Source organism: Phocoena sinus, chromosome 9 (genome assembly GCF_008692025.1).
Source record: "Phocoena sinus isolate mPhoSin1 chromosome 9, mPhoSin1.pri, whole genome shotgun sequence".
NCBI lineage: Eukaryota > Metazoa > Chordata > Mammalia > Artiodactyla > Phocoenidae > Phocoena > Phocoena sinus.
The window spans coordinates 33,890,700-34,034,878 of record NC_045771.1 but is presented as its reverse complement, the minus strand read 5'-3'; the positions used below and the strand labels follow the sequence as shown (position 1 = coordinate 34,034,878).

At 35.5% G+C, this 144,179-nt stretch overlaps 1 protein-coding gene and 1 long non-coding RNA gene across 3 annotated transcripts; both read right to left on the bottom strand.

Moving 5' to 3' along the window:
• Positions 1-8,489: 8,489 nt before the first annotated feature.
• On the bottom strand, positions 8,490-27,603 carry LOC116759059. Its single transcript, XR_004351346.1, has 4 exons — positions 27,483-27,603; positions 14,054-14,192; positions 8,703-8,767; positions 8,490-8,592 (listed from the first exon to the last, which is right to left on the bottom strand). It is a non-coding gene; the product is annotated as an uncharacterized LOC116759059 (long non-coding RNA).
• Positions 27,604-34,475: 6,872 nt separating this feature from the next.
• TFEC (transcription factor EC) lies at positions 34,476-112,967 on the bottom strand. 2 transcript variants are annotated; one of them, XM_032643919.1, is made up of 8 exons: positions 112,840-112,967; positions 87,492-87,743; positions 72,176-72,262; positions 52,313-52,427; positions 50,291-50,347; positions 46,656-46,731; positions 40,672-40,819; positions 34,476-39,788 (listed from the first exon to the last, which is right to left on the bottom strand). In XM_032643919.1, the coding sequence occupies exons 2-8, from the start codon at positions 87,669-87,671 to the stop codon at positions 39,408-39,410; spliced, it is 1,044 nt and encodes a 347-aa protein (XP_032499810.1). In that variant the 5' UTR covers positions 87,672-87,743; positions 112,840-112,967; the 3' UTR covers positions 34,476-39,407. The 2 variants fall into 2 exon arrangements, with proteins under 2 accessions (XP_032499810.1, XP_032499811.1); XM_032643920.1 differs by lacking the exon at positions 72,176-72,262.
• Positions 112,968-144,179: the final 31,212 nt, after the last annotated feature.

Here is a 144,179-nt window from a genome sequence, read left to right as displayed (position 1 = left end):
TATGTACTTGCAGATTACATACTGTTCTGATTAGGCGCACCAAACATGCTACTCAGTATGTAGACGTGTTTCAGCTCACTATGACAGCTGATGTCTGATTCACTATGCTGACTGCTCAAGGCATTTGTACTAGTTCAATATTCTTATTTATTTATGTCAAAATTTTGCTGTAAACAAAGCAATTGAAATGATGTATCAGATGGCTACTGACAAAGAGTTTTTTAAAAACTACTCACTTGTACTTTAAAGGAAAGAGAAATCACATAAATATGTCAAAGTCCTATGAAAATAAAGTAGCTCCTTTTAAAAGTAAAATAAAGCCAGTGACATTCCATCATTATTTGTTTCCTGTACCATTTTAGTTACCTGCCAGACTGAAAGAACTGTCAATAAGATGGTTTGAAACATTTGCTTCAGAAAAATAATTTCTCCATTAAGAAAAAGTCCTTTAAAGAAAGAAAAGACAAATTCTCCTTTTAAGTTCACCCAAGTCAGAGCTAAATCCAAGTGCCTGTTGCTCTTCCCTACACAAACTTCTGCATGATTTAATCAGAGAAAAGTCATTGGGCAGGCAGGATAATATGCTATTTTACCTTAACAACCAGCTGTAAATCACACCATCAAGTGAAACACTTGTTAAAAGCTTAATGGGCAGAGAAAAAAAAAAACATGCAAATTTCCAAAACAAGAACCTATTCCTGGGTTTTTCTAATAAATTGCGCCCACACCCTGATTGGCCACACAGCAAGAAGGCTCAACTTATTGCCTAGGCAGTAAACCCAGTTTTCTCAGTGGAGAGAACACACCGTTGATCCATATCTTCCTGGCATTTTTATCTCCGATCAGGGATTACTACAGTGTATAATTTAATACTGGGAGGGAGTACCTGAATAGTTCTATTCCCGTGGTAGACAAAAAAGGGGAAAAAATTGATATATACACATGAATTAAGAAGTACATCCTTTAAAAATCACCAAAATGAATTTACGTTGTCTTCCAAATGGTTTTCATTCACCTCATGAAACTCATCAAGGATTTAAAATGGAAGTGGGGACAAAAGTTAAGCAAATAACTTTCTAAAATATCACAGGACAATGAAAGAGAAAGGGATTAAAGAAGGATTAAAAGAGGGAGAAAAAATGAAAAAGGAGGAAGAAATGAGAAGAGCATTTGAGGGGGGCGGTTCTAGGTTGTTTTTCCCTCACTCCAAAACATATTAAAAGTAAAGCCTTCGGGCTTCCCTGGTGGCACAGTGGTTGAGAGTCCGCCTGCCAGTGCAGAGGACATGGGTTCGTGCCCCGGTCCGGGAAGATCCCACATGCCGCGGAGAGAATGGGCCCGTGAGCCATGGTCGCTGAGCCTGCGCATGTCCGGAGCCTGTGCTCCACAACGGGAGAGGCCACAACAGTGAGAGGCCCGCGTACCGCAAAAAAAAAAAAAAAAAAAAAGTAAAGCCTTCTAATTATTAAAATTGCATTGAAGTCTGAACCAATCTAATTCAAACCAATTGCATTCCTTTATAATTCCCTGGTAACTAATAGAATAAACACATTATTTTTACCTAAAGGTTACTACTAAGAAAAAAATTTAATGTGGCTACTAAGAAAAAAATTTAATGTGACTTTTTAAAGTTTGGAAATTGCTTATAATATTTTTCTTCCATAATATGTTCAACATCAGAATGTCAATAATTTGTCTGAATAAAAGTGACTTGACAAACACACAGAAATATAGTTGTCAACTACCCTGCTTAGGTAGATTTGTGGAAAAAAGATCTCATAAAGATGCAATATCATATTTTTCAAAGAAACAGCCTGGTTTGTTCCTTCACTTCTAATTTCTCTTGTAGAGATTTTCAGCTTCCATATATTAATGACAATTTATTTTATTATCCCCTTTTCAAAATTGTACTTCAAAATGAACAAGTTTGATTATGGACTAAATTCAATGACAAACTGGCTTAGGAAGAGCAAAAAAAAAAAAAAAAAGAAAGCAAAAGAAAGAAAAAACAAACACTTAAATAGAACGCTTCTTCATTGTTCTAATTTGCATCATTTTGTTGTTAGTTCTATTGGGTGTGGATGACTAGGTCAATCTATCTGCTTATTAATTAGAATTTTCTGAATTAAATAAAAAATAAAGAAGATCTGCCTGAAACCAGAGATAATAGTTCATAAGTTAAGAACAGAAACATACCTTTAGGGGCATAGTGTCCTCTGATAGATAAAAAACCCTCCTGCATTGAATGCCTATCCTGAAAAACCATCTTTCTTAAAGATAGCGCTTATTTTACATTCCGCCAAAATGAGCCAATTAATATTCAAAAATAAGTTTTTCCATAATAAGATGTTATTAACATGTCCTTAACTCTCAAAGCTTTTAGAATCTGTATTTCTCTGTGGTGTATACCCTTTGTCTATGATGCTACCAAGCTGCTGTTTATTTGTTTTTCAACAAATTCGGTCTTTTTCTCAACTACCAGAATAATCCAGTCATATAAGGGTCCAACAGTAGTCACTTAACCGATTTGAACAATCTCTTCAAATATAAAATAAAAATTTGGTCTCTAAGACTCCTTCCTGTTTGTCATGCCTGTGCTATTATTTCAGCCATCTGAACAGCTCAAACTGATCACCAGCATGTGCTTTTTTTGGGCGGGGGGGGGGGGGGCGGAGGGTGAATGGGAGGGCTGTCACTACCACAAAGAGACCAAAACTTTGTAAAAATATCTGTTCAATCTAGTCACTCAAGTTGAAAAATGTGCCAACCTTATATTTAATTTCACCATTTTTTTGGTTATTAATTGACCAGTAATTCAGTTATAAAATACATTGATTGATATGTCTGAACTGGTGTTGAAAGAAAATATGTACTTAAACTGGTTAATAAATCACAACTGGAGGAAGGGGTATCAGGTAAACTCTTTGGGTAGCAGAATAAAATTTCAATAATGTAAATAGCACATTATCTATTTTCCGCTTCTGTTATAGTATAGTTTCTGATTCTCCAAACTATTGTCTGACAGGTCTGTGTTCTCCCGGCCAGGTGGTGGTACATTTTTCAGCTTGTCAAATTTCCCCGCGCCCTTTTTCATTATACAGCATTGCTCTGTGCTTAGCCACTGTATCCATGCATGCAGACACACTCTACCTTCAGTGTAACACTAAAATTGATTTGCTAGACTTTCCTTTGCTTCTTCACATTTCACATCTTCCCATTGAATTTCTTGTGTCAGGAGCACAGCACTATCTTTCTACTTCCATCCTCAGAAATCTGAACACTCTTTGGGTTTTCTGAATATTTAAGTGGCTTTGAGACTGATGTCAGTGTGATTCATTCTATAGTACTGTGTTCAATACAATTTTGTATTAATCTTTGAGAGTAGTCAGTGCTCATTTTCATTTCTGATTCTTTCTATTTCAATGTTGTTGAATCTTATTGGTCTTTTTGTCTGAATTAATGACAAGACTTTTTTGAGTAAAAAACAAAGTTCTTAATTAGTATTTCCCCCAGAAAACATACATTAAAAACAAAAAAAAACCTTCATAATATAATATAGATCTGTTTGAATAGTTTATTTTCTATAAAAGGGATATACAAGGAAATGGCAAAAACTAAATACCCTTACACAAATGAGAAAATATGCTTTCTTTTCTTGCAAAAGTGGAAGAAATGAATGTAAAATGATTCAGGCTTGCAATTATATGATCTAAGTTGGCACCAAATCATGGATGTTCTCTGAAGAATTCAAAGCCTGACCATTTAGTGCTCGTTGATAAGGCATATTTATTGTAGTACATTGTTTTAACTGGTCAAATTTTGAGACTTTTGGAAGCGTAGGTGAAAATTCAAACTTCTTTACTAAAGTATAGCCATCGTGTAATAAAATACCCAGGGTGATTCATTCAGTCAACCTGATATCTACTCATCAAGGAAGAGAACAAGCTGAGAAGGTATTATATCCTTCTCTAGCATAACATGTTAAGTGCAGCATTCCAATCTAAAAGGTAAAATTGTTCCTTTGAGTAAAATAATTAGAGCCCAGCAAAAGGAAAGCTGTTACGAGAGAGACCTCTAGTGGAAAAAAATGCAAGTGTCTTGGAAAGGGGTTTTATTGTTTATGCTTCATCTGAGAAACGGAACTTGCATACGCTATTTTAAGACAGCGTCCACAAGACAGCAAACTAAACTCCTCTTTCATCCTGAGTACGTGCGACGATTTGTTTAGGCAAATAATGATTTTCCGAACGGAGGCAACAAAGTGCTTGAGGGAGACAACTTCTTAGACATTAGATTTTGGAAAACATGTTACAGGTGTCTAAGAAGAAAGACAAGATTTGTAAAAGAGGGCAACCAGAATTTGGAGGCATTCCATAAGCTAGGAACCATAGCCTTATTTGTTTGTTGAATTATACTTTAATTGTAGGTAATTGTTTTACATATAAAATATCAAAGCACTTTTCTATGAGTGGAGGGTGGAGCAGGGATTGGGGATTTTCCATATTTTCATAAACCATAACTTTTAATAATAAAATATTAATTCAATGTTATTTTTTAAGAGAAACAGCAAAGGCTGGCAAATGCAGTGTAAGAAGGCACCCAAGTACAGGTTATTTAGAGAAAATAGTTGCCTCTGGATTAGTGTCTCATTCAACTGGTGCTCCTTATTTTTAAGATTAGTTTTCCTCTGTCCTTCATACGATTGCATTTAATTCTCCCTCTGATGTATAACTAATTTTAATCACTTATTACAGTTTTCTACTTTAAACAACGGTAATGGTAAATATGATAACTAGGATATGTTTTCTGGCTAGAGATATAGCAGTAAATCCCAGAGAAATCTGGGTCTACTAACTGTGTTTATGAACTAGGTAATAAGTTCTAATTTAAATTAGGACATCCACTTGAGTTCAGAAAAACACCATGACCCAGAGCTATGTAATTTAAGAAAGTGCTCCAGGCATAAGGAAGAAAGTGAAAGAAGTTGATAATCCAAATGTGTAGTATTAACTCAGCACTGAAATATGGTCACAATTTTTAAGAAAAGTATTATAGCTGTGGGAACCAGTTGCTTACAGTAACAATTTCTGAAATTCGCTTCTATAATAATGACAACTGTTACATACACTTTTAAAAATTTAACCACAATAGAGCTTAGGTTTTGTTATTGTTCAGATGTTCATCAAAATTTAGGAAAGGAGTATTTTGTGAGGCTATTTTTTACTTTCAGTGTAGTCCCTAGTTTTCTTATCCATTTTTAATTCTTCCTATTGTCTTTAATAAAACTCTCTTCAATTTCTCCTTAGGACAATGAAATTTTAGAGCCTATTTGCAAGGCAGGTTATTAACAGCCCTTATATTCCTCATACTAATATATCTCAGTTAATGCTGAAGAGGATCTATCTTTCCATTCTTACCAAAGTCTGAACATCCCGTAAAACAGGACATCATAATTCCGAGGAAGCGTGCTTCATGAATATTTTCAAATTTGGGCTGGTGGCTGGCAGCCAGTTAAATGAGAATTGCTAGTAGGGAGGGTAGGGGTTACTGGAGAGTGTCACTCAAATTTTATTTCCCTGACTTTGTTTCCAGTTTAGAATGGCATTTCTTCAGAGAAAAAAATAGCTTCAAATTTTAAAGGCTTTGAATGAGGTTTTTTTATATTTAAAAATAATTATAATGGCTAACAGAAAGTGTCCGAAGGTAGAAGAACATAAAGCAACATATTTGTCTGTCCCTTGATTCTTTCTTCTTTAAAATAAAGCTATTCACATTCCTAGCTTGCTGTGTGTTCTTCAAATGAAACCGCACATTTCAGTTTATAACTATTTCCCCTAACAATGTTGAACCCTGTCTCTATCGGCATGTACACCTTGTGAATGGTTTCCTTGCACTCTTTCTGATCTTAATAGATCTCACCATTCATGTTCCACAAAAAGACTAATTTCCACAAGCACCATAGTACGCGAGAAAGAGTGAAGGTGAAAACAAAAGCCTTCCGAGTTTGCCAGAATTCTCGTTGGAAAACGAAAAGTCACAATCTGGTCTGGCTAAGGGGCGTAAATGCAAACCATTCTTCACTTACTACCTTATGCCTTGCTTGAGGGCCTCATTCATACACATACACACACACACACACACACACACACACACACACTGGCAACAGGAAAGAACTCTGCAAATACAATTTCATTCTTATTTTAGGTTTGTTTCAGACCCTTGTCTTAATTATTAATTTTTATACACCTACTATTGTCCTTTATGCTTCTCTTTTGGGTGCAAACAAGGTGGGGGGGAATAAAGAAAGAAAAGAAGGAAGGAAGAGAATCAGAGTCCTTTCTGCCCTAAACATGGGCAATATTTTTCATTTCACTTTTTAGTTTGGGACTGTGTTTTCATACACTTTTTTCAGGCTGCAATAAACTGATTCAGAATTTATCATTTCCCACCATTCAATGTCATCCTCACCCTTATTCCCATTCTAACCGCAGGGACCACCAAGTAGGCACCAGATGTGCTGTTACAGAAAAGCATTCTAGCGAAAAACAAACACCCTTGGAATGGCACTCAGTCGACCCAACTTCCCATTTCTGCAGCGTTGGATTATTGTCACTGCTCTGTCACTAAACAGGTCACCTTAGGAGGTCCCTAACTCCTCTGTGCTTTGGTTTCTCTATCCTCAACATATAAAGATATCACTATTTGCCCTAATGGAATGTTGATATAAAGATGAAATGCTTGGAAGAAATAAAAATACAAGGTAAAATTATGCATCTGAAAATGAAGACAGCAGCTGTCGGATGCTGTTAGAATTCCTCTGCTTAATAGAATTGATGGCTGTACTTGAAATCCTCCAGCTTAAATCCTTTGCCCATTGCTTTGGGACCTTACTAGAGCCACACAAATGACTGACGCTGAATTGTGGGTGAGACTAAGCCAAACTTTGAAGTGACCTGTGTTTTCTTCCCTTTGCCAATAAAGCAGCTGTGGCCAATTAATGTTCAACACCATCTTCCAGCTGAGAAGCGATTTCAGGTTCCAGATGCAAACTGCATCAAAGAGGGCTAGAGTGTCTAATCCCTGATTGTTCTAGGCTTTTCATCCTCAAGGAATTTCAGAGGAAAGAAGGACCTAAGAGGTTACCTGGTTCATTCATAAAACAGGAATTATTTAAGCACCTACTAAGTAAGCAGAGCTTTCTCTGGTTTGTGAACAAGAACATTTCCCGTAGGAAATATCCTTGAGATGTAAGTTATTATACCCGACATCTTAATCAATTCAAGATTTTTTCACTAGAGTTAAACATTACGCTTACTTTCCCTTTATCATGAGAAATCACAAAGGTCAGTTAGTATAGATTTTCTGGAAGACCATTGTTCCTACATCAAATATAGGGAAATAGTAAATGGGGGTTGTTCACCTATCTTCTTTAAAAGAACGTGCACATAATATGGGCTTACTTTCCTCACTAGATACGCTATCTAAAGTATCTCTTCCAGCTCTAAAACCTTTGATTTTCTTTTTCTTTGTTCATATGGTAAAATTCATAGTAATTTGAAAATAGCACATATCAGCGTGAGCTTCAATTTGTGTTTGCATGTTGTTCTGCAGATGTTTGCACACAGAAAAGAAGGAATAGAGAAATTACCAGATAGTGATTAACATAACACTGCTGAGGTTGTGCAGGTGTAATTTTAGATTGTGTTATAGTATACTGTACATATATCCACCTCCTTTATTAGATTATGAGTTTTCTGAGGGCAAGGATCATAGGAATCTTCGTAGCTCTAATATCCTGAATTTATTCATTTGTGCATTCATTCTGCATTTATTGAGCACCTGCTACATGCCAGGAATATTGTTAAGTGTAGAAATTTTTACGAAGATGAATATATGATCCTAGCCCTAAAAGAGCTCACAGTCTAATGGAAATAAAACAATATTATATTACATGATTTTAGCAACCATACAGTTTGAAAAGCACATTTACTTCCATGATATCCTTTGAACCTTAACAACCATTTGAGGTTGGTATAATTAGCTTCATTTTTACAGATGAGGAAAGTGAGTTTCTCAGAGGTTAATTATGTTGCTTCAGGTCACTCAGCTAATCAATGGCAGATCACAGGCTCTAGGCTTCTTACCCCAAATCCTGTGGGTGCTTAACGAATAGTAATCCAACAATACAAGATTGTGTTGTTGGATTACTAATATTTTTGGATTATTAGTTTTCTTCTTCTGATCAAATGAAAATATTTATAAAACATCTTCCTAAACATCTGTCTTAAATCCATTCCATAAATAAATTACATGGAATAAAAATGAGACACCTGATCTGACCAGATGAATTGTGAACACAGAATCTTTCAAAATAAATACAAATATTCACATACCCTAAAAAATTTAGTAACACAAATCTGATTCAGTTCATTTCAACTGTCAAAAAAACTGCTTTTGTGCATAAGACATTGCATGCAATAGAAGGATACGTTAGTACTTGCCCTCATGGTTCCAGTTCAAAGAATTACTGTGCCAGAAGTTGTTTCCTCTGTTACGGGTCCAGGAAAATCTGATTCTTGTTAGTATCACTTCCTATACATGGGAAAAGTAGGAGAATAGTGCTTTGATTCAATCCAGTCTATACATAGCACTGTGCCTGCCAGGCTGGATTTGTATTAAAAAGAGAAAAAAGAATATGTTACCCAAAAAGCTTCTGTGTTGCAACCAGAGGGGTGGTGACGCAGGGGGCTAGGGCGACGATGACATCCTGTGTATACGGGAGAAATATTATAAAGAATCATTTAAGACAATCAGACCATATGACACTCATGATAATTAAACAGTAGATCAAACGAGATACAAGCTGCATAAGGAAATATCAACTGAGGAATCATTTAAAGAGTGTTAAATGTTCTAAACGTCAATATGACATATCTTGATTGGAATAAACATAGAAAGTTCTGGGGATCTCATCCTGATTTTGAGTCTATTTTATTCTCAAGTATAGCTAAGCTACACAATAAGCAGTGACACCTCTGTCCCATATTTGAATCATGAGCTTCCCCTTCTGCTTTTTCTTTTAAATTTCCGCAAACCAAGGTTTGGAATAAAAGAATGTTTAAGATTACTGGAAATACTGTGCCATGGGGATGTCTGAGCATCTCAGACTGAACACTAGCAAGCTGCAGATCACAAGGCAAGTATAATTGTGCTGTTATGTATCCTGTTCATTCATTCATTCATCCACTCATTCATTCTATACATTTTTATTGACCATTTACTCCGGGTTTATAAAAATGATGAAGCATAGTTCTTTTCCAGCAGAAATCCACAGCTTAGTGAGGTAAGAAAGACAAATGCAATTGTCTCTTTCAGTGAAAACATATCAGTTAATATTGAAGATGAGAGTCAAAATGAAGAAGGCCAAGTCACTTGATGAGGGTATAATGCCAAGGTAATTATTAGGCCTTTAAAGAAGGAGGCACTGCATTGTTCATCTTTATCCCCGCGGTGCCTGGAAGCTTTGCAGGGGCTTGTGAATGAATGAATGAATGAATGAGTGAATAAACATTGCACTCAAAGAACCCCAGAAGAGTCAGTTTCCTTGGCTCTGGTGAGTAAATAAATGTTAAGCTAAGGGTGAATGAAAGATATACTGCAGGCCTGGTGCTCAAAATATCTAGAAATGGCAAGTTTTCTTGCATGAGTAGCTTGACCTCACACTGCACTGTATTTTTCACCCAACAACTTAATCATTTCATAAGATGGACTAAGTGAGAAAGGAGAATAAGTTGACCATGTGATAGGTAAGTCACACCCTGGTTTCCATAGGGACCTAGCCTACTCCGTACAGTCCATACAGTCTCAGTATAATATCTTGGTTTTAGGGCTCCTAGTGAGTCCTGAGGGTTTTTTTGCCCACATACTGAAAACAATCTGTTTTTATGTTCTGCATATGACATCACTCTGACATACTGTAAATGTGATAGCGTATTTTATGGCACTGGAAAAATAAGCAAGGAAAGGAAATATCCTTCCTCCATGCTTTGGTCAAATATATTTTACAGTTAACTAAACTTAGCACACATGGGGTTTCCAGAAATGTTCAGAAATGAACTTCCTACTTTGAGTAAAGTTGAGCTAATGAATGCAACTATTCACAGCAAAACTTAGAGATTCCTTGGAAATGTATTATTTCCTGTTTCCAAAGATGTATTAGCTCCTCTACAAAAAAGTCTTTACTATAATTCTAGTTCTCGGTCACTAATATTGAAAGGCTTATGGCTCACTTTCAAGCTCTCAGCATGCAAATAAAGGACTAATATTTGAAGGTTTCGATGGATTTTAAGTTGTTTTTCTCCCCCACACCTATCAGAATCACAACTATGGGCTTGGTCTCATTTTTACTGAACAGTCATTAGGCAGAGGAGAAGAGAGAATAAAATGGAAGGAATTAAATTCAAGTAAAGGACATACGGAGAAAAAAGGGATAGGAAGCAAACAGAACCAAAGCATTGAAAATGGGTCAGCCATGAGCTTCCTCTCCAGCAGAAGGTCACTTTGGATCCAAGCTCTTAGCACTTTCCTGATGCTTTCAGAGGCAGGTCTTATACTTGCTATTTGCAAGTGCAACAGGGCAAGAGGTTTATCATGTAGGTTTTTGAAGATTATACAGAAAAAAGTAGTATTTAGTCATTTCTTCAAGTATTATTCAAAAGCTCAGGTTATAGCATCTCAGGTTATATGCCTCAAATTCTTTCCTGACTTTCAGTCTCCCTGAAATCAGGCAGTTGAAAATATCCATTAGTGTGTATTGCTTGAATAGATTGCCCCAACTTACCCTGTTAACGTAAGTCATCTCAGCAGTAAAGATTAAGTATGAAAATTATTTTTCATTAGGTTTTAATTTGTGACTCATTTAGATATGTTAATAGGATAAGGCATTTGGTTGATTTGTTTTTAAAAAGTTAAGGAAAAAAGAATATATAATTAAGTTCAACTTGTCCAGTGTTCCTTAAAGATGGAAAAAATCAAGTTCATATGTTGACATGTAAAAAAATGACATAAGAGAAAAAAATTATACTGCCTAGAAAAAAAAAAAGCATAACTGGTTTGCTATCTGTCTTCCAGCTGACCTACACAGAGGAATTTTGTTCCATTATTCTGAAGTAACCTGCTACCTGTAAAATTATAAGCATAAGTTTTTGTTGCTGTTGTTCTAGCATTTACTAGGGATGTTTAAAATAATCTTGAGTTACTGCGGCAGCTATTTATTGATGCATTTTATGCCTTTTGTTAGCTACAATCTCAGTCATTTTAGTACACAGAGCCCTAATCTTCAAGTGTGTCAGTCCCATTTTGCATTACAAATCATTTGTGGTTTTATAACTGTCATTTCCAAGGACATCTGGAAAAGATGGATTTATGAAAGGTTACCATGCATTCTAAGAAGGCCGAGAATTAGCATGACTTTGTAAAGGCTCTTATAAGTTGAGCAGCAGCCATCACTGACAATAAGGTGTTTTCTGCTTTTGTCAAGTATCTTTATTTAAATATTAAGGGAGAGATATGACCTTTGACCTTGGAGATCTCTGTGACATGGCAATGGCCCAGTGTATTAGCTGTCAATGGAGTGCTATGGCCTGACTCTCTCAAGACCCCTATTTGTGGACAATGTTATAATAACCCTTCCATTAGGCATCCCCAAGGCAAATAACCTCAGCTTTAACAGAGTCAGTTTAAAATTCCTTAGAGTAACATTAAGAGACTATCTGGTTTGTGTCAGTTTAAGATCAACTACTCCTTGCATAGGTTCAATTCTGTAAATTTTAAGTAGCCACAGTTATTTAAGAATTATTTCATATATGCCTGCGGGTAAATATTAGACACATAGAATATAGAAAGAACCCCATCTACTTCTTTGATTTCTTAACCAGCCTCTTTAGAGACTAACTGAATCCAAATGGGCTTGAGGATCTATTTTTTTAAACGACTCTTTCTATCTGTATATGTATCTTTTGTTCATGGAAATTTCACAGAGTTGCTGCTTATGGTATGCACAGGATTTGAAGACATCAAATCACAATTGGAAGAGAGAAGATAATATTCATTAGGAAGCAGCATACCTCCCTACGTGTGCACCAGGGCTAAGTCATGGTTACAAGACCAATGGTTTTGCTCAGATGAGATGCTTGCATTTGAATCACATATTATTATTGCCCACATTTATAACTACTTATTACTAGGCTCAGACTTTGTGAGGAAATCTGAAGTCAAAAGACACATTTATTCTGTGAAAAATCAAGGTCAAGCTGTCCTAAAATGCTTTGAAAAATTGTAATTGTCTTCTTAAGTCTTAAAATAAATCACTGAAGTTGATGTGAACACTTCAAATACTTGGCCATGAAACAAATTGAGTGTCTCCTCTGAATCCAACTTTTGTGTTTGGGTGTCTGTGACATCGAAAATGTTATTAAATGTTATTAAAACATTTAATCAAAATTATAAAATAACAAATTCATTGGTGACTATAGATGGCTTCTCAAGTGCAACCTTCATTGTTTTACATTCTTAGTTAAATACAAATTAATAAATTGGTTTAATTTGGAAATTTTATTTTTAAATTTAAGGGAAAAGTCAACAAATGTTTATAGAGTGCCCACGATATATACATGACATTGGGATTAAGTATATACATCTTTCAATATTCTTTATATTCTTACAGTAAAAATCCAGCCAGTTTTTAAAATAATAGACTAATTTTAGGGAAATAAATTATATGTCTAGTACTTGCCTTTTGCTTATTGATACCAAAGATGTTAAAGGGTAAATAATTATTGATTGGATTAAGTTTGTCCCACATCAGGTTAACTGCTATAAGGAAAAAAAAAAGGGAAATGATACCATGAGCTAAAACCCCAGTGCTCATAAACAACATTTAGCTTTTGATTTACAGTGAAATCACAATTCTTCATTTCCTGTTCCCTCTGTCTCTGACATTGCATGTGAGACCATAGGGCAATACATGCCCTACGACATAATATAGGATGTAATTTAAAGGGTTCTATTGATGCTGTAAATCACAGGGAGTTCTGCTGAAGCAGTTTATGAATGGCAGTAAAACACTAAGACTGGATTATATCATTAGAATTATGTACCACATGCAGTTATTATTATTTGTAATTGGGGATAAAGTTTTACAAAACACATATATGGGAATGTCATTTTTCTTGGTATTTACAGGCTTCCTTTATGCAAGAAGATGTGTTTTTGGATAAAATAAGAAATCCAGGGTTGTAGAGTATCTGTCATTCTGGAGAAAGTATTTGTGCGCTCTGAGAGTAAACCATAATAGTTAGAACATATTCTGACCGGTCATACATAACCTAATTGCTAGAAGTACAAAAGACTATCTGCATATGTGTTACCAGCAAATGTAATAAGCTTTCTTAGCACACAAAAAGACATAACACCACAGTGACTATGATAGTATGATGTTCTAAAAAGTAGTTGAAGAGTGTAAAATATCAACCACCCTGTTAGTGCTCTCTACAAGAAAATTACAATTATGATGGAATTAATTTTCCACTGAACGGACTGGTTTTTGTTGACATATAGCCATTCTGAAACTCTGAAATAATGTATTTCCAAGTTTCTTTTGTGGGAAGATAAAATGACAATGGTAGTTCTTCAACTATTCTGGGCATATCTTTGATGATGAAGAGGAACTCCAGTCTTCTAGCTCGTTTAGTTATATTTTTCTGTTTTGAGTAACCTGTCCTAGTGGATGTGTCTATGTGACTAAGCCAGATGGCCTGGATTGTAGCCAAACAATTCTTCCATGTGTTATTTTAATTTTTTTCTCAAAGAAACTAAGATAACATATAGCAGGATATCACAAGTAATTTCAGAATATTCTAGGTTGGCTCTTCAGATTAATTACCCCAAATAAAGTCAATCTCCCAGGAATATTCTAAAATAAGTTAAGACTTGAGCATCTCCTACTTTCCTCTCTCAGGCATTGAACAGCAATGTCCATCAACCCCAAGCTTACCTCTAGTTTCCCAAGAATCAGATAGGGCACTCAAGAGCTATTCTTCTGGATTGTCACCTGTAGAGCCATGTCCTATCATTTTTGTTTGTTGCTGCCATATTTCCCTTTCCACAGAAACAAATTTGTTCTAGTTTTATTCCTGCAGGAGAAGGATAATAATTAACTGTCTAATAAACTATCTGCATTTATTTGCAAAGGCATCGATTACTATATGGAGAGCATTTTCAAGACACTTTCTGGTAATAACTCTAGAGTTAATTAATCCAAAGATTAAACATGAAGGCAAATCGAATGGGCAGTTGATATTGTGGCAAGCCAGTGTTAGCACTTAATTTGAATTGTTTGGGCATTGAATTCCATTCATCATGAAAAAAAAAATATATATATATATTTATACACACACCCTCATATATACACACACATATACATATAAATAAATATAAATATGTATATATATGTAATTCATCCCCAAACCTTAGTTCCACTCAGAAGAAAAATTTTTCATAGCCACTGATTTGCAGAGGTATACAACATTTCAGAAGATGCAAGAAAAACTTATAACACTGTAATATGTCTAAGTGCAAGATTTCAAAAATAAGACTACCTGGGTAACAATTCTTACTAGCTGTGTGACTTTGGTCAAGTTACTTAACTTCTCCATGCCTAAATTTCTTCGTATAGAAGATTTAGTACTTTAATTTATATAGAATACCCACATCAATGACTAATAAGTGAAAATCATCATATATATGTTTGTCATTAAGAGAGTAAATTGTTGTTTAAGAAAGAGCTTAAATAGCCAATATTCTGAAATATGAACACAAATTTTTACAAAGTAAATTCTGGATTATTGAATTATTGATTTTGATTGTTATCTATAGTTTCATAAATTTATTCATTCAACAGATTTTTTAAACACACATGCTAAGCTAGATGCTATGAAATACACAAAAAAAGTTTTAAAAGATCCTTTTTCTCAATGAACTTAAATTCTATTATACATAAATAGTTATAATCCAAGATGGAAAGTGATAAGGCCATAAAGAAGGTAGAGATAATGCGCTATGACAGTTTAGACATGGTAAAAATGACTTCCAGCCAGAAGTCCTATGGAAAGCTTCTTGGAGGAGATGAAATTTGAACTGATTCATGAAGATTAACTAGCATGCAGAGATAAGAGGGATGCCCATTCTGGAGGAGCTTAGGGCACAAGGGCAAGAAAGTGGGAATTTCTGAGTGTGTGAAAGAGAGGATAAGACACTCTATCCTATCACTATTGGAAGGAGATACAGAAGCATGTATAAAAGAAAATAATAACTTTGAATTATAGTCTTGCAGCTAAAAGTGATCAATATTAATGTTGCTATACATTTTTCTAGTTGTTTCATGTATATAATTTTATTTAAATAATTGAGAATGTACTGTATATATATGATTATATACATATATGCATATACATGTATGTCATATACATTTATATTATTTATTTTAAATAATTAAATGAATATTTTAAATGACTGCTCTTACTTTTTCTTAATAAGGATGAACAATTAATTAATCATTCAACTTTATAGGAAATTTATGTGCTCCTCACATTTTGCTATTGTTAATAAGGTTAGAATAAACAAACTTACATATAAATCTTTGCCTGCAATTGACATTGTCTTCTTGTGATATATTTTGAGAAATGAAATTAGTGTCAAAAATGTTAAAGACTTTAAGGTTTCCGATATATAATACCATGTTGCTGAGTATATACAATTTAAACCCTTCAAGTAGTAATAGAGTGTCATCTTAATAATTATTTTCATTTTTCTCAATTTGATAGGCATAACATTGTATTTTATTTATCTTTAAATTTGCAATTTCAATAAGGATAATGCATTATTAAACTTTATTTATGATGTTTCTCCTTTTTATTTTCTTACACTTGTCTCTTTCCTACTTTTACAAGGCCATTCATTTACCTATGAGAATGTTAGAATTGTTACCACAGAAGTAGAAAGAGAAACAAAGGTTTTTAATTAGTTTCTAAATCCAAAATAAAATTTTTTGCAGAAGTAAAAATATTTGAAAAGTTAACTTATTTTTGAAGTCATCTTCTGCTAATTCCAATATCAGGATCATCCCTGGATTTGCTCCTATTGACTTAAAAAAAAATTCTTGCTTATCAGCAACATTTTCCTTCTTCACAGGTCTAGTGATAGCAAATTATATTCCAAAAGTTGTAAAAGTTATAGTAGAAAAACTCTGGATTATGTTATTTTCCTCTGTAGAGTGTATATATTTCTTTTGGCAAAATGTTACATTATTGGAAGTGAATTACAGCTATCAAGACTTGTTATTAGGGCTTGTTAAAATGAGTATGATTCAGCTTTGCTATTACTCCAAAGGCAGATGCATTACTCTTAGGGCTGACTAAGAGGCATCTTAGTCAGGCATCCTGACTCCTGGGGCATAAACTTGCTCAAATAAAAGCCTGAGATATTTACTGACGACTCTTTGACTGAGTCTGAACTTTAATTTCTTTATATCACTCTTTGCTTTCTGAAGCAAATTGAAAAAATTTCTTCATAGGGTTTGCATACAGTACTTAGGAAGGTCTTGCCTCAATGGGGAATATTTAGCCCTAGATTGGGCACTGCTCCAGACTCCCAAAAAGTCATGAAGTAAGACTCAAAAGGATCAAACTTTTCTCCAAGTAACTCAACTACATTTCAGAACAAACATCCATGTGAGTGAGCCAGGAAGTGGCTCTTTCCCAGATGAACAGTGAAATGACTGCAGCCTTGCAGAGGCTCAGAATCAAAGGATACAGCTAAGTTATGTCTGGATTCCTGACCCACAGAAACTGTGGGATAATAAATATTGTTTTAAACCATTAAATTTTGGTGTAAGTATATATGTAGCAAAAGATAACTAATACAGAAGGAAACTTCCACAACCTGACAAAGGGCATTGATGAAACACATACACCAAACATATTTAGTGGTGAAACAATGAATATTTTCTACCCAAAAGATCAGAAACATATAAGAAGTTATGCTCTCACCACTGTTGTTCAATTTCTACTGTGGGTTTAGCCAATGAAACAGTCAGGCAAGAAAAAACAATAAAACGAATCCACTTTGAGAAAGGATAAGTAAAACTGTCTTTTTCACAGACAATACGTAGAAAATCTGATGGACTCTACAAAATTCAGGGGTCAGAAGGCTCCATTTTGTTAAGAAGCTATTTCTTCCAAAATTGATTTATAGATTCAAAATAATCCCAATCAAAAATTCAGCTGTCTATTTGCAAAATTGACAAGCTGATTCTAAAATTCATATGGAAAAGTAAAGGATCTTGAAAAAGAAGAAATAAGTTCTTAAACCTACACTATGTGCTTTCAAGACAAGTTATAAAGGTACAGTAATCCAGACAGTGTGGTATTGACATGAATTAGTCAAAGAGGTCAATAGAACAGAATATAGTCCAGAAATACACCTACAAACACATGGACAATTGATTTTCAACAAAGGTACAAAGACAATTCAATGGAAGAAGAGTAATTTTTTTGACAAATGGTAATTGAAAATTGGATATCCATATGCGTAAAATAAAAAGACAGAAAAAAACTAAAGTAAAAAATAAAAAAAAGAGAGACAAATACACCTCCTCCACCAAATATATGAACAGATTGAACCTCCCTACACTGATAAAAACAATTTACTAAAAATTTATAGCAAGTTTCATGTTTATTGTTAAAAAAAGTATAAATGTTTTCATTGTCAAAGCATAGTTTTAAAAAGTTAAAACATAACCTTCATATACACATAAAATAAACTTGTATTAAAATCAATTGCATCAGAGCTTCCGGGAAGATGGCCGAAGATTAAGACGCGGAGATCACCTTCCTCCCCACAGATACACCAGAAATACATCTACACGTGGAACAACTCCTACAGAACACCTACTGAATGCTGGCAGAAGACCTCAGACCTCCCAAAAGGAAAGAAACCCCCCCACCCCGTACCTGGGTAGGACAAAAGAAAAAAGAATAAACAGAGACAAAAGGATAGGGACAGGACCTGCACCAGTGCGAGGGAGCTGTGAAGGAGGAAATCTTTCCACACACTAGAAATCACTTCGCGGGCGGAGACTGCCGGTGGCAGAGGGGGAAAGCTTCGGAGCTATGGAGGAGAGCGTAGCAACAGGGTGCGGAGGGCAAAGCGGGGATATTCCCGCACAGAGGATTGGTACCGACCGGCACTTACCAGCCCGAGAGGCTTGTCTGCTCACTCGCTGGGGCGGGCAGGGCTGGTAGCTGAGGCTCGGGCTTCGGTCGGAGCGCAGGGAGAGGACAGGGGTTGGCGGCGTGAACACAGCCTGAAGGAGGTTAGTGCGCCACGGCTAGCCGGGAGGGAGTCCGGGGAAACGTCTGGACTTGCCGAAGAGGCAAGAGACTTTTTCTTCCCTCTTTGTTTCCTGGTGTGCGAGGAAAGGGGATTCAGAGGGCCGCTTAAAGGAGCTCCAGGGACGGGCACGAGCCGCGGCTAACAGCGCAGACCCCAGAGACGGGCATGAGACGCTAAGGCTGCTGCTGCCGCCACCAAGAAACCTGTGTGCGAGCACAGGTCACTATCCATACCTCCCTTCCAGGGAGCCTGTGCAGCCCGCCACTGCCAGGGTCCCGGGATCCAGGGACAACTTCCCCGGGAGAACGCACGGCACGCCCGGCGCGCCTCAGGCTGGTGCAACGTCACGCCTGCCTCTGCTGCCGCAGGCTCGCCGGCACTCCGTGCCCCTCCCTCCCCTCGGCCTGAGTGAGCCAGAGCCCCCGAATCAGCGGCTCCTTTAACCCCGTCCTGTCTGAGCAAAAAACAGACGCCCTCAGGCGGCCTACACGCAGAGGCGGGGCCAAATCCAAAGCTGAGCCCCTGGAAGCTGTGAGAACAAAGAAGAGAAAGGGAAATCTCTCCCAGCAGCCCCAGAAGCAGCGGATTAAAGCTCCACAAACAACTTGATGTACCCTGCATCTGTGGAATACATGACTAGACAACGAATCATCCCAAATTGAGGAGGTGGATTTGAGAGCAAGATTGATTTTTTTCCCCTTTTCCTCTTTTTGTGAGTGTGTATGCATATGCATCTGTGAGATTTTGTCTATATAGCTTTGCTTCCACCATTTGTCCTAGGGTTCTATCCGTCCATTTTTTTGTTTTGTTTGTTTTTAAAATTTTTTTCTTTTCTTTCTTATTTTTTATTTTAATAACTTTATTATATTTTACCTTACTTTAGTTTATTTTACTTTATCTTCTTTCTTTTTTCCTTCCTTCCTTCCCTCCTTCCTTCCTTCCTCCCTCCCTCCCTCCCTTCTTTCTTACTTTCTTTTTACTTCTACTAATTCTTTCTTTCTACTTTTTCTCCCTTTTATTCTGAGCCGTGTGGATGAAAGGCTCTTGGTGCTGCAGCCAGGAGTCAGTGCTGTGCCTCTGAGATGGGAGAGCCAACTTCAGGACACTGATCCACAAGAGATCTCCCAGCTTCACAAAATAGCAAACGGCGAAAATCTCCCAGAGATCTCCATCCCAACACCAGCACCCAGCTTCACTCAACGACCAGCAACCTACAGTGCTGGACATCCTATGCCAAACAACTAGCAAGACAGGAACACAACCCCATGCATTAGCAGAGAGGCTGCCTAAAATCATCATATGTCCACAGACACCCCAAAACACACCACCAAACGTGGACCTGCCCACCAGAAAGACAAGATCCAGCGTCATCCACCAGAACACAGGGACTAGTCCCCTCCACCAGGAAGCCTACACAACCCACTGAACCAACCTTAGCCACTGGGGACAGACACCAAAAACAACTGGAACAACGAACCTGCAGCCTGCAAAAAGGAGACCCGAAACACAGTAAGATAAGCAAAATGAGAAGACAGAAAAACACACCGCAGGTGAAGGAGCAAGATAAAAATCCACCAGACCTAACAAATGAAGAGGAAATAGGCAGTCTACCTGAAAAAGAATTCAGAATAATGATAGTAAAGATGATCCAAAATCTTGGAAATAGAATAGACAAAATGCAAGAAACATTTAACAAGGACCTAGAAGAACTAAAGATGAAACAAACAATGATGAACAACACAATAAATGAAATGAAAAACACTCTAGATGGGATCAATAGCAGAATAACTGAGGCAGAAGAACGGATAAGTGACCTGGAAGATAAAATAGTTGAAATAACTACTGCAGAGCAGAATAAAGAGAAAAGAATGAAAAGAACTGAGGACAGTCTCAGAGACCTCTGGGACAAGATGAAACACACCAGCATTCGAATTATAGGGGTTCCAGAAGAAGAAGAGAAAAAGAAAGGGACTGAGAAAATATTTGAAGAGATTATAGTTGAAAACTTCCCTAATATGGGAAAGGAAATAGTTAATCAAGTCCAGGAAGCACAGAGAGTCCCACACAGGATAAATCCAAGGAGAAATATGCCAAGACACATATTAATCAAACTGTCAAAAATTAAATACAAAGAAAACATATTAAAAGCAGCAAGGGAAAAACAACAAATAACACACAAGGGAATCCCCATAAGGTTAACAGCTGATCTTTCAGCAGAAACTCTGCAAGCCAGAAGGGAGTGGCATGACATATTGAAAGTGATGAAGGAGAAAAACCTGCAACCAAGATTACTCTACCCAGCAAGGATCTCATTCAGATTTGATGGAGAAATTAAAACCTTTACAGACAAGCAAAAGCTCAAAGAGTTCAGCACCACCAAACCGTCTTTACAACAACTGCTAAAGGAACTTCTCTAGGCAAGAAACACAAGAGAAGGAAAAGACCTACAATAATGAACCCAAAACAATTAATAAAATGGGAACAGGAACATACATATCAATAATTACCTTAAATGTAAATGAACAAAATGCTCCCACCAAAAGACACAGATTAGCTGAATGGATTCAAAAACAAGACCCATATATATGCTGTCTACAAGAGACCCACTTCAGACCTAGAGACACATACAGACTGAAACTAAGGGGATGGAAAAAGATATTTCATGCAAATGGAAACCAAAAGAAAGCTGGAGTAGCATTTCTCATATCAGACAAAATAGACTTTAAAATAAAGAATATTAGAGACAAAGAAGGACACTACATAATGATCAAGGGATCGATCCAAGAAGAAGATATAACAATTGTAAATATTTATGCACCCAACATAGGAGAACCTCAATACATAAGGCAAATACTAACAGCCATAAAAGGGGAAATAGACAGTAACACATTCATAGTAGGGGACTTTAACACCCCACTTTCACCAATGGACAGATCAGCCAAAATGAAAATAAATAAGGAAACACAAGCTTTAAATGATACATTAAACAAGATGGACTTAATTGATATTTATAGGACATTCCATCCAAAAACAACAGAATACACATTTTTGTCAAGTGCTCATGGAACATTCTCCAGGATAGATTATATCTTGGGTCACAAATCAAGCCTTGGTAAATTTAAGAAAATTGAAATTGTATCAAATATCTTTTCCAACCACAATGCTATGAGACTAGATATCAATTACAGGAAAAGATCTGTAAAAAATGCAAACACATAGAGGCTAAACAATACACTACTTAATAATGAACTGATCACTGAAGAAATCAAAGAGGAAATACAAAAATACATAGAAACAAATGACAATGGAGACACAACGATCCAAAATCTATGGGATACAGCAAAAGCAGTTCTAAGAGGGAAGTTTATAGCAATACAATCCTACCTTAAGAAACAGGAAACATCTCGAATAAACAGACTAACCTTGCACCTAAAGCAATTAGAGAAAGAAGAACAAAAAAACCCCAAAGTTAGCAGAAGGAAAGAAATCATAAAAATCAGATCAGAAATAAGTGAAAAGGAAATGAAGGAAACGATAGCAAAGATCAATAAAACTAAAAGCTGGTTCTTTGAGAAGATAAACAAAATTGATAAACCGTTAACCAGACTCATCAAGAAAAAAAGGGAGAAGACTCAAATCAATAGAATTAGAAATGAAAAAGGAGAAGTAACAACTGACACTGCAGAAATACAAAAGATCATGAGAGATTACTACAAGCAACTCTATGCCAATAAAATGGACAACCTGGAAGAAATGGACAAATTCTTAGAAAGGCACAACCTGCCAAGACTGAATCAGGAAGAAATAGAAAATATGAACAGACCAATCACAAGCACTGAAATTGAAACTGTGATTAAAAATCTTCCAACAAACAAAAGCCCAGGACCAGATGGCTTCACAGGCGAATTCTATCAAACATTTAGAGAAGAGCTAACACCTATCCTTCTCAAACTCTTCCAAAATATAGCAGAGGGAAGAACACTCTCAAGCTCATTCTACAAGGCCACCATCACCCTGATACCAAAACCAGACAAGGATGTCACAAAGAAAGAAAACTACAGGCCAATATCACTGATGAACATAGATGCAAAACTCCTCAACAAAATACTAGCAAACAGAATCCAACAGCACATTAAAAGGATCATACACCATGATCAAGTGGGCTTTATTCCAGGAATGCAAGGATTCCTTAATATACGCAAATCAATCAAAGTGATACACCATATTAACAAATTGAAGGAGAAAAACCATATGATCATCTCAATAGATGCAGAGAAAACTTTCGACAAAATTCAACAGCGATTTATGATAAAAACCCTGCAGAAAGTAGGCATAGAGGGAACTTTCCTCAACATAATAAAGGCCATATATGACAAACCCACAGCCAACATCGTCCTCAATGGTGAAAAACTGAAAGCATTTCCAGTAAGATCAGGAACAAGACAAGGTTACCCACTCTCACCACTCTTATTCAACATAGTTTTGGAAGTTTTAGCCACAGCAATCAGAGAAGAAAAGGAAATAAAAGAATCCAAATCAGAAAAGAAGAAGTAAAGTTGTCACTGTTTGCAGATGACATGATACTATACATAGAGAATCCTAAGGATGTTACCAGGAAACTACTAGAGCTAATCAATGTATTTGGTAAAGTAGCAGGATACAAAATTAATGCACAGAAATCTCTGGCATTCCTATACACTAATGATGAAAAATCTGAAAGTGAAATCAAGAAAACACTCCTATTTACCATTGCAACAAAAAGAATAAAATATCTGGGAATAAACCTATCTAAGGAGACAAAAGACCTGTATGCAGAAAATTATAAGACACTGATGAAAGAAATTAAAGATGATACAAATAGATGGAGAGATATACCATATTCTTGGATTGGAAGAATCAACATTGTGAAAATGACTCTACTACCCAAAGCAATCTACAAATTCAATGCAATCCCTATGAAACTACCACTGGTATTTTTCACAGAACTAGAACAAAAAATTTCACAATTTGTATGGAAACACAAAAGACCCCGAATAGCGAAAGCAATCTTGAGAACAAAAAATGGAGCTGGAGGAATCAGGCTCCCTGACTTCAGACTATACTACAAAGGTACAGTAATCAAGACAGTATGGTACTAGCACAAAAACAGAAATATAGATCAATGGAACAGGATAGAAAGCCCAGAGATAAACCCACGCACATATGGTCACCTTATCTTTGATAAAGGAGGCAGGAATGTAGAGTGGAGAAAGGACAGCCTCTTCAATAAGTGGTGCTGGGAAAACTGGACAGCTACATGTAAAAGTATGAGATTAGATTACTCCCTAACACCATACACAAAAATAAGCTCAAAATGGATTAAAGACCTAAATGTAAGGCCAGTAACTATCAAACTCTTAGAGGAAAACATAGGCAGGACACTATGACATAAATCACAGCAAGATCCTTTATGACCCACCTCCTAGAGAAATGGACATAAAACCAAAAATAAACAAATGGGACCTAATGAAACTTCAAAGCTTTTGCACAGCAAAGGAAACCATAAACAAACCCAAAAGACAGCCCTCAGAATGGGAGAAAATATTTGCAAATGAAGCAACTGACAAAGGATTAATCTCCAAAATTTATAAGCAGCTCATGCAGCTCAATAACAAAAAAACAAACAACCCAATCCAAAAATGGGCAGAAGATCTAAATAGACATTTCTCCAAAGAAGATATACAGACTGCCAACAAACACGCGAAAGAATGCTCAACATCATTAATCATTAGAGAAATGCAAATCCAAACTACAATGAGATATCATCTCACACCAGTCAGAATGGCCATCATCAAAAAACCTAGAAACAATAAATGCTGGAGAAGGTGTGGAGAAAAGGGAACCCTCTTGCACTGTTGGTGGGAATGTAAATTGATACAGCCACTGTGGAGAACAGTATGGAGGTTCCTTAAAAAGCTACAAATAGAACTACCATATGACCCGGCAATCCCACTACTGGGCATATACCCTGAGAAAACCATAATTCAAAAAGAGTTATGTACCAAAATGTTCATTGCAGCTCTATTTGCAATAGCCCAGAGATGGAAACAACCTAAGTGTCCATCATCGGATGAATGGATAAAGAAGATATGGCACATATATACAATGGTATATTACTCAACCATAAAAAGAAACGAAATTGAGCTATTTGTAATGAGGTGGATAGACCTAGAGTCTGTCATACAGAGTGAAGTAAGTCAGAAAGAGAAAGACAAATACCGTATGCTAACACATATATATGGAATTTAAGAAAAAAAAAATGTCATGAAGAACCTAGGGGTAAGACAGGAATAAAGACACAGACCTACTAGAGAATGGACTTGAGGATATAAGCTGTGACAAAGCGAGCGAGAGGCATGGTCATATATACACTACCAAACGTAAGGTAGGTAGTTAGTGGGAAGCAGCGCATAGCACAAGGAGATCAGCTCAGTGCTTTGTGACCGCCTGGAGGCGTGGGATAGGGAGGGTGGGAGGGAGGGAGACGCAAGAGGGAAGATATATGGGAACATATGTATATGTAAAACTGATTCATTCTGTTATAAAGCAGAAACTAACCATTGTAAAGCAATTATACTCCAATAAAAATGTAAAAAAAATAATAAAATAAAATGAGTATAAAAAAATCAATTGCATGACTACCAGACAAAATTCCTTTGCACTGCTATGGACAAGGATCATTTGCTTTTCTCTAATACAAGAATAATTTACATCACAATCAATTTTCTGCCGGTTCAGATCTACCCCTTCAGAGTTGTAAAATCATTTAGTCAATTAAAAAGTCTATCAAAGTTACAATCACTGGAAAAGCATCCAGTATTCTCTTTTACATTTTTCCAATTTTGAATACTTTTTTCGTGAAAGGGTAATTTTTATTGACACTGCTAAAGTCAAGAAGCCTGAATCATTGTTAATTTAACACTCTACTGTTGATAGAAGTCAATAAACTGATACTTATAAAAGAACTAAAGGATATAAGCATTACAAAGGAAGAAATAAAATTTCAGACTGTCAACATAGAAAATTCAAGAACATCTACAAATGTATAATTATAACTAACAACAACAAAAATCCAGCATGATTCTTTTGATTAAATGTCAACATACAAGGATCACTGGCTTAGACTGACCAAGAAAAAAAGGAAATTTGAGTAACAGACTCAAATTACTAAAATCAGGAATAAAAGAGAGTTCACTACTAATCTTACAAAAATAAAATGGATTATAAAGAAATACTGTGAATAACTGTGTGCTAACAAATTAGAAAACTCAGTTGAAATGGACAAGTTCCTAGAAATACAAAAATCTATAGCTTTCCTCTACCCCAAATGTAAGCATAGAAAAATTTTAATGTAAAAAAATTTGCATCTTGATGGAAGAGAAAATTTTAAAACAGAGGTATAAACCTAATAAAAAATGTGGAAGATCTTAGAAAAAAATTACAAAACACTGTTAGCTACATGAAACTTGCTATAGAGGGAAAGGCTTGACACATTAAAGGTGTAAATTTCCCTCAGTTAATCTTTAAATTAAATGTAATTTTAATAACAATATGTACGTGATTTGCAAAAATAGACAACTATTTTTCATATTCACATGAAGACAAAAAGACAGTTTTGAAGGAAAGAACTAGGAACCTATTCTCCTATTATTAAGGCTTATTATAAAACAGCAGAAAAGCAGTGTGATACTGGCAAAATTATATTTAACAGAAAAACAAAAAGGATAAGAGAACACAGAAAATTGCCCAAGTATATACCATGACATAGTACAATACAATCATTTTAGAAAGGAGAGATTACTGAAGAAATGATATTGAAATAAGTTGGAATAAAAGAAAATTTGATTGCTGTCTTACAATATATACAAGAATAAACTCCAGAAGATTTTGATTCATATGTGTAAAATAAAAATTTTAAACTATCAAAAGGTATTATATGGAATATCTTCAATCAACAAGAGTGCAAAAAATTTCCTAAATAAGATATAAGAAATACATCTCAGAAAGAATGATTGAAAAATTTGACTACATCAGAGATTAAAATTTCTTTTTAAAAAGACATATCACCAACAAAGTTTAAAAAAAAAAAAGCCACAGACTAGCAAAACATACCTACAAAGATACAACCAACAAAGAACTGCCACCCAGAATATATTTAAAATCCTTATAATCAATTAAAAATAGTTTCAGACAACAAACAATAAAACAGCCAAAGGAGGCAAAGGATAGAAAGAGATACTCACAAAAGAAACCCAAATGGCCAAAAATATTTTTAAACTTTAGTCCTAGAGTAGTCAGTGAAATGTAAAAGAAGGCAAAACAGTAACATTTTATCCCATTAAATTGATAAAAATAAAACAGAAGACAAAACTAAGCATTGCTGAGTTGTGGCCACAGAGAATGATCAAATGCTTCAACTAGGGATACAAAATAATACTCCTACTTTGAAGGATATTACCCCACATTCCAGCTATTAATTGTCTAGATATGTGCCCTAGAGAAAAAGTTCTACACGTATACTAGGAGACACACTTATGAAGCCATTATAACAATGTAGATTATTCCATGACAAAAAAGATACCCCTAACACAATAAGTGAAAAAAGTAAAACGCAATATGATCTTATTTTTGCAAAAACAAATCTTATACATGTTATGTACACTGAATCACATATTCACACACATGCACAAACACATATACACATATAACAGATAAAATATCAGTAGAAATCTTTCTTTACATAATGGGAATATGAGTGTTCATATCTAAGTTTTCTCGTATTTATTTTTACAAATAAATCAGTTGTATATATTTTAGAAGTTTGAACTAATATATAATTTCACATTTATCTTTTTATATATCATATTGTTCATATTATTTTATATATTTGGGCTATTTAGCTATTAACTCTTTCTTTTAAAAATCATAAATACTAGTTTACTTTAAAAAAATGAAAGAAATAATTTACTAAAAATTATAAGAAATCTGCTTACCATGACTTGGAATAGCGGCATTCACCATACACTCAGGGAATAAGCCACTTCTTTCAGGAATCCTCTCCTGACCCCCGTAAGTCTGGGTTACTGGGTCCTCCTATGTGATCCTGTGTGTAATCGTGGGTATATTGGTTCCTCTCCTCCACCAATGAGTTCCTTAACGATGGGAACTAAGGAAACATTATCACTGTTAACCACTGATAGAATGTAAAACATAGGACACCTGGCAGGAAATCAAGAGATGTTTGATAAATAGATAAATGAGTGAATGGGTGAAGCTACAGTTTCACAGTAATCCTCCCCATTTTGTGTTCAGAATTACCTGCATTCTGTGAATATCAAGAGAACAACTTTTTAAATGATATAAATTATTTTCACCAATAGGAGAAATAATCTAGGAACAGTAAGGGGGGGGATGCAAAAAAGAATTGTGACCAAGTTTTGCTGCATTTGAAAAGGAAAAAGAAGTGTTTCTCTGACATCCTAAATTTCCTCATGCACATATCTCAAGCTTAAAGGGACTTATCATATTGGACACATGTCCCTAAGACAAGGAAATGGGGGTTTCAGTATGAGAACTACTTTATGATGCTTGCAAAGAGCTCAGATGGAGAATCTCTCAATCCCCTGTTCCCGAATTAAACATCAACACATGGGAGTCACGCCTGCTGCTCTGCAAGTGACCATGTCTCACACACAAGGCCAAGTCTGTCAGAAGATTAGGCAATGGCCCTTTAGTCCTGGTGTATCTATTACTATGTTTTCATTTACCAGTAACAGAAATCCCCACCCAAACTGGCTGAAATATTAAAGAAGAATTTTTTTAAACCACAGAACTTAAAAACACATGTGATAATGTAGGCTTTAGGTGGGAGTCAGTTGGTGTCCCTGCCATGTCTCTCTGGAATTCTCAAAGCTCCTTCGTCCCCACATATATCAGCTTTGTTCTTGGGCTGACTTTCCTTCATATGATGGGATGGCCACCAGCATTAACTGGTCCCACATACTGCTCTGTTCACAAACATGGAGACACAGCAAGCAAATCACTTTTCGAAGTGATTAAATGAGAGTTTTGAGCTTCCTGAACTTTACTACCCTTTACTACCAATTATGTTGCCAAGGAAAAGCCATGAGCTGATTGTTGTAAGCCTGAGTTACCTGAACCAACCCCTATTGCAAGAACACATACTCGAAACTCGGGGTGGAATCTGTTCTGCCAAAGTGACACAGCTTCTTCTCAAGGGGGAAGGGCTGGAATGAATGATGATCTATGTCATTTTCATACTGTTGAAGAAGGCCCTGAATGCTTTTGCCAACATTCAAATGTTTTAGAGTAGACTTTTGATATATTTGCAGTAAATGCCTTCTAATACTCATGAGTCGTCTTTATCTGCAAGGTATTTGGCAGAGAAACACATTCAGTACTACAAATGACTGACAAGAAATATCCTAGACACCAGTGTTCTAACCACACTACTTTAATTAGTACTGTAAAGGAGAAGTTGTAATAAATAACTTGCTTATATCCTAACAGGTAATAATCTAGTCATGGTAAAATTGGGGAATAAACAGCTTAATATTACCAGACACGTATGGCCATAATTTTAGCCTACAAGCAAGTCCAGACTGTCCTATTATTATGATATCCATTTGGAAGATTATGCTGTAGCAGGAAGCTATGGAGTTGATACCTGCAGAACTAGAAGACTCTGTCTCTGTACCCACATTTCCTAATATATTCTTCCTCTTTCTCTACAATACAGCACATTGGCCTTTCTATTATTCAGGCAGGCCAAGTTGTTTCCACAGTGAGCCCTTTTCACATTTGCTCTCTCTTCTACCTAGCCTGGTCCTTTGTGCAACTTGTACACTCATAGATTTGTGATCTTTGTTCAAATGTCACCTAACCTATGGTACTCTCCCTGATTATGTGTTCAAAGCATATATCTCTATTCTCATCACAGTCTATAATATTATCATTCTTTATTTTCTTCATAGGACTAATAGTACTTCAGAGTATTATATTTTTACTAAATTTTGCTGTTTTCTATTTTTTAATTTGTTAATTGCCTATATTCCGTATTTAAACCTAAGTTAAATGAAGGCAGCATCTTGGTCTTATTTACTACAATGTCTCTGTATCTGTAATAATGTCCAACAAACACCATTTTTGTGGTGAAAAGTGCAAATAGTTTAGAGTGAGAAGCTGTGGTCTGGGTTATGTGATCTAAGTCCTGTCATTCATCATTTTTATGCTGAGATTTTGAATATTTATGATGTATAAGTGAACTATTGTATAGGGAAGCTCCTTGAAAGTTATAAAAATTCTATGCACTTCAAATTCTTTCTGTAATAATCAAGTTTTTTGATGGATGGATAGATGGCTAGATAGACAGACAGAAAGACATGGCTGAATATGTTAACAGAAACTATGATAATAGCATGCCACCAAATAGCTTACCTAAAAATTAAATAAATAAAAACTTGTTAGGAAATAGCAAATAGTTGATAATAGTTGCCATAGCTATTATTTACTGGGTGCTAACTAGACATATGAAGGGGATTGTGCTAAATTCTTTATGCAATTTCTCTGTTTTAATCCTCACTAACAACTTAATATGTTGCCAATTTACACATTGATGCACAGAGAGATTAAGCGAATCCTCGAGGTCACACAGACCTTAAATTGTAGTGCAGGGACTTGAACCAACTTTGTCTGACTACAAACACTGTGGGGCTCTCAAATTATTACAGATATCTCAGATATTACATGCTGTCTCCGCATCTGATCTGAAAGTCTCTAAGAACCTTCACATTTTCTTGTCTACTAAATGAATGTGATCTCTCTGGAAAAATACCTAAAGTGATTGGTGTTACTCAAAAGAGTTGCTGAAAGCAATAAGATCTAGAGTGGAGAATAAAAATTGAAAAGCAAAAGGTCATTCAGAGACTCAACCTTCTTCCTTTCCTTTTATGAGTAATTTAAAAGAAAACAGATAGGCTTTTTTTCATTGAAATGATACGTCTTCATCTCCTCCTCTTCTTCATCATTGTCCTCGTCTTCCACTCCCCCTTTCCCCTTCTCTTTTGCCTTCCCTCTTCTTCTTTCTTCCTCCTCTTTACTATATTTTACTCTTAGCCCCTCCATCCTTCTTTTTCTCTTCTTCCTTTTGCTGAGACCTCACTCACACTCATAGACTTGAATATCAAGTCTACTATGAGCAGTCTCCATCTCCTTGATTAATACTAATAAGAAAAAGATCCCCTGTCTGGGAAGCTATTTGAGAATAGTATGTCTCGGTTCACCTTCTCAGTATACTTCTTCTTCCACCTCCTACACACACACACACACACACACACGTACTTTCTTACTCTGGGCCTAGGAGAAGGGACACAAAGGTCCTCTGACCTAGTACCTGAATAACTTGGGTCTTATGTGATAAAGAATTGAGAAGATTTTAAGGCTAATTACTCCAAAAACGTCTAAATTTTCTGACCCCAAAGAGTTACATTCCCTATACCAAAAGCACTCATGAGCCTCCTGAATTAGTCATAGTAATCTGACTGATTGTCTCTATTTAAGGAACCCTTCCCCTTCTCTTTCTCACCTCCCCTTCTTGAAACAGGCTAGCCCTCATATTGCCTTTAGGTCTGTTTCCCTGAGATTGGTCCAGATGCCCTGACCTGTGCTTCCCTAGCACACTTAATCATGCCAGCATAGCACATACTACACTTTACTGAAATATCATCTTTTATATTCCCCTCATCAACACTCACTGTTCTTTGGGGGATGCTTATTAAAGAAACAGTGAATGAATTAAAGGATGAATTCTAGAGTAGAAGATTTCTCTATATCCATTGTTGCAGCATTTAGATATTATTTTCACTTCGGACCTCACCTTTTAGATAAACCAAAAGAAGACACAAATGCTTATCTCACTGCAATTGAAAGAACTGACAAAGAGAGACTGGAAGAGATTCATTTCAATGAATGGTCACAGCCTTGAGTGATCACCATTTCATTATCTGAAGAATCTTACACTTGCACACTTCCCTCACCTATAATTAACAATCACTTAATCATTTATTAATAAAATAGCATGTTAAGCAAGACACTGTGTTAAATAATGTGAGATATAGAGAAAGCTAATTTTTGCTTCCAGAGCTCATCCATCTACTGAAGGTAATATATGCATGGCTATGAAAAACAGCAATACAAAGATAGATTTTAAGTAGCAGCTAGCTGCTATAGCCATAAAGGACCATGACAATGATAACCGTTGATTAGGGTAGTGAGAAAAATCCTCAAAGTTGGAAAATCTTAAAGTGGTCTTAGATTAAATAACAGAAGGCCAGACTAGAATGGAAGCTGGAAGAACTATCTTTATTGATTTGAGGACCTAGGTAGAAAAAAAATTCAATTTTTTTCAATAAAAAAATTTTTTTAATTTAATAAAAAATCTATTCAATAAAAAAATTTTTCAATAAAAAAATTTTTTTAAGAAAAGGTAATTCATCTATATCTGAAACCTACTTTTTATATTTACCAATGAATAAATAGAAATTTAATGTCAGAATAAAGTCTCAGGGATCCCCTCTTCCTGTCCTTAGGAATATTACAATGGGTTTTATACAACTACATACTGCTTCTAACATAGTTAGAGTGATTTTAAAGTCTTGAAGGACTTAGAAACCTACTTGTTCTATGTAATTATATGAAATAAGTATTTTTGAAGAGACAACCATATAACTCAAACACTATTTTTCTCCACGGAAACACACAGCATCACCTTTCACTTGTGTAAGCAAATAAATTATAATCTTGACTACGGTATTGTTTGCAGCAATTTAATTTTTTCTGAACATAGCTCTTATTCTATTATAACGCTTGAATGATTCACATGCAATGTTTCCAATCTACTTTTCTTGGCTTGTGAAACTTTTTAACAAAATGTTAGCATTTGCAGGCACCAGATGTTTTGACACAAGGAGAAGCAAAATGTAAATTTTAATCCATGCTAGGAACAATAGGCTGCAGGCACCTTTTTCTTATTACATGAATTATATTTAACCACATTGTGGTCAGTCCTATCAAAATCATCACCATCTAGAATGCTGTACTCTTGTCTTATGGTTGCCAACTAATGAAATTGATATATATTTAACATGATGGGTATCCAGTCCTTAACCCATAAACCTTATTGTATTTTACCACTTAACCACCCCACAGCTAGAACTCTGCAGGCGATAATAATAATAACAATGTTTTAGGTGGGTTTCAATATTCCTTTTGGTGGTCAATAAAATCAATGTTTGTAATATATTTAAAAGGTTTATAGCTGCAAACATTACTTGTTTTAACAAAAACATTAAAACTTGTTACAACTTTCTTCATTTTTTCCATCTTTTTGACTCAACTCAGAGTAAGGGGTGTGTGTATGTGTGTATGTGTGTGCGTGTGTGTGTGTGTGAGTGTGTGTGTGTTTCTAGCAGAAGGGATTTGCGGATAGCTTCAAATGTTGCCTACATGTAGGTTCCAATAAAAAAAAACATAAGAATAGCATATTCTTATATGTGGAGTCTTTCCTAGTATCAAGAGATTAGAAGACTTTTTTATAAGCTCCCACATAGGCAGACATGTGTCTGTATCCAAATACACCACATATGTACATACACATACAATAAACAATCAAGTATAGAACCCATTCAGTCATCCTTTTTTCAGTCTATGTAGTGTCAGAAAATCATCCTGACTTACCTGTACCTTATTAGAGTGGTTATTCCTTTCTACACAGAAATTATTGCATTGATCAGTATTTTTGGCATTGATAATGCATTAAGAAAAAAATTTATCTGATATAACATTTTAAAAAAATCAATGAACCTATATTTGAACACAGAATAGCATCTTTTTATAGTCAACTCAGAGCCATCCTTTTTATTATTTCTGAGGCAGGTGTGTAGAAAAAAATTCACAAACATGGTATTAAATATTAGAAAGTCTTAACATTTAACTGAAATTCTTATTAATTTCATTATCAAGGGATAGGTCTAGTCAATACCAATTAGCAGCTTTAAAATGTTTTACATATTAAAATACAGTATTCTGTTTATCCTAGATTGTCTGGGGACTATCTAGTATATTAAAAGATTTTGCAGAGTTTCTTAGTGATTTCATTGCTACAAGTATGCCTGTTAGCAATTTTGCAACATTTTGATGAACATTTTCCATAAATCAAAATCATAACAGCTTAAGAAGCAGATGGCAGGAGACTATATTTTAAAATGTAACAATTACTTTCATTAATAAGGAAATACTGGATTACTGTTTTCAGCATGGACTATGAAGTAAGCAGTTGTCAGTTGTGAAGTCTCATGGCTGTTAAGTATCCTTTCAGATGATTAACCCACATTCTATATTTTCCAGTGCAATCTACACACAAAGGCAGAACAAAAAGTATGTTAAAGCATTTAATGATTCTATGCTTTCATTTTATACATATGCAAAGAAAATTTCGGTACATTTTTTAAAAGTATGTGTATAAGCATTCATTTATGTGTTAGAGAACACCAGTGCTCTCTATTTTCTTAGAAAATAAGACATTACTTTGTTATTAAAAATGAAAAATAGCAATAGTTACAAATTCTACAGTCTTATTATACTAACAATGTTTTCTTGATCTAACCAATGTTAGATTAAAATTATATGAATATTACTTCAGCTATTCATATATATAAAATGCTATTAAAGTCAAAGATTTTTAACTACATTGTTATTATTAAGATTAAATAGCTGAATTAATTGTAGCCTTGTATGCCATAAGCAACTGCAGTGCTTTTAGATGAGATCCTTGAATTTAGTTAGCTTTTAAACTTCAGTAGTCATGTAGTAAAGAATAGTATAATATGTAACTTCCTGATTGCATATAATTCTTTCAGCGTATTTCGCATATTTCCTATTTTGTTTGTTATATATAATCACCAGCTTTAAACGATATACAAATAAAATTTATTTCTGTGGCAAAAGCAAAGTTGAAAATACAGAACTTTTGAAATAAAATGGTAGTGCAGGAATAGGAGAGGTAGAATTGGAAACACAAAAGTCTTTAACTTTATTCTTGAAGCATGTTGGATAAATGTAGGAAAAAAGATATATTACTGAAGATTTCATCAGTAGAAAACACAATAGAAATCATTTGGATATGTAGAAATACATACACAGATCCCTTTACAAGAAAAAGATTAAAAGTTCCCTTTTATGTATAAAGCAGCAGATAGCAGTATTTCATCATTAAATTGGTTGAATCCAGTGGGAGGTGTTTTTAATCAAAATAATTATTTTCTGATGATCTCCTATATACTAAAATTCTCTATGACTCTCACAGAAAACAAATGTAGCACAGAAAAATTTTAAGAAAACTATTTTTATCATTTTGAATACTTTGTTTACAAATTAGAAATCATACAAATGATAAGATATGGGTGTATACAATGAATAATGATTACAGAAAGGTCATAAGATGCATTAGATCAGCAACACTCTAAATGTATTATTTATTAAGTAAATGAAATGAAACCTCTGTATATGTAACTTACACTAACTCAAATTGACATCTTGTATTTATCAACAAGCAGGGCACCAGAAGGGCAAAGGATGTAATTCCATGTAGCAGATATAGGCTGTACCATTATCAATACTGAAGCAAAATCCAATCCTTCAGGTATTTTCAAGAAACCCAGATGGTTGATCTAGTGTTGATAACATAGCAAAAGATTAATTGATTCCAGTTTTCATCTACATCTTAGATATTATAAGGTCGATAAATATCAGCCTAGAGATATTGTAAAAACATTGGAACATTTAGTTTTGCCATTTATCTAAATATCAAAATTCCACGATACCAAAGCAGCAAAAAATAGTTTCATGATACTTTGAAGTATAAGAAAATTCAAGCATGGCTCAATCTATCAAAACAAAGAAAAAAATAAATTCTTTTTTACCTTGTGTAATCTAACTTCTCCCCTGACAATGAAGGTAAATGAGCACACCAATCAAGAAACTCATTATGTCTATTTTTTTTTTAAGTAAGAGCTATTAACTATTTTATTTACAGTCATATGAGTGGAAAAGAATGAGTTTAAAAAGGAGGAGAAAGGCTATTTCTCAATGTCCCCAGCTCATCGGGCTATTTATTATTTAGAGCTCTTGTACCCACATCTAGAAAGCTATAGTCACTGACTTCACATCTGTAAACTGAGAAAATATGATCTGTACATATATTCTCCAGTTATGGGGAAAATTCAATAAGAAAGGACACTAAGAAGAAAAAAATATGAAAAGCTACATCTACTCGTAAGAGGCCCTTGTTATTTTAAGACAACTGGGAGTTGGAAAGGTTGTTTAGTGTGAGTCCACGAAAAGGAAGCCAATATTTTAGAGAAAAAAGATTGCATGGGACCTTATCTTGAAAAGATAACTAAAAATAATTTTTAAATTGTTTTATTTAATTCTTAACAAAGTTTTTATTATTATAGAAATTATGTAATAATTATTTGAATGAACAAGGCTCAGTTAATTGTGTATTAATAGTTCAGTGGTAGCTGATATTTTCTGTGACAAAATTATTTGGTAAACAATATGCTTCTTTTACTGTTGTAAGTCTCATTTCTGAAAACATATTGTAGGCATCAATTTTCCCAAGGATCACTCTTGATTCTTAGATATTCAAATAATTTGCCTGTGAATTTACATTATTTCTACTTTTATATATATATATATATAAAGTTATATATATCTATATAACTTTAAAATGTTATTGTCAGATGGTTACAACATCTATGTATCATAGAGAAACTGACCCATAAATGTATAAGCATATAACAGAGGCATATATATAACAGGGGATGTTAGAAAGGGGCTACTTTATAAGTGAACAACTTCTTTAGTGAATAGTTTAGTGTTTGGTACACTTTCACTTACCTATGCAACCTTATCATTTCTGGGGCTGGGATAATGATATTCAGATAACTAGGGCTCCCTCCTCCATCATTACATATGACATTAACTGTACACTTAGCTCTTGATAGATACATAGCTACTATGCTATCAATTGAGCAACAGACCTGATGTGGGAGTTCTTCATCTGTGATCCAAGGAGAGATTCAGGAGATCCCCCACACCTCTTAACACATACAAATTTTGGGATATATATATATATATAATATATACATACATATATTCCATATTTTTCCAGGGAGAAAGTCTATAACTTTCAATAGATTATCAAGGCCTTAAAAGTTAAGAACTAATGACTAAAATTAATTTTTTAATTTACTTCAGTTGACTGTGACACAACACTACTCTTCACTCTGTCTTTAAAAATCCATTACCTGTTTTACAATCCGCTGATAGTTATTATAATCTGTAAGTAGTAGCAAATATTATTACCCTTTACAGATCTCCTTCATCCAGACTCTACCATCCTGTGTCAAACCATTCACTAGCTACGATTATGAGAAATGGCTTTCAAGGCTGAGTAGTAGTATTTTAGCAGAATGGAAAATGATGACAGAGTAAAGAAATCCTCAGTGTAAGTTTTCTCAGAATATGAAGAAATTAGAATAATGTATAAAATGAGAACAGAAATTAGCCTCTATCTAGAATGATGTGTTTTCCATTGACTTCAAGATATATTCCTTCTCTATGATTTGCAATGTTAACTTATCAACTCGGATAATAAAGTGGAATTTTGTCATAAAGTATAAAATGTTCTCTTGAAAATTCTTGAGGAAATGTATCTTATGGCTCTCTTTCACATGATCTATTTCAGATGAATTTATCTATCTGGCTTTGACAACTATTCCTATAAATTAAGAGTTTTTTCATGTCAAAAAATGAAAATTATTTTAATTCTCCAAACTCTGAGCTAATTGTAAGCTAAGCCTGAGATAATAAGCACACCATAAAGATCTAATATTTTCCACTTTCATTAGCATTAAAATCTCAAATTTTGTTATGACGTATTTTTCAGGTAATACCTGAAGCACCCTTTCAAAAGTTTATCCCAAAGTTAATATTCATGAAAGATTACATGTCAATCACATTAGTAATATACAGTAGCATTTTAGTTTTTAGGCTTCTTCCTCTTAATAAAAAAATCTATTCCTGCTACATCATTTCATCTTGGTTTTCAAGGGCTTTCATAACTTGTCGCCAGTATTTTTCAGGACTCCAAACAGACGTCTTCTAGGGTGGTCAGATCTTTCTAATGAATGTATCATGAAGACACTTCCCCAACTTATTCTCGCTTTTATCATTTGGTTGATATTATTCACCTGTATAGCCTCCCCTCCACCAAATGTATGCTTTTTAAAAGAAGTTAAATTCTGCTATGCCCACACATTTTTGTGATTCTCCAATCTTCATTTTTAGTTTTTCTGACCTCCTGTATTTGCAGCTTATGCTGCACCATGTAAGCTTTAATTTTAAATGTCTTCTATCTTTTGTTGTGGTTTCTCATGCAATCATTTTAACTCCCTGAGGAATAAGACCATATTTTGCTCATCTGTTCTATATTTTCACAGAACTTACTGCCATTTTGAGTATCCCTCCATAAATACTCATTGATCAGATAATCATTCATGCAGGTCTAGCACAGAGTAACATCCTTGGTAAGTCAATTCCCAATGCTTTGAAGAAGCTCAAGAGAGAATAATTTGAGTGAAGCACCATAGATATAAATAATAAATGCTAACAAGGCTAACAGAGATCGTAGGGTACTCTAAGTACTCACAGGAATAGAACTTTATCCTCTGCTCAGAGCTGAATGTAATAAGAAAGATTTTTTGTTTTACTAATTATTTTGTCAGTTGGCAATCCAGTTTTCAGTATTTCATCAATTTGGAGCAAAATTGTATCAACTAATTAATTTAAATCCAATTTTGGAAACAGTGATAAGTTTTATTTAACAAATTAACAAATTGTCCTAGTAGGGGGGCTTTCGATATTTTATTTGCTGAAACTGATTATCCAATATCTCTTCTTGATAAAGTAAAAAGGATTTGGAGTGCAATTTCAGATGCTGATTAGAAAATCAGAAGAATGAAGGGGGAAAAAAAGAACATGTATTATCTGCATTGTGTACCTGTTTGGGGGGGCGGTGGGTATGCTTGTGTGAAGCGATAACAATTCTAGTCAGTATTCTTGAGGACAGCATTCAATGTGTTCTTTTTCTGAACAGAGCATGTCTCCATAAATATGCAAAGATGCTTTTAGAGTTAGTGTGATTGAACTGACCAAGGGAATTAGAGTCTAATTTTAGAATCCTAAGTTTTTATAAATATTCTGTATTTTATTGTGGAAAATTCTAATGTTTATTGTAGATTCACTTTTCAATTATAAGTGGTAGATAATCTATTTTTTAATTAGTTCCCCTATAAGGCTTGAACTTTAGACAACTATCCCCCAGACAGTGGAAAAAAGGCAATGAACAACCAGATCTGTTGATCTTGATTCTTGAAAATTAACATTGTCAGAGCTGAATAGGAAGGAGACAGAAGTAAGAAAATGTATATTTCAGAAGGTCTATTCTTTGCAGTCTGTTAGTTCCAATAGTACACCACCAAGTCACTACTTTTAAAATATCAGTAGAGAGCTTTTTCTTATGTTGTGCCTCTTTCCAGGAAAACAAAATTTAAGTAGATTTGGACTCAGAGAAAAAAAATCTTTTTTGCTCTTAATAATTCTTCGACACTGTGCTGCTTCTTCCTGTGAATTCTGTTGTTTCTAACCAATCAGTTTTTCATGAACAATATATTCCTTTCAGAAAAATTGAGCCAAAGCAATATATGAAACACAGAACTTCACTGCATAGCACCAGCATAGAATTGATTCCCAGTTGATGAATTGAGCCTGTTTATTTCTTATAAGTCATCACCATCATCTGAGCTAAAGCTACTTCTCCTACTGCTCTCTTTGGAAACTGCAGGGGAAGTGGCAGATAGCAGAGGATCTGTTCCAAATGGAGATATTGTGTCATCCAGTAGCATGTCATCCAATCTTTGTTCCTCCTTCAAAGCCGCACTAAATGATAAATCTGTGAAGTGTGACAAAGGATCAGAGAAGGCCATAGCTTGATCACAGAGCTCAGGGCTTGTCCCCTGAGACAGAACCAATTGTTGGCAATAGTCTACTGAATTCTGCTCAAGATGGGCCTGTTGTTTGGTGATGTGAGCACCTAAATCAACTGTGCCAAGTGAAGCCAGCGTTGGCAGACCATGAGCACGAGCCTGTATTTCTAGTTCCTGCAATTTCAAACAAGAATAATTAAATAACGACTTTGAAAGTAAACTCAACTCTATAGAATAAGCCACAAATAGATTTAAAATATTAACAAGCACTCAAAATGAAGACTAATACATATTATAAATATTCTTTGCAAATAACAGAGTGTGGTATATTTCTAATGCCTGAAAAATAACCCTGAGGAAAATACTCAGATTTTTAAAAACTACTCAGATTGTTCATTAAAGGAATACATGACATATAATGGTCCCATAGTGGCTTAGGCTACAGTACAACTATTTGGAGATAGTGGAAATCTTCTAGTCATTCTTCCTGATTAATTTCTCTCTATAGGTCCATTTCATGGAAACAGGAGTGTTTTACCTGGCAGTAAGCTTGCTCACATATTAAAGAAAAAATCTTGAGGCTTCTGAAAACCTATATTCTGAGATTTTGTGTCACATGAACAGATGAGGAGTAACAATATAAACTGGCATAATATGCCTTAAGGCAATGAAATCCATAGCAATGTTACTATAGAAATAAAAGGGGGAGAGGAGAACTTAATGTCCAATATTATCCAGAGAAACAAAGGTTCTGCTTATTATTATTTTTTGACTGGGATAATATTTGTGTGTTTATAAAATTGATTCTATTTTCTGCATTTTTGCAATTAGTTATTGTCATTCATTATATACTTTTAAAGCCAACTTGATCCTAGATTTCTAATCAAAACCTAATTGAATCAATCTAATTCATGAACTTCTAAAAGGCAATAAAATTATCCTTGGGAAGAAAAAATAATTGTTAATGAGAAAAAAATAAATGAGACCAATGAATAAAACTGATGAAGGATAAATCATATGTAAGCTACATGGTTCATGGCAACGTTCTTATAAAAACCTGAATCCGGAGTAGAAGGCGCCTGTTAGCCTGCTCTAATTTCTTCTGTCTGTGTTCTAATTCTCGAGCTCTCTGTTGTTCTTTTTGTAGCCACTTGATGTACTCCACTGATGCTTTTAGAATAGTTCCTTTGTTCCAGCGCATATCACTGTAGAAAGGAGAGATAACCTTTTCACAATTGTGCATGTCAGCAGAATTCATAAGAACTTACAAAATCTTTCACATTAATATGAAATAATGATTTACATGACTATTATTCACTCTTAGATATTATTGCTTCTGAATAGAAATTTTAATAGAATAGTTAAGAAGCCCTTATATAGTAAAATTAATCCCAGAATGAAAATAAGTGTCAAAAGAAAGTAATAAAGTGACTTTTTGTGGGAGAGCTAAATGCAATATCATGATTCTACCATTACAGTTTTTATATTTTTAGTGAAAATTGCTTTTATTATTAACTCTGAGATTAAAATCTATGTGCAGTATTTCTGCATTAATGAACGAGGAAATGTACATTACTGAGGACTTAAGCCTAAATTTTTTAAGATCATTTCAAATGCACCAATCTTTTAACCTACTTTCTATAAGGTTGCTTTTATGCTTCTAGGAAAAGAAAAATAAAGTCCCTCCTGAATGGTGATCCTGAGTAATTGTGAAACAAATTGGAGTTTGGCAACATCACTTTATGCAATAGAGCAAAACTTTCTAGAGTCATTAGGCAAATTTTTCTGCACAAAAAGCATCAACTTTTTTTTAAAAAGCTGGATATCTATTTTTAAGTAAGTGTACAATAAGTAAATACAGTTGAACATTGCCAATAATCTTCAGACTGTAGCATAGAAAAAATATTTTATCAAAACTTATTTTTAGACAGGAGAGATGATAAATTTGGAACTACAGACAGGCTACTGAGTTTAATATCTAAAAACATACATCAATATATTTAATACTATCTGACAATTCATAATATGTATGGAGAATAGGGCCAAACTGATTGCTAAAAGTTAATCAGAGCTGTTGAAAAATCTGGATGAATTTTCCATTTAGAATCATGAGATTTCTTTTAATACAACAGAAAGTAAACTTGTAGGGAAAATTTTAAAAGACATTACACTGCATGTATTTTTGGTTTACGTGATCTACATGAAATACATGGAACTTAATATGTATTTATTAAATGTTCAGAAGTGGGAAAATGTAGTTTATGAACCTGACTGGCATGTGCCTCATTGGAAGTTCAGGTTAGACGACAATTCCATTAGCTGTAACAAATTACAGGAAGATACATTATTCTACCACAGGTGAAAATGCTTACTAGGTGAGAATGCTGGAATAAGCCATCTTCTACTGAAAAGCACCAAACCATTGCCACGTCTGTCTCAAGCTTGAAAATGCTTTGTCAGTTCTCTGGGGCCACTACAGCTGTTAATATCTTTCCAAGCACAGTGAATTATCTAGTGGTGGGAAGGGTAGGGAGAAAAGAGGCTACTTTTGTCATTAAACCAAGAAGTTATCTGTCACTGAAAAGTGTAGTGAACTCCTGAGTTAAAACTCTAAGCAGCAACAGGAGCCTAAAGGCCCTAATTTTGTTTTATTTCTTCTCATGGGAAGAAAAACTTGAAGGACAGAAGGAATAGGATGAAAACAATAACCCTAGTCAACTTTGAAGTTTAAGGTACTGTTTATTTAGATTTAAAATAAACCTTCAAAGTTGTGGTAGATCCATCCACCTCACTACAAATAACTCAATTTCATTTCTTTTTATGGCTGAGTAATATTCCATTGTATATATGTCCCACATCTTCTTTATCCATTCATCTGTCGATGGACACTTAGGTTGCTTCCATGTCCTGGATATTGCAAATAGAGCTGCAATGAACATTGTGGTACATGACTCTTTTCGAAGTATGGTCTTTCTCATACAGAATGAAGTCAGTCAGAAAAAGAAAAACAAATACCATATGCTAACACATATATATGGAATCTAAAAAAAAAAATGGTTCTGAAGAACCTCGGCCAGGACAGGAATAAAGACACAGACATAGAGAATGGACTTGAGGACACGGGGAGGGGGAAGGGTAAGCCAGGACGAAGTGAGAGAGTGGCATGGACATATATACACTATCAAATGTAAAACTGATAGCTAGTGGGAAGCAGCCACATAGCATAGGGAGATCAGCTCAGTGCTTTGTGACCACCTAGAGGGGTGGGATAGTGAGGGTGGGAGGGAGAGGCAAGAGGGAGGAGATATGGGGATATATATATATGTATGGCTGATTCACTTTGTTATAAAACAGAAACTAACACACCATTGTAGAGCAATTATACTCCAATAAAGATTTAAAAAAAAAAAGTTGTGGTAGAAAACACACAATGGGTTTTGCTACAATATCTACTTGATGTCATTTCACTAAATGTTTTAAAAGTTCACTCTATTTAAAGCCATTTTAATATATGAGGTTTCTTCTGAAAATATTTCAAGTTTTCCAAATATATTAAAGAGATGTTTACCTCTCTCCCAAGATAATTTCATGCAGTTAGGCATTAAAAAACATTATATATGACATTATACTATAAACACTAACACATACAAAGACATACCTAAGGAGTGAATGTTGATACCGGCTTTTCATTTTCTACAAAATAATTTTCTTTGAAGAACTTACATCGTTGAGAAAGTTAAAAGCTTGAATGTATATAGGGCTAAAGCAGGTAACAGAAATATGTAAGTTGGAGTAAGAATGCTGCCAGGCAAAACTATGGAAAATGTACAATCTGTTGTCATCTTAGGGGTGCCCATTCACTTAGAAGCATTAAAAAAATAAAAAAGAAAGAAAACACCAAGACACGTCTGATTCTTCTTGCTTTGATCAACATTTTATAACTTCTGATTTAGAAAGTCTTGTTAGGTCTCATTTACTACCTCAACTGCCATTCTTACACAAAGGCCAGAGAAAGTTCTGACTGTAGAAGATAAAAAAAATCAATACAAAAATACCTTAATTTTATATATAAAAAAGTAGAAAGAAAAGAATAATTTGATAGCACAACTAGAATAATTCATGCTCTGTTGGCATTTTTATATCTACAAATATGATTTTTTTGTAAATATGATTAAAAGCACATATGAAGTAAATCACTACCACACATCTGTAGAAATGCTTCACTTTTTGTATTTGCTAGTTTTGTATGGTTTTATTTTTCACTGACGGTTAAGAGACTGTGTGCTTTTCATTTCATTTTCTCAACATATATACCTCAACAATAGCTCTTTACTATAGTTTTTCCCTTCTGACCATACTATTTTGACCCAGCAAAGAAGAAAGAAGTACAAATTTCTGAATGTTTTTCATACACAAAAATGGCAACTTCATAGAATTCAAAATGCTTTCAGGTATTAGCTTTCATTTGCTAAGCCAAACTGTAAGTTGATTCTAGCCATGAGCTGGAAAGGTCCTCAGAGCCTTTTTAAAACTAAAGCTTCAGAGTTCCTGCTACTTGCCCAAGAGCATGCGGTGTTTAGAAGATGAGTCCTAGGTCTCCTCTCTCAGTTCAGTGCTGTATCTGCAAATCTGTGGCTTTCCCACTTTTTCAAATGCATCTGCCATAAGAAATGTGTTTTCTATTGTGACCCAGCACGCTCTTTGTACTTATAACAGCAACAAAGGTTTCATGAGGTATTACTATCCTTCTAACGTGTAATATGTAATACTCTGATGTTTTCAGTGCCTACATATAATATAATAGAATTAAAACAATTAATAATTCCTCTTTCTGAAATCCACAAAGAAGAGAAAGTCCCTTAAGAATACTTAAAATGAAGCTTTCCCAATTATGGTCCCTTTCAGATGTGATTCTGTGATAAATTGATTTTCCATATTCTAGATCAGGGGTAGACAAACTATAGCCTGCAACCTGTTTTTGTCAATAAAGTTTCATTGGATGCAGTCATGCTCTTTCATATATATATTGTCTATGTCTGCTTTCACGCTACAATGGTAGAGTTGAATAATTTTGAGAGACTTTATGCTCACAAAGCTTGAAATAATTACTATCTGGCCCTTTAGAGGAAAAGTTTTCCATCCCCTGTTCTGGACAATGAATTAGAACCAGAAAGGAGCCATTTTACAACCAAATCTTCTATAAAAATGTAGAGTAATAATTATCCCTCACACAAGCTTTATAATTTTTAAGATATTCTCATACATATTACTTGATTTTATTTTTATAAAAACCCAGCCATATAGTTGGTGCTTTACAGGCATGGTGACATCTAAAGATGTTCAGTCAGGCTTCAGAGTCCAATTTTAGAGTCTCATCTGTTTTCTGCATATAACCTGGGCCTGGCACTACCTGGGTTAGCTCTACCGGTTAGAAGGGAAGCTCTCTTAACTGACCTTATCTAATCACTTTCAGGATTAATTAATGTTCTCCATTCCCTTTGTGATACTCACTGACTGTTGACAGAACAAAGCAGACACTAGGCTACTTTCTGAGACACGCAGGTACTTCTGTTATCCTTGTGGTGACATGTGCTTACTGACAGGCTGTTAAATGAATGCCCATTGTACTTATTATTGTGATAGTATAATTAAATTATGTGTATGTTAACTAATGAAATACGAATGCAAAAGAAGAAAAAGCATTTATAAAGATAGCTATTGTTCTTAGGAAAAGTATATTAAAAGCTTTGGAAAAACTCAAGTAAAATGTCAGTAGAGATAGGTTGCTAAAAAATATGCTGTAAGAAATTAGAGTGCAAACATTAAAAAATATCCATCTACACTTAGGTGGTTGGCCCTTAGGTTTTTGTTTTATCTTTAAGAAATTGAAATAGACTACACATTTTTGTGCAGTTTATGTAAGAAAGAAAAATTGAAACACATTCAAACTAAAAGGTCTTGGTCTTACATCAAATGTTTGGTGAATAAATGTGCATTTATATTTTAAGTGTTAAAAAAAGTCTTATCTGGAAAATGGATGTTCCCTTCTGCTAACAGAAAGAGTTGCATGCTTAGAGACTTCAAAAGATTTGAAAATTATTGGTAGGACCTACACCAAGATTGAGTTCTTCAGACTTTCTGTCCAGTGCTCTTTCTGCCATTCTACTGGAGATGCCTTCACTATCTACTATGCCCATAAGAATAAATATGGCATTCCCTTCTATTATAAATGGATGAATTGTCCAAGTGAACTAGCACATTTACATTTAGGGAAAGAATACTTTCAAATTTCACAAATATCACTTTATCAAACATCATCATTTCTGAATAATGGATTTTTGCCAGTATCTGGAGAGTCCAGTTCTCAGTCTGAACAAAACATTTTTTTCTAGTCATTATTAATGCTACAATGTTTTCATGTTTTTAGAGAAACACTTAACATGCTAAATTGATATTTTGTTTTATCAACTATTTCTTGAAATTTACAACCTCAATCATCTTGTTTAACTGACTTTGTGACTGTATGACACCATAACCTAGCTGAAAATTTAATTGCAATAACCGATTATTGACTGGCATCAATCAGCCTGTTTTTACAATTCTATTTTTTCTGCTTGCATATCGCCAGAATTTTGGAACCTCTGAAAATTCAACATTCCAATTTTCACGTACACATAAATCTTAAATTGGAAGGAGTGCTATAATCATAAATTGAGGATGCCAGTCAGTATCATGAAAGCATTTGGTACTACCACTAAATTTGCAAATATTGGTGCCATACAGAAAAATCCACTAAATACTGAGAAGAAATAATTTACTTATTTCCTATAGCTCAATAGGACAAGTGTTAGTAACAACGTTGATGCTTAATAACTGTCAGCCTTGAATAGATATTAAAAAATGAGACCAGCAGTAGCCTTATCTTTACCACAGCTGGTTAGTTTCCTAGTCTTTGGTTCTCCCCTCCCCCTCTCTCCCACCCATTTTTTTTGGGGGGGGGGATTGAAACCATAACATTATTAAAATGATTGGTGAACTCACGGATCATTAGACTTTGGAATAAGAGTGCCAAGCTCCTTGATTCGGTAATTAATATTATACCTTCTTCTTCTTTCAACTATTAAAAAAGAAATATTATTGATTATTCTCATTAAAGCATAATTCATTTTTGGTCAGCTGTAAACTTTCTTAACAATCTTTGAAAAACAATGAGCAAAAAAGTTTCATTTAGTGAAAAGGGTACTTCTCAAAAATAAAAAATTCAAACACATTTTATTCTAAAAGTAAAAATAACAATATTAGAATTGTGAGTCTATTATTCACAATTATTTTAAAACATTTTCTCTCAAAAACAACATTTTTATCATTCTTTGAAATGCAATAATATTCACTCATACTGATATATATATATATTTATATACTCTCCTTTCTCATACACGTCACTGAAAGGCTAACACAAAGTTTGCTACATGGTAGGTATGTGTGCCCAAATAGACTATGACCTCTTTGAGGGCAGGGACCATTTCTTTTGTATCTCCAGAGGCCTTGGCATGTAAAAGGTGCTAAATAAATGTACGTTGATTAGACTATAAATATAGTTTTCTAATTTAACAACTTTCAATAATACATAGAGCAGTGATTCTTAAACTCTGGCATGCATCAGACACACCTGGAGGGATAGTTAAAATAAATTTGTACCCCGCACCTAGAGATTCTGATTTTAGTAGGACTGGGTTGGGACCCAAGAATTTGCGTTTATAACAAGTTCCCAGGTGATGCCGATGCTGCTTGTCTAGGGCTTACACTTTGAGAACTACTGATGTAGGTTTTTATTCAGAGACTGTTTTCTCTGTTTGCATTTCTATGCATCCATTGCTTATGGAAATTTTGTGCATCCAGTAAATGTTCAATAAATGTCAAATATACAAATAAGGAGAGTTTTCTATATTGACCCTTACCTAAGAACAGTCTTATAGAGCACAGAGTAGTCCTATATTCCCAGTGCTCTATATTTCCAGTATCAGGAACCACAACTTTTGCATAATATTGTTTAAGTAGATAACATTTTTAAAGCTTTTTAGGGAAATGAAGGAAGTAAAATGTCATGAAGAAGAAGAAAACTATGTCAAAAACATTAAACGATACGTGCTTCAAAAATAAGATCTGCTACTAGAAACAAGGAAAGTCATGAAAAAAATATCAATTGTCTTGGTGAACCTACTCTACAAAGCAATTTACCATGAATGAACTTGACCTTCAAAAATAATACATTGGGATTCCTCTGAAATTAGGATATAATTGATTCTTGGGAGAGTTTATTTTCCCTCTTTACCAATCCTGTTTTCCTATGCATGTGATTCAAAAAACTGACACCATATAAAAAACTGAAAAGAAAATAAACAAAGATAATGCTGATAGAAATACATTTATATTTTACAGTGAGAATTTATTAGTAAGTCTATGTTCACACATACTCACTCCTATATTATAAAACAGACTTTTAAATATAAGATGAAGAGCAGCTAGGAAGGATGTTCACAGTTTTATCTCAAAATAGGAGACTGGTTTAGTCCTATAATGTTTTATCAAAATCTATTATTTAGATGCACCTTATGTAAAATATCAGAAATTCCTACCCAGCTCTTCTTAGATTGTGCCCAGTAAAACTTTTAATGGCTAATTATGATGAGAAGTTTGGTTCCTAAATGTTTTCATCTCCAGTACTAGTTGTCTGTAAAGGAGTCAAGTTTTAAGAAATTACTAAACTATTTCATGCTACATGTGATTTCACTCGTCACCGAGTTTTTGATATATTCACTCATTCCTGTCCTTAGATCCAAGCAAAAGGGGCCTCTCTTCTCAGACCCCATACTGATGAGGAGCCCCCTTTGCCTTTTCTTACCATACCCATCCACACTGAGCAAGGCAGCCACAGGACAAAGGGATCCCCCTTCTAAACTACATTCCGGGTAATTTGCAACAGGAATATCTTCCCAAACACCCTGAGCCTGTTCAGGCTGCTTCCCAGGTCCATCCTCTTGAGGGAGGATCAGGACACCAAGGTGCTTACCCTAGTCCCAAGATGCAGACAAAGGGCAGCTGTTTGCAGAGATATGTATAGAACTTGAATACACAGAATGAGGGGTTCCCACTCGTGTCTGAGGCCACTTGCAGCATAGAAATGCAAGTGGCCTCTAGGACGTAGACAGAGAAGTGAGATGGGCTGCTGGCTAAAGGCTGGCATTGCCCCACCCTGACATTCCTACTCAGAATTCCAAGGATCTGAGAATTCTTATTTCACACCTGGCCTTCCAATCTTTAGGAAGGATAGAACATACTTAATTTAGCATTTCTAGCTTGAGTTATAGCTTTTAAGTATTTAGACATCTGGTAAGTGGGACTTTATTTGTCCTCCAGCCATGATCCTCACAAATGTTAAGGGATATCCTAGATTCATATATAAAATGTGATATTAATTTTTTGTAACACTGATATCTCCAAAAAGGAAGATCCCTAAGTAAGAGAATCCAAATTAGAAAACTCTTTGATAATGGTCATACCAGGCACCTATCATACTTTACATTAAATGACCTGTTATTTAAAGTGCAAATGTAGAGGAGAGAAGAAAGGAGCAAGGAAGGTAATAGTTAGCAGGCTTAAAACTAAGAGAGAAGCCTTTGTCTCCTTGATGTATTATTAATTCCTTCTGGCAACAACTAGCTCTGTCTTTCAGGTTCTACTTGTCTCATAAACTGCACCAACACTTATCTGCTCTGCCACTAAGTGATCAGAATCAAATCATTTCCCTCTCCGCAATTACTCTAAGGACTGTTATAACCACAGGTCAGCCCTCTTCTCAGTCACACAGCCAACCTACTCTGTGACGTAGGCAGATGCTTGATGAACAGATATATGCAGGCTTCACGGGTACATGTAGAATCAGTTTCAACTAACCACATGTAAGGAAATTCCTGGTTTGTTTTAGGGCTTTAAAGTTTTTATTTAATTCTATTCTATTCTATTTTTTTCTCATTTTTTGATTTGGCTCCCAGAACAAAAAAGCTTCACACTCAATTAGTCAAGCTCACTTAAGACAGTTAAGCATTTGAGACATGACAAAGCACGCTAAAGCTCAACTTGCCCCTCAACAACTTCCCTGGACTGCATTTACCCATCTCATGTGACCCATTATCAGAGTCAAATTGACCCCCAGGAAGGCGTAAGAGGCCTTATCATTAGGAAGGGAGGAGCAGATAGACACAGAAAGATAAGAACCTGGAGTCACATTTCTTGCTATTTAAATGGTGCATATTTTCTAAAGTCACTTTTATCTCTTTAAACCTTGGAGTCATGAGTCACAACTGAGTTCAGACATAACTCAATGCTCACATGCAGTCTTCGAGAGAGAGAGAGAGAGAGAGAGAGAGAGAGAGAGAGAGAGAGAGAGAATGATCAAGGAGAGAACTTGAGGTGCTGAACTTCATAAAAATGTCTAGCTTTTCTGAGAGTTCACATTGTTTAAATTTCCCAACATAGCTCTACCAGTGAGCATGTACACTTCTGGTCATCTGACCTCAAAATATTTATGGGGCAACAATAAAACATCACACATTTTAAATTCTGCATTTCCTCTTGCATTAATTAATTTTGTTTTGAAAAAAGGAAAATATACTCACTGAGGTTGTGGTTGTCCTTTTTTTGTCTCTCTTTTGCCAAAGCTCGAGTATCAGTTTCTGATCGAAAGGAAGACAATTGAAACAGTACTTATTTCTACTTTACAATCCTTCCAGTCAACATAATTCAGAAATACTAGTGAAAATACAATATTACTTGCTCCAAGTGGTAAAATATATATACATATTTTTTGCAAATATTCAGAAATTTGGAACAGAGTGCTCTTTAGTAAGAAGGCAGTGACAAAACCTATGGGCTTTGAGCAGTAAAACCTGGATTTGTATTCTGGCCCTCCACTTAATAGCCTTGTGAACTGTTACCTAAGTTCTCTGTGTCTCAGGCTTCTTATCTGTAAAACTGATATAATACCTGATAATCACTGTGATGATTAAAATGGGTACAGCACACAGAAAATATTAAACTGCTTAATCATTTTTATTAGTATTGTTCTCAGAATTTTAAGATTATTCAAAATTATTACAACCTAAATTTTTTATAAAAAATTATGATTTCTACATCCTAAGAATTGGAACTAAATACATTTCTCAGATATTCCTATTGGACAGCTCCATACTTTCAGTAAGTGACACTTCATGTGCTATGTAGTTGTGAGCATTTGTGATAGTCAGTCTCCAATATGGCCCACGATGATTCTCACTCATGATATTCACACCTTTGTTAGTGCCGTTCCACACTGAATAAAGCTGACCCGTGAAACCAACAGAATTTTGTGGGAATGATTAGTGTGGCTTCCCAGACTACATCATAAAAGACATTTTCAGCTTCCCACTTTGGTGTCCCTTGAATTGCTAGTTGTCATGTCATGTGGACACCTGAGCAGTCCTGTGGAGAGGTCAATGTGGTAAAGAACCAAGGCCACTTGCCAACAAGCAGCACCGACTTGGAACACCTGTGAGTGAACCACCTTGGGAGTGCATCCTCTCTCCCGTCAAGTGGCAAATGTCTGTACCTCTGGCCAACATCTTGACTGCAACCTTATGAGAGACTCTGAGTCAAAACCAGTTTTACAGGTCACCTCCGGAATTTCCGAACCATAGGAATTGTATAAGATAATGTTTATTATTTCAAGCTGTTAAATTTTGAGTAATTTGTTATATAGCAATAGATAATTAATACAATGTTCTTTGAATTATTCTAGTTTTAAAATAGAAATACATTTATTTAAATTTAGTTAAGGCTACAGTCATTAATTTTAGTCTAAATAATTTGAATGCATAGATATTTTTGAGTTATTGGTTAGACTCCAAGAATGGATATATTGCATTTATTAAAAATGTTTATATTAACTATATAAAAATATTTAAAGACCAGTGTTTGAGCTCCAAACTAAAAATTTGTTATAGAAATTTCGACTGAGTTTTATTTTATTCTTATGGAGAAACTAACACTGGTCTTGTAAGCCATGAAATCCTTATTTTGATCCACTTCTGCTTCTAATCAGCTGTATGACTTTGGGAAAATAACTCCTCTGACTCTTGATTCCCACATCAACATATTGGAGGAACTTGACAGTGCCCCTATAATTCCTTTGAGTTGTAACAATTTTGAGATTTACTATTGAAAACTGAGGGGTTTTTACCCACATGAGAAAGTTAAATGTGAATCATGAAATCCATAAAACAAGCTAAAAAGGGGAAAATCTAATTTTCCTTAATCTATTAATCTGTTCTTTTGCAATCATGTTAATAAATTGCATCTATTCAATATCAAAATGAACCTATGTTAAGTGAAGAACTTAGTCAAACTGTCATATACATATGAATAGAAGTTATGTGTATATTCACCCAATTCCTAAAATAATTAATTAATTCAATTGAACTGTAAGTTATGCTAGCTTGCTGTTTGGTTGCCATAGAGGAAAAAAAGATGGATTTACTCTCTAAATGTCTTCCATTTTAACTATTTTAATAATATTTTTAAAATCCTCTTTAGCTTGGAAATATGTCACTCATGTCTTATGTAGTTGATTTTTAAAAAGGATAAAACTATAAAAGCAATGTTACCTGTAATTTCTCTTTTCATTGGTAGACTATTTGGACAAGAAGCACTTGTAAGGCCCATATTAACTGGTGAAATTCCCTGCTCACCACTATACACATCCAAAATACTTCCAGAAAGCTTTAGAGGAAAAAGGAAGAAAAGATCAATCAAATCTTCATTGGATATTGACAAAGTATTTAGATGTTCATTTTAAATTTACCACTTTATTAATAGTAATTTGTAATATATAGCATTTTAATTTTAAACAAAAGTGAGTATGCCTTAACTTTGTAAAATCATTGTGGCATGCTTATGGATAAGTTATGTTGAAAAAAGCTATTTGTATTTAAGCAAAAGGAGAAGTTAGTTCACTCACGAAGAAAAATTTTGATTAATATTTACAAAGTTATGGGAATTTGATCCAGCACATTACCTGGTTATAAATGAAAAAGATTGAAAATATCATTTTTGACAAAAATCAATATACATATTAGCAAAGCTGGAAAGTTCATTGCATATCATAAATTAGGTATAATGGTTGAACATTTTGGAAGCCTTCTTAATACCATCAGTGCTACCAGCAACTCACAGTCAAGAGGTGTTCTACACTGTTAATTAAGTGAAAAACTTTCTTTCCTTCCTGGAAGGCATACTTTTCTCAATGTACACTTAATGTTCTAGATTATTATAAATATCCTAGCTGGTAACCAAAAGTAGTCTAAAACTGCTTTTACCTCTAGTGGATATAGGGTATGTCTAATTATAGCAACACTGCAATTCTTAAAGTGCTTCTTGGGAACAATTTTTCAGAAAGCTAAGATACTTCATACACAATTTAAAATCGTACCAATTTGTTAGTTAAAATGTGCTTATTGATTTGATCTCCCAAGAAAAAAATTTAAGTAATATTTGTAACTCAAGTTAATATTCATTATTCCAGAACAAGCTACATTTAAAATATAAGATTTGAATGTTTAAAATATTTCCATTCTAAGTATCTTTATTTCATTTCTGGGAAGTCAACCAAGAGCTGAATAAGCAGTATCTTTTTTCTTTCCTAAGGAACTAAAAATAATACAAGTAACCAAGCGAAGCTATAACCAGATTATTATGGAGACTCTAACATCTTATTCCCACTTTTTGTAAAACTCCAGTTCAAACTGAGGGAAATTTTTTAATATTTATAAAATCAGACTGAAAATAAATGTGAAGACCAAAATTAGTTTCTGACATAATAATCTATTAAACTATATAATAATATTGTATATTTCTGAGGGAAAAAAATCATTGAAAATACAGTGGAAATCAGGCTAATATTTAAGTGTATGTGCATATCAATAAGGACATTATAGATTGCATATGGTATTCTGATGTATATTTTCATATATTGGTTCTTCTCATTATTTACTCTATTTGGACTCCTCATCTTTATTTTATATAAATTCATTGTTTTAAAATGTATTTTTGCTTCTGGGACCTTAGAAGGGAGTGCCTTAAGTGGGATATTTATTCCCTCTCAATTTCCTCATCTGAAAAGTAGGGACAGGGACAAAGTTGACCAAATTGGATAGATGATGAGTATTAGTATCAGTACAACACAATTAGGAAGAAATCCTAAAGGCAGATATTTCCCTAACATGTGAGTCATTTAGTTATATTGGTAAAATTTAAAAGTTTCCGAAATCTTTTTTTGAAAACCCTGTTGGTTATAAGCTGGGGCATCACCAACCTGAATTGTTCATTTCCACTGTGCCTTTGAGAAACGTAATGGACATGCTGAACAAAAAGACAGGGAGTGAGGGAGAAGGAAGGGGGAAAGAACTAGGAAAAGGGCACTTTTCTCTGAAGAGTTTGAATTCCGATGGATTTCAATGCAGCAGTGGCAAATAGCAGAAATGTTTGAGAAGAAAAGGCGCCATATTACATATACACTGCAACAATAAAATGACAGATTCCTAACTATAGCATCTCACTGGGTCCATATTACCTCGTCAGACTGTACCCAATACATTTTTCCTTAGAAATGGGTCTGGAATTCTGAAAATGAATCTAATCCTGCTTAACTGTGGGTATATTACATCCTCTCCTGACCTTGGTTATTGTCAATTTATGCCCTGAAGCACAATGATTAATAACCTATTTAATTTTATGCTGTAGGTACTACTCTATTTCATGTAAATAGCTAATCACTTTTTGAATATCATTAAACAATTGGTTTCAATTTCAAAGTATGTAATACATCTCACATAATCTAAAGAGCTTTTTCTCCATTAAAAGATATAAGGGTACAGTGTTAGTGAAAATTTAAAGATTACATAGACATTGGAAAAGGTTTACAAAGCAAAATTATAACTACTTTTTTTAAAGGTATAAGTTACTTAGGTATTAAGGTCTAAGTCTTAGCTTTATTTTATAGAGTAGTAGGCAACTGGATAGATATTTTATGAAGAAGTATTTATTATTCTGGTTAAAACACAGGTTACTTTTTCAGAAAAGCAAAATCATTGACATAACAATAGGGAAATATTATTATTAGAAATAAACTCACAAATTTTAAAGACATCTAATAAAGAATTAATTATAAATATTTTCAACAAGGTAAAAAACATACTCCTCAAGACAATTCTTCTTTCCAGTAGAAAAAAGTGAACTCCTGATCTAAGAAGTTGCTTTGAAGTGAGAAGTGATTGGCAGTGGTTCCTGATGTCCAAGATTCTCTACCCTAGATTTTAGTCACATCTCATTACTAAGATCATAGAGACTTAAGTGGACTGAGCACTGGCCTTTCCACACATATGCTACCTTTCAGAGTAGCCAATATTCCCTAAAGAAAATTAGCTCACAGGTCAATATATCAAAACGTTAGGGGAAAATGACTATTTTAAAAGTTAAACAATATGGAGTGTTAGAAATAACACCAAAAGCAAAAATTTTAGAAATAAGAAGTAAAAGATCACATGAAACCAAGTCTTTAAAATTGACCTGTGTACATTCTAAAAGAAATAAAGATATTTATAATATCTTTATAATATAACTTGTAATAATTTATAATATAAAATAATAACAAGAAAGCATAAAATGGCTGAAGTGATGAAGCAGAAATAGGAGCTATGAAAATATAATACTTGAACAAAATAAAACTATGGAAAAACAGCATAATGCATATACTTAGAAAGAAATAAAGGAATTACCAAATTAAAGTAATCTCTCAGGAGGGTGATGAAAAGAACCAAGAAACAAAGCATATGAAAGAAAATCTAATTAGTATGTAGGATAGAATTATTAGAACTAAAATACAGACAGGTATTAGGACTCTCAGAGAAAAAGAATAAATAAAACTGGAAGGAAGAAAAAATTTTAAGAAATAATGGAGATGCATTTCCTAGAATTAACACTAAATAAAAGACCAAAAAGTCTTTTATTTTATCTCATCTTATTTTATCATTGTTTTATTTTGATTTAAAAATCAAAGGGCCTATAGAATATCAAAGAAGAAAAATGTACACCCAGACACATTATAGTGAAATTTAAGAGTATACAATGACAAAGAGAAAGATCGAAAAGCCTAAAGAGAAAAAGAGAAGATTATGCTCAAAGGAATAAGAATCTGATTAACATAAAAATTTTTCAATAGCAAAATGGATGAAAGAAGAAAGTGAATCAGTATTTTTCAAATGTTTAAAGAAAAGGACTTAAAATACAGAGTTTTATATCCAGCCCAAATATCATCCACATATGAGGTCATGATGAAAAATATTCTTAGAGGTATAAAATGCTTAAGAATATTTTCCCTCAAAGACTAACACTGAAAACAGTTTTGCATGAAGTAAATATGATATAATAAAATATGTCATAAAAAATAATCAAATATCTTGGTAAAGTGGTTGTAGTCTAAAAAAGAAGAAGGGAATCAAAATCAAAGATAAAATGAAATGTATAGGGCTTCCCTGGTGGTGCAGTGGTTGGGAGTCTGCCTGCCGATGCAGGGGACACAGGTTCGTGCCCCGGTCCGGGAAGATCCCACATGCCGCGGAGTGGCTGGGCCCATGAGCCATGGCCGCTGAGCCTGCACGTCTGAAGCCTGTGCTCCGCAACGGGAGAGGCCACAACAGTGAGAGGCCCACGTACCACAAAAAAAAAAAAAAAAAAAATGAAATGTATAACAATATAACTCAGTATTAAAGTCTAGATAATATCAGTATGATTGGATTGGAGTAGTAAAAAAGCCAATGGATGTGAAAGTGGTAAAAAAAAAATTACTAAAGAAAAACATATTAAAATATAGGACTCACTTAAATAATAAAATAAGATGAAAGGAACAGATGAAAATATATCAATAAGAATAATCAATGTAAATAGGTCAAACTCCTCAGCTAAAAGGTTGACAGTTTGGTTAAAAAGACAGTATTTAGATCTATGTAGCTTACAAGAGACACCACTACATTGCAAAAGGACACAAAAGATTGAAAATTAAAAGATGGGAAAAGATATGTCCAGCAAATTATAACCATAGGAAACCAGTGAACTACATTAATATCAGAGAAAATAGGCTTTAAAATTAGAAAAATTAGGGCTAGAGAGAGTCACTATCTAATAATAAAGAATTCAAAACTCCAAAAAGGCACAGCAATTATGAGCAGGCTTGTACCTAATAGAATAACCTCAAAATATGAAACAAAATGTTTGTAGCTACAAGGAGAAATTAATAAATCCATCAACATATTGGGAGATTTCTCCCTGTTTTTTGAAAAGTCAAGTAGACAAAAATAATCAGTAATGTTCTAGATGTGAACAATAAAAGTAAAGTCTTGGCCTAATACATGTATATAGTTCTACATCTACAAATTAGAGGACACACAGTTTTCCAAGTACGTATGGAACGTACATAAATATTGATCACGTACTCAGAAAAAATACTAAAACCAACTCCTCCCCCCCAAAAAATTTCAAACATTTCATAGAGTCCTTGATTTCCTATATATTTAGAAATTCTTAAGTGACTCAAGAGTAAAGACCAAATCATACTGTAATTTAAAAATAAATGAAAGATACTGAAAACACACATAAAGAAACTTCTGGAATATGGCAAAATAATGCTTTGAAGGAAATTTATGCCCTTAAATATGAGAAAAACAGATAAAATTTTGAAATTTGATAAACTAAATAAATTTCTCAAGAAGTTAGAAGAATAACCAAATAACCCAAAGCAAGTAAAATAGATAGTAATATAAGATCATAAATCAGTGAAAAACAAAACAATGCAAAAGACAAGTTTTATTTTGTTTTTTCAATTAACAAACTTGACATGCCTCTTACAAGACTGATTAAAAAGAATGAAGACTAAACAAATGATATCTTAAATGAAAGGAGGATATAACCACAGTACAAGTTGAGATTTATAAGTTTTTTTCCTCAAGGATCAGGAACAAACGAGACTGGGACACCACCCACTTTCTTTCGCCACTTCTTTTTAACTTAGTGTTGGAAGTCCTAGCCAGAGCAATTAGGCATGGAAAAGAAAGTCATTCAAATTGGAAAAAAGTAAGTAAAATGATTTTGTTCACAGATGATATGATCCTATATTTAGAAAATCATGAGGCTACACACACACACACACACACACACACACACACACAAGTATGAAAGCTAATAACTGAATTCAAAGTTGCAGGATACAAAATCAACATGCAAAATATGTTGCATCTTTACACACTAACAAAGAACATATTAAGAAGTCAACTCCATTCACAATAACATCAAAAAGAATAAAATATTTGGTAATAAATTTACCCAAGGGGGAAAAGACTTAGACACTAAAAACTAAAAAACATTGTTTAAAGAAATTGAAGAAGATATAAATAAATGGAAAGATATCCCATGTTTTTTGATGAGAAGACTTAATATTGTTAAGATGACAGTTCTACCCAGAGCAATCTACAGATGCAATCCAAACCTATTAAAATCCTAACAGTGGTTTTTGCAGAAATAGAAAAACCCATATTAAAACTCATATGGAATCTCAAAGGACCCTGAATAGCAAAAGCAATCTTGAAAGAGAACGAAGTTGGAGGACTCAAATTTCCATATTTCAAAGCTCACTACAAAGCAACAATAATCAAAACAGTGTGGTACTGACATGAAGACAGACATAGAGAGTGGAATAGAGAGCCCAGAAATTAGTCCTCTAATATATGGTCAAATGAGTTTTGACAAGAGTGCCAAGACCAAGACAGTTTTTTCAACAAACAATCTTGAGAAACTAGATAGCCATATGCAGAAGGTGAGGTTGGATTCTTACACCATAAACAAAAATTTCTCAAAATGGATCAATGACTTAAACATAAGAGTTAAGGCTATAACACTCCTAGAAGAAAAGATGAGGGAAAATCTTCATGATATTGGGTTTGGTGATGATTTTTTGGATATGATAGCAAAATTACAGGCAACAACAACAACCAAAACAGATATATTGGACTTCATCAAAATTTAAAACTTTTGTACATCAAAAGACACTATCAAGTGAGTGAAAGGACAACTCACAAAATGGGAGAAATTACTTGCAAATCACATATCTGTTCAGAGATTAATATCTAGACTACATAAAATAAACTCATATGACTCACAAAAACAACAAAAACAATCCAACTTAAAAAATGAGCAAAGAACTTGAATAGACGTTTCTCTGAAAAAGATACACAAATGACCAATAAGGACATTGAAAGATATCAACATCATTAGTCATTAGGGAAATATAAATCAATACCACAATGTTTTACAACTTCACACTCATTAAGATGACTATTATTAAAAGAAAGGAGGGCTTCCCTGGTGGCACAGTGGTTGAGAGTCTGCCTGCCGATGCAGGGGACACGGGTTTGTGCCCCGGTCCGGAAAGATCCCACGTGCCACGGAGCGGCTAGGCCCGTGAGCCATGACCGCTGAGCCCGCGCGTCCGGAGCCTTTGCTCCACAAAGGGAGAGGTCACAACAGTGAGAGGCCCGCGTACCGCAAAAAAAAAAAAAAAAGAAAGAAAGAAAGGAAAACATGTTGGTGAGGCTATGGAAAAAATATTACCCTTGTTCATTGCCACTGAGAATGTGAAATGATGCAGCCACTGTGGAAAACAGTATGACAGTTCTTCAAAAGTTAAACATAAAATTAGCATATGACCAACAATTTCTCACCTCTAGGTATATACCAGTAAGAGTTGAAAGCAGATACTCAAACAGATATTTGCACACCAATGTCCATAGAAGCATTAAAGAGCCAAAGGGTAGAAACAATCCAAATGCCCATCAATAGATGAATGGATAAATAAAACGTGGTATATACATATAATGGGATATTATTCAGCCATAAAAGGTAATGAAGTACGGATACATGTTACAACATGTATGAATGTTATGCTAAGTGAAATAAGCCGATAGAAAAGGACAAATATTGTATGATTCCACTTACATGAGGTACCTAGAATAGTCAAATTTATGCAGGAAGAAAGGAGAATAGAGGTTACTAAGGGCTGGAGGTAAGGGAAAATGGGGAGTTATTGTTTAATGGGTTCAGGGTTTCTGTTTGGAAGAATGAAAAAGCTCTGGGAATGTATAGCAGTAATGGTTGCACAACAATGTGAATTTATGTTATGCCACTGAATTGTACACTTTAAAATGTTTATAATAGCAAATTTTATGTTATACATGTTTTACCACAATAAAAAAGATAATAACAGAGATTACCTATAATAATTTTCCAATGACTGTGAATGTTTAGGAAAAATACATAAATTTCTAGAAAAGTATTATTTGGTAGAACTTACTACACAAATAATTAATAGTCTTGAATAGTCGTATGATTACTGAAGAAATCAAAACAAGCTTTAAACATATTACACAAGAAAATATCTGAACTAGACAGTTTTATGGGCAAAACTGTCACATTTTCAAGAAACATACCATCTCAATTTTGTACAAACATTTCCAGACAATAGAGACAAGAGAAAATATGTTCCAATTCATTGAGACTGAAACCATATGAAAACATTATGAGAAACAAATATTATAGACCCATTTCATTCATTCTATAAATCTTAAGCAAAATATTATTAGTAATTTTAATTCAAGAGAATATAAAAAAGGTAACTTACCATAATCAAGTTGGATTTCCCATAAATATATTTTATGACGTTAAAAAAGAAAAAGAAACTCTATGATCATCTCAATAGATTTTTTAAAAGTATCTGATAAAATTCAATCCCATTTATTATAAAATTCTTAGTTTGTGAGAGGACAATAACTTTCAATAATAGAAAATACAGCTTTGCCTGTGTTTAAAATCAGTGTTTCCCTATGAGAAAATAAAATCTGGGTCCAAAATTATTGTACAAATATTCATATAACCATTTACTCTCAGGCCAAATACAGTAAAGGGCAGCAAAAATGATCTGACCTAAATTCCACATATGTTTTTTTCTGTTTTGGCCTCTTCCCTCTCCATGTACTAAGTCCAATCTATTACCCAGTTATGACATTTTTTTCTTTTAAATCATTGGTCAGTTTAAATTTTTTTCCCTATCCTCGTATCTCAAGATCCTCAGGGCCTTCAGCCTAAGATATGTCCCTTCCTCCAGTAGTCCTCCATCCCTCTCAGTTAGTTTCCAACTGCTCCTCTCAAACCAACTCATGTTTTAAAAAATACAACTTTCTTCTGATCTCTCTCAGCTCAAAAACCTAAAATTTAAACCTCTCCCCTTTAACTCATATATTAAGTTCAAACCCTTGTGTCCAGCTTTCAAAATCTCATTAAATGGCCCCACATTATCTGGTCAACATTATTTCCCACTACTCTCAAGTTCTGAAAGATTTCTCATCACCACATACACATATGTAGACTATGTCACAGCTTGTAAGAATAGATCTCCCACTCCAGTGGGAGGGAAGAGGCAAGAGGATAGAATGTTGCCAAACGGAACCTATGAATCCGCATATGGAGAATTTTTAAAAGATAATAAAATACAAGCAATATCATAATATATATATGCAACATCATAGATAGTTGAGTATTTATTATACACCAGATATTCAGATAAGCATGTATCACAGTAATAACAAAAAACAGCTTCTCAGGTAATCTCTATAATAACTTTGTGAGTGAAGTCTCATAGTTCCCATTTTAAATATAAATAATTAAAACTGAAAAATTAAGTACTTATCTCCAGATCATACAGTTGTAATAAATAAAAGACTTGAGATTAAAACCTAGGTCCGTCTAACACAGAGGCTGGATTCTTTCCTGCCTATCCTATTGTGGAAGGGCTCTTGCCTTAACACTTTTAATGGTAAGAAGTGTTTTGAAAACTCAAAAAAGTTGGATCCCATTGGAGAATATTTTTCTCAGTTTTATTCTTTCCCACTGTTATTTTCTGCACCTCAAATGTCCTCACGCTTTCTTTAAGTATCAAACTACAACCTACTCTCTAAGGCTCAACTTAAGGTCCAAACCATCTCCAACATTCTCCCTACAGCAACCTGGCTTAATTTTTTTCTTCACCAAAATGCTATAGTATGAGGAAACTTGACCACAAATTCAATAATTTAATTCATTTTTGTTGTTTTACCCCTCTTCATTTATATTCACTCAGCAAGAGAGAGGGTACTATAGTACCCAGGAACACTCATCATGTTTCTGAAAACTGATTATGTAAAACCCTGAGAATTTCCTGGAGATACATACATGTGCATTTGTGTATACGCATACATACATATAATATGCATATATGTATGTTACATATGGGTGTGTGTGGTGTGTGTGTATCTATCCCCCAGATAATCTCATTATAAATACAAAAAAGGAAAAAAAATCATATATATATATATATACATATATTTCCAGACAATTTTTCAGTATAGAGGCTAAATGAAGAAAAACTTCTAAACTCACACATAGATGTGTATGTGTGATATCTATATATCTATATCTATATCAAATATTTAGTGTGAGTTTCATGGGAAAGTGAGGGGATTTTGAGTTGTTTGGACCTATTTTGCTTTTCTCTGAAGACATTTACTGTGAATGCAAAATGGCAAAATTGAGCTTGAGACTGTTAGATAGAATAATTGTAGGCATAGAAAGAAGATAAACTTCAGGAATAAAGAGTGAACACTGTAGGAGAGCATATATCACACAATGTAAGCATATATAAAAACTGGCATTTAAGAGAATATTTTCTTTCCTTTTGTGTATTTATTCTTTCCTCTAGTTTACCTTTAAACATAGTAAACTAGATTTTTCCAGTTTTAGGACATGTACAATTGATCTCCCCCTAACTTTATTTTATTTGCTGAAGCAGGGCTATGAGGTTTGAATGATAAACATTGAAAAGAGAAATCCCACTGAGTTTTTTTTTTTTCGTTCTATTATAAGTGAATAAAAATAATCTGTTGGGCGGGAGTGGGAGATTCCTGTCCTTGACCAGCTGGTTCATAAAGCAAATAGAAAAGATAAAATACAAAACAGAGAATGGTAACATAATAAATGCTTTTGCATCATACAGTTTATATATATATAATCTGTTTAGTACCAAATGTAAACGCTGCAACAAATAATTAGTAGAACCTTCACTTTTTGATAAAAAGGTCACAATATAACATTACTTTTAACAATTGTTTAACTAAATAGACTATAAAAATATTTTTACTGTAGCCAAAGCATTAAAAACTATCTTCTAAGTAAATAAGCTTGTCAGTACAGCAGATTATATGTTACACTTTTCAATGCTCAACTTCTACATACCTTATTTTATTGACTATTAGTTTATAAAGTTTAAATTCAGTATTTAAGGTGGTTTCATCTCCAAACATTGAAAGAATTCCAAAATGCACTTGCTCACCAGTTTTAACTTTGAAGTGTCTATAACCTTCACAATAGCAATGGTTTTCTCTTTCTCCTTCATCATTTTCTTTTCCTTACCCTTGCAAGCAATAACTGGGAGAGCTGTGCAGAAACTTCTAAGGTGAACTTTGGTTCTTCCTTGGACTTTAAGTCTAATCTGCTCTAGATTGTGATTGACAAAAGCTTGCTTGTTGGTGTTATGTAGTCCTTTCAAGTTGCAACCAAGCACAGGGGGTTGTTAATATTTACTCAGCCTTTGTCTCTGAAATAGTCTTGAACTATAACAGTATACTGGGATTGTCAAACGCCACCAGCATTTACAGACACTTGATTGAAAAATACCCATCTATGATAAAAGAAATGAGTCACTGTGCACAACCACATCTCTGAAAGGGAGAGGTGAAACTAAGACTAAAGGGTAGAAATTATAGGGAGACAGATTTAAACTCAGAGGCTAAACAGTCCTTTGGCTGGAGTGTGACAGAGGATCGGATCAGGCTAAGGTCCCTTCAGAGTCTAAGATTCTACAATTCTATGAAATGGCTTCCTTCTGAGGCTGCTAGCACAGCAGAGTGGGTAAGATTGTGCATTTGGTGTCATACAGGATTGGATTCAAACCCCTCTCTTGCCATTCACTAACTATATGAACTTGAGTGAGTTACTGAACTTCTCTAAGCCTCTTTCCTCATTTGTAAAATGATAATCCATAATAATAGTCTCTATTTCATATGTTTGTTGTGGTGATTAAATTTTCATGAAAAGTGTTTTGCACAATCCTTGTCACATAGCAAGTACCCAAGGCATAGTAGCTATTATTATTGTTGTTATCCTTATTGCTGCTGATTTTTAGCCATTAAAACATTTCCTAAATGGTAATGTATAATGGGAACAATTTTAAAAAATATTGTGTGTGAATTTTAAAGTATTTATTTCATATGCATTTGCTGAGCACCTATGATGTGCTAGACATTTGTGCTGGGTACTGAGAATAAAATAATGAACAGGTCACTCTTTTAGGCTTTAGGGACACAGCAGTGAACAAGACAGACAAGATCACCAGCTTCCAGGAGTTTACATTTTAAGGGTGGGAGCACACAATAAATAGGTAAATAAAATAAAAAAACAAGATAATTTTTGTAACTCTAATCCTAAGTGTCCCAAGGAATTAAATAAGATATTGATTTAGGAAGTGTGGGATGGGGTCTTCCAAATAGGGTGATTGTGGAAGACCTCTCTGACAAGTTGATATGGAATAAAGATCTGAGGCATAAAGAGATAGTCATGCAAAGATTTGGACAAAATCATTCCAAGCCCAAAAAAGGAAATTTCATGGTCCTAAAATGATAATATGCATGTCATATTCAAGGAGTAGGAAGAAGGCTATCAAGACCAGAGCCTAAAGTTAAAGGGAAGTGCTGACTATGGTAAAGGATCCTGGTTATATTCTGAGGATTTCAGGAAGTTAACAGAATGCTCAGCAGTCAGAGAAACAGGATCTGAGTTTTGCTATGTGAAGATCATTCTGGCTGCTGTGTGATCAACAGCCGTAAGGGGGAAAGAAGTAGCAGAGAGCTTAGTTCTGAAGTTCAAGTGAGAGACGATCATAGCCTGGAAAAGGGTTTTAGTAGAGGAGCTGATAAGCTGTGAGATTCAGGAAATCTGGGATGCTGAGTAGGAAGGCATACTGATAAATGTGGTTGTGTGGAAGTAAGAGAGAGAAGAAGAATTACTTTTTTTGGAGGGTGTTGGTTCTAGATGGATAAGGAGGGGGACAAAAACTTCTTTTCAGTCAGATTAGGTTTGAGATGTCTGTTGGAAGCACAAGATGTTAGGGTAGCAGTAAGACATACAAATCTAGCATTAGGGGAGACAGCTAGGCTAGAGAAGGGTTGAGATCACCAACAGAATGTATAGATATGTGAGAAAAGAGGACTGAAGTCTAAGCCTGGGAGCACTTTAGCATGTAGATGTCTATTAGAAGAGAAAGAACCAGTAAGATGGGTGAAAAGCCAAAAACTATGGTGCTACAGAATCCCAGAAAATACTTCAAGAAGGAGGGAGTGGTCAACCATGGCTACTGCCACAGAGAAACCAAGCCTGGTGAGAATGGAGAATTTACCATTGGCTTTGGTATTGCTTGGTTTTAAGAGCTCTTTTAGAATTGTAAGGGCAACAGCTGTATTGGACAGTAGAGGATGGGAGGTAAGGAAATGGAAGCACAGAGAGTTCTGAGGGGTAGGGAGTCAGGAAATGGTGTGGTAGCTGGAGAGGAACTGCATTCAAAGGGAGTTGTTTGATTTGGTTTTATTTGGGGGGAATCTTAGTAAAGACAAGTGTAATGCTGATATTTATAATTCAATACATCAGAATAGACTGACGATATAGGAGGAGTTGCTATTTAGAGAGGGAAAGTGCTTGAGAAGGTAAGAATTTGTGAGATCTAGGACACAAGTAGTTGGGCTGGCTTCAGATTATGAGCTGGGACAATTCTATTCTAACAGAAGGGATGGCAGAGAAAATCAAAACAGATGCAGGTGGTCTTATAGAATTTGTGATGCAAAGCTAACAAGTAAGTTCTAATCTGATTGCATATATTTTCTCTCTGAAGTACGTTGTGAAAGAGAAATCAGCTAGAAAATGGAGAATGGATGGGGAATGGTGGAGATTTGAGAAGAGAAGAGAAAGTATAATGTTGTCTTAATTAATGAGAATTTTCACCAAGGAATAGCTGTAGTATTGTCTGGTAGTAGTGAAAGCCCCTATGAAATTTTGGTGATGTATTGGAGGTGAGTACTACGAGCAATGTGGTAAAATTTTATCCATTCAGCTACTCAGGTGAAGATGTGTAGTAAGATGAAAAATAAGTTTAATCAGGGTTGGGCTTTTGTTAGGAGAATAAAATGAAGAAAAATGGGTATATGCTAAGAGTGTTTGCAAGAGAAATGGTTATAGTACTTGACCAAGAATAGGTTAAGAAAGAAATTGTCAAAATGTCATGAGTGAGGGGCCGGGGCAGCCCACCCCACCCCCTGCCCCCACTGCCCACGAGGGCCAGTGTGGGCTCTGGGTGAGTGTGGCCATGGAGGGTTCTCCAGAATCAGGGCCCAGAGGTCCACGGGACCCAATCCCGGGCTTTGAAAAGAGCACAGCACAGCTGGCACTGACCTGGAGCACCACGCCACGCTTCCCCCAGGGTCAGCTGGAGGACCCAGAGTACAACCAGTTGGAGTACAAAGGTGAGCAGGGTGGGGCTGTATGCTGGGCACCACAGGGTGACCCACAGAGGCTGGTATTCAGCCCGAATCAAAGGCTGGCCTCAGACAACCCGTCTGGTGGACTGCAGTTTGCCAACACATAATGAAGAAAAGATTGGTTCAAAGAGGGAAAAGGCTGACGGGACTCCCAACCCCACACGACCACACCCCCCGGCCACAGATGGTAGAGCAAATTACGCCCTGGATGGAGGGGCAGACGAACAGCGATCCAGCTCACCAAGCTGAGCTCTACGCAACCCTGGCCTTGTCCTGCCCTTCCTGGAGGTCTCAGAGAGATAGAGACAGAGGAAGGAGAAGGGGGCCAGTTATTGCATACACTGGCCACTTTCATTTTCCAAGGTGGAGGAAATCCTCACCATATTAATGGCATGGAAAAAAGAAAGAAGAGGTATCCAACGGCAGAGGAAAGAGTCCAATGGACCTGATTCTCTGCACAGAGAATGCTGAAGGTGACCCCCTCCGCCCCCAAAAGAAAACAGGAACTCGTCAGGAAACTCATCAGGAAACTCAGTTCGATTGCAGGGTAGAAACTTCATCGACACTACAGAAATCGGTTGCCTTTCTGTACACTCACAACAAACTATCTGAATGAGGAAGGAAGAAGAGAACCCTGTGGACAATGACGGGAACAACACAAAAAAAAATACCTAGGAGTCCATCTAACCCATGACCTACAAGACCCGTAACTCAGAAAACTGGACGACAGACATACCAATGAAAGAAAATGAAAACAATACACACAAAACATGGAAAGATAGGTGGTGCTCATAGATTGGAAAAGTCCGTCTTGTGGAAATGATTCCACACCCCCAAGGCAATCCAGAGATGTAATGCCATTCCTCTCAAAATACCCACGGATTTTCTCAGACAAGTACAACCAAGAATTCCAAAATGCGTCTGGAAACACAAAAGAACCTAGAGAGTGTCAATACTCTCTTCAGACAGAAGCACAGACTTCGGACTTCCCACACTGCCTGATTTCCAACTAGCCTGCCAACCTGCCATCATCAAGACATCATGGTATAGGCACACAAGACATCCACATAGATCCATGGAGGAGAAAGGAGAGCCCAGAAAGAAAGCCACACTTGTGTGTCTATTCGTCTCTGACAAAGGAGGTGAGAAGGTCCCGTGGGGATATGATAGTCTGTGCAATGAATGGTGTTGGGGAGACAGGACCGCTCCATGCACAAGCATCTCAATGGATTCCTTTCTCGTGCCACCTACAACAAGAAACTCACACCAAATCGACTACTGCAACGTAAAACCTGAAGCCAGGCCAGGCCTAGAAGAAACCCATAGGTACTGCGTTCTTGGACCTCAGTCTTAGAACCATGTTTGTGGATTGGTGTCCCCAAGCAAGGGAAAGAGAAGCACAATAAAGCCAGTTGGGGCTCCAGGTGACTGAAAAGGTTTTCAACAGCACAGGCAAGCGTATGCATGATGAAAGAGGCAGAGGACCGAACGTGAGAAAACACTGATTTCCAAATGTTGTATCTGAGAATGGCGATCATCTGGAAAACAGACTGAGAAGTCGCACAACACAAGCCTTTGAGACACAAAAACCCTAACCTGACACTTAACCCTAATAATGTGTGTGTGTAATTATTTGCACTGATATTTTATACTCAACATACCTAGATTATGTATAATAAACATATTCTATATCAAAAAAAATGTCATGAGTGAGAAATAATAGCTATTGAAAACAGTGGTAGAGTCAATTGATTTGGAGTCTCCACAAACTTGAGCAATTGGTGAAGTAAGAACATTAGAGTAGGTGCACTGAAAAACAGAATGTAATGGTCAAAAAGTATGAAATAAAAATGTTATAGGATAGAGAAATACATAATAACAAGATCTAAGATATCACCATGTGAAGGGATGGCTGGATAGGAAGGAGAAAAATACCATTGACACCAAGGTGACTGAGAAACTGAGAGGTTAAGGTATTGATGAAAACACAGCTGATTTCACTGAATGTTTCTTGCACTTCGGGTCTTTTCAGTCCAATTTACAAAATTGTTGCAGTAAGAACAAATTGACAGTTGCCTAGTTCTCTTGGTCAAATAGAAATTGAGAGGTAACTTCTGCTCAATTATTCTGAGTCTAGTCACTAATCACTCAATATTCATTTCTGGGTCAGAAATACCTGGGCTAAATTGATTGGTGAAAACCTTGAACTATTCCACTCAATCTGGGGAAATGTGAAGGACCACCACAAGTGGTGCAAGCTACCCTTTAGCAGCTTCCAAGCTTTCCACCAACAGAAGTTAGAACATGATTTTTAATTAAGCCTATATGCAGTGGTCCTGGGATAAATCTACACTCAAGGTTTTCTGCTTAAGTCACAGCAAAAGAATCCCAAAGTGACTAACAGCACAATCAGTAGATTGCCCCTAAGACTTTGCAATTTCTGTGAGAACTAGAGAAAATATGTAAAATACTCAGCAACGTGCCTGTGACATAGTAAGTGAGACATTAAGAAAAATTATTATTATTGATAAATATCCTCACTTTTGAAGCTTACCATTATGGGCATCTGTTGTTTTAGCCTCTCTAGAATTCATTTATATTTATTTTGGTAACAACTCCTGCTCTCCTGGTTCTCACTCTTAACCTAGATAATTTGTTTTGTGGAGCTGCTTGATTCACAGCTCTAGCATGGGCCCAAGACCCAGAAAAATTGGCTGACAGTTAGATATATGACAGAAATTGCTCCACAAGGAATTAGCCCAGAGATTGAACTGGAACTAAGCGGGAAAGGAAGCTCTCCTCTTAAGTTTTTAAGCTTGACTTAATGTATCCACCAGGATGCATTTGGTTATGACAATCAGAAAATCCTGACACAATTAGCTTATAAAATAAAGGGAAAAAATCTTACTTAATGTGTGAGATCCATAGGTAAAGAATTCTCCAGGGGCATATAAGCAGTATTTCTTTGCATTCCGCTTGGATTTTCCTCTCCCTTTGTTTCTTTAGTTTTTCCTCAGTTTATTTACCTTCTGGGCAATAAAATGACTACATAAGTCACATTGTCTTACAACATCATGGAGAGGCAAAACCTTCTCTTTCTTGGGTCTCCTTTAAAGTTTGAAGTAAATTCTAGAAGACCCCAGGAACCTGCTCAACTTGCCAGAATTGCAACACAAGCTCATTCTTAAAACAATCTCTGGCCAGGGAAACGGGGCCACCAGGGTTGGCTTAAATTAATCAGAAACTTCCTCTTCCTTGTGAAGGAGTGGATGTCTGAAAAAAAACTGGGTTAGCAAGGAAGAATTGTGTGCATAGCTAGGAATAAGCTGTGATAGTGTCTGCTCAACAGCTGAGAATAAGGCCAGTATAGAACAAAGGCAAAGTTATGGAGGGATGTTCACATACAATATTACTTAGGAATTTGTGGATGACATGAGCCAACAAATTCCTTTCATACTTAAGCCCCATATAAGCCAGGTTCTATCATCTACAACCAAAAGTTCACTAGCTAAAATGCTTACTCAAAGCATTCCTCTGAATCTAACAGGTCTTTATTTTTATCCACATGAACTATAAATATCCTTCAGAATTTCCTATCTCTGTTCTACCACCTATTCTTATACATTCTTTTTTTCTGACTTCTTGCCTTTTCTTATGTTGTTCTCTCAACTTGTTATACTTTGCTGCCTTCATGTCTACCTCTTAAAATCTTAACCTTCCTTTATAACTATATCTCAAATATCATCTTTTCCTAAAGCATTCCAAAAATATCTCAATTTCGCATGGTTTCTACTTTAGTCAAACTCCAGGGCAACTCTCTGACTAGCATTAAAAAAAATTATATATATATATATATATATATATATATATATATATATGCCATCTACCAAGATTTAATATAAAAATAGCTTTGGCAATAAATATTTTCAATTATTCTCATAATGCAGAAGAAGAAAGTGAAATAAAGAGAAGTGACTTGCACAGTACCTAGCTGACAACTTGGGTTAATACCAAGATCCATATTCTTTCCCTCCCTGCCTCTCAGGTGTGCCTCACTGCACTGCCTCACTATCATGTTGCCTCTTGATATGTGAATTGTGTCTCACTCAACTTTTAGTTTCCTATAGTGCATGTATTGTGCTTTGCATATAATAACTATTGAATAAATATTTGGTCAGTTGAACTGCTTGGGGTTATATCTTGATCTTGATTTATCAATGATTGTTGATTGGCCAACAGCAGATACTTCTTTATATAAGTACAAATAGGCCAGTAGTATCTATCTTTTACATTCTGTATATCAAAAGCAAATTCCCAATAGTCACTGTCACCAGTTTGCATGGAATAAGCAATCTATGCAACCTCTACAAAACAAGTAAGATAATTTGACAAAGAGAATGTTTCAATATACAATTTCAATGAAATAAGTACCACATACAAGGAAGAGAAGATTGCAGGAAATTAATATCATTTCCTCAAACCCAGAAGTTGAATACTAGTTAAGAAAATAGTAACCTCATGCTGTGGAATTAGATGGGGAAACTTAGCATCAATAACATTTATATAGATAATTTGTTAGATTTCCTATAAATATGCTGCTTGAAACCTGAAGAGAGAAGAGGTAGAAAGAATTGTCACTTCATTCTAAAAAACGAACGAACAAACAGCCAAAAAACAAAAAAATCCACCAAAAAAACCCTATATTTTAAACCTCATTTGATCTTTGTCTAATAGTGGTATTAATGACTTGTTATAAAGTGGAGGTCCTTTGTACGAGAGAAAAGGAGGAAAGAGATAATTCTCCTTTTTGTAGTCTATTTGGGAATTAATAAAGAAAAGAGGGATGTTTTGTCTAATTTTTTTCTTAAAGTTTTAAATTTAAAATGTGCATTGTTAATATTAATACAACTTAGCCCACTGATTTACTGATGAACAGTATCTAGTCAGAATTCACTTTCTTTAAATGCAATGTTTAACAATTAAATCACAATCTTTCATATTTTTTCTCATGTTTTCTAAAAGGTCTAAAACCATAAACAAACAAACCAACAACAACCCTTCAAACTGTATAGAAAGAGCTTGCACACCCTTTACAGATTCATTTCTAGAGATTAATAAATGAACAATGAGAAGGCAACAGTAATCAAATAGGAGATAAGATAACTCTTCACTGCATATTATTCCAGGAATTTGTGATTTCAACACAGAAATCTGTCTACATGCCTTAAAGTAGTGTGAAGCTCTTCTACCTTTCTTCAGTTCATCTTTAACCTTTGGTTATTGGCCCAGAAGTAAAGTTATATTTTTGTTGTTATAATTTTTTTCTTTCCTCTATAAGGTGTAGAGCCTCTGAATCTGATAGCTGTTAGTCATGGTAAAATAGTTAAAATTTAGCCATGAACTTATGAGGGTATTATGATATGTTGTGCTTCAAACGGAAATCTGAAGATTTCACAGAAAATGCTATAGCAGACTAGATATATAATTAGATGGTGTTTATAGAGATTAGGTAGGTAAGTAGATAGACAGATAGACAGATAGAATAGTACACGTCCTATTATCTTCCTCAATAAAATTATGTATCTTTTTTCTGCCCCAATAAATATTTTTTTAATATTTATCTATCTTGTACCTGTTTCAAAAGTGCAGAAGAAAACACCACTTATTAATCAAATGAAATTTCTTGTTTTATCATCATATGCTATTATTGATTTTAATCTCATTGACCTCCTCAGGTCTGGAAACACTTACTGTTCTTTGCATTAGCAGAGGAGAGTCTGTTCCTTCCTCTTTAAAACTTGATTCCGTACCGATTATATCCTCAATAACGTCCTCCATCTAGCAAAATATAATACATTTAGAATATTGTGCATAATGATAAAAGTTGCACGTCAGTCTGAGTTCAGAGAGAAAAATTTTAGCAATCTTTAAAAGTTTTTTTAGAATATTTAGATTATATGTGTATCAAAACGCAGAATATTTTAGAACTTAAAATGAAGTAATCCTGACACTCTGATCTGTGTTGCTTTTCCTTGCATTAGCTTACGCCAGCTGGCAGGTGATGGCTGGGCAAATCACCCTAGGTTAGTCCTTTGGAAATTAGTATCTGCATAAATAGAGTGATTATCATGAATACCTTGAGCCAGAGCTCGGATACTTAGCTTGTAGAGAGATGACTTCCTACAAATTTTATTTTTCTTTTAAAATGTTTTGATAGGGGGCTTCCCTGGTGGCGCAGTCGTTGAGAGTCCGCCTGCCGATGCAGGGGACATGGGTTCGTGCCCCGGTCCGGGAAGATCCCACATGCCGCAGAGTGGCTGGGCCCGTGAGCCATGGCCGCTGAGCCTGCGCGTCTGGAGCCTGTGCTCCACAACGGGAGAGGCCACAACAGTGGGAGGCCCACGTACCACACACACACACAAAAAATACACACACACACATACACACACATGTGGTCATTGGGTACCATATTCCAGAGTGTGGCTCTAGGCCCTGTTCTGGACTTTAGATGTTATTCCATGTGCACTGAGAGATCTCTAAAGGATCTAGGAAAATAAATATACATGTTTTCTTTCTTTTGGTTAGTCCACTTTCTGAAAGTTTTCAAGTATATTATTGATTGTTACCAAACTCAAATTTTAATTTCATGACATTTTTCTTATTACTACTCCACCATTAAATGGACAACAAATTTGTATTGAACAGATGTGAAGAAAACCTGAGGGAAGAAGGATGCTAAACACAATTCATGGTAAATGGTTTACTTTGGAGTATTTCTGATAGTTTCAATAAAAATTACACATGTCATTTGTCCCTTTTCTTTCTGGAAGCTTACATCATAAATTACTCAGTCTCCTGCATCTCTCATTTTTTCCTTTTACCTATAAACATACTCAGGTTTCTTCTATTCCAGAAGGAAACCCTTCTTTCCTACATGTCAAAGTTCATCCTCCTTGGGGACTCTACTTTTGCCTCTAACACTTCTATCCATAATTTCTGTCATCCACCTACATGACTATCTTTTCCCCTAATTTGCTGGAGTTGCTGTCTCTTCCATTATTCTAAATTGACTTTAAAATCTAAACCAAAACTTTGCTTCACAGCTTCCAGGAATCTTCATAATTAATCACCTTGGAATCCAGTTGCTACTTTAAGAAAGACAACAAACACATCATTTTATATCAGATGAAACAGAATGAACAGATTAGACAAAAGAAGAATTACAAATCAGCAGAATAAGTGTCCTCAAAGTGATAAAGGAAGATGATGAAATACAAAGGAAGAACACAATATTTTGACTAAAATAAAAATGGAAATAATAGTTATGGAAAGAATGAGGCTCAAGGACAAAGGAAAAGATTATAAGAAAAGGTCTACAAAAGACTAAGAATCAAGCTTTTCAACAACCCTGGGTGCAAGAAAACAATGGGATAACATTTGAAGTGTTAAAGGTAAAGAATTTTGAACCTAGACATTTATAACCAATAAAATATCCTTTAAGTATGTGCATGAAATAAAGCTTTTTTTAGACATAAAAACTCAGAAGTTTTAGGGCAAAAAGACCTTCGGAAAACACTCTTTCAGGAAATACACTAGTCAGATAATAAATAAAACTATGAAATCAATACAAAATATAAGAATGAGGAAGTAACAGTAAAATGTTTGTGGTCTAAATAAGAAGAATGTATGTGTGTGTATTCATTCTAAAAATATCAATTCAGAAAGAGGTGAGAACAAGAAGGAGAAGACCATACTCAGATAGACTTTTACTTAAGGGTATGACATAGATATTGTTAAACAATGACACAGATAAAGAAGAAATATAGCTATGTGTCTTAAGTTAGGTGTAACCAAAAAGAGCGAGAGAGAAATTTAACCTATCCAATAGAGGATAGAAAAAAGATGGCAAATAAGGAAACAGAAAGCATAGTAATTAAAAAAAAATGTGAAAAAAGGTAAGTATTAAATCCTAATGGTAAAGTAATTACAAGAATGTAAATGAGTTAACATAGTGCTCGAGAAATTATCATTCAAATTGGATTTTTCAAAGGTATTGTAATACTTTGTCTATAAGGGACACATTTAAAATAAAACAATAGAGAAAGCAGAAAATAAAGTGCAAAGATGTACCACAAAAATGACCAAAAGGAAAGCAACAGTAGCAATGTTATTATTAGACCATATAAAATTCAAGATCAAATGTTAAAGGAAAAATAATTTTAAAATAATACCAAATGACCATGAAACCTAAAAAACCTAAAAATCTCTGTAGCAACAGCTGTCAGAAATCTATGAAAAATAAATTCAATTGTAGTTGAATATTTTAGCTCACCACTCTCAAAGTCATAAATCTGAATTTAGCCTTCTCTTCACCTATTCTCTAGGCCATGCCTGGGTCCTATCACCTTCTAGTCTATACCACTCCATTTCTGAAATTTTAAATTCAATTATCTCACTCATCAAATGCAATATTCCATTTAGATCCAATTTAGACCCCCTATGCAAATCAACTGAACAATTTTCATTATGACTCTCTACGCTTTTACCCTATTATCTTCCTGCCCAACCACCCCTAACTCCCCAGGAGTTTTATCTCTCTACTTCCTGTTAACTCTGAATTCAAAGTAGAATGGTTCTTGCTCACCATCTTACTGAAATTCCTTTTGTTGCTATTTTCTTTGACTGCTTAACTGATAAATTCAATAGATATTTATCAGTCCTTATTTTACTAGACTCAGTCACTACATTTGAATGTGTGGGTCATTTCCTCCTTCTTTAAACCAGTTCCTTCAGTGGCACCACACTAGTTATCTTTTTACTTTACCTTTACAGTCCTTTTCCTCTGACCACCCCTTAAATGTGGGTGATCTCCTCAATCCCACCCTTGGTTTCCTACTCTCCTCATTGTTTTCATGTTCTTCAGGAGCTTTCTTCCTCATTCAAATTTTCAAGTACTACCCATAGGCTGACAAATGCACAAATACCAACATAAGGAATTAAGGATCATAAAAAATCAGGTAAATATGACACCACCAAAGGAAGCTAATTAAACTCCAATAACTGACCCTAAAGAAATGGAGATCTATGAACTGTCAGATAAAGAATTCAGAATAATCCTTTTAAGGAAGTTTAGTGACCTACAAGAAAACATAGACAGATAACTAAACAAAATTAAGAAATAGAATAATCTATTATTAATAACCCAATATTTAAAAAAGTATAAATTTTAACAGCAATAACCTAAAGTGTGATGGGGAGAAGAAGTAAAAGTGTAAAGAATACAAATTCTATTGAAGTTAACTTGCTATCAATTTAAAATAGGGTGTTATAAGTTTAAGTTATTTTATGTAAGCCTCATGATAACCACAGGAAAATCTTATAGTATTGTAATTACGCAAAAGAACTCAATAAAGAAGTCAAAGCATATTGATACCAAAAGGCAGAATACAAAAAATGATAGCAGGATAAGAAACAGGGAATGATGGAGCTACAAAATAACCAGAAAACAACTAAAAACATTTTATTGTAGTGAGCCCTTATCTATCAGTAATTACTTTAAATATAAATGAATTAAATTCTCCAATTCAAAGACATAGTATGGATGAATGGATTAAAAATAGAAGATCCAAAATGTGCTGTCTACAGGAGACTCACTTTCACCTTAAATACACAAATAGACTGAGAGTGAAGGGATGGAAAAAGACATTTCAAGCAGTGGTAACCAAAAGAAAGCAGGGGTAGACAGCTTATATTGCTTACATCAGACAAAACAGACTAAACTAAAAATGGTAAAAAGAGACAAAGAAGGTCATTATATAATGATACAGGGGTAAATGCATCAAAAAGATGTAACTATTTATGAGTCCAACATCACAGCACCTAAGTATATAACGAAAAAACTAACAGAGCTAAAGAGAAAAATAAAGGGTATAGTTACTATAAACAATAATAGTTGAAGACTTTTTTACCCCACTCTCAACAATGGATAGATCATCCACACAGAGAATCAATAAGGAAACAGTGGATTTGATCAACACTATAGATTTCCTGGACCTAAAAGATACATAAAGAACATTCTATCCATTGACAGCAGAATACACATGTGTCTCAAGTATACATGTGACATTTTCTAGGATAGACCATATGTTAGACCACAAAACAAGTCTTAACAAATTCAAGAAGAATGGAATAAGACTGTCTTTGCTAATCACAATGGCATGAAACTAGAAATCAACAACAAGAGGAAACTAGAAAATTTACAAACACATTGAAATTACACAACACTGTCCTGAACATTCAATGGATCAAAGAGGAAATTAAAAGGGAAATAAAAAAGTTTACTAAGACAAACAAAAATAGAGACACGACAAACCAGAACTTACGGGATACAGCAAAAGCAGGCCTTGAAGGCATTATGCTAAGTGAAGGAAGTCAGACAAAGAAAGACAAATACTGCATGATCTCACTTATATGTGGAAACTAAAGCAAAAACAAAAAAACCTCGTAGAAGAAGAGATCAGAGGGGCTTCCGTGGTGACGCAGTGGTTGAGAGTCCGCCTGCCGATGCAGGGGACGGGGATTTGTGCCCTGGTCCAGGAAGATCCCACATGCCGTGGAGCAGCTAGGCCCGTGAGCCATGGCTGCTGAGCCTGTGCGTCTGGAGCCTGTGCTCCGCAACGGGAGAGGCCACAACAGTGAGAGGCCCGCGTACCGCAAAAAAAAAAAAAAAAAAAGAGATCAGAGGACCTTCAAGATGGCGAAAGAGTAAGACTCGGAGATCACCTTCCCATAAATACATCAGAAATACCTCTACACGTGGAAAAACTCCCACAGAACACCTACTGAACGATGGAAGAAGACCTCAGACCTCACAAAAGGCAAGAAACTCCCCACGTACCTGGGTAGGGCAAAAGAAAAAAGAAAAAACAGAGACAAAAGAACAGGGACGGGACCTGCACCGAGGGAGGGAGCTGTGAAGGAGGAAAGGTTTCCACACACTAGGAAGCCCCTTCACGGGCAGAGACTGCGGGGGTGCGGAGCGGGGAAGCTTCAGAGCCACGGAGGAGAGCGCAGCCACCGGGGTGCGGAGGGCAAAGTGGAGAGATTCCCGCACAGAGGATCGAAGCCGACCAGCACTCACCAGCCTGAGAGGCTTGTCTGCGCATGAGACACTCAGGCTGCTGCTGCCGCCACCAAGAAGCCTGTGTGCGAGCACAGGTCACTATCCCCACCTCCCCTCCCGGGAGCCTCTGCAGCCCGCCACTGCCAGGATCCAGTGATCCAGGGACAACTTCCCCGGGAGAACACACAGCGTGCCTCAGGCCGGTGCAACATCCTGCCGGCCTCTGCCGCCGCAGGCTCGCCCCGTACTACGTACCCCTCCCTCCCCCCGGCTTGAGTGAGCCAGAGCCCCCGAATCAGCGATTCCTTTAACCCCGTCCTGTCTGAGTAACGAACAGATGCCCTCAGGCGAAATACACACAGAGGCAGGCCCAAATCCAAAGCTGAAACCTGGGAGCTGTGAGAACAAAGAAAAGAAAGGGAAATTTCACCCAGCAGCCTCAGAAGCAGTGGATTAAATCTCTGGATTAAATCTCAACAATCAACATGATGTACCCTGCATCTGTGGAATACATGAATAGACAACGAATCATCACAAATTGAGGAGGGGGACTTAGGGAGCAATGATATATATATGTATATTTCCCTTTTTCTCTTTTTGTGAGTATGTCTGTGCTTCTGTGTGTGATTTTTTCTGTATAGCTTTGCTTTTACCATTTGTCCTAGGGTTCTGTCTTGCCATTTTTTTTTTTCTGCTTAAAAATTTTATTCTCTAAATAAGTATTTTTTATTTTAATACATTTATTTTATTTTATTTTACTTTATCTTCTTCTTTCTTTCTTTCTTTCTTTTCTCCCTTTTATTCTGAGCCGTGTGGAGGACAGGCTCTTGGTGCTCTAAACAGGCATCAGGACTCTGCCACAGAGATGGGAGAGCCAAGTTCAGGACACTGATCCACAACAGACCTCCCAGCTCCATGTAATATCAAACAGTGAAAATCTCCCAGAGATCCCCATCTCAATGCCAAGACCCAAATCCAGTCAATGACCAGCAAGCTGGACTGCAGGACACCCTATGCCAAACAACTAGCAAGAAAGGAACACAACCCCACCCATTAGCACAGAGGCTGCCTAAAACCATAATAAGGCCACAGATACCCCAAAACACACCACCAGACATGGACCTGCCTACCAGAAAGACAAGATCCAGCCTCATCCCCCAGAACACAGGCATTAGTCCCCTCCACCACGAAGCCTACACAACCCACTGAACCAACCTTAGCCACTGGGGACAGATACCAAAAACAATGGAAACTACAAACCTGCAGCCTGTGATAAGGAGACCCCAAACACAGTAAGTTAAGCAAAATGAGAAGACAGAGAAACACACAGCAGATGAAGGAGCAAGGCAAAAACCCACCAGACCTAACAAATGAAGAGGAAATAGGCAGTCTACCTGAAAAAGAATTCAGAATAATGATAGTAAAGATGATCCAAAGTCTTGGAAATAAAATGTAGAAAATACAAGAAACGTTTAACAAGGACCTAGAAGAACTAAAGAGCAAACAAACAGTGATGAACAACACAATAAATGAAATTAAAAATTCTCTAGAAGGGATCAATACCAGAATAACTGAGGCAGAAGAACAGATAAGTGACCTGGAAGATAAAATAGTGGAAATAACTACTGTAGAGAGGAATAAAGAAAAAAGAATGAAAAGAATTGAAGACAGTCTCAGAGACCTCTGGGACAACATTAAACACACCAACATTCGAATTATAGGAGTCCCAGAAGAAGAAGAAAAAAAGAAAGGGACTGAGAAAATATTTGAAGAGATTATAGTTGAAAACTTCCTAATATGGAAAAAGAAATAGTTAATCAAGTCCAGGAAGCACAGAGAGTCCCATACAGGATAAATCCAAGGAGAAACATGCCAAGACACATATTAATCAAACTATCAAAAATTAAATACAAAAAATAAATATTAAAACCAGCAGGGGAAAAACAACAAGTAACACATAAGGGAATCCCCATAAGGTTAACAGCTGATCTTTCAGCAGAAGCTCTGCAAGCCAGAAGGGACTGGCAGGTCATATTTAAAGTGATGAAAGAGAAAAACCTACAACCAAGATTACTCTACCCAGCAAGGGTTTCATTCAGATTTGATGGAGAAATTAAAAGCTTTACAGACAAGCAAAAGCTAAGAGAATTCAGCAGCACCAAATAAGCTCTACAACAAGTGCTAAAGGAACTTCTCTAAGTGGGAAACACAAGAGAAGAAAAGGACCTACAAAAAAACACCCCAAACAATTAAGAAAATGGTAATAGGAACATACATATCCATAATTACTGTAAACGTGAATGGATTAAATGTTCCAACCAAAAGACACAGCCTTGCTGAATGGAAACAAAAACAAGACCCATATATATGCTGTCTACAAGAGACCCACTTCAGACCTAGGGACACATACAGACTGAAAGTGAGGGGATGGAAAAAGATATTCCATGCAAATGGAAATCAAAAGACAGCTGGAGTAGCAATTCTCATATCAGACAAAATAGACTTTAAAACAAAGACTATTACAAGAGGCAAAGAAGGACACTACATAATGATCAAGGGATCAATCCAAGAAGAAGATATAACAATTGTAAATAGTTATGCACCCAACGGAGGAGCACCTAAATACATAAGGAAATTACTAACAGCCTAAAAGGGGAAATTGACAATAACACAATCATAGTAGGGGACTTTAACACCCCACTTTGACCAATGGACAGATCATCCCAAATGAAAATAAATAAGGAAACACAAGCTTTAAATGATACATCAAACAAGATGGACTTAATTGATATTTATAGGACATTCCATCCAAAAACAACAGAATAAACATTCTTCTCAAGTGCTCATGGAACATTCTCCAGGATAGATCATATCTTGGGTCACAAATAAAGCCTTGGTAAATTTAAGAAAATTGAAATCGTATCAAGTATCTTTTCTGACCACAACGCTATGAGACTAGATATCAATTACAGGAAAAAATTTGTAAGAAATACAAACACATGGAGGGTAAACAACACACTACTTAATAACCAAGAGATCATTGAAGAAATCAAGAAGAAATGAAAAAATACCTAGAAGCAAATGACAATAAATAGAGGGAACTTAACTCAACATAACAAAGGCCATATATGACAAACGCACAGCTAACATTGTACTCAATGGTGAAAAACTGAAACCATTTCCAGTAAGATCAGGAACAAGACAAGGTTGCCCACTCTCACCACTATTATTCACCATAGTTTTTGAAGTTTTAGCCACAGCAATCAGAGAAGAAAAAGAAATAAAAGAAATCCAAATTGGAAAAGAAGAAGTAAAGCTGTCACTGTTTGCAGATGACATGATACTATACATAGAGAATCCTAAAGCTGCTACCAGAAAACTACTAGAGCTAATCAATGAATTTGGTAATGTAGCAGGATACACAATGGATGTACATAAATCTCTTGCATGCCTCTACACTAATGATGAAAAATCTGAAAGAGAAATTAAGGAAATACTCCTATTTACCATTGCAACATGAAGAATAAAATACCTAAGAATAAACCTACTTAAGAAGACAAAAAACCTGTATGCAGAAAACTATAAGACACTGATGCAAGAAATTAAAGATGATACAAACGGATGGAGAGATATACCATGTTCTTGGATTGGAAGAATCAACATTGTGAAATGACTCTACTACCCAAAGCAACCTACAGATTCAATGCAGTCCCTATCAAACTACCACTGGCATTTTTCACAGAACTAGAACCAAAAATTTCACAATTTGTATGGAAACACAAAAGACCCCGAGTAGCGAAAGCAATCCTGTGAAAGAAAAATGGAGCTGGAAGAATCAGGCTCCCTGACTTCAACCTATACTACAAAGCTACAGTAATCAAGACAGTATGGTACTGGCACAAAAACAGAAAGATAGATCAATGGAACAGGATAGAAAGCCCAGAGATAAACCCACGCACATATGGTCACCTTATCTTTGATAAAGGAGGCAAGAATATATAGTGGATAAAAGACAGCCTCTTCAATAAGTGGTGCTGGGAAAAGTGGACAGCTACATGTAATACAATGAAATTAGAACTCTCCCTAACACCATACACAAAATTAAACTCAAAATGGATTAAAGACCTAAATGTAAGGCCAGACACCATCAAACTCTTAGAGGAAAACATAGGCAGAACACTATATGACATAAATCACAGCAAGATCCTTTTGACCCACCTCCTAGAGAAATGGAAATAAAAACAAAAATAAACAAATGGGACCTAATGAAACTTAAAGCTTTTGTACAGCAAAGGAAACCATAAACAAGATGAATAGACAACGCTCAGAATGGGAGAAAATATTTGCAAATGAAGCAACTGACAAACGATTAATCTCCGAAACATACAAGCAACACATGCAGCTCAATATCAAAAAAGCAAACAACCCAATCCAAAAAGCGGCAGAAGTCCTAAATAGACACTTCTCCAAAGAAGATATACAGATTGACAACAAACATGTGAAAGAATGCTCAACGTCATTAATCATTAGAGAAATGCAAATCAAAACTACAATGAGATATCATCTCATACTGGTCAGAATGGACATCATCAAAAAATCTACAAACAATAAATGCTGGAGAGGGTGTGGAGAAAAGGGAACACTCTTGCACTGCTGGTGGGAATGTGAACTGGTTTCAGCCACTATGGAGAACAGTATGGAGGTTCCTTAAGAAACTAAAAATAGAACTAGCATACGACCCAGCAATCCCACTACTGGGCATATACCCTGAGAAAACCATAATTCAAAAATAGTCATATACCAAAATGTTCATTTCAGTTCTATTTACAATAGCCAGGACATGGAAGCAACCTAAGTGTCCATCAACAGATGAATGGATAAAGAAGATGTGGCACATATATATAATGGAATATTACTCGGCCATAAAAAGGAACGAAACTGAGTTATTTGTAGTGAGGTGGATGGACCTAGAGACTGTCATACAGAGTGAAGTAAGTCAGAAAGAGAAAAACAAATACCATACGCTAACACAGATATATGGAATCTAAAAGAAAAGAATAAAAGAAAAAACAATATTCAGAAGAACCTAGGGGCAGGACAGGAATAAAGATGCAGACCTACTAGAGAATGGACTTGAGGATACGGGGAGGGGGAAGGGTAAGCTGGGACAAAGTGAGAGAGTGACATGGACATATATACACTACCAAATGTAAAATAGATAGCTATTGGGAAGCAGCCGCATAGCACAGGGAGATCAGCTTCGTGCTTTGCGACCACCTAGAGGGGTGGGATAGGGAGGTTGGGAGGGAGGGAGATGCAAGAGGGAAGAGATATTGGGACATATGTATATGTATAACTGATACACTTTGTTATAGAGCAGAAACTAACACAACATTGTAAAGCAATTATACTCCAATAAAGATGTTAAAAAAACAAACAAAAAAAAGAGACCAGACTTGTGGCTACCAGAAGTTGGCGGTCGGAGTGGTGAGGAATTGGAGGAAGGTGGTGAAAAGGTACAAACTTCAGTACTAAGATAAATAAGTACCCTAGTACTTATATAAGTACTACAACTAGTACTTATATAATATAATGTACTAAAATGTGATGACTATATTTAACAATGTTGTATGACATACAGGAAAGTCGTTAAGAGGAAATTTTTTTTCTTTTCTTTCTGTTTTTTTTACTGTATCTATATGATAAGATGGATGTTAGCTGAACCTATTGTGGTAATCATGTCACAGTATGTGTAAATGAAATCATCATGCTGTATTCCTCAAATATATATAATGATTATGTCAATTATTTCACAATCAAGCTGAAAAAATAAAATAATGTTAAAATAATTATAAAAATAAAAGTTGACAGAAGCTCCCCCCAACCCACCTGGAAATGTAAGCATCAAAACAACTCTTCAAGGAATTCTTTGGTGGTGCAGTGGTTAGGAATCCGCCTGCCAATGTAGAGGACACAGGTTCGAGCCCTGGTCCAGGAAGATCCCCCATGCCGTGGAGCAACAAAGCTCGTGTGCCATAACTACTGAGCCTGCACTCTAGAGCCCGCGAGCCACAAGTACTGAGCCCACATACAACAACTACTGAAGCCCGTGTGCCTAGAGCCCGTGCTCCACAACAAGAGAAGCCACTGCAATGAGAAGCCCACACACCACAATGAAGAGTAGCCCACACTTGCCGCAATGAAGACCCAACACAGCCAAAAATAAAATGTAAATAAATATATAAATTTATATATAAGACAACTCTTCAAACCATTGAAATGTTGGTGAGAGATTAAGGATTGGTTGGTTAAGGACTGAGACCACACAACAACTAAGTGGTGGTGCTAATCTCATGGTGCCTGACTCTGAAGACTCTGAAGACTCCAAACTTTCTGCTTTGTGACAATGACTCCTAGCACCAATCAAAGAATATTAGGATGTTGAGGCAAGTTCCCTCTATGCCTACTTTCTGGAGAGTTTTTTATCATAAATCGGTGTTGAATTTTGTCAAAAGCTTTTTCTGCATCTATTGAGATGATCATATGGTTTTTATCCTTCCGTTTGTTAATATGGTGTATCACATTGATTTGTGAATATTGAAGAATCCTTGTATTCCTGGGATAAACTCCACTTGATGGTGGTGTGTGATCCTTTTAATGTGCTGTTGGATTCTGTTTGCTAGTAGTTTGTTGAGGATTTTGCATCTATGTTTACCAGTGATATTGGTCTGTAGTTTTCTTTTTTTGTGACATCTTTGTCGGGTTTTGGTATCAGGGTGATGGTGGCCTCGTAGATTGAGTTTGGGAGTGTTCCTCCCTCTGCTATACTTTGGAAGAGTTTGAGAAGCATAAGTGTTAGCTCTTCTCTAAATGTTTGATAGAATTCGCCTGTGAAGCCATCTGGTCCTGGGCTTTGTTTGTTGGAAGATTTTTAATCACAGTTCAAATAAACAAGTGGGACCTAATGAAACTTAAAAGCTTTTGCACAGCAAAGGAAACCATACACAAGATGAAAAGACAATGCTCAGAAAGGGAGAAAATATTTGCAAATGAAACAACCGACAAAGGATTAACCTCCAAAATATACAAGGAGCTCATGCAGCTCAATATCAAAAATACAAACAACCCAATCCAAAACTGGGCAGAAGATCTAAATAGACATTTCTCCAGAGAAGATATACAGATTGCCAACAAACATATGAAAGGATGCTCAACATCACAAATTATTAGAGAAATGCAAATCAAAGCTACAATGAGGTATCACCTCACACCAGTCAGAATGGCCAGCATCAAAAAATCTACAAACAATAAATGCTGGAGAGGGGTGGAGAAAAGGGAACCCTCTTGCACTGTCGGTGGGAATGTGAATTGATACAGCCACTATGGAGAACAGTATGGAGGTTCCCTAAAAAACTAAAACTAGAACTACCATATGACCCAGCAATCCCACTACTGGGCATATACCCTGAGAAAACCATAATTCAAAAAGAGTCATGTACCACATGTTCATTGCAGCATTATTCTCAATAGCTGGAACATGGAAGCAACCTAGGTGTCCACTCACAGATGAATGGATGAAGAAGATGTGGCACATATATACAATAGAATATTACTGACTCATAACAAGAAACGAAACTGAGTTATTTGTATTGAGGTGGATGGACCTAGAGTCTGTCATACAGAGTGAAGTAAGTCAGAAAGAGAAAAACAAATACCGCATGCTAACACATATATATGGAATCTAAAAAAAAAAAAAGTTTCTGATGAACCTAGGGGAAGGATAGGAATAAAGACGCAGATGTAGAGAATGGACTTGAGGACACAGGGAGGGGGAAGGGTGAGCTGGGACGAAGTGAGAGAGTAGCATTGACATATATACACTACCAAATGTAAAATAGATAGCTAGTGGGAAGCAGCTGCATAGCACAGGGATGTCAGTTTGGTGCTTTGTGCCCACCTAGAGGGGTGGGATAGGGAGGGTGCGAGGGAGACGCCACAGGGAGGGGATATTGGGATATATGTATACATATAGTTGATTCACTTTGTTATACAGCAGAAACTAACGCAACATTGTAAAGCAATTATACTCCAATAAAGATGTTTGAAAAAAAAAAAGAATATTAGGAAATGGCAACAAGGTAGGATACATCTTAGCTACTAAAGATAGCAAGACTGGAATTGATGGCACTATGTGAAAATGTGTACACGATAAGTCAAATTCAAAGAAAACACACATTAAAACTATAACAGATGGAATAAAATTGTGATTGACATTAATGGTTGAAGAGACTTATATACACAGTTTAAAGAACAATGGTTAAAAAAATAGAAAGTGTTTGTCTGCAGCCAATGTGCATGTTGTCCCTAGACCACTGCACTTATTGAGGCTTTCAACCCTTCCCAGCCATGCAGCTCCTTTTGACTGACACCACCTAAAGGTCCACTAAGATCAGGTAAATTTCTCTTATACAAACTTATTATAAAATAAAAGGTAATCTGTGTGCCTAAGGAATAAAAATGTTATCTAAGAAAAACCGAGAAGACTGATATATGTTACTTATCCTTTTAGAAGACATATTTCATAAGACACATAATAAGATCATTTTCTGGGTTTTGCCTAGAATTGACTGGCATATGCATATCCTTTGCGATTTGTTTTTTCCTTTGGGAATCACTCTTCCACACAAGGAAATGAACTTGGGAAGAAGGTGGTTGTAAGAAAAGTTGTATTGGGTGAGTTCTAATATTTACTGTACAGATGATTTTCAACCTACATATATTTTTATTATATTCATAGAGTGAATAGAGAACCTAGTTCTACATTTTTTTTTTGAAAATTCTTTGTATATCCACTACTGAAAAGTTTAAGTAAATATACATGTAGAGATCTATGTTTAGTTTTGGATTTCAACTAGTCCTGTTTTGTGGTTGTTTTATATTTTATTAAACAATCTACCAGGTCCTTATTCTTTTCTCTTTTTTAGATTAACATAAAATTTGCAAAAGAAAATCTTCCTCTATCATTTGGAATTCAAATAATGATATACTGAGCATCTCTTTTGTACCTGGAGGCTACAGACTTAGCTAAAAAGCAGTGACCTGAAATCAGTAATAATCACCAGGAATGTAGATTGGGAGATTAAATCTGGGAGATCATAGAACCATGTCTCCATCTAAAAATCAAATGGAAAAAAAGAAAAAGAAAAGAATAGAAAGCTCAGTTACTGATGTAGTTTTTCTACATTGAGATATTAAAGGAACTCTTTTTCCCAGTTCTAGTTTTCTAGTTCTAGTTTTCTCCCACTTTTACTCATTCTTCAGTATTTTTTGAAGGTTCATTTACAAGCAAGTCACAATAATTATGAACTCCACGAAGCTAGACACTCATTAATTTTGTATCCTCAGCACCTCTAATTTCCTCTTATTTAGTAAATGGTAGGCAAGTATTTGTTGAAAATAGAAATGAATGGATAATCAATAGTAATAAATTCCAATATAATTCTACAAAATATTAAGTGCAAGAAGATTATTAGTCTCATTCTGATAAACATTTCTAGAGCACATGTTTACTGTTATTTATTCTTTTGCTTGTTTTATCTTAATGGGTACTTCAGATAATGTAACTGTTGATAAATGTTTTAACTAAAGTTATCAGAAAACCATTACAATTAAAGCTAAATCTTCTTAACATATTACTATTAGGACCTGCTTTGACTCACATTGTTACAAAACTGAAATGAGTGTTAAAAAATGAATTGTTATGTTTTATGCATAACAATTCTTATGGGCATAACTAATTATTACAAATTAATAAATTAAGACATCCTTTTGTTAAATAAATTTGCATATGGAATGTTTACTATAAAAATTTGACTTCAATTTCTTGAGGTATTTTTTTTCCCAAGAAACTGATGATATATTTTCATAAGTAGCCATTAGACATACATGCCATTCCACATTGTCATCTTCTTTCCCAAGAGTTAGCAACTTGGTGAGTGGATTTCCAGTGGGTCCAGTGTTACTCTCGGGAGACTGGTGTCCATGCTGTACCAGAAGTGCACTGCTTGGTGTTGGAGGGTGTGACCGTTTAAGAGTCTGGTGGACGATCTGGTGGTCAAGGGTCATGAAAGGTTTTACTTGCTGTCTCTGAACTTTCTGTAGCTGAGTCCTAGCAGAACTTTCCAGGTGTGCTGGGACCTACCAAATAAAAACCAAACAAATGCAATGTGTAGCATCATCTGGTAAATGAATTCCACTTTCAACAATTGGATCATGACAATAAACACTATAACATCTAGTTTGTTTCTAATTTATTGTCTATGCTTGTCATAATTTACATAAGGTATTAATGGACTATAGTTTTTGAGAAGTCATTTAAACTTTACTAAAATATTTTAAATGCTAACCAAGTGTTTAAGAATAGCTCTTAAAATAATATGCAACTGAAACCAACTTGGAATAAATATAAAAGCAGCAAAACTATTTTTTTTTTTTTTTTTTGGGGTACGCGGGCCTCTCACTGCTGCGGCCTCTCCCGTTGCGGAGCACAGGCTCCGGACGCGCAGGCCCAGCGGCCATGGGTCACGGGCCCAGCCGCTCCGCGGCATGCGGGATCCTCCCGGACCGGGGCACGAACCCGCGTCCCCTGCATCGGCAGGCGGACTCTCAACCACTGCGCCACCAGGGAAGCCCCAGCAAAACTTTTTGAGGGTCTGAAAAAGAATGACTAAAATAATAAAAGGAAAACACAGCTGATCTACTATTATTAGTGATTTTTATATAACATATATCTCTTGTATTCCTTTATATTACATATAAATATTCCATTGGCTATAATCTCTATTTTTAATTAAAGATTTTAAAAAATTATCCATGAGGGAGCAGAGACTAGAAATATATATACTAAATATTGTCTGATACTTTATGGGTGGTGAAAATCTAGGTGATTTTTTTCAGTTTTCTGTATTTTCCAGTGTTTCTCTACTGAGTTTATTTTAATTTTTAAAAAATCTTAATTTTAAACTCTTCCATATTCTCACTTTATAATAACAATACTTCGGTAGAATCATTATGAATTGACAGAAAGAAGCATTCAGAGAAAAATCTAAGCAGTGTCAAGTGCCAACTAAGCAACTATCCAGTATATTGAAATCCCTTTTTCAAATCATAGACATAAAATTCTGGGCATCTTCAGTGTAGCTATCATAGTTAATGATATACCATTATTTGTATAAGGACAATTTTAAGTATTTCAAGCTTTCCCTTTAAAAACCTCTGAAAATAGTATTGCCTGCCAGTCCCCTTTATATTTACTATGCTGAGATGTGACTTCTAATACATTTTCCTCAAGTGGCCTATATATAAACCTATTTAATATTTCCCTCGTGTTAAACAATAGTAAAGATTGCTGTACAGTGCTTATTTTTCCTTTTATTTCAGCTACACAAACTACTCCTTAAATCCCTTAACATGCATTAGCTCAGATAAATAGCCTTTACAAAGTACTTTGCATTTAAATTAGCTGGTTTGGGGTACAATATTGTAGTAGTTACTTTAGTTTAATTCTGTTATGCTGACATTTTTAGCATTATTTTAATTGTACTACCATAAAGTAATTTTTTAGTCATATAAAAAAGATTAAGATTGGTAATAAAGATTACACATATTACTAATTATATTGCTGTGAGCTTTAAAGTTGTAAAACAACATTTCATTAAAATGGTTGTGGTAATTTTTGGGGAGTAGCTATTTAGATTATCCTACAGTTTTAAATTAATCCTTAATCCATATACATTTACAAAATATATACTATAAACAGCATTTTCAGGTTCACAAATCTGAATGACTTTCACACAACGTAACTGAATGCTGAAGAACATTGTATATTATTTTAAGAAAAGTATGTTGAATCAGAATTTACAACATTCATTAACTAATTCATTTTTCATCTATGGATGCTAAAAGCATCATTATAGTACTTATTGTGTTTTGTGTTACATCAGGAGTCCAAGGGAAGTCATAAATGTGATCCTAGGGCTCTAGGAATTTACAATATACTTGGGCAATATTAATATCAACTACAGCAAAAATGATGATGATGATAAAAATAATAATATGCAGCAGGAATCAGGCACTGTGCCAAGCATTTTACGCACATTGTTTCATTTAATCCTTGTTACAACCTTAGGAGATAGGTATCGATAGCACCCCCATTGCACCATATAATTGAAGCCACTGAGACTTAGAGAGGTTAAATGGTGTGGCTGTTATCACTCTGCTAGTAAGAGATGGAACTGGAATGCAGGGCCTGGCTTCCTAAATACTACATGATATTGGCTCCTGATTGAAATGACTGGAATACAAAGCAAAAGCTCAGTAATGTATACAATGAATTTAGAATGCCACAAGAAGCAGTGGTTTTAAAAAATTAATTGAAAGAGAAAATGGTTATAAATCAGGTGTTGGAAGGAGATGGTCCTGGGATAGGGGACAGAAAGAAGGAAAACTCAAATGTAAAAGATCAAAATGAAAGAAGAAAAGAAGTTGGGAGACAGTCACAAATATTAGTCATGAAAAGGAATTCACATGAATACTTTTCCTTTCTCAAAGCAAAACTACCATCTCATTAGATCACTCTATACAGAGACACAATAAAAAATATGAAATTCTAATTCTGCCTAAATTATTGGTTATTTATAGGGAATTACAAGGGTTTAGCAGGCAAAGTGAAGACTCTCTTGGATCCTACATCTATATACAACATCTGTATACAACATCTATAAACTAAGCATGAGAATCTGAAAGATCAGTGGAGCCAGGGAAGATTAAATGGAATGCAATGAAATTACTCCCCAGTAAACCTCCGTCTTTTCCAAGCATGGACTGATATCAGAACAATGAGACAACTAACTGTAAAACATCAGTTAAACCATGTGCAGTCAATTTTAAAATACTTTTAAGTTGCCTGGGATCTGAAGACACAACTATAAAACTATCTATTGGATTGGTTTCACTGAAGGTCTTGGTAGTTGGTGAGATGAAGTAAATGAAACTATATGTTGCCATTGTTCATTTATTCATTTATTTAAGAAATATTTTTGAGTGTCAAGTGTGTGTGCACTGAGTCGTGCATTGAAGGTAAAAGGGAGATAACCACAGTATCTGCCTTCAAAGAGCTCGTAGTCTAGTCAGGGAAGAAAAATAAGAGATCTCCAAGGGCAAGGGCTGCATTTATCTTGCTGGCTGCTGGACTGCCATACTTCCTATACATAACCCAGAGAGGGGCACACAGCAGGCACTTAAAAATATGTGTTCACATGTATTCAATGAGTGATTTTATGAATGAATCATTAAAGTACAGTGTGTGAATAACTATGGGTGACCACAGAGAGCTTTGGGAACCCAATAGAGGAAGTAGGTAAACCATAATCAGAATACCAAGGTCTTCACCTAGAAGGCTAGAGCAGCTGTAGATTGTGATTTCGTTCTTTGGACTATCAAAGAGATTAAGACCACCCAGATGTAGGGAAGTTTTGCTATTGAGAGTAATAAGTAAAACATTATCTCCTAACTCTGAATTATGCCAACTCAGCATTATCTCTCTGGCATGCTGTTATTACAAACTAAAAATAATGATGGTCAGCTTAAGTCCAAGGTTTTGTCTATGTGCAGAGATCTGTTTTATTTCAAATTAAAAGAATTTATTTACTTATATTCTCCCTCTTTTCCAAAACATTATAAATAAATATGAGGCATAAATGTGGTGAGAGGTATTTATACCAGAAAATGTAGGCTGAAGATTAATATTGCAATTGAGTACAAAATTTACCCATAAGCATCCTGACAGCCAAGGAAAAAGGAAAATTTTAAAAACATATTAGGTGGAGCCTTGTGAAATTGTAGATATTTGAAAATTTTTGATCTACGAATTGTCCCTTCTGTATAGTTCAACCTAATATATATTTCTTAATAAGTAATTAAATCATGCCAGCTCTGAGGAGAGACAAATATTTTTCAGAATAATATCTGAGAATTTATAAACTAGATATTTTCATGGAAGACTTGAATGATATCTTGAACAAAATTCCAACTTGCAAAATAGGCAGTGAAGTTCTTTATATGCCCATATTTAAAAATAAATATTTATCATCTTCAATTGAGTTAGCTGGGAAACATAATCTGAAACTTGCCTGTAGGATGTTTATTGGGGGGTGCTCTCAGAATCGGCGCTGCAGTAGGGTGAGGGAAACAGGATCAGGTGGAGGCAAGAGTGGTTCAGTCATGAAGGGGATAATGTTGGCCATGCACCATAACATCCACTACATTTATTCTTGATCAAAGGCCCAAAGCATAATATGAATCAGCTCAAGTGAAAGCCCAAACATATAACTTTATAGTGATCTGACTTGACCCTTAGATACCTTAGACAGCACTTAGAGCAGGCAGAGCAATGTTTTCCAAATCAATTTATATTTCAGACTCCATATTTAAATACACTAACCTAGAGGATCACCTGGTTAATCAATTATCTCAACCTAGGCTTTCAATAGAAATTATGTTGTTTTTTTTCAAAAAGTTCCATTATTTGGAGTTACAAAAATGAAACTTAGCTTAAAACATCCAATTATTTTTTAAAATATGTTTCAAATGTAGTTAAGTTCTCATATTCTAATAAAGGGATGTGGGTATTTTTAAAAATTAAAAATGCATGTATTGATGAGCTTTAAAAAATGCTTAGATTCATTAATAAGAGAACCAGAGCAATGTGCTTAATGGGTCAATTGAAGTATTTTTTTTTAAATTAGAAATACATAAATTCCTGCAAGTACAACAAGCTAATGGGAAGAAATTGGTCAGGAAGAAAAAAGCATTCTCGTTGTAGAAAATATAATCACTGGGGAATCACAATCACAAATACAAAATGTATGTATCTAATTCAAAAAGAGTCATGTACCACAATGTTCATTGCAGCTCTATTTACAATAGCCAGGACATGGAAGCAACCTAAGTGTCCATCGACAGATGAATGGATAAAGAAGATGTGGCACATATATACAATGGAATATTACTCAGCCATAAAAAGAAAAAAATTTGAGTTACTTGTAGTGAGGTGGATGGACCTAGAGACTCATACAGAGTGAAGTAACGAGGAACGAGGAAAACAAATACCGTATGCTAACACCTATATATGGAATCTAAAAAAAAAAGTTCTGAAGAACCTGGGGTCAGGACAGGAGTAAAGACGCAGACATAGAGAATGGACTTGAGGACATGGGGAGGAGGAAGGGTAAGCTAGGACGAAGTGAGAGAGTAGCATTGACATATATACACTACCAAATGTAAAATAGCTAGTGGGAAGCAGCTGCACGGCACAGGGTGATCAGCTCTGTGCTTTGTGTCTACGTAGCGGGGTGGGATAGGTAGGGTGGGAGGGAGACGCAAGAGAGAGGAGATACGGGGATATATGTATAGCTGATTCACTTTGTTATATAGCAGAAACAAACACACCATTGTAAAGCAATTATACTCCAATAAAGATGTTAAAAAATTTTATGTATCTGTAGGGTTTTTTTTCCTACTCCTATTTTTAGACTAGAATAGATGCAGGAATCCTGAGTATTGAGAGCATTGATGGAAATTCATGAACCAGCAGCCCAATGCCATAGAAAAAGGTCAGATCTCTCATTCTCTGACACAACAGAAGATGATTTAGGGTATCTGATACCTGAAGGTTTTTTTTGTTTGTTTTGTTTTTTAATTCCAGAATTTAGATCCAGTCTTGGGAGGTTTCAACTATGTAAATCAGCAAATATTTAATTAGAAATTAAGGCTAACAAAATGTTATGTGGCCCTATATGCATTGTATTTAAAATCTCCTGGTAGGTAGAAGAGCTATGGAGTAATGCGGGCCAGGCAAGCAGTGCTGGCTAGAAGGAGGCATTCTTATTTTCACACAGTGGTTTTCAAATTATGCTCCTAAATACGTGAATTAATTCTCCCAATTTACGTTTCATTGTTCCACACTGTAGTCTTTTGATTTAGTTCTCATATGGGTTTCAGTCCTATCCAGTAGATAAACAACAAGAAGAGTTGTTTTTTGGGTTTTTTTGTGGTACGCGGGCCTCTCACTGTTGTGGCCTCTCCCGTTGCAGAGCACAGGCTCCAGACGCGCAGGCTCAGCGGCCATGGCTCACGGGCCCAGCCGCTCCGCGGCATGTGGGATCTTCCCTGCCCGGGGCATGAACCCATGTCCCCTGCATCGGTAGGCGGACAAGCAGAGTATTTTGAATGAGGAAATTTTAGAAACAATTGGGTGGGTAGTTGTACAAAAAAACAAAAACAACTTTGAAGGAGTTCACCAACCCTGTGATTCTCTGTCTATAGTATTGTCTACTTGTATCATATCTTCTTAAATATTGCTACAAATCATATAAATACTTTTAAACATAATTCATATATATGCATATATATGATAGCCTCTTTAAGAAGTTACCTTTTTATAGAGAAACCATAAGATAATCATAAAAGCCCTCAGCTAATTCTTTTAACATTCACTCAGCAAACATTTAATGAGAGTTTGTTCTTTGTTAACGCCAATCCCAAGGGAGTCATTCCTCTCCAGAAAGCAGGTCTATGATCCATGTGTCACCATCCACCTGGAGATCACTTATCTAAACTGAGGGCACAGAATCTGGGAGGAGATGAAACACCCTCTGGGTACTGGCCTTTTGAAATTCAAAACTAAAAATTCGTGGCAAACATCACATAAGCAATCATCTGAATAACAAGACATTTTATCACCATTAATTTGACTAGCCAAACAAATCAATCAGGCAAATATGGGCACCTACTTAATGAATGTGTTTAGACTATCTGCAAAAACAGAAATATTTTCAGCAAGAAAAATATTTATTCTATACATATTTACTATGTAGTGATAGTAAATAAAAACACATGCACTACCGCTAAACACACACACACACACACACACACACACACATACAGGCAGGTGTATACACACAGCCCCATCAAAAAGCAAGACAGACAATCCCATTCACTACAACATGACAACCCTCATTTAATTTTGTTAATTTTGTACTAAGGTTGAAATTAATAAATGAAGTAAAAGCTTGGACTTCACAAGTGAGTAATAGGTAACTATTAATTATGTTCCTAGTAGCAGAGGTATATAAGAAGAAATCTATTTTGGGGGGCTTATGAATCTACTACCTCATAGATACCTACTCATAAAAGCCACATGACGTTTGTTAATATTCTGTAGCAAAGATTAATAACTCGTTTCTTCAAATCTTACTTTCTTCACAGCAGTCCTTGGATATGATATACCCATAAATCTCATCCTGACTAAACCTAAAATTATACAGTCGAGCTTGTCTGATTGAGATATAACTACTGAACAAAGTAGGGCCGGGTTCATCAAAAGTTTTACTTAGGTTTCTGAATAACTGTCAGCATATTTCAGCTGAGCATTATATAATCCAAAGCTATTTAATGGATAATAATATAAAATGTGATTGTAACATATTCCTTCAGTCCCTATCACTTGAATTTGGATAATTCCAATGGTGTGTCTTTAGAAGAGATCCACACTTAAGAGACTTTAAAGAGGCATGAATATTATTAAGCATAGTTTTCCTAATTCAATAGTGTTCTAGCAGTAAAAATGCTTGCACTCTATGAGGACTTATATTATTACTATAAAGACTAAGCTTCCCTTACAACTCCATCTATCTCCATTTATACTTGCATTGATTTGCTTTGTTTATGTTAGTATCTCAGGAAAATTACCATTTTATATCTTTAAAAGAATTAGAACTAATGCCAGAAATAACTGTGGTTTATTTAGTCTGATCTGTTTTATAAATGTATGTGTATATAGAAATTTAGAGCCATAAATATCAACTAAGAATCACAGCAGACACTGACCACTTCCCACTGGCTTCAAAATTACACAGCAGCCATGTACACACTAAAGTCAACTGGCAATATCATCAATAACGAAAATAAGTTAATATGAAAAATGCAGATAACTTAAGCCATAATACTTTAAAATATATTTGACAATGCATTCTCAGGCTTAGTATTCATTAATTCTATAAATATTTTTGAGTGCCACTACACATCAGGTTTTATGCAACTGTGATAAGCTCTGGGGATATAATTATGAACAAAATAGACATAACCCAGTCTTCAAAGAGTTCACAGTCTACTAGGAGAAATAGATAATTAAAATATAATTATAACACAATGTGATAAACCCTGTGAAAGTAAAAGGTGTCACAAAATCAAGCAGGAAGACCTAGATAAAATGGGAAAGAGTCATTCAAATGACAGTTTCTGCTATTAATTTCACTGATTCATTCACTTAATAGATATGTGTGTGCCTATATATACATACTGGCTGCTATATATAGCAGTAACCAGTTGTGTGGGTAACAATGATGAATAAAGTGAAACATGGTCCCTCTCCCCATGCAGCTTATGGACAGGTGGAAGAGACAGATTTTAATCTAATAATCACACAAATGACTGGAAATTTTCAAGTGTAACAAGTGATAGGCAGGAGAGATACACATGACTATGAGCCTGTAGAAAAAGATGATCTAGACAGAAGTTAAGGACAACTTTCCTAGAGAAGGGATGATAGGGCTGGATCTGGAGGATGAGTAGGAAATAAAGAGAGGAAGAGTAGAAAAAAAAACATTTAGAGAGATAAAGCAGCATATGTGAAGACCCTGGTGGGAAGAAACAAGATGAAAAAAATGCACTGAAAGGAGATGATAGGACTAGAGCAGAGTGTGGTATGAGGCTGGAGAGGCCAGTAGGGCCAATTCATGCCATCTTTTCAGTATAGAAAGATGTCTTATTTTCTTTATCATAAGAAAAGGGGCAGTAGCAGTTCAGTGGGATGAATTTTAGAGAGGTAAAATGAGAGAGTCTAGGAAAGAAAAAAGGGCTGCTTGAACTAGGGTCATGTGATAAGGGTTGCATAGTCACATGGAAACAAGTAGATGATTCAAGAGATGTTTAGAAATGGATTAAGAAATGACACCTGAGGTTTCTGGCTTAAGTGACTAAATAGATAGTGATGGCTTTCACAGAGAAGACTAGGTTTTTTGAGGGGGACATAGAATTATAAGGTCAGTTTTGAACACGTTGAGTTTGTGATGTTTTGAAAGTGTCCAAGAAGGTATGTGAAGTAGGCAGCTGCATTTATGGGTATGGAATTCAGAGGTAAGGTATGGACTCTGGATAAAATTTACATAACATCTACACTGAGGTGATAACTGAGATGATCGTTGGAGGATGTACAGAATAGAAGATGAGAGGACCTAGTGCCAAAGATGGTTAACTCCCATGTTCTAACTACACGTAGGGAAATCTATTCCGATTCTAAACTTTATTTTTCCCTTTGGTTCCATTGATTTTTTTCTCACATTTTGCAAAATGCTTATTTGAAGTTTGTGTGTGTTACATTGTCAGGTAAATCCTCCTTAATAAAGTCAGTTTGCCCTATTTCTAAAATTATGCATTCAACCTTTTGATGTAGATACAGCCCTATTTTCCTCGTCCAATTGCATTACAATTCTATCAGTCCTCTACCTCTTAACTGCAATTCCAAAATCCAAAAAGCTCTGAAAGTAGGAGGTTTCTTTTTTTTTTTAATGTTTGACACAAACCCAATTGGTGGCAAAATCAAACCTGAAATGAAGTAAGGTTAGTTAAAGTCTTTATCCTACTTACAGTAGATATTCACATGTACTGTTGCAGGTATATTAATGTGTTTGATTATGGGACGCTGTCTTGGACTCTGCAGGGTATCAAGGAATATGTACCATATTACCTTTCAAAATTTAAAGTATTGATAATTTTGAAACACATCTAGCCCTAGGTTTTTAAATAATAGATTTTGTACCTTTTCTTGTTTATTGGGTGAACAGCCTATAGAAAGGACTATGCTATATACTTTGCATATATTATCTTATTTAATCTTACAATATCATAAATAAATACTCAATTGGGCCTCCACAATTATTTTCTAAAACTTCAGTACAATATTTAACTGCATTTTGTTTTCAGAAATTATAGTGTATCAAAAATTAAATTAAAATTGAGTGTATTCTCTCTTGGAGAAATAACGAGATGAGGAAATGTCCTTTCCAATTCAACAAACCAGTTGAATGAATGAATGATGTATTCTTCCTTTAATAAGAAAGAATTGTCCAGTTGTAACATTATATTTTGATATTATTAGACATATTTATGTTTAGTGCTTTGGCTGTATTTAAGTTAATACTACAGTTTATATTCTTTTTAGAAGCTTCTCATACAATTAAATTGTTTCCTGTAAATGTGGAAATATACAAGTTAATTATTTAAGCTAGATTCAGTAAAAAGTCTTAACTTCTTTAAAAAATATTTATCTAATGGCATTAAGACTTAAACATTAATATTTATTAATAAGACTTTTATAAAACAAAAGACATTTTGCTTCAGAAATCAACAATTGTGTTTAAATGATGATTTATACTTCACAGTTACTTTCAACTTAAAACAAAGCTCTCATGTAATGCTTAAATGTACTATTTTTCATCTTCCATATAGTGACTTTTTGATATCATTTTCATTATGAAGTTGTGAATGTTCTTTCAAGGATGCAGAGAATAAAGGAGAAACAACACTGACTTCTTCAAAAGGTCATATTTCAAATATCTTGGAAAGTCATCAATGTTTTTTAAAAAATTTTTTTACACGTTCTAAAATAGATCCAAAGCCATAAATAGGAATATCTGGGACAAACTTCCATATAATACTTGTCATCTCTTGTATCATTATGCTGCAAATACATTACATTTTTAATTTTTAGTATATCTTAATGGTAAGATTTGGGATAACATCAATATATTGCCGACTTATGCAGACCTTATAAAAGAAATTCATAGGCCACTTAATGCAGGTAAATTTATAACAAATTTATGTACTTTGTAAGAATAAAAGGATCATAAAAAAAGAAAATCTAAACAATTCAAATTGGTTTATATTATCTTAGACTTGAAAACTTTTTATATCCCTTATCTACTTTATGAGTTGATATATGGTCATCAATTAATGAAGTCATTTTTATCATAATAAAATGTCATCATTAGAACTGCAGTATTATAGTGTAACCATTTTCTAAAAAATATGATTGGGGCATTTTAGGTAGTTAAATATTAAAATAATCTAATTGAAAATGAGACTTTAAAATTATTCATTTTGATTGGCAAACGGCAGAAAATGGATTTGTTTCATAAGTACATTTTATCACTCAATTTTCGTAGATATTACTAGTATTTCTGGAGAAAAAAAAAAGTAAACTTTATCTTGTCTTTGTTTTACCTAACTAGTACATATAATTACTTTTGGTTCTCTATGTTTTAAAGGCACCTGTTACTACATTTACATAAATCAAACTCCTCAAGTAATTGTGCCCTCATGTACGAAAGGCCTTCAGTTACAAAGTTGCAGTTTTACTTTCCACTTATCCCTGAAGAATAATGTTCCTCTAGAATCAAAAATATATACTTCCGTTTTAATTTTTTTATGGTTATGGAAAGTATATAGCCATGAAACATCAATTTGCTGAGAAGATTGATCACAGGACCTCATGGACTAGTTGAAAGCCCCAGAATGCAAGATAATAGAAGCCACCATCACAAGTTGAATCAAACACTCCAACGATTTAAGTAAAGACTTTTATCCTCATTTTATAGACAAAGAAACTGAAGCTCAAACAGGTTATCAGACTCACTTACAATCACACAGGCAGAAAAGTGAATTTGACTTCTTGTCTTTTGAGTACAAGGAGGGTATTCTTTCAACTGCAAGTTATTTATTATCAGCGCACAAGAATAGTAAAACTCCAGGCCCTGCAATTAGAAAAAATATGTCCCATATCTGTATACAAATATGAATCAATTGACTCTACTCTGTAGCGGAAAAACCTTTGGGGTTGCTTCCCCATTATTAGTTGAGTTTGGCTTGATTCACTTTTGATTTTGTATTATTTTGTGTTTCACTTCATCTATATTGTAACCACTTTATGGTGCAAGACCTGGGTTTTCCATACAAGTGAGGTAATGCTATAATTGAAAGCTACCATCAGAAAATATGAACTCTCGATAAGTGTTTCCTTTATTTAAGATGCTTTCTCCACTTTAGTCTCTAGATCTATGTATTAAATATACACTATTCTAAAGAGTATTAGCCTCCTTACCCAGGAGAAATTTTATTTCCCTTATATCATTTTACTGTTACCTTTCCCAAAAACCTTTTACTCCTTTTCACAAGGGTGGATGGGAAGGCAGCAGGTGGAAAGAGCAGAAAATAATATTAATTTCAGCTTGGCTTATTCTAAATAAATATCATGACTATTCTATTCAGTATCTTTAAACTTCCTGCTCTCGGGGATAAATTTAAGAAATGAATAACTGCGTATATAAAGTTGGTAAGAGTTGAAATAATAAAGAAGTTCTTTGTAATAGCTTTCTTTTGTGTCAATTACTTTTGAGAAATAAAGAAAAATCAAAGTGCTAGTTAATATTATAGCTTTGGAATATATGGAAAATATTCTTACTGAAACTTCATATATGAGGATACAGGATTCTATTTTCCACACTAATTTGAGCAGACAAACTAAGTAAAACAAAACTTTTTCATTGAAAACAAAAATATATTTGAACATATTTGTTTTAGCCTTTTTAAACTTTTTCCATTTATTTTCAATTATTCTGTGGTAGGTGAAATAATGCCTCCTTCACCAAAGATGTCCACATCTTAATCCCCAGAACCTGTGGATATCTGACCTTACACTATAAAAGGAACTTTGTAGCTGTGATTAAATTAAGGATCTTGAGATGGGAAATTATCCTGGATTATCTGGATAGGTCCAATGTAATCTCAAGGGAGGGTCCTTATAAAAGAGAAACAGGAGTGTCAGAATTAGATAAAGGAGAGAGATATGACTATGGAAGCAGATGACACAGTGATGAGAATTAAGCCAAAGAATGTGGGCAGCCTCTAGAAGCTAGAAAAGGCAAGGAAACAGATTTTCCCTTAGAAGTTCCAGAAACAAACTAAACCCTGGTGACACTATGATTTTAGCCCTGTTTAAATGATTTCAGATGCCTATCCTCTAGAATTGTAAGATAATAAATGTGTATTGTTTTAAATCACTAAGTTTGTGGTAATTTTGTTACAGCAGCAATAGGAAACTAATAGGTACTCCTTTTAAATTCTGAGTTTCTCATTCTTGTAGCATTAAGAATCTTGATGATGGCTTCTAGGAAACACCCTGCCTGGAAATTCTGGTGCTATGGGATTTCCTCATCATAGCTGAAGTCATTTGAGGAAAATCCTACAGAGTTCAGTTCCCCAAATCTAATGTCTTTAATTAAGCTCTCAATGTTATTAAAATGCTCCAATAGCAGAAGTTATAAAGACAAAATGTTCTTTCTTACCCCCTTCTTCCCTTCCTTTCTTCCCTTCTTTCTTCCTCAGTATGATCTGAATAAAGTGTAGGTGAGGACAAATGAAAATTGAAAACTAGGCAGAAGCCAGCTCATAAAGAGAAATAAATACAACCTTAAGCTTTGTGCTTATAGCCCTGATGTGCCATATAAGACTTTTAGCAGGACAGTAATATAATCAACTATTATTTCAGAAATATCCCTTAGGCAACAATATGGAAACTGAATTATTGAAAGACCAGGGCACAAAGAGAACAATTAGGAGTTTTTAGTAATATTCCAGGAGAGAAGAATAGAGGGCCCAAGCTAAGGCAATAGTATTTGATATTAAAAAGATAGGTTAAATATTACCCATAATATAGAGGATAAAAATTTTAAAATATGTACAGGATTTCTGATTCATTTATATGTGTGATGAAGGGGAAGATTCACATATGATGAAGTGGTGGAGAAGATGGCATTTATCAAAATAAAGAATAAAAGTGGAGGCAAAAGATTAGAAGGAAAGATGATAACTTCAGTATTGGACATAATGAAATCAGAGTGGTTGTGAAACATCCAACAGGGATGCCTAGTAAACAGCTAGATGTGTGGATTTAGAGAAACAGATATGGTGACCAGCTTAGAACAAATCACTGAATCAGGGTTTTAGTTAAAATCACACAGGACAAAGAACTAGAATTAAAAAGACAAAATCCAGGTAAAGAACTCTGAGGAATATCAACATGTAATGGGCAGAAAGGACTAAAGAAATCTCAAGAAAGTATAATGAAAATTAGGACAGAATGATATAACAAAGCCAAAGTAGGATAGAATTTCAAGGAAAAAGTGGTTAACAGAGTCAAACAGCACAGGGATGAGGAAATAGAAAGAGCAGGAGATATTGCTGGCAGATTGGGAAATAACTGGGTCACTGGTGACCCTCAGGAGAATGATCTCAGGGACATAGTGAGAATAGAAGTCAGCCTGCAGGGACAGGAGGGACATCGCAAATTGTAAATGAGGAGACCTCGGGGCTCAGCACTAGGCACTTCTCTCTTTCCACACTCTCCCCAAAGAGGGTGTCATCGGTTCCCCTGGCTTTAAATACCACCAATATGCTAATGATACCCAAATTTGCAATTCTCTTCCAGAACTCTCTATGAAATGGAAACTGGAATGCAGTAACTTGAAAAGTGAGTTGGAGATGACACAGGACTCAGCACCAGACACCTCTTTCTCATGTATGTGGATGATATCGCCTATTCCCTCAGTTATAAATACCAGTTACACACTAACAAAACATAAATCCCAAAGTTTCTCTCTGGGAGGCCGAGGTTTATGTATATTAGATAAATAGAAATCTCGCAAATATCGCAAAATTTAAAATTTGCATGTCCAACCACTTGTGATAATCCTCCCCAAAGCCTGTTTCTCTTCATTCTTCTCCAAATCAGTTAATGGCATAATTATTCATCCAATTTCTCAACTCAGAAACTGAGCAGTCTTCCTTTTGTCCTTCATTTTCCTTTACCCTCATATATAATCCACCCCATCCATTCTAACGCACAAATGGACCTCAAATATAGTCATCTCTATCTCTAACTACCAGAGCTCTAGTACAAGCCACTGTCATCCCTTACTGTGAATCTCTCATTACTCATCTCCCAGCCCCCTCCTTTGCTCTCTTCAACCATTCTTCATACACCCTTCAGAATGGACTTTTTAAATCATAAAATGGATTAACCTCTCTCCTGATTAAAAATCTTTCAGTTGCTCCCCATTTCATCTAGAATAAAGTTCAGTTTCCTTATCGTGGCCTATGGATAGGTTGTCCCCCACCTACCTATTCAACTTCATTTTTCATTTGATCCCTTATGATTATGATCCCTTATTTGACCCATTTTTTTGATAAGCTAATTAAGGCTCATGTTAAGCATGTTAACAAAGCAGCACGCAGAGTTAAAATCAATGGAAGTCTGCTCATCTCTATGCTGGTGTTCTCCGGAAAGTGAAAAAGTGTGTTAATAATCATAATGATAATAATGACATACATTGCTGGTAAGTATAGAAAGTTTGCTTTGTGTCAGGCACAGAGCTCGGAGTGCTACCCACCATGTCTCATACAATCCTCGCAGAAAGCTGTGAGGTGAGTAGCCTTTCTCCGCACTTTCATGAGAAAGTGGAGATAAAGGATAGGTTGAAGAGCTCTGAAGCAAATCCTGAGTTCAAAGCCTCACTGGTCTCACTACTGAGTCTTTGTTCCTCATCAGAATTGATTATTAAAATGAAGCTGTTTTCCTTTCAAATTAACAAATATTTTTAAATGATAATACCTAGGGCTGAGGAGGGAACAATGCAATAGGCATCTGTGTGAGCTGCTGCCGGGGAAGTAAATTCGTACATTTGCATAGCTTAAGGAAATAATCCTAGATGTGTAAAAGGTTTGAAGCATCAAGATGATCATTGAAACATTATTAACAATGATTCTATAACGTAGAGAACATATACAATTTAAATATATACCCCAGTGGACTCTCTATAGCATTCTTCAAACGGTGAGATTTAATTTATTTCTCTCTTTTACTCAGGTCAAAGAGCTTTACTGCTAAAGCCTCTTAATCGTAAAATGACTAGAAAGCATAAACTTTGAAAGCAAAGTTAAAGTAAGTTTCCTTTCTCTCTATTAATCACAAAATTTTAAAAATAGAATTATATATCAAGTGACTCTAACACAAGAGAAAATATGACTATTAAGCAAGCTATTTTAAGAAAAGTATCATTATTTTAGTCATTACTAACACTCTGGCTTTAAGTTCTATCTAGCCTTACCACTGAACTTTAATAGAAGTACATGAGATAGCATCTAAGTCCTGAACATTTACAAAACATTTCCATGGGAAAAGTTAGAATTTTAGGAGTGTTGAAGAGAAGCACATGAATGTCTTTCAAACAGTAACAGGATATTTCAAAATCTCAACATAAATGTATTAGGATGTTCAACTAGCATAAACCAGACCTTATAAAAATGTGCTTAGGGCTTCCCTGGTGGCGCAGTGGTTGAGAGTCTGCCTGCCAATGCAGGGGACACGGGTTCAAGCCCTGGTCTGGGAAGATCCCGCGTGCCGCGGAGCGGCTGGGCCCGTGAGCTACAAATACTGAGCTCTGCGCGTCTGGAGCCTGTGCTCCGCAGCAAGAGAGGCCGCGACAGTGAGAGGCCCGCGCACCGCGATGAAGAGTGACCCCCGCTTGCCACAACTAGAGAAAGCCCTCGCACAGAAACGAAGACCCAACACAGCCAAAAATAAATAAATGAATAAATAAATTAAAAAAAAAAAAAAAATGTGCTTACAGCAGACAATAACCTCATTATTGAGGTTAAAATCCATAAAATCCAACACTATAATGTGAGAATAAATCATTCTTTCCATCCTTATAGTGTTGTTTATGTCTTGCCCAAAGCTGGAGCTCATTTCAAAGTAAATTTCCTAAAGGAACATAAGGATAGATAGGTATATAGATAGATAGATAGATATAAAGGGGCTTGCTTTGAAAAAGCAGCTCAAATAATAACGTCAACCAGATTCTTTTGCCTCTCATCAAAGGTTTTGTTTTGTTTTTCTTTCTCTCATAAATTCTTCTTAGAAGGACTACTCTCAGTGGCAAGGTCAACTTTGCCTTACCCCAAGTCACTAATGACTGAATTGGTAACCTGATATCTGAGAAGTCATTTGCTGTCATAAGTCTATCACCAACCCTTCAGAAGAGTAAGAGAATATAATGCATTACATTAGGACTTGGCCAAGTTAAGGTAGAGTTTCAATTTTATTGAACTCTATATGTGCATGGGGTGAAATGTGATTGTTTTGTAGCCTATAAATATATTGCCAGTGCTAGCAAGTGGCAAGACATCTATCTCACTCTAGAAAGTCAAATGCTGCAATGTGTCACTTTCAAACTTCTCTCACTGATCCTAGGAAAATATGTACAGATTTCGAATAAAGTTATTTAAAGTAGATTCTGGTATACACATACTCCGAAGTTAAATTTTCCAGTTAGACTGTCTCCAGTCAATCTGACCACTTCAAGCTGAAGCCGGTCAAATAAGCAGTCACCATGGGCCAAAAATCTGTCAGAATGGTTTGCTTCACTGGTGATTACTTTTTGACTGACTTGTGCAGTCAAGTTAATCAAAACAGTCAAACCAGCTTTCCCATGTGTACACGGTCTTAGCTCTTCCTGTGTTAGTAGCTGTGCCCTGCTTAAGTATTTGAAAGAGTTTTATTAAGTTACATTGTTTAAGAGAAACAAGTCAAAAAAGTTATGAGCAACGAGTTTGACAATTCGGGCTCCCCTCAGAGCTGGACCTCAGCTTCAGCACTGGGGAGAAAAGGCTCATGGGGCCTGGGAGGCAAGGGCAGGGGCAGACAAGGGAAAAGCACCATGGGAGCAGGAAGAAACCATATGCCCAGCTCCTAACACTTCTTGGTTATAGAGGACTGATATGTGTTCTGACAAGAGCTGGTTGTACCTTTTGAAATTAAATAGAAACACTTAGAAAGAATCCAAGGAAGGGTTTGGTGACATAGATATCACTGTTAACAATGGTTTTTGATTCTTGGTGCGAAGAGCCATTTCTGTCAGACAAAAGATAAGCTTTAAGAATCCCCTTAATTTAAAAATGAGGGTGAGGGCTATTTAATTTCTCAGCTTGCACAAATGACAACCTTGAACTGCAGTCTGATGTTTCCAAAGCAGTGTTAGAGGAGCAGTTAGGATTATAGGGTTTGGAATCAGCCCACCTGGCTTCAAAGCTGGGCTCCTCACTGACAAGTTGTATGACTTTGGACCACATATTTCCCTCCCCATATGTAAACACTCTTACCTGTTCACTGAGCACAATAATACTGCTTAATTTCCAGAATTGTTCTGGTTACTAAATGACTTAATGTGAGTAAAGCACTTTTATTGGGGAAGGTAAGGAGGACTTGCTGTAGTGAGGCATCTGACCAGAAGATGGTCCACCTCAAGTTCACCATAACTGTGAGAGTATCTTATTCAAAGGAAGGATTTTTATAAAGTACTAGACTTCTTTTATACTAGGGTTTTATGTTTTAAGTCATGCCCCAATTAATAGTTTTACCATTTAATATCTTTATCATTTCTAATAATGATGTTAATAGATATATGGCTGATAAGTATATGTGGACATTGAGCTGGGTGCTTTACCTTTACTTCCTTATTTAATATGAAACCCAATGAGGTATACCAGGTTTACACATGAAGAAATGAGTTTACACATGAGTTTCAATCAAATTACATGACCTGTCTGGGATCAAACAGGTGATTATGACAGAGCTGGTTTTGAAACCTAAGTGCCTTGCTTTAAAACCTATGCTCATTCTAATACACCATGTTTCTAAGAACCTACAATGTAATAAATATCTAACTAATAATAACATATTTCTGGTTCTTCCAGCAAAGAAGAGTAGCTGATGTTGCAGGTTTGGGACTTCCTAAAGAGCAACATTTGTCTGTTGGGCCTCCAAAGGTATTACAAGTAAATCAGAGGAACCAGGAAGATTGAACGCTGACCTGGCATATCCAGACCCCATGTTCTTCCCACTCTCTACACTGCCACTTTGGGTTCCAAAAGAGTACAAAATTTCTGGACAACAAAACTCACAGATTCCAAAGGATTTAGAGTTATAAAGGATTTTAAAGACTGGTTAATTAAGAAAATACAGGTAGAATATCTCATTAATTGAAGATGGCTCAAGAATCAATTAATAGCCTGAAAACTAAGTAATTCTTGTGACATCAAAACTATTTCATGCCAATTTCTTGGGTGATTTTTCTGCCATTGATAGAGGTAGTAATCTCAGAGAGTAATGTACAAAAAGTCTAGACTCTGAAGGAGTATGAATGAATGATACCTCTGGGAAGTGCCCAGCCTTCCAGCTAAAACTCAACATAGAGGGTGTAATCCAACATAGAGGTTTAACATCTCAGGAGATTTGCCCTAGGTCAGTTCATCTCTCTGTGATGCCTTATCCTCTAGATGGAAATAAAAGCAGTGAACTCTCTTAAATGTGCCCTATGGTCTGATTAAAGATTGAAAAGGTCTCTAAAAATCCACAGCACTCCCAGGGAAAAATGCTAAATATCATTATCATTATTACACCAAATGCCATAATTTGGTCTCCTCAGATTCCCTTTTTATGTAGATTCCATCAAACTCTGACTTTTGACTTTTTGCCTCTCTGACCAAATCTCCAATGACAAAGCATAGGGAAATGTTGAGGCAATTAGTGGGAAATGGAAGCAATTAATTCCCTTTTTTAGTGGAGACCTGGCCTCTGTGAACCAGTTTAACCAAAAATAATCAATGACCTTTCTCTGACCAAACTGAAGCAAATCTGCTTGATATTTGTCACTGGTTATCCATCTACTGCTTCAACATTAATGAGTCTCTTCACTTTGCCCCTTTCTTTTACGAAATAGAGCCATCTATTCTGGTCCCTTGTTACCGCTGCAACTGCCACTTTTGCAGATTTAATGTAGTCAAAGACCTCGTTATCCATGTATAAGCCTAGGAACCACTTTTAGCAGAGCTGTGATTTCTGATTTCCCCCAACCCTTCTCCCTTGAACTGTTTCCCCTTCTCTGCTATAAAAATGGGATAAAGTAGAACATTTGTTCAAAATGAATAAAGTAGAACAACAAAGATACAGTTTAAGTTTAAAAGTTCCCCAGAAAAGACTACGTAGTTTACTTAGGTCTAAGACCCTTACAGACCTAGATCCAGGTCGCTGCTCCATCACTTACCCACTGGTCACCTTGGAAAAGTTACCTATCTTTCAAAAGCCTCACTTTTCTCAACAATGGCAATAGCGGACTTGCCTCAAGGGCATGTCAGCCTCAAATGAGGTGATAAAGTCTTTAGTACATGATGAGAGCCCAATGGATGTTAACTATTATCAACTGTGGAAGAGAAAAGACTATTTCATGTACAATATCTGATTTTGATACTGGTTAAAACTCCTTCTAAGATTACTGCTATCAAGCAGAAGTAATTAACATTCACTGTCTCTCTTTTATCCCTCAATAGAGGACTTAATATTTCAGCTTATGCATTTATTTTATAAATTCTTTCCTTCTCCTAACATATTATAGGATATTTTTGCTTGCTATTTTGTCATTGTTGCTGCTTGTTTTGTCTTTAGACAAATACATCTTAAGCAACTGGCTGTGTTACATATTTCACTTGGTGTGTTCAGTGGGGCTGAATCTAAATGAATTCAGATACTACTTAGTACACCAGTGTTTCCTATTGAAACAAATAGAAATGAGAATGAACTGGCAATGCAGTTTTAGAAAATATGGAAAAGTAGATGTGACCTATGAAGAAAAGGCAAATTATGCAAAGAGTTGCTTCATTCTCTACTTCATTTTGCTCTGAGAGCTCTGTCCTAAGGCAGAGTCCTCCAAGGCTATTTTCATAGGAGAGAATATATGAGACAGTAGCCCCTGGTTATGTTCTGTGCTCTAGAAATCTGTCAGAAATGTGAGATCAGGGATCCCATAGGGAGAAGCAGAGAAGTCCTCCCTTTGGGTTGTGACCTTTATTTCCAATCTTAGAGCTCCCATGACCAATCTAATATTGATATCCTAGGAGCAAATTCAGAACTACTCTTCAAGCACAGGAGACTTTAACACAACCAGACCCCTCTTCCTTCACACTCAGGCCCAGCCCCAGCCGTTCATTCACTCTCCACGCTAGGTATTAATTCAATATAAAATATTCAGCTAACACTCGCACATATACACACACAGACTTATTTAAAGTCACATGGCAAGTTAGTAGCAAGCTAAAAATGCTTAACTTCTGACTTCCTATTTTACAGTGTGTTCTATCAGCACTAAACAAAGCAACCACAAAGAAATCACTGAATCACTTGTAAATATTTCCTTGGCCCACTGGTTTGGGAGCTAATCCATGTTCAGTTTAAGTGGTTATTTTTACAGTGGAAAATGACACAGTCCACCAGCTTTGATTTTCTTATGAAGTAGGTTCTACAATATTTTTAGTAAAGAACTTGCCTTCTGTTGCTGCCAGAGGTACAACCACTTTGCAAAGTATTATCCAGAGACACATAATTGTCTTTGCTGTCTTAAAGCAGATACAGGAGCACTCTATAAACAAAATCTAAAACTTATGACTCTGGTCTTTCATCCCACCAATCTGTGTTCCAAATGGCCAGAGATATCCTGCTAAAACACAATCAGAACAAGCTACTCTTGTTAAAACTGTACAACCCTTAAAAGCATAGTTCTTATGGTCTGCCCCCACCTTAACTCTCCAGCTCTTCTTTATGTTATTCCCCACAATGATTCCAAGCTATAATCAAAGACCCCTGAATGTGTCATGCTTTTCACATCTCTGCTCTGATGGAAAGAGAAAATCATCCATCATGTGAAAAGTGCCTTACATATGTGTAGGACAATCATAAGCTATCGAAGAGGAAAAGTGATTGATTAAATGGAGAGAAACATTTGAGAGATGCCTCTTAGCCTAAGACTAATTAAAGAGAAGCCTAAAAGTTTACCAAACCTTAGAGTCTGATGGTAAAAATGCTACTGACAAAACTTCTGTTACAGACCTCAATAGTTCAGTAGGTTCAAATCTATTTGAATTTGCACAGGATCAAAGGGAGCCGAGAATGTAAACATCCTAGCTGCTGAGGAATTCCCTGCAGACACTAGCTGACAGCATTACCTGTCTATAGAGAGATTTTCAAGGCAAACAGGTACTGGTCTAGATTTTTGGGGAGTGTGGAAAGATGTCTGATAGAATGAGTTTTCACCAACGGAGAAAAAAAGGGATACAGTGAAATGTCTGACTGAACACATAACCCTGGCTCAAATGCTTTTCTGGATGGAAATCCACACAAGGAAGCTAAATATCTTTCAGAACTTAATTGTTCATGTGCATAGAACTTTTGTATTGGAAACATGTTCACAAAACAAGGAATAAAGAAAGGAACAAAGGGAGGGATAGAAGGATTCTCTGGCCCAGTGGAAGAAGCTAGAAAGTGAATCACAATCTGTTCCAGTACACAGGCTGAGGAGGAGTGTTTCAGGAAAGGCAAGAAATGATTTGGAAACACTCTTCCATGGTAACTCTTGGGAATAAACGTAAGGGGAGATGGAAATTCGTATTAAACCTCAATCTCTTTCCTAGACTCATTCCTTTCAATTGCCTTTTTTAGTTCTATTTTTGAATTTCACATGTTCTTTCAAATGTGAAGTGATAAAAAGAAAAACAGCAACCTAATGGGCTTTAAGATCATCAGGCTCAACCTCCTGCTGTATTCTGAGAACAATTACAACATTAGAACCTAGGGTTTTCTGTCCTTAACCAATCTGTTCTTAAAATTGTCACCTAAGGAAATTCCACAACCTATCTTACTATCTCACTTTTCAATACAGATCCCCCCAATTTTCCTAATGTTTAACATAAACTACCTGTAATACATTCCCATATCATTCTTTTTTGCTGATGAGTAATTGGCCAAGACATCCATGCTCCAATAGCTATAATTTAATGGAATCACAAAATTATCATCAACTAAGTTCTCACAAGCAAAATAATGTCTGACCAATTTTGGTGTATCTCCAAACACCTATACCCTGACCTACAGATTCCTGAACAGGCTGGTAATTCACAACTCTAGAAGATAAGGGATATTTTTGTATGTTCATTTATTGATACTCATTTTTCTATAAGACTACTGTTAAGCTCTCCCCTCATAGGTTATGTTTTTGAAAACACTTGTGATTCTTACTGTTTTCCTCATACATCCTCTGCTCTATGCCTCACTGACTCTTCTTCCTAATCTTAGTAAATATAATCAGTAAAACCTGAGCAAGAACTATATTTTGCACTATACATTTGTTTTGGGGTTTTTTGCCAAATAGTATAAAATTTGCAATCTGCTATTTGTAAACATTGCTTCTCTGGATCTGCTATCACTCCATTGCTTAATCCAATATTTTTTACTATAAAGAGTTAATTAAATTTTCCTCCATGAAGAATCTGGTATGTCTAGTGAATTTCATTTTATACAATGATTTGTACAAAAATAAAATTGACTTCTATTTATAATTGATTAATAAAGAATTGACGATTATACATCCACTTGTATATTTATTACTTTATCAGTATCCATCATTATTCCTTTGAATCATATTTCACTAGTTTATTTGAAACTATCATGTAAGAATATTTTATTTCTTTCAGTTTCTCCTTTCTAACTATTCAAACCACTGTTTTCAAAATTATTTTCCATTTTCACTGTGTTAATTACCACAATTTCTGAAAATGTCACTAATGCTAGACATTTCCATCAAATTTAAATACCTCATAATTATTTTGGCTATCTAAAACTTATAATAAACACTTGTGTCACAGTCATTAAAATTAAGCTGATTTTTAAGGAACTTTTTTCAGTTTGTTTCATTTTTGACATCAGCTCCAACTTCCAGTTCAATAAAATTACTCATACATTGAACTATTCTACTGCTTTGTAATGAAATAGACATTTTTAAAAAAGTAATGATAATCAAACCAAAGAAATAGACAACATGAAAATTATCTCTATTCTATTTGTTTTATAGCTAAAAAAAGTTTTCATTCTCAAAATGGAGATTACAAAGTTTGGCCTATTTAAGGTAGCTTCCACCAAAAAAAGTAAAAGATTTAGTATTAATTCAAAAGTTACTTGAAAGTGTAAAGCTACACTCAGATTCATCTAAAATAGAAGTGAAGCAGAATTGTCTGAATAATCTTGATAATGAACTCTATATTCTGTTTCACTTTACTTTGTTGACACAGTCTCTGAACAGGGAAGAACTGTGAAAGTTATTTTAAATTCTCTTAACTTTAAATGAAGTTTCTAGTAAATAAGTTACTAAAAAGCTACCCAAAATGAATTAAAGATTACCTCAGGTTTATTTTCTTCTCAAAATGTGTATTCTCAATGAAACATTTTAAGATGATACCGAAAGCATGGGATTATAATTCATATAAACAAATATATATAAAATATATTTTTTATGTACATATATATATAAACAAATATATATATAATCTTCCGGTCCCTACTACAACTCTGCTAATTATTACAGTTGAAAACTATTACTAATAAACTAATTGAAAACTATTATAATAAAAAGTTATTGCTTTGGGATTTTGACATCTCCTACACAAATTTTTCAGATTCAAATCTCCATAAAAAACAGAATAACTTTTAATGCTGGAAAAATAATATATGCTAAAATACTATCTGGTGTTATTTCTGCTATGAATAGTATGCATATTTTCTTACCTTTAATAGCCAATAAAATATATATTGCTAAAAGTAGAAATTAACATTTACTCATAAAATAAAAGATGCAATAAAATGTTAAATCATGTTCCAATTTAGTAAATATCCAGGAATATTAAACTGGAAGAAGAAATTCCTTTGGTTATCATGAAATAAAACAGTGATTTCTATATCTTGATTAAAATAAGACATTAATAGATTGAGTTTTAGATATATTTTACCCAAATTAGAGCAAATCATAGCTCAACTACTCTAATATCCTGATATCCAGTGATCACGCAAGATGAAACTATAATTATCAGCAAGCCACACATATCAAAGTAAAATAGGTATTGATTAGACTTGTCTTTCACAGTTTAAAGTACAGAAAATTAACTTGCCAGTTTAGTTACCTACCAGCAATGACTGGATTCTATCAGTGTTATCACCTTTACAAACAGCACCAAATTATAATCCCTCTTCCCATAACATAAGCACCATGCCACAGGAGACAACCAAAGTAAACGTCCTGATCATGAATAATGAATAATTTGGACTGGTTGGAATCCACTTAGTTGAGGAAAGAGAAAAGAGAAGTGGCTCATTAGGGCATTTCCTGAACCTTGGTTGGAATTTCAGTTAAGGAAGAAGAAATGACACAGCAGTTTCATGTACGGGGACTTCCTTTCTTTATGTGAAATATGCTACCAATTTGAGAAATAGCACTCCAACAAAAGTACTCCACAGTAATGTGACCACAGTAAAAGCTCTAGTTGATCCCATTATTGCCCCATAATCAACATTTCTTCCCAGAATAAACACAAGCAGTAAATGGTTGTTATCAAAATGGACTAAGGTCCCACATTTATTGCGATGTGTCAAGTCTCACATTTAACGTTTCTTCAAAAAGCTGACCTGCACCAATTTTCAGTTTTTAAGAATTGCAGTTTTGTTAAGAGTGTTAACAGATTTTGAGTTTTTGCTTTAGGTCATTAAATTTCCCATATTTCATATAATCACATTTTCCTTACATATGATTTTCCTCTCAAATTCCAGGATAATTTTCATCTTGTCCAGGAATATTTTATTTTCCTATGTAGTTGGAAGATATATATTTCAACTTACAAGATTTCTAATTTTTATTATTATTTTTCATATCCCAGTGTGACGTATTTTTAAGGGACGTGAGTACTGGTTACTCACTCACTACCTTTATAAATGAAACATCTAAAGAGGTCTCATTTTATATATTAGTTACCTGCATGAAAGTAAAAACCTAAAGATACAACTTTGTTCCCACACTATAATTTGTGCTGTGAAAATTTGCATTTACTTTATAACAGTTACATCATTACATATAACATAATTACTAAAGCTTCATGCAAAGGTTACATTCAAATTCCTCTCTGTGTTTTATAAAATCATGCAGTTGGGCTTCCCTGGTGGCACAGTGGTTGAGAATCTGCCTGCCAATGCAGGGGACACGGGTTCGAGCCCTGGTCTGTGAAGATCCCATATGCCGCGAAGCAACTAGGCCCGTGAGCCACAATTACTAAGCCTGCGTGTCTGGAGCCTGTGCTCCGCAACAAGAGAGGCCGCGATAGTGAGAGGCCCCGCACACCGCGATGAAGAGTGGCCCCCACTTGCCGCAACTGGAGAAAGCCCTCGCACAGAAATGAAGACCCAACACAGCCATAAATAAATAAATAAATAAATAAATAAATATAAAATCATGCAATTAAATTGACATTGATGTTTGTCAAGGAGTGAGGTTTATGTGAAAATGTCTCAGCACTTTGTGTCTCCTCTGAAGAACTGCAAAACTATTAAGTAAAAATTTTAAAAGTTCTCTCATTATCAATAACTAATTTTTGAGTCACCTTACATTTTCTTATGATGTTATCACACATTTAAATCTCCTAAGGTGATGGGAAGGAGTAAGTACTTAATTTAAAGCAAAGGTGATTGATTTAAGCTAATTTTAGAAATAAAGAAAACAAGATTAATAAGAAACATTGTTAAGAAAGAGAAACATATGGGATTTTAACTCATATTAGAAACTGCTTCAGATAGAATTATAATTTAAAACACATTTGTGTGATTCAGAAGGTAAGTTTTGAAGCTCTGTTATTATAAGGGCATACATTTTGGTTTTTGAAAAGTTGGAAATGCACACGTGGACACACACACCTGAAGCAAAAGGCACCAATGTGTCAACAGCGCTTATATCTTAATGGTGGACTAGAGGAGCACTTAAGATATTTTAAAAGTTTTGTTTACCTATAGCTTCTATATTTTATATAATAAACATGTTTGTAATTTGTATTAAAATATAGTTTTGATTTTAAAAATAGTTTGTACACCAAAACATTTAAGGATAGTATACTACTTTGTGTGATACTGTGATATAATAAGAAATAAATATTTGGTCTTCATCCTTGGTTCCTGGTTCACGGTTCTTAATAGGGGTGAGAAGAGCATCTTTTGTTAATCATGTAAGCCCATTTCAACTAGTACATGAGCTTATGTTGAAGAGGTGACTTCTTTGGCCCCAAAATAGTTTCCGGATGAGGGCTGGTTGTCAGAGGAAACAACCACGTGATTAGAGCGTTGTTTTTCTAAATCACAGATTTGATAATTTTATTCTCCTTACTTGTAACCATCAGAAGATTCCTACTGCCTAAACTGATTCCCATTACTCTAGAATAACATATAAAAGTCCTCACAACCAAATCTAAGTCTGGATGTCAAGCTTCATCATAAACATCCTTCCTTCCTTCTGCTTAGAATGTCCTGATGCAAGACTCTCCCTTTTTCAAAGTCTAGATTGTGTCTGACCTCCTGTCTGTAGGTTTTTCTTGAAAGATAAGAATTAAATGCTCTTGTGTGTGTGAACAAACGGAACTTTACATATCTTTCTACTATAAGTATTAATGTCAGTATATTTTAATCCCAAATAAATTTGTAAATTCAATATAATATCCATCAAAATTCTAGTTACAGTCTATTGGTGTTTCTATTATTATTTACTAAGAAGAATAAATGAAAAACATAGCCAAAATATTTTGAAATTGAAAAATAGTGAAGAAGGACTTGACTAATGAGATACTGGACATACTGTAAAACTACACTAATCAAAACAGCTTACTGATGGCATACAGTAGACAGAAAACGCAAACACGCATTTTTAGAAATTTAGTATATGTTGAAGGTTGTATTTCACATCAGTAGGAAACAGATATATTTCTCAATAAATACTTTAAGGGCAAATAGCTAACAATTTGTTGGGAGAGAGGAAGAGAGAAGTAGAGAGAGACCCATACTTCTACTATACCAAAAACTCAATTTCAAAATCTTGAAGATGCAAATATAAAATTTTCAAAATCACCCCCCAAAATGTGACTATTTTGTAATTCATAAAGTAGAGAAAAATATCAAGAAAGTCTAACGTACTTGACCACATACAGATTAAAATCTTTCTAAGAAAAATACTTTTTAATGACTAAAAAAAATCTTGGGAAATGCTTTTATTCCTTAGCTTTAAATCATATAACATGTAGGTAATCGTTACACTGTATAATAAAGGTTTGATTGTCTTCTTATCTAAAGATGTACTTATTGCTGGATTGGACCATAACTTTTTCTTCTTTGTATTGGTAATTCTTAGTTTCATGACACTGGAAATTATGTAAAATGCTTATATTTATTCCAGGCAGGGAACAAAGGACCTGGGATATTTAGACCCCCCCCTAAAATCCATCAGCCACTGGTTTCAGGCTGCCTCCAAGGGAACATTAACACCCAAGCATATCCTGCCCAAGCTGCAGCTGGGCAAAGTGGAATCTGTTCTGCTGAGGGCAGCCTTCTGACAAAACTTCCATTGCAGGCAATTGGAAGACAAGCCTGAGATGGTAAGTGGTATATGGAAGTATAGACAGAACATGGACAGCATATGCTCCAAGTACTTATAATTAGTCCTGTCACACAATAGACAGTGTATATTAGATACTAAGCCTTATGTTCTTCACAGTAGCTTCTCCATCAAAACCAATATTTTATCTATTATTAATTAATCAGCTTCTACTGAATGTCTACCATGTATCAGGCAGTAGGATACAAAGACAAGCTGTTGTGATCCTTACCCTCAAGGAGATTAAAATCTAATAGAATTTGGAAGATAAATTATCTATGGTTTAAGTTAGTTAAAGGCGGAGAAACAGTAATTTAGTAGATGAATATATGAAATAGAAAACAAAAATGATGCAAGGAATAAATGGATTGTTTTCTTACATCTGATTTTGTGAAGGACTGGGATATTGAAATGAGAAATGCCACAAAAGTAGAGGCTGCTTCGTTTCTAAAGTCAAACATATTTGGGGGCACTAAGGTAACAATCAGTAATAGATAATGTCTATGATAAATAATGTTTAAGTTAAAAACATATGAACAGACCATAGAAGAAAAAATTTCTGTTTGCCAAATGGCAGCTAATGCACTTTTGGAAATGGACTCAAAAAACATTCCTACAAGTAAGTAGAAAGCAGACAAGAAGATTGCATACCAGCTCTTCAAAAAAGAAAAACAATGCATTCATTGTAACTTCAGACTGCTTTCATAGAAGTCTCAAAGATAAAAGATTATTGGTAAAGAATCCTTTTAATGGCAATTGATTTTGTACATATATACCTGGATGTTGAGGGTCATTATGCCCATAAGTATGCCTTTTTTCTTACCAACAAGTAGCCTAGTTTAAGATAATCATTAATTTTTAAAAAACTTCCAACCTGATAAACACTGAAGAAATCTAACTTCTCTTTTAAAAAGCTAAATTCAAGGAAAAGATACAACTCTCCTAAGAAGTTTGGAGAAAAAGTCCAGAATCAATATTACCATAGAAAACAAACAAAATCAGATGTGAGTATATAGAACTGGAGTTTATATGTCCCTCAGGGATAGAAATTATCCTTTTACAGAGAGATTAATATTACCATTAAGTCATTTGGCAAAAAATTCACATTGATTATTCAAAAGTCTGATTTCATTACCAGAAGTGCATAAGTTAGAAAGTGAATGTTCCCTGTTTGTATGTGATTACTCTACACTTTGCCTGAATAGCACTTTAAGATAAACACTAAATATCAAATCTGATCTTAGATTCCAATATCATTTAAGAATTACAGAACATCAAACATATAGGAATTCATCCCACTAAAATACTAACACTGAAACTTATCTAGATTTCTACTATTTCACTAGCACATTAGCAAGTGTAGTATTTGCAAACTTTCAATATATCTTTTAAAACTGCATTTAGGTTTTATTCCATCAAAGTTATTATGTCCTTAAGAAGCGTACTAGGCATGAGAGCTGTGGAACACGTGTAAGATCAGTATAAATATACAATTGCAATAGTAGTACTTTTTCAGTTCTAAAATGCTCTCATCTACTTCAATGAACTTCACAAACATCAACTCATCAATCCACAGTGTCAGTAGAAGTGCATGACTTAACATCGCTCTGTGAGAAATGGAGAATCAAATGAGTTTTGCAAGTTTTTCTGTCCCCAACAAATCAGTTTTGAAGAGCACGAAGTCTCTACAAACCTTTAAGGCATTAATATAATTTAATTCTTCTATGATGCCAAGGGCTTTAAGAATTCTCTAGAGTTTATGTTTAATCTCGGCATACACCAGAGAATTAAACAAAGAATCGGCTCTTCTAAAAATTATGAAGTAGGCAAAATTTGTCTTTAACATGCAATCTCTATGTCTTTTTCCCTTTTGCCAGACAGGTGCCATGATCCCTTATCATCTCTCCACTTTGCCACTATCTAAAACTATTTTTAGGAAACTCTCTAATTAATTCATTATGTACTTTATTCGCCAAGGTATAAATGCCTAATAAGACTTAAAATATTCTCCTTCCCCAAAGCATTTGCATTTGGAAGGTAATAAATCCTTAAGGTAAAGACAGAAGATATATTTAAAATTGGGAAGGGAAAATTATATATAAAATTCCAGAAATCAGAAATATTCCATGGAGGCTACCATCTAACCTATACTCAGACGAGACAATGTATTTATTATCCGTAAAATAAGTAAAAGTATAAAGCTTCTTCCTTTGTAATATTAGGAAGTTCCAAATGAGAAGGCATCTCCCATGATTGACACTGCAGCTCCCTAGAGATTGGGGAAATTATAATTCTTTTGCAGTCTGCCAAAATTGTACAGTTGCTCTCTGCTAGACAGGGGAGGACAGGATATGCTGTGGTAACAAAAACCTTCAAAAAAATACAGAGTGTTAAAAACAAAACGTTATTTTATACTAAGTCCAGTGTGGATTGCGGGGGATGGGGGGGAGGGAGGCTGTGTTCCACACAGTTACTCAAGAACCCAGGATAATGGAGGCTCCATCTCCATATATGCTTTCAACACCACTGAGGCAGGCAAACAGGATGCAATGAACCATATGCAGGTTCTTAAAGCTTCTGTAGGAAGTGACACTTGTCACTTCTGTTTGTCATTCATTGGCCAAAGCTGTCAATGACCATGTCTACTTCAAAGGAAATTAACCTGCATAATCCTTCCATATATTGAGAGAACTGGGATATTTGTCATTAGGATCAATGACTATAAAACTCTCCTAATAGCCTTTAACTTATCAACTTTTCCCAAGGGAATCGCTCTTTAGTAAAGTTTAGTTCTCCTGTATTGTCACCTAAGAAACAAATTCAGTCCATGCAATAATAAGTTATGAACTTTATTCTGAAACTCATTATAAATACAAATAGGAAGAGAGAGTAGGTACAGGAATAAGGGAGGGAGTAGACTGACAGAGAGATGACGATGATAATTTTGATTACCATGATTTGGGGAGATAAAAACTAAAATAAAAGAAAAGCTCTCTGTATGAGTATATATGTGTTTATCAGTATTGTTATTTTTGTTCTTAAGATCTATGCCAAAATGCTTTCCGGAATCCGCAAGGAGGGAATTGCCATCTTTCAAAGAAGTATAAAAATATGAGACAGGGGCTTCCCTGGTGGTGCAGTGGTTGAGAGTCCGCCTGCCGATGCAGGGGACACGGGTTTGTGCCCCGGTCCGGGAGGATCCCACGTGCCACGGAGCGGCTGGGCCCGTGAGCCATGGCCGCTGAGCCTGCGCGTCCGGAGCCTGCGCGTCCGGAGCCTGTGCTCCGCAACGGGAGAGGCCACAACAGTGAGAGGCCCGCGTACCACAAAAAAAAAAAAAAAAAAAAAAAAAAAAAAAAAATGAGACACTTCACAAATTCATAGTTTGCTATAAGCAAACATGAAGTTTCCCTGAGTAAACTATAATAATTATAACAGTATAATAATTTTTAAAGGAATACAATCTGGAAAGGTAATAAGATCAGAGATAGAGAAAGGATAAGTGTAGAAAGTGTTTCCTATTTCCATTTTGAGGGTTTTTAAAATTCCTTTAGAGGTTTAAAAAAATGCCCATGCACACCAAAGAATCATCAAAGTATACTTCTTGGGGGCTTCCCTGGTGACGCAGTGGTTGAGAGGCCGCCTGCCGATGCAGGGGACACGGGTTCGTGCCCCGGTCCGGGAAGATCCCACATGCCGCAGAGAGGCTGGGCCCTCCCGTGAGCCATGGCCGCTGAGCCTTTGCGTCCAGAGCCCGTGCTCCGCAACGGGAAAGGCCACAACAGTGAGAGGCCAGCATACCGCAAAAAAAAAAAAAAGTATACCTCTTGTTTTAATCTATAATTTTTGGTTGACATTTTTAACTACAATAAAACTACTCTGACAAAGTAAAATAAGAAGAACTAGAAGGGGGAAGAGGGGAGTAAGATTGTCTTGTTCCTCAAGTAAGATAGGAAGTAATATGCAATAATCTACAAAGTCTAGGTGTGACCTAGACAAAGAGAGTAGAATAAAGCAAGGTATAAACGTTCTGCTGGGGATAATTCATACACTTGGTGACAAGAAATGTTAGTGGTATTTAAATTTACTTTGGTCAGTAGATGCATCATGATGTGGGAATACAACAAAGGAAAATGGGGCTCATAGGACTTCAATAAAGGTGTCAACAAATGCCAGGAAAATGATGGCACTGGCAGGAATAGTCTTTGTTTAATTGATAATGTTTTACTAATTAGCCAACATGATTTGTTTTTATTCCCTAATTTTTAAAAAAAAATGTATACAGATAGTCCCCAACTTACAATGGTTCAACTTATGATTTTCGACTTTACAATGGTGCAAAAGCAATACTAGTTCAGCAGAAATCATGCATCAAATTTTGAATTTGGATCTTTTCCTAGGCTAGTCATATGTGGTAAGATGCTCTCTCCCCATGCTGGCAGCATCAGTGAGCCGCAGAGCCGTCAGCCACATGATCACAAGGATAAACAATAGATACACTCACAACCATTCTGTTTTTCACTTTCAGTGCAGTATTCAATAAATAACATGAGATATTCAAACTTTATTATAAAATAGGCTTTGAGTTAGGTGATCTTGCCTAACTATAGGCTAATATAAGTGTTCTGAGCACATTTAAGGTAGGCTAGGCTAGGCTATGATGTCTGGTAAGTTAGGTGTTTTAAATACATTTTCGACTTACAATATTTTCTACAATGGGTTTATTGGGACGTAATCCTATCGTCAGTTGAGGAAGACATGTACATACAGAGAGAGAAAGAGAGAAAGAGCATTAATATTTTCTATTAATAAGATTTTTCACCTCATTTGGGCTCAGAAGAGAGAGGCCAAACTAAATTCACAAATTAGATTTGGAAATATCTTTTCATTTCAATTTTTACAGGGCACATGAAATAGAAATTACAAATAGAAAGACCTGATATTTTAATATTATTTTTGTTTTACAATTGCATTTTAAGTACTCCATTTTTATTTACTTTTTTCCCCATATTAGGAATCTATTGTGATGCTTAAATTGCACAGTGTCGTGATGATCAGCTTTGAGTTCCGGGGTTAATGACATCAAACCTGGCAAGCACAAACGTGCAGCCACATATTCACGACACAGAGCCACTAACATCGTGGCCAATGAAAACCATCCTACACTTTCTAAATCACATTCCCATCCCCGCCTTTGCCATTTGGGACTTATCTGATATGGGTTAACCCAGATTCGCCAGAATCCATGAATGGTTGTTGCATTTGTAGGAACTGTGATTCTTATGCCAGATATTAAGGAATTAACATTGGATTACTCACTTTCATTTTGTCAGAGTTCAAATGTTAGGATAAATTAAATACACTGCCATGGCTTAGGAAATTTAAAACGGAACACATTCTTTTAGGTAGAGGTTTCCCTCAAGGGAACGTTAAGACTTAATTTCCCAGGATACTTAGTTAATGTAACTTGAATATCGTAACTTGAGTATCTATCTCCTGTTGTGACACTGAAATGAGAAGGATCTGTCAAATATACTGAAATATTTCTTGAAACATAAATAACTGGGTGTATCTAGACTAGCATGTAAGCATACTAATTACACTGGGTGTAAGCTATGTGAATTGCCTTATCTTTCAATATAACATTTGTATTTATTGCATTTCCCATATGGTAATGCTTCCTTTCATTTTGCTATCAACTAATGAGGGAAAAGTAGAAAAATATATATATATATACATATCCAACTAAACTGCTAGAGAAGGTCGGCCAAGTATTACAAAATATAAGCACAACTCTATTCAGATATCAGTACTAGATTCAAGTAACTTGGGGCATGTGTGTCATGTGCCAGGAGCTGTGCTAGGTGCTTTCACTTGAATATGAAATGCAGTGATTTAAAAGTTTTTAAAAAGGTAACATACTTCAGAAATTATAAAGTTAGAATATTGGAAAATTCAACTCGTTGAAAACTTCCTATGTTAAATAAGAGAAAAAGAGAACTGGTAAGTGGCAGTGACCAGAGCTGGTATATCTGAAAATCTATAACAAGTAATAGTGTGCTCAGAAGTGATTCTTTTCTCATGTGTATGGATCTTGCTAATCATGTAGAAAACTATACTTCATTTTCTGGTTTCAACTCAAAGCAGGCAGAGCTGAGTTTTGAAAAACCCAGGGATTTCAGAGGTTCTATGCTCCCTGTGTTGGATGACAGGTCTGAAACAAAGAAAACACACACACACACACACACACACACACACACACACACACTCACACGCACAAAAATAATATGGCAAAGCTTCACAATCAGCCAGTTCCTGAAACAAGGGGCAAAAGATGCATCTCTCACACCATATATAGACCTACAACTGTTCACCTTCTGCTGGCAAGCTGATATAAAGCTACAGATCAGTTATTAGAGAAAAACAACTGTGACATGGGAAAAACAATAGTGAAAGTGGTGCCTAGTAAGCTTCATTTTAAAGAAAAGGAAATACAGGTAAAAGTATCAGATGCAATAGTTAGATTTTAGATGTCTATACTATCAAGTCACAGAATATAGGTAGCAAAGTGAAAAATGACATTTTAGCACAACGAGATGAATGCAAACCCTCAGGTACCACTGATAGTTGGTAGGATGGCATTCTTTTCTAGAATAGAGTCACAGAAGAACATGCTTGGCTTTAAAAATAGTATGATATACATATATATTGTGGAATGATCACCATGATCAAAATAATTAACATATCCATCACCTCACTTAGTTAACTCTTTTTTTAAATGCTGAGAACACTTTTCTACTCTCAGCAAATTTCAAGTATGTAACACCATATTATTAACTATAGTCTAGTTGAAAGCAGAACTTTGTAGTTAAAATGGACAAACAAGTTCGTTATTAATTTGTTAGTATTTCATCCTTATAGGAATATTAAACCTAATTATGGATGTAATAAGTAATCCAGAATGGCTTTTTATTAAATGAAATTGCCGCAAAAAGATTTGGAAGCTAGAACTAAACATTAAAAAGAAAATTATCCATGCCTGAATCCAACAGAATGCAGGACTCATTCAGGAGTCAGGCAGGGATGATGGGGAAAAATGAATAAGTCAATATCTAGGTCAATATGCCTCTTCTCCTTCTAAATTCCATTAATAAATCTCATGAATTCAACATGGAAATAACTGAATAAAGCTCAAAATTATAAAGTTGAATAACATATTTGGGCTTCTCTTAAACCTAAAGGCTCAAATTTTCCAGAAATAGAAAATAAACTTCCCTTACATTGAGAGAGAGGGCTATAATATGTGATTACAAATATATGTACTTTTGTTGCAAAAACTAGAATCTTTTTACCAGTTAACTCAAACTGCCTTGACGTCTCATGTTTATGCAAAACAGATTTTTTGGAGAAAAAAAAAGAAAGGTACTGTAACATCAGAGGAAATCATCAAAGAACTAGTGGCAACATCTTAAGGCTTTTATCAAAGTAGTGAGGGAATGCATTAAAGCAACAATATCTGAAGCTTACATGTGATGGGACTACTAAATTTAATAGTGTATCTTATGAACATATGTGGATATAATGATTTTTTTGTTAGAATACCTCATTCTGAAGGACTTTCTTCTGAGTAAGAGAACACTATTCTCTCAAGACAATTCAGAAAAAAAAAATCCACCAATATTTCATTAATAATAGATATCTCACACTCTACAAACAGAGGACCAAAGTTTTTGAAAACTATATGCACTATAAGTGAAGGTTATACAAAGGGGAATAAGCTTATGAATGGAAAAAGTCATTTAAAAATCCTTCATCAAATTCCTACGAGACGATGGTGGGCTAAAACATGAATTGTTAAAACTGTCATAGTATCAATCAATATGTAAGGGTTTAAGTAAAAATAAGGGGCTCTCACCTAGCAAATCTTGCTGAACAAACTATGATTAAATTTGAGATTTCTATTTACATTTATCAAAATCTGTTAAAAATAAACCATTTCTTATTTTTCAAAGAAAAAGTATCAAAAACAGTATATAGTTTTACCTGCAAATAATAGTTAAGAACAAAAAGGAAAGGAAACCCATATGAAAATGCATGTTTTAGTATTTAACAGAGTATGACTATTTGAGATGCTTTACCTAAAAATGTCATGAGAGGTCACCAATGGGTTCACTCATACCCTTACAAATCCAGGGTCAACCTCTTATGCATATCCAGTCTATGCAGGGCTCAAAATGAACTAAACACTACTGAATTCTTTGATTAATGAAGTAGAATATATGGGTGGGAATCGTGACACTATGAAAGAAAACTCTTCTGGGTGCTGAATGTGGCCTTCCTGCGAATGTGAACTACAAAACCACTAGTATCCAATTTCGGGACCCTCAGCTGCCAAATAATGCTTAGTTATTTTCTCAAAAATAAAAAGGTAATCTACAATCTCTAGAAGTGTATCACTTAAATTTATGGCAGAATTAGAATCTAAGTTTTCCAATGTGAACAATGTTAAATTTTACTCAGAAGTTGTAAACTTGGGCCTCTGAACATTAAACAAAAAGTGACTTGCCCCAAAGAAGACAGGAGTAGGATTCATTAAGTATTCTAAAGTACTTCTATGCACATTCTCCATCATGGTCAGAACAAGTCTTATGGGATATCATGCAGTAGGATAATGTTACTGTCTTCTAACTGATATTTTAAGGTATTTGTACAGCATCTATTTAACGAGAATAGGCATTTGCTCTTAATTAGTACTAATCGTGTAGCTCTTATATTCAAAATAAGAGATTTATTACATGCTCTGAACATAAAATTTAAATTATTTAGAATATATTTTCCTTTCACAGTGTTATAGTTACCAAGAATAGATAAACTGACCTACACTTACTTTGTTATAAAATCTTATTAGAGGGGCTTCCCTGGTGGTACAGTGGTTAAGAACCTGCCTGCCAATGCAGGGGACACGGGTTCGAGCCCTGGTCTGGGAAGATCCCACATGCCATGGAGCTACTAAGCCCGTGCGCCACAACTACTGAGCCTGCGCTCTAGAGCATGAGAGCCACAACTACTGAGCCCACATGCTGCAACTACTGAAGTCCGCACGGCCTAGAGCCCGTACTCCGCAACAAGTCACCACAATGAGAAGCCTACGCACCGCAACAACAACGAAGAGTAGCCCCCGCTCACCACAACTAGAGAAAGCCCCGCACAGTAACGAAGACCCAATGCAACCAAATATAACTAATAAATTAATCAAAAAAAAAATCTTATTAGAATGTAAGTTTATTTTCCTCTGGCTACTGTATCAGCAAAATGTCCTTCAAATCCTTTAGTGTTTGTTTCCTCGGTTTTTTTTGAGCAACCACTTGGGAAGCATATTTAAGGGTCTAAATGTTAGGTAATAAAATGAATCACTGCTTCCTGGTAAAGAGCCAGACGCTGAATGTTATCCTCTTCTTCAGCACTTTGACTGCCTATACCTGCTGATTCCAGGCAACTGACAGCTTCCCAGCCTCAGGCTCTGAGGCACGATCTGTAGTTCTACCTGGAACCTGCCTGTGTAAGATCTAAAATACTTGACTGGGACAAGCAGCACCCGTGAAGAAGTTTCTCTTTTCCAAATTTGTTTACACTGAGCAGCACTGTCTACTTCAGTGGAAGGGAGACCAAATTCAATTTTTCCAGTTATGTAAGGAATTGCGTGGGCAAAACCTGAGCAAACTAGCACACCAGATCCAAAGAACCCCAGTGTTGTTGCAGTGCTGCCTAAAAATTGGCACCATGTGATGCTACAAAGTTGGCCAGATCCTTAATCCAACACAACTAGCAAAAAGAAAAGAAATAGGCTTATACTTATTTATGTGAAAAATATCTTTTCCTTGTTTCATACCGTAATTTCAAAGAGGGCAAAAGCTTTTTCAGTTTAATCACCATTGTACCCCACTACAAAACTTTGTGCACAATATATATACTAGTGTTTAATAGCTCTCTGTGGAATGCATGAAATTGACAGACATTTGGTATTGATTATACTCCCTATAATTTAAATGCAGCCAAAGTCATCCATTTTTGTTTCAGAAACATGTATGTCAAAAAAACAAAAACAAAAAAAATGGGGCTTCCCTGGTGGCGCAGCGGTTGAGAGTCCGCCTGCCGATGCAGGGGACACGGGTTCGTGCCCCGGTCCGGGAAGATCCAACATGTTGTGGAAAGGCTGGGCCCGTGAGCCATGGCCGCTGAGCCTGCGCGTCCAGAGCCTGTGCTCCACAGCAGGAGAGGCCACAACAGTGAGAGGCCTGCGTACCGCAAAAAAACAAAAAAACGGCAAAGCATCTGGGGCAAAATTACACTGTACTTTACATTTCTGAAGTTGTGAAAAACTATACTCATATACATAGACCATAATACCTGCAAGAGAAATGAGCTAGAATACAGTCCTTTGAATTCATGCCTTGGAAGCTTATGAAGAAGACCCCTTCTCAGAAACAAAAATAAAATAGAAACAAAAGTGGTGAACACTTATAAAGCACTTATAATATCTCAGTAACCACACTAAAACCGCACAAATATGAAAAACAGTGGAACAATCCTATGAGGAGGTACTATTATAATCCCCGTACTACAGATGAGAAAACTGAGGCATAGAGTTCAAATAAGTGACCAAAGTCATACTAGAGGCAAAATACAAGCTCAGGAAGTCTGGCTCCAGTTGAATTTTTACATTATACAACATCATTACTAAATGATGAGATTCTTTGGGTATCTCAAACTAAATTCATATAAGCAGTCCAAAAGGAATTACTTTTCTACAAAACTGGGGCAAATAGTATATTTTGTATTAATACACGTCTAATGATGTTTAAGCCCATAGCATTTTATATTCAGCTGCATGTGTTTGTATATTTACCTACATTAGCATAGTCTGGAGGAGGAGAAACAGAAAAAGAAGTAGTATGAATAATAGTAAAAATAGCTACAAACATTTATTGAATATTTACTATACACCAGACACAGCGGCCAGCACTTTCCAGGCATTATTGGTTGAATTCTCTCCCAAAATTTTGATAGATGATACTATTTGTTTCATCTACTTTTCCAAATTATAAAACTAAAGATTGGATAAAATAACTTTGGGGTACATCAGGTGCTCTTCAGAGCCTCACGCAAAGGATGTGGGGTGTGAGAGGAAGAGAGAAGCCAAGTGCTTTGTCCTGAGGAACTGTGAGGCTGGAGCTGCCATTTCCTGAGATGAGATAATCTGCTGGAAAATTTAGCAGTGTGGTTTTGGATGTGTTAACTCTGAGGTGTCTATTAGACATCCATCCAAATGCAAACATCCAGGAGGGGAGGAGATGCAGTGCACAAATGGGGGGCTGGTCAAGGTAGGGTCACGGAGAGTCCATTCAGAGTGAAAGGAGGGAAGCCAAAGGGTGGACAGACTCCAAGAGGCTGGGAAACATGGCTGTGAGTTTTTGGAAGTTCTTTTCTGACAGTTCACACTTCCTCAGTGAAGTACAATGTAAGAATGAGGAGAGGCATTCAAGGTTGGTGAGAAAGGAGACATGTGAAACAGAGACAGAATGAATCTTGGACATGTAATTGGATTTCTGGGGAGCAGTAAGGGACAATTTGAAGTTCACAATTATTAATTTAAAGCGAAACCAGACAGCCTGTTTGCTTTAAAATTTTTCCCTCTACTTTCTATGTTCATGTACAGAGTACAGTTGGATTTGAATAGGATTTAGGTTTTGCCAGACAAGAAAAGTGAAGGAAGAGATGGACAAAGGATTTAAGAGTGTGAATTAGGGCATTTTGATGTTGCCAATGGTAATAATGTTAATGATGATAATGATAACAACAGCTAAATTTATAGTGCAAACTTTGTACCAGGAGGGAACTGTTCAAAACACATTACATAAATTATTTATTCTTCACCATAGCCTTACGTGGCATGTTTAACTATTAGTATTGCCATTTTATAGATGAGTAAACTGAGGCAGAATGACAAAGTAAATTGTTGAAAGTTATAGATAGTGAATGGTGAAGGCAGGATTTAAGTCCTTTAATTCCAGGTAGTCTGGATCCATATAATAATAATTCCATACTGCCATGAACAACTGTGGAATCTATCAAATAAGGAGTGAATTAAGAACATGAAGAATGAAATGGTAGAAGGATCAGTGGACTGTAGGTTCCAGTGGAGTAAAAAAGAACAAATACTACAGCTGTGGATTTTCAATGATGTACAATAAAAAAATCAGAAGTGTTAGCTGGACAGTGGAATTCTTGGAATTAAATATTATGAGGGAAGTGCATATATTTGGAATGGTGAGGTCTAGATATAATAATTAATGTAGAAGGGTGGTTAACATAATAGAGAAAGATCACTGGAGGAAAAGAGGTTAAGGAAGTAAGAGACCAAAGTACTGGAGACATTATCTGCAGAAAAATTGATCTCACCAAGACAGAACAATTTGAAGAGAGAATGACATAGATCCAGGGGCTAAAATGTTGAGGGAATAAGGAGATTGTCATTAAAATGGTGACTGATGGATAGGGTTGCCAGATTTAGTAAATAAAAATATAAGATGCACAGATATATTTTAATTTCAGATAAGAAAAATAAATTTTCTTTGCGTATGTCCAAATATTGTATGGGACATATACATACCAAATAATAATGTGTTGTTCACCTGAAACTCAAATGTAGACCTGGAGGCGGGGGAATCAGGAAGATGGCAGAAGAGTAAGAAGCGGAGATCACCTTCCTCCCCACAGAAACACCAGAAATACATCTACACGTGGAACAACTCCTACAGAACACCTACTGAACGCTGGCAGAAGACCTCAGACTTCCCAACAGGCAAGAAACTCCCCACGTACCTGGGTAGGGCAAAAGAAAAAAGAATAAACAGAGACAAAAGGATAGGGACGGGCCCTGCACCAGTGGGAGGGAGCTGTGAAGGAGGAAATGTTTCCACACACTAGGAAGCCCCTTGGCGGGCAGAGACTGCGAGTGGCAGAGGGGGGAAGCTTCGGGGCCACCGAGGAGAGTGCAGCAAGAGGGGTGCGGAGGGCAAAGCGGAGAGATTCCCGCACAGAGGATCAGGGCCGACCGGCACTCACCAGCCTGAGAGGCTTGTCTGCTCACCCGCCGGGGCGGGTGGGGGCTGGGAGCTGAGGATCGGGCTTCGGTCGGGGCGCAGGGATAGGACTGGGGTTGGCGGCGTGAACACAGCCTGCAGGGGGTTAGTGCACCACGGCTAGCCGGGAGAGAGTCCCGGGAAAAGTCTGGACCTGCCGAAGAGGCAAGAGACTTTTTCTTCCCTCTTAGTTTCCTGGTGCGCGAGGAGAGGGGATTCAGAGCGCCGCTTAAAGGAGCTCCAGAGATGGGCGCGAGCCGCGGCTAACAGCACAGGCCCCAGAGACGGGGATAAGACGCTAAGGCTGCTGCTGCTGCCACCAAGAAGCCTGTGTGCGAGCACAGGTCACTATCCATACCTCCCTTCCAGGGAGCCTGTGCAGCCCGCCACAGCCAGGGTCCCGGGATCCAGGGACAACTTCCCCGGGAGAACGCACGGCGCGCCGCAGGCTGGTGCAACGTCCCCCTGGCCTCTGCTGCCGCAGGCTCACCCCCGCATCCGCACCCCTCCCTCCCCCCGGCCCGAGTGAGCCAGAGTCCCCAAAGCAGCTGCTCCTTTAACCCAGTCCTGTCTGAGCAAGAACAGAAGCCCTCCAGCGACCTACACGCAGAGGCGGGACCAAATCCAAAGCTGAGCCCCGGGAGCTGTGCAAACAAAGAAGAGAAAGGGAAATCTCTCCCAGCAGCCTCAGAAGCAGCAGATTAAAGCTCCACAATCAACTTGATGTACCCTGCATCTGTGGAATACTTGAATAGACCACGAATCATCCCAAATTGAGGAGGTGGACTTTGAGAGCAAGATTTATGATTTTTTTCCCCTTTTCCTCTTTTTGTGAGTGTGTATGTGTATGTTTTTGTGTGAGATTTTGTCTGTATAGCTTTGCTGTCACCATTTGTCCTACGGTTCTATCTGTCCGTTTTTTTGTTGCTGTTTTCTTTAAAAAATTTTTTTTTCTTAATAATTATTTTTTATTTTAATAACTTTATCTTACTTTATTTTATTTTATCCTCTTTCTTTCTTTCTTCCTTCCTTCCCTCCCTCCCTCCTTCCTTCCTTTCCTTCCTTCTTCCTTTCTTTCTCTTTCTTTCTTTCTTTCTTTCTTTCTTTCTTTCTTTCTTTCTTTCTTTCTTTCTTTCTTTCCTTCTTTCTTTCTTTCTTTCTTTCACTTTTTCTCCCTTTTATTCTGAGCCGTGTGGATGAAAGGCTCTTGGTGCTGCAGCCAGGAGTCAGTGCTGTGCCTCTGAGGTGGGAGAGCCAACTTCAGTACACTGGTCCACAAGACACCTCCCAGCTCCACATAATAGCAAACGGCGAAAATCTCCCAGAGATCTCCATCTTAACACCAGCACCCAGCTTCACTCAACGACCAGCAAGCTACAGTGCTGGACACCCTATGCCAAACAACTAGCAAGACAGGAACACAACCTCACCCATTAACAGAGAGGCTACCTAAAATCATCATAAGTCCACAGACACCCCAAAACACACCACCAGACGTGGACCTGCCCACCAGAAAGACAAGATCCAGCTCATCCACCAGAACACAGGCACAAGTCCCCTCCACCAGGAAGTCTATTGAAACAACAGTAGCCACTGGGGACAGACACCAAAAACAACGGGAACTATGAACCTGCAGCCTGCAAAAAGGAGACCCGAAACACAGTAAGATAAGCAAAATGAGAAGACAGAAAAACACACCGCAGGTGAAGGAGCAAGATAAAAATCCACCAGACTTAACAAATGAAGAGGAAATAGGCAGTCTACCTGAAAAAGAATTCAGAATAATGATAGTAAAGTGATCCAAAATCTTGGAAATAGAATAGATAAAATGCAAGAAACATTTATCAAGGACCTAGAAGAAGTAAAGATGAAACAAGTAACAATGAACAACACAATAAATGAAATTAAAAATACTCTAGATGGGGGCTTCCCTGGTGGTGCAGTGGTTGAGAGTCTGCCTGCCAATGCAGGGGACACAGGTTTGTGCCCCAGTCCGGGAAGATCCCACATGCCACGGAGCGGCTGGGCCCGTGAGCCATGGCCACTGAGCCTGTGCATCCGGAGCCTGTGCTCCACAACGGGAGAGGCCACAGCAGTGTGACGTCTATGTACTGCAAAAAAAAAAAAAAAAAAAAAAAAAAAAAAAAATACTCTAGATGGGATCAATAGCAGAATAACTGAGGCAGAAGAATGGATAAGTGACCTGGAAGATAAAATAGTGGAAATAAATACTGCAGAGCAGAATAAAGAAAAAAGAATGAAAAGAACTGAGGACAGTCTCAGAGACCTCTGGGACAACATTAAATGCACCAATATTCGAATTATAGGGGTTCCAGAAGAAGAAGAGAAAAAGAAAGGGACTGAGAAAATATTTGAAGAGATGATAGTTGAAAACTTCCCTAATATGGGAAAGGAAATAGTTAATCAAGTCCAGGAAGCACAGAGAGTCCCACACAGGATAAATCCAAGGAGAAACATGCCAAGACACATATTAATCAAACTGTCAAAAATTAAATGAAAGAAAACATATTAAATGCAGCAAGGGAATAACAACAAATAACACACAAGGGAATCTCCATAAGGTTAACAGCTGATCTTTCAGAGAAACTCTGCAAGCCAGAAGGGACTGGCAGGATATACTTAAAGTGATGAAGTAGAAAAACTTACAACCAACATCACTCTACCCAGCAAGGATCTCATTCAGATTTGATGGAGAAATTAAAACTTTACAGACAAGCAAAAGCTCAAAGAGTTCAGCACCACCAAACCAGCTTTACAACAAATGCTAAAGGAACTTCTCTAGGCAAAAAACACAAGAGAAGGAAAAGACCTACAATAACAAACCCAAAACACTTAAGAAAATGGGAATAGGAACATACATGTTGATAATTACCTTAAATGTAATTGGATTAAATGCTCCCACCAAAAAACACAGACTTGGCTGAATGGATATGAAAACAAGACCCATACATATGCTGTCTACAGGAGACCCACTTCAGACCTAGAGACACATACAGACTGAAAGTGAGGGGATGGAAAAAGATATTCCATGCAAATGGAAACCAAAGGAAAGCTGGAGTAGCAATTCTCATATCAGACAAAATAGACTTTAAAATAAGGACTATTAGAAGAGAAAAAGAAGGACATTACATAATGATCAAGGGATCGATCCAAGAAGAAGATATAACAATTGTAAATATTTATGCACCCAACATAGGAGCACCTCAATACATAAGGCAAATACTAACAGCTGTAAAAGAGGAAATCGACAGTAACACATTCATAGTAGGGGACTTTAACACCCCACTTTCACCAATGGACAGATCATCCAAAATGAAAATAAATAAGGAAACACAAGCTTTAAATGATACATTAAACAATATGGACTTAATTGATATTTATCGGACATTCCATCCAAAAACAACAGAATACACATTTTTTTGAAGTGCTCATGGAACATTCACCAGGATAGATCATTTTTTGGGTCACAAATCAAGCTTTGGTAAATTTAAGAAAATTGAAATTGTATCAAGTATCTTTTCCGAGCACAACGCTATGAAACTAGATATCAATTACAGGAAAAGATCTTTAAAAAATACAAACACATGGAGGCTAAACAATACGCTACTTAGTAACGAAGTGATCACTGAAGAAATCAAAGAGGAAATCAAAAAGTATCTAGAAACAAATGACAATGGAGACACGATGACCCAAAATCTATGGGATGCAGCAAAAGCAGTTCTAAGAGGGAAGTTTATAGCAATACAATTCTACCTTAAGAAACAGGAAACATCCCAAATAAACAACCTAACATTGCACCTAAAGCAATTAGAAAAAGAAGAATAAAAAAACCCCCAAAGTTAGCAGAAAGAAAGAAATCATAAAGATCAGATCAGAAATAAATGAAAAAGAAAGGAAGGAAACGATAGCAAAGATCAATAAAACTAAAAGCTGGTTCTTTGAGAAGATAAACAAAATTGATAAACCATTAGGCAGACTCATCAAGGAAAAAAAGGGAGAAGACTCAAATCAATAGAATTAGAAATGAAAAAGGAGAAGTAACAACTGACACTGCAGAAATACAAAAGATCATGAGAGATTACTATAAGCAACTCTATGCCAATAAAATGGACAACCTGGAAGAAATGGACAAATTCTTAGAAAGGCACATTCTGCCAAGACTGAATCAGGAAGAAATAGAAAATATGAACAGAAGAATCACAAGCACTGAAATTGAAACTGTGATTAAAAATCTTCCAACAAACAAAAGCCCAGGATGAGATGGCTTCACAGGCGAATTCTATCAAACATTTAGAGAAGAGCTAACACCTATCCTTCTCAAACTCTTCCAAAATATAGCAGAGGGAGGAACACTACCAAACTCATTCTATGAGGCCACCATCACCCTGATACCAAAACCAGACAAAGATGTCACAAAGAAAGGAAACTACAGGCCAATATCACTGATGAACATAGATGCAAAAATCCTCAACAAAATACTAGCAAACAGAATCCAACAGCACACCATGATCAAGTGGGCTTTATTCCAGGAATGCAAGGATTCTTCAATATATGCAAATCAATCAACGTGATACACCATATTAACAAATTGAAGAAGAAAAACCATATGATCATCTCAATAGATGTAGAGAAAGCTTTTGACAAAATTCGACACCCATTTATGATAAAAACCCTGCAGAAAGTAGGCATAGAGGGAACTTTCCTCAACATAATAAAGGCCATATATGACAAACCCACAGCCAACATCATCCTCAATGGTAAAAAACTGAAAGCATTTCCACTAAGATCAGGAACAAGACAAGGTTGCCCACTCTCACCACTCTTGCTTAACATAGTTTTGGAAGTTTTAGCCACAGCAATGAGAGAAGAAAAGGAAATAAAAGGAATCCATATCGGAAAAGAAGAAGTAAAGCTGTCACTGTTTGCAGATGACATGATACTATACATAGAGAATCCTAAAGCTGCTACCAGAAAACTACTAGAGCTAATCAATGAATTTGGTAAAGTAGCAGGATACACAATGAATGTACAGAAATCTCTTACATGCCTCTACACTAATGATGAAAAATCTGAAAGAGAAATTAAGGAAATACTCCTATTTGCCATTGCAACATGAAGAATAAAATACCTAAGAATAAACCTACTTAAGAAGACAAAAACCTGTATGCAGAAAACTATAAGACACTGATGAAAGAAATTAAAGATGATACAAACGGATGGAGAGATATACCATGTTCTTGGATTGGAAGAATCAACATTGTGAAATGACTCTACTACCCAAAGCAACCTACAGATTCAATGCAATCCTTATCATATCACTGGCATTTTTCACAGAACTAGAAAAAAAATTTCACAATCTATATGGAAACACAAAAGACCCCAAATAGCCAAAGCAATCTTGAGAACGAAAAACGGAGCTGGAGGAATCAGGCTCCCTGACTTCAGACTATACTACAAAATTACAGTAACCAAGACAGTATGGTACTGGCACAAAAACAGAAAGATAGATCAATGGAACAGGATAGAAAGCCCAGAGATAAACCCACGCACATATGGTCACCTTATCTTTGATAAAGGAGACAGGAATGTACAATGGAGAAAGGACAGCCTCCTCAATAAGTGGTGCTGGGAAAACTGGACAGCTGCATGTAAAAGTAGGAGATTAGATCACTCCCTAACACCATACACAAAAATAAGCTCAAAATGGATTAAAGACCTAAATGTAAGGCCAGACACCATCAAACTCTTAGAGGAAAACATAGGCAGAACACTCTATGACATAAATCACAGCAAGATCCTTTTTGACCATGCTCCCAGAGAAATGGAAATAAAAACAAACAAATGGGACCTAATGAAACTTCAAAGCTTTTGCACAGCAAAGGAAACCATAAGCAAGACCACAAGACAACCCTCAGAATGGGAGAAAATATTTGCAAATGATGCAACTGACAAACGATTAATCTCCAAAATTTACAAGCAGCTCATGCAGCTCAATTACAAAAAAACAAACAACCCAATCCAAAAATGCACAGAAGACCTAAACAGACATTTCTCCAAAGATATACAGACTGCCAACAAACACTTGAAAGGATGCTCAACATCATTAATCATTAGAGAAATGCAAATCCAAACTACAATGAGATATCATCTCACACCAGTCAAAATGGCCATCATCAAAAAATCTAGAAACAATAAATGCTGGAGAGGGTGTGGAGAAAAGGGAACACTCTTGCACTGCTGGTGAGAATGTGAATTGGTACAGCCACTATGGAGAACAGTATGGAGGTTCCTTAAAAAACTACAAATAGAACTACCATGTGATCCAGCAATCCCACTACTGGGCATATACCCTGAGAAAACCATAATTCAAAACGAGTCATGTACCAAAATGTTCATTGCTGCTCTATTTATAATAGCCCGGAGATGGAAACAACCTAAGTGTCCATCATTGGATGAATGCATAAAGAAGATCTGGCACATATATACAATGGAATATTAGGCAGCCATAGAAAGAAATGAAATTGAGCTATTTGTAATGAGGTGGATGAACCTAGAGTCTGTCATACAGAGTGAAGTAAGTCAGAAAGAGAAAGACAAATACCATATGCTAACACATATATATGGAATTTAAGAAAAAAAAATGTCATGAAGATCCCAGGGTTAAGACAGGAATAAAGACACAGACCTACTAGAGAATGGGCTTGAGGATATGGGGAGGGGGAAGAGTAAGCTGTGACAAAGCGAGAGAGTGGCATGGACATATATACACTACCAAACGTAAAATAGATAGCTAGTGGGAAGCAGCCGCATAGAACAGGGAGATCAGCTCGGTGCTTTGTGACCACCTAGAGGGGTGGGATAGGGAGGGTGGGAGGGAGGGAGACACAAGAGGGAAGAGAGATGGGAACATATGTACATGTATAACTGATTCACTTTGTTATAAAGCAGAAACTAGCAAAGCATTGTAGAGCAATTATACTGCAATCAAGATGTAAAAATAAATGTAGACCTGGGCACCCTATGTTTTATCTGGCAACCTTGCTAATGGAGCCAGCATCTGAATTCACATTTTTCCAACTCACAGATTTAGTTCCTAAGCTTGATAACATATCTTTATTGCTAGTATTAATTTAAGCAAATAAAGTAATGAATAAATCTTATCAAGTCAAAAATTATACTCATAGTTTGCTAAACTAGAGTAAATGCATTTCATGATCTTAAATATGATATTCATATGAATATATAAATGCACATGGCATTTTATGAAAGTGAAAGCATTTTGAAAGCATAAACTGTGGTCTAAAATTTTTTTTTTTTTTTTTTTTGCAGTGTGCGGGCCTCTCACGTTGCGGAGCACAGGCTCCGGACGCGCAGGCTCAGCGGCCATGGCTCACAGGCCCAGCCGCTCCATGGCATGTGGGATCTTCCCGGACCGGGGCACGAACTTGTGTCTCCTAGCATCGCAGGCGGACTCTCAACCACTGTGCCACCGGGGAAGCCCGTGGTCTAAAATTTGTATCACAAGTTATATGTGTAGTAAGATATCAGTGGGTAGGCTCCCTGATCATTCCTGTTGTTAACACAGTTTAGAGAATAAGTTTGATTATGATGACAGGAAAATAACTATGCATCATCACAAATTATCTTTTATCTTTGACATAAATGGAAAAAGATTACTCTCAGTAATTCCATAGTTATATTTAAAACAATTTAGCATTGTGCTTGATGTTATGCTTTTAAAAGCAATAGGCCCCACAGTTTGCAATCAATGCTATAGTAATCTCTGTCATTTAAATGTGTTTTTTGTGGGGTTTTTTTTTTTGCTTTTTCCAGTACTATTTCACACTATCTTATCTTTAATTTAAGCTTTTTTGAATGATGTAGACAAAATCAAGATCAAGAAAGATAGTAAAACGTGTGTAAAAGAAGAATAGAAGTCTAAATTCAAAATAAATTAAATATTCAAATATTTTCTGATATTACTTACATAGTGATTTTACAATCTACTAGGAGTCTTTTAATGTTTTCATACTATGGGCTTTTCCTGAAAAATACATAAGTAACATATGAAACATACATGGATTATATACTACAAAAATATTTGTAATAAACATTTTATAAAATTAATAGCGAAAATATTTAAAGAGGTCTTAAATGTACATAAAGTGTTGATTTTTCAAAGAAATTTTACATGCAACATGATTTCACAAGTCTTTGAAGAAGATACTATGACTGTAATAATATCTTTTTTGCAAATAAGACAATCAAGAATAAACAGAAAACTTAAAGTGTGACACACTGATCAATGGCAAGTTTCATTCAAGGACCAGATACTCTTATTATTGGTTCTGTGATCTTTGTACTCCGATAACCTACATCTTCAGATGCTCCTATCTGATGCATACTGTACCATATTTTTTCTGGTTTTATTGATATTATAATTAGCAGCTATTACAGATCAATTTATAATTATTGACAGCACATTGTTGAAATCTCACTAAAACCTTAATAAAAATATTAAGAAAGCATAAACTTGATGTTACTACACCTGACCAACACAGAGTAACTGGGGCCAAATCTACGTTCCTAACGAAAACAACCAACAAACAGACAAAATATTTGAAACACTAGCTTTCAAGAGACTGGGCATCAGTCAATAAAAGAAAATGATCCCTGAGAGACAGGAAACATTCAGGAGAAAAAGTGAGCTCAATGATTTCCCTAGCTTACTGCCATGAGAGAGTTTGAGGCTGTGGTACACAGTAAGTCAACCCAGGCAGAAGCTGGCAGACTCTGAGTGGGGAAGATCTGAAAATATGGGGAAACCAAGGTGGCTAGAGTTCCAAATATACTGGAGAAGAAAGAGCTGCACAGAGAGAGAACTCCAGATATCTGTAGGCGGTTCTCTCAAAGCATTCAGCTAAGTACTGATAAGTGCATTCTTGTATGAAAATACTCCAAACCAGAAAAAGAACCACTTGAAATTAGAGGTAAATGCTGAGAACCATAGTGAAAATCATATGACTCACAGGTATGCAGTAAGAGAATACAGAAGGATCTTGCCTCAATTATGAGGATAATTATAGCCCTAGATCTAGCACTGCTCTGCTCCCATTTAAAAGAAATCTTAAAAATATAACCAGCAAAATTCAAACTCTTTCCAAGTAACTAAATTGTGTCCCAAAACAAAGTTTAAAAACATTTATAAGAATACAAAAATATCCAGCATCCAATAAGATAAAATTCATGATGTCTGACATCCAATAAAAGACTATCAAACATGCAAAGAAACAAGGAAACCCAGCCCATAATGGGGATAAAAATCAATCAATCAGTAAACCAATAAAAACCAACACAGGTGTTAAGAATTAGAAGAAAATGACATTAAAACATTATAACTGTATTGCATATGATATGTTTGAAAAATTATGTAAAGACATATAAGATATAAAAAGGACTTGGTTGAACTTCTAGGGATAAAAACTACAGTGTGTGAGATGCAAAATGTGCCAGATGGGAATAACAGCAGATTAGATACTGCTGCAAAAAAAGAAAAAAAAAATTAGTACACTTAAAGTCATAACAAAATAAACTATCCAAAATGAAACACAGAGTAAAATAAGAATAATAAGAACAAAAATGAACAGAGTGCCAGCTAGCTATGGGACAACTTCTTGTAGCCCAAAATATGTGTAATTGTAGTTCCCAGAGTTAGGAAAGAGAAAGAGAACAGAAAAAAAAAAAAAAAAAAAAGGATGAAATGGTAGCCCAAAACTCTTCAAATACGGTAAAAACTATAAACCCATATAAACCCAAGAAGCTCAATTAAATAACTCCAAGCCCTAAACATCATGGCATACCATTACTAAATTGTTCAAAGCCAGTGATAAAGACAAAATCTTAAAAGTAGCCAGAGAAAACATGTTATGTACAGAGGAACAAAGATAAGGATGACAGCAGATTTCTGTCACTGAAGATAGTGAAACAGCGTCATTAAGGTGCTGAAAGATAATAATGGTAAACCTAGATTTCTAAACTCAACAAAAACATCTTTTGAAAATGAAGGTGAAATACTTTTCCAGACATACAAAATCTGAAAGCATTCAACACCAGCAGACCCATACTATCAGAAATGTTAAAGAAAGAAGAGGACTAGAAACAGTAATTTATGGGTACATATTTATGATTTTTTCTTATTATTTAAATCTCTCTAAAATATAATTGATTATTTAAACAAAATTAATAATAATGCAGTGTGAGGTTTATAACGTAAAAATAAAATTAATAAAAATAACACAAGGGCTTCCCTGGTGGCGCAGTGGTTGAGAGTCCGCCTGCCGATGCAGGGGACACGGGTTCGTGCCCCAGTCCGGGAAGATCCCACATGCCGCGGAGCGGCTGGGCCCGTGAGCCGTGGCTGCTGGGCCTGTGCGTCCGGAGCCTGTGCTCCTCAACAGGAGAGGCCACAACAGTGAGAGGCCCGCCTACCGCAAAAAAAAAAAAAATTTAAAAAAAAATAACACAAAAGCTGGGAGAAAAGAAATGGAAGTATACTATTGTGAGGTTCTTCACTATACATAAAGTTATATCACTTGAGGGAAAACTGTATGAAGTCAAAGACATAGCTATAAACCCTAAAGTAGTCGTTGAAATAAATAAAGAGTTATAGAGAATAAGCCAACAAAAGAGATAAAGTGCAATCATAAGCAGTATTTGTTTAATTTGACTAATCCAAAACGAGGCAGAAAAAGAGGAAAGGAGAAAAAGGAATAGATGGAAAAAATAGAAAACAAATAATAATAGTTTTAAACCACTCAAATTACTAATCACATTGAATGTCTTATTACCCTAATTAAAAGGCAAAGATTGTAGGATTGCATTTTTTTTTTAAAGCAAGACCCAACTATATGCTTCCTACAAGAAATTCCCTTTAAATATACAGTAAGAAATAGTTTTAAAGTGAAAGGGTGGAAAAAGCTATACCCTTACTAACACTAATCAAAAGAAAGTTGGAGTGACTGTATTAATATCAGTTAAACTAGGTTATTCAGCAATGAATATTAGCAGGGATAAAGAAGGTAATTTTATAATAATGAAACTGTCAATTCATTTAAACAAATATAATGATTTTAAACAATTATACACCTAATAACAAAGCTTCAAAGTATATGAAGCAAAAACTGATGGAACTACAATGAGAAATTAAAAATTTTACAATTTTAGTTAGAAATTTTAATAACCTTCTTTTAATAACAGATAGAAGACAGTAAATCAGAATATAGAAGATGTAAGCAAGATGTTGGATTATCAACGAACTTGTCCTAATTGATATTTACAGAACATTCTACCCAGCAACAACAAATACACATTATTTTTACATTCACATGGAAAATTTACCTAGATAACATATTATGGGCAATAAATAAATATAACAGAAATCATGTCATACAAAGTATGGTTCTCTGCATAGTATAATTAAATTGGAAATCAAAACAGAAAGATTTATGGAAAATCTCCAAATATCTGGAACAAAGTAATATGCTTCTAAATAACTCATGATCAGAAAAGAAATCAAAAGGGACGTTAGGAAGTATTTTGAACTGAATAAAAATAAAAACAAAACTATGTGAGCTAAATAAATGGGTGAAGTACTAATGAAGCAGTACTTGAGGATACATCTTTAGCACTAAATGACTATATTTAAAAAGAAGAAAGGTCTCATAACAACCCTCAGCTTCTACCTTAAGAAACTGGAAAAAGGAAACAAATTACAAATTAAGTTAAAAAAGAAAGGAAATAATAAAGATCAGGATGAAAATTGATAAAATAAAGAAATAAATGAAACCAAAAGCTGTTCTTTGAGAAAGTCAATAAAATTGATAAAACTCTAGCCATACTGATCCAAAAAGAGAGTAAAAAAGAGAAAACACAAATCACTCAATAAGGAATGAAAGAGATGATATCACTACAGATACTACAGCTACTTGAAAAGATGATCAATGTATATTACAAATAACTCTATTCCAAAAAACCCTCAAAACTTTTTAAAAAATTAAATGGACAAATTTGTTAAAAGGCACAAACAAGACTTCAAGAAGAAATGGATAAACTGAATAGCCTACGTCTATCTAAAAAAAATAGAATATGAAGTTAACATTCTTACCAAAAAGAAAACTCCAAAATCAGATAGCTTCACTGATGAATTCTACCAAACTTTTATGGATAAATAATTTCAATTCTACACAAAGTTTTCTAGACAACTGAAAAGGTGGGAATCCTTTCTCACTAATTCTATGAGGTCAGTATTACCTTGAATCAAAACCAGATGTTACAAAACAAGAAAACTCCATATCAATATCCTTCATGAACACAAATGCAGGAATTTTAAACAAAACTTTTGCAAATATAATCCAACAATATATCAAATGAAAGAAATAATCATTACCCAGTGGAGTTCATCCTACAAACACAAGGTTGGTTTACCATTCAAATCTTAATCTATGTAATTTGCCTTATTAACATAATTAAAAAGAAAAATGATAAGATCATCTCAGAAGACATTAAAAAAAGCATTTGACAAACTAGACGATTCATTCTTGATAAAAAGTCTCAGCAATACAGCAAGATTAAGTATCAAATGGCCTCTTCTCAATAAACCATCACTGAGAATTGGTTCAAGAAAATTCTGAAAGAAAATTATTTCCAAGCAAAAGATACTTGCAGACATGAAAAAAATGGATATGTTATTTTATATACAAGATAAGGCATTAAACCTATAAGGAAGACATGGGGGAGGACATAGCAGACCCAACATGGTGGAGACAATGGGCGCATGCAGGGTGATGGTGCAGGAGGTTCCATATGACTGTTATGCGCCAGGTATAAAGTACAACTAGTCTGTACTGGAGAATATCAGGCTACTCCAAAAAAAGATGAAATTGATAGTATACTGATGTACTTGAACATCTTGAAGGAAGACACAGACAATGTTGGGGAGTCTTTGGTACTAAATAAGTTACAAATACATTTAAAAAATCATTTAAATGAGGAAGGAAAGTAATATCTCTAGGAAAAACAGAACATTGAACAGTAAAGGAAATTAATCATGATTTACCATATTGTTCAGTTCTGGATAGTGCTTACATGGTCATAATAATCTAAACATAATATTTATCTAACCTAAATAACAACATAATTGTATAGGGAAATTGGGGGTGGGGGGGACTGGGAAGATTTTATATTATGCAATATGTATATGCATTATGGGGTGGGTAGAGAAGAGTTAAGTCTTAGGAATGGGAAGGCGATTGATAATGCATAAAACTGAGAAACCAAAATGTATAATTTTTATCACATTATTTAGAGACTAGTACCAAACAAATCAACGAAAGTCATGAATGGAGTTGCTTCTGGCACAGGGAAAATGGAGGAAGAGGGTGAGTATGGTAGATTTTCATAAAAGCCTTGTTGAACTATTTGAATATGTACAACTTTGACTAAACTGGAAACCAACAAAAAGTTTTACATCCAGTACAGACTTTTATTATAACACATTCACTTACTAGAGCATGAATTATAAACTGAAACCAAAGATTATCTCACCATTTGAAATTGCCAGTCTTCTTCACCTACTGCATGATAGTGGCTAATACAAAAGTGTCTATACATATGTGCACACTTATATATGGTTTTGATGTGGATGATGTTCCACTAGGAACATGAGATTGTCGTCCACAGGAGAAATGAGACATAACAGACCACAATGAAGTTACAATGTCATCTTAGAGAAAAGGGCTTCCCAGTCAGCTAAAAAAAATTGAATGCAACCTGATTGAGGTTATTATCTTACCTAAAGAAAGAATACATAAAACAGAAGGAGCCTTGTTCAGCAAAGGGAGCCAAGTAAAATTAGAATCTTTCTGGTGAATGCTGGCAATGTCAATTCAAGGCCTACCCAAGGAAGAAGCTGCCCTATTTACATAACACAGCCTGATGGCCCTGGTGGCTCTTCTGTCCCTATTGAGGAAATGAATTTACCCATCTTTCATTACCTGCCACCATTAGACATTTGAACCAGGCCTATCACAAAGCTATAAAAATTATATGCACTCATCAGAGGACACAAATATATAGCACCCTTGGTATTTGCATTTCTCATTGGAAATTAATACAATTTACAATGTTTCTTTAGATCTAGGTTAAAGTAGGTTCCTCCCTAAGAGATTAATCAACATTTAATATGTTAGAAAATAAGACATTTTTTTTAGTTTGTAATTCTGGGTTAGGGGAGATGAAATAGGAGATCATGTTTTTTAAACTGTCAGGGAATATGTGTATGAGATAAATCTGAATAGCAATACATATACTAATTTGAAAATATTCAATTACATTTGAGAATTTTTTTTCCTCTGAGTTGTAATGAGCCTAGGAAAAGTTTAAAATGCTCAAGAACTTTGAACTTAGCTGGGGAAGTGTTAAACTAGTTCAGATAAAACAAGTTTGCTAAACTGTAATTATTTTATGTGATGTTTAAAAAATGCACTTAAAAATTTTTTAAATATCTGAAACTGAATAAATAACATTAATTATGTCTACTGTGTCTGGAAGCTGAATGGTACCCTAGTAGTCTTGAGAAGATAATGCAATCTACAGTCTACTAAATTATTCCCTAGGCATAGTTTACA

Excerpts from the sequence above, each read along its gene's own strand:
- TFEC (XM_032643919.1), bottom strand. The coding sequence starts at position 87,671 with ATGACCCTTGACCACCAGATCGTCCACCAGACTCTTAAACGGTCACAC. Across the intron at positions 52,428-72,175 it reads CTCTGCTAATGCAAAGAACA|CTTTCTGGAAGTATTTTGGA; the intron begins GTAAGTGTTTCC and ends TTTCCTCTAAAG. Across the intron at positions 39,789-40,671 it reads GCCTTCTACTCCGGATTCAG|GAACTAGAAATACAGGCTCG; the intron begins GTTTTTATAAGA and ends TTGAAATTGCAG.